Source organism: Nelumbo lutea, chromosome 1 (assembly GCF_056320005.1).
Source record: "Nelumbo lutea isolate HS-2025 chromosome 1, American lotus-T2T, whole genome shotgun sequence".
NCBI classification, from domain to species: domain Eukaryota; kingdom Viridiplantae; phylum Streptophyta; class Magnoliopsida; order Proteales; family Nelumbonaceae; genus Nelumbo; species Nelumbo lutea.
In genome coordinates, this window is record NC_142684.1 from 1,538,467 (window position 1) to 1,653,678 (window position 115,212).

The 115,212-nt window shown below is 37.4% G+C and overlaps 2 protein-coding genes and 1 non-coding gene across 7 annotated transcripts; 2 read left to right on the top strand and 1 right to left on the bottom strand.

Moving 5' to 3' along the window:
• The first annotated feature begins 4,789 nt into the window (after nucleotides 1-4,789).
• Nucleotides 4,790-104,922, top strand: LOC148873170 (transcription initiation factor TFIID subunit 1-like). 5 transcript variants are annotated; one of them, XM_088942152.1, is made up of 24 exons: nucleotides 4,790-5,089; nucleotides 9,296-9,446; nucleotides 9,522-9,806; nucleotides 10,555-10,620; nucleotides 17,935-18,041; nucleotides 22,830-22,892; nucleotides 23,048-23,093; nucleotides 24,387-24,641; nucleotides 46,538-46,659; nucleotides 52,076-52,244; nucleotides 68,159-69,275; nucleotides 82,763-82,965; nucleotides 83,126-83,363; nucleotides 89,800-90,136; nucleotides 90,678-90,887; nucleotides 91,273-91,365; nucleotides 94,380-94,586; nucleotides 95,880-96,086; nucleotides 99,428-99,914; nucleotides 101,492-101,685; nucleotides 101,876-101,959; nucleotides 102,710-102,778; nucleotides 102,855-103,874; nucleotides 104,137-104,922. In XM_088942152.1, exons 4-24 carry the CDS (start codon nucleotides 10,575-10,577, stop codon nucleotides 104,485-104,487), a joined length of 5,625 nt encoding a protein of 1,874 aa, XP_088798278.1. In that variant the 5' UTR covers nucleotides 4,790-5,089; nucleotides 9,296-9,446; nucleotides 9,522-9,806; nucleotides 10,555-10,574; the 3' UTR covers nucleotides 104,488-104,922. The 5 variants fall into 5 exon arrangements, with proteins under 5 accessions (XP_088798278.1, XP_088798277.1, XP_088798279.1 ...); XM_088942151.1 differs by having other exon boundaries at nucleotides 4,810-5,089; nucleotides 9,287-9,446; XM_088942153.1 differs by lacking the exons at nucleotides 9,296-9,446; nucleotides 9,522-9,806 and having other exon boundaries at nucleotides 4,977-5,089.
• On the top strand, nucleotides 19,835-19,908 carry TRNAM-CAU (transfer RNA methionine (anticodon CAU)). The gene has a single exon. It is a non-coding gene; the product is annotated as a tRNA-Met (tRNA).
• Nucleotides 104,923-110,403: 5,481 nt separating the features above from the next.
• LOC148873172 (WAT1-related protein At3g30340-like) lies at nucleotides 110,404-114,520 on the bottom strand. Its single transcript, XM_088942780.1, has 6 exons — nucleotides 114,168-114,520; nucleotides 113,479-113,541; nucleotides 113,191-113,307; nucleotides 112,623-113,040; nucleotides 110,839-110,990; nucleotides 110,404-110,742 (listed from the first exon to the last, which is right to left on the bottom strand). Exons 1-6 carry the CDS (start codon nucleotides 114,356-114,358, stop codon nucleotides 110,610-110,612), a joined length of 1,074 nt encoding a protein of 357 aa, XP_088798906.1. The 5' UTR covers nucleotides 114,359-114,520; the 3' UTR covers nucleotides 110,404-110,609.
• Between the last annotated feature and the right edge of the window lie 692 nt (nucleotides 114,521-115,212).

Here is a 115,212-nt window from a genome sequence, read left to right on the forward strand (position 1 = left end):
TTTTATTAGAAGCAAAAAAAAAATGAAATAGTTAAGCAAAAACTTCCATTATTGCAAAAGATAAGTTGTTTGACGATTGCATTCACTTCCAAACTACAAAATATAAGAGGGAAATAGAAAGGAATAATTGAAAAAGAAGGTCCTGATGCAATAAACAAAACTGATGAGATCATCTAATGAATCAGCTTCTTAGGCATTGGTGGTACCATGTTAGCAATTTCCCTAGTGGGGTCGAATGCACCCCCATTGATGAGATCTTGAATAGCAAACTTCAGTGGCCAACAATGATCAGTAGTGTGCCCAGGCCCTGGTGATAAGCACACACAGAGTGCACTTGTATCATACTTCCTTTTTTGATTATTGGGGTGGTTTCCATTTCAATGGTCGAAGATATCCCTTTGAAACAAGAAAAAGTAACAACTGAGCATGAGACTACGGTAATTGGATGAGTGCCCTTCTTTCTTTCCTTTTGGGGGTTGGTTTTTCTGGGTTATTTGGATTAGAGCAAGTGGTAATTCTTGCGATGCCAGTTTGAAGGATGAAGATTCATTGAGTGAAGTTGTTGAATGTGGGATTGATATGGTCAATGGTTCCTTGTCAATTACTTACACATCAAATGAACATTAGTGAATCAATGGTTTATGGGATGGGGATGTTATTTGTGGCAGTGGTTTGGAGATCGCATGTGCAGGTATGGATATTGGAGATGTACATAGTCTATGAAGTCGCCTAGGGTGGAATTGATATGACAAATTGTTTCTTGGCCATTACGAGTGCACCAGATGAACATCCATGAACTGATGGTTTGTAAGATGAGGATGTTGGTGGAGATGGTGGCGTAATGTTTGTGGGTGCAGGTGTGGATGTTATGAGAGTCGGCAAGGACAATGTATGCTTGACGGGGGTGCATGAAGTGGGTTTGCCCCGATTTGAGATTTTAGCCAATCCATCTTGAAATCCAAGGCAACCATCATTTTTTAAGCTCATCAAACTCTTGGCAGGTTATAAACTGAATGTCATCAGGAGCACACATCTTTTTGAATAAAATAGCATACCAAAGAAGCTGACTTATTATGTGAAACAAAAAAATGGATGAAAAAAGAAGGATTATGAAAAGATGACCTCATAACAAAGCATTTTTTATGCACAATTGAGTAATCTAATAAATGGTCACTTCTATTTTGATTATAGAGTATTGGGAGCACGTCTAGAATCTTTAGGTTAACTTCATCTTGTTCCGACTTTTCCCTTATTGTTTTTCATCTTAAAGTAGCATTGAAACTCAAACAACGAATAATATATGCATAATGAAGGGAAAAACAAAAATGTGCACATGTGTGTATGCGCCATTGGTGGTGTTCAAGAGGCAACCTATCAAGGAGGCAAGGAAACGATGAAAGAATGATTGGCTGAGGTAGGGCAGAACCTATCAGGGAGGCAACCTAAGGTTGTTCAAGAGGTATGAAGGAGCATGGTTTTTAAAACCGAATTGGTCAGGGGTCCAGTTATCGGTTCAAACGGTCCGACCGTTCGAATTGAACGGTGGGCCCGTTCTGACAAAAAAATAAAATAAATAAAAAAATTTAACAAATTTGAAAAATGGTCAAAACTATTCGAACGGTTAACCGGACGGTTCAGCGGTTTGTTGACCAAAATCAACAGTTTGGGGGAAAAAAGCGGGTTTGGGGAAATGGAATTGGTCAGGTGATTGGTTCCCGGGTTTTCTGGTCTAACCCTCTAGTCCGGTCCGATTTTGAAAACCATGTGAAGAGGTTTAAAATGGGAAAAGAAAATTACTTGAATGATTAATCACGAAATTTCACTTGATTATGAGACTTTATTTTTATTTTATTATCCAGGTCGAACCCAAGTGCCACTGCCCAATCACCCTATGTACCCCTCGTGAAGGATTAGACCAGTCGTAGTTTGGATTATTTACAACTTCAATTATAAGCAAGATGAAAAAGGAACACAAAACCAAATTATCATAACTTGCATAGGCTACTAAAGCTGAAAAATTCTACTATTGATAAGATTTTGTATTGTAAGGTAGAAAGGTACACATTGATCCATGGTTTTTAAAATCGAATCGATCAGAGGTCCGATTATCGGTTCAAATGGTCCGACCGTTCGACCCAAGCGGTCGGCCCGTTCTAACAAAAAAAAAACCAAAAAAATAAAAAATATAAAAAAAATAAAAATTTTGAAAAATGGTCAAAACCGTTCTAACGGTTCGGACGGTTCAAACGATTAATCGACCAGTTCAGCAGTTTGCTGATCAAAATCAATGGTTTTGAGGAAAAAAGTAGGTTTGGGGAAAAACAGAGGTGTCCGGTTCCCGGGTTTTCCGGTCCCGTCCAGTTTTGAAAACCATGCACTAATCAATAGGATGTCCTAGCATCTAATGATAACCACAGAATGTGCATTTTTTTTCGTTTTATTTACATTTTCTTCTTCTTCCATTTTTATTTTTTCTTTCTTTTTGTTACTTTTCATTTTTCTTGTCCTTATCTTCTTTTTATTTTTTATATTTATATTTATATTTATTTTTTATTAATTTCTTGATTATTTATAAGATTTCCTATTAGTATCTATTCCAGTTTGTTTAAATGTCATTGTTATTTATTATATTATGGAGAGTCTCCCTTACTCTTTTATTCATTCTTTCACCTCCTTTTAGAATTTTATCCTTTTCCTTTCTTTTTCTCTCCCTTTTGATTGATTATTTTATGTGATTTTTATTGTATGACTCATTTTTGTTTTTTTTAAGTCTTCATGTTTTTATATTAAGATTGTTATTATTTACTTTATTACATTTGTTAAATTTTTTAATTGTTTTTTTATTTATAATGAATTATTATTTTTATTTGCGTTTGCTTTTATTTTTTTTTAGATTTTAATCTTTCTATGCTATCACACTATGTGGTCCTACACCTCTCTTTTTATCTTTTTCATCATTCATTTTTTTTTCTTTTATATATATATATATATATATATTAATTTTTACTTATTTTTATTGATTATTATTTTTACAATTTAATTAGTATTTCTTTATCATCTTTTTGGATTTTAATTATTGATTGATTTTTTGATTTTTTATTAATATTTCCGTTTAAATAGTTTTCCTTTTTATTTTATATATTTCTTTTTTATTTCTCCTTTGATTTTTGTGTTTTAATTTCTTTACACTTTTTTCTTTTTAGATTTTTTATTTGTTATGATTTTGTACTACTTGTTAATTATTTATATTTATTTTTAAGTCTTCATTTATTAATTTTTTACTATTTGTGCTATGATTTATTTTCCTTAATTACACAAAAGAAATATTGCAATTTTTTCTCATTTCTTTTTATTCTTTCAATTTTCTTTTCTTTGATTTTTTTTTTCTTTTTTCTCTTTTCCTTTTTCTTCCATTTCTATTCCTTTTTTGTATTTCTATTTTTGCTATTTTTTTGAATTTCTTATTTTATTATTTTGATTTTGATTTTCAGATATTTAATTACCTTTTTTTAATTTTGTTATTTTTTATTTCGTTAGTTTTATTTGCTTACTTCTAAATTGTTATATTATGAGAATTTTTTTTGGATTTTTCAAAACTTTGCTATTATTATTATTTTTCTTCTTCTTCTTCTTCTTCTTCTTCTTCTTCTTCTTCTTATTATTATTATTATTATTATTATTATTATTATTATTATTATTATTATTATTATTATTATTATTATTATTATTATTATACTTTTTTTACATTTTGTTTTCCTCTTTAAAAACTTCCCCTTTATTTTTTCTCTCTCTTGTTTTTTAGGATTTATTATTATATTTCTTTGAATTTTATTTATTTTCTTTTGTGTACTTTTGCAGAATTATTTCTTTGTACCCTTTTATTTCAATTGTTTTTCCTTTTTTTTATGATTTTTTTAGTTTTGATTTTATGTTTTTTTTTTTTAATTTATTTACATTTTGTCCTATTGTCCTATTTCTATTTTAGTTTTGTTGGACTCTTGAATATATATATATATATATTCTTGGAGGTCAGAGGTGTCATCACCTCCATTTCCATAATTGATGCGTGTCGACTCCAAGTCCAGCCCAGTGAGCCGTCTCCCAACACTCATAGTGTGGTTTTTGGACATTCTAAGTTGAATGGTGGGGTTGGATTATGCCATATGGGCCCGAATCGAGTTGGTTTGGAAAATGGTTTTATTCGATCGATTCTGAGCCTCAAAACAGAATCTTCGAGCGATGGTGGGGCAAACACATCTAAGCCAATTAGACCATAAGATTAAGCCTTAGGCACACCAAAACATCTATTTATAAAGTTTTAACCCAAAATTCCCTCATTCACCCTATCATCAAACCAAGATTCCGTTCCAAATATACTCGACCTAAATTCTCACAGTCTTGACACCCCTGAAACAATTAGACACTACCACCAGATCCCGGACATCTTCAAATGCCTACCTACAAAATTTCAACAAAAAATACCCTTGTTTGTTATCCCATCTAAAACTATTCCATTTTAAGGCTCCATTGTTGATCAAATCCTAAATCTGTCTGATCCGAGCCTAGTTTAATTTAACCTTACCATTCAACCTATAATGCTCAAAATAACAATCCTATCAAATTTCAAAAAAAAAAAAAACCCTATTTACCTTGCATCTAAAAAGATCCCATTTCGACTAATCTCATTGGCCCGCATACACAAAACCAATATATGCGGCCAAACTCATCCTAACTCTCATTTTTTATCCAAAAATCTCAGTCGTGGACTTCTTTGTTTCTTTCTTAGGCGATTTCTCATCGTCTCTTGGAATCGATCCAATTTTCGTTACCTACAAAAGCTGTTCTTAGCATCTCGAGGTTGGTTGTCTATTGCGCTAATCGAACGACAACAACTGTAGCAAATCGTGGTTCCGTCGTTAACAAGTCAGCGAAAATGGCATTCTGACGCCAGTTTCTACTTCTAAACCATCCCAGTGACCCAGTCTGTGAAGGGCTTCTCTGTTCCGATCGCTAGCAACCCGGAGACGAAAATCAGAATAAACCACGACCTCCCCTGTTGCCAATCATCCTCAGGCTACATTTCGATAAGGTAACATTTGTCTCCTTTTTCTCTGTGTCGAGTTTCATCGATTTTCCTGTTGCTCGATAGTTTTCTTTGTATCTGTGGCTAATAGGAGAGAGACCGGATTATTTAATTCCGGTAAATCTTGGTATCAGCCCGGATTGGCTTATTCCATACCCCTCTTTTCGTTTAATGTGATAATAGATATGCAGATTTCGTTTGAATCCGTTGTTTTATTTTGGTTTCCTAATTGATAATTTTTTAATCGAATCTGCTAGCTGAATCTATTGTGTTCAGTTTTCCGGGTCAGTGGTTATTCTTACTTCTATTCATATTCTCTGCTTCTACTCTATTTATCGAATTTCAAAATTCTTTCAAGTAGAATAGTTGAAGATGCTGAATATTGGTATATCATTTTATTCCCTCTATTCTTTGTAGTTTACTCAAGCTGTATCTGTAATCACTGCTATGCTTAAGTTGTGTGTGTTTATGTTTGATCCATAATGCTTAGTTCAACATTAGATAAAGAGTTATGCAGGTTGGGATGAGGGTGGGTGAATGGTAGGGGATAAATCAGATTTGAAAATGTAAGGAATAAAAAATATAATAAAGAAAGGTGGCAAGAGATGCAAATGTTTTAACATGTCTTTAGGAATAAGTAAATGGGTTTAGGGATAAATATAGATGCTCGATTTTTTTAGAAAAAAAAGGGAAATAAGCTTTTAAAATGGAAATAATACTAAAAAATGATGAAATGAACAAAATATATAAAAATCAAAAAATAAAAAATATATATAAAAGATTCAAAAGTAAAATTAATTAGAAAATAAAAATATAAATAAAAAAAATAAAAAATAAGAGAAATAAAGAAATAATTGAGGTTCCATAAGAAAATAACATAAACAATTGATAAAATTAAATAAAAATAATAAAAGAAAATAAATAAATAAAAAAATAATAAAATAAAATAAAAATGCAATTAGGGGAAACCTTTTGTGTTTTTTTTTTTTTTTATTTGCTTCACTATTCTAATATTCAATTGAATGATTGTTATTTGTATTTTTGCTTGTTGATATCTCATGTGGGCCTCACCTATTACACCTAGGAAAGGGGTGCCTAACCCCCTCCCTGTACATCTCCAATATCCATACTCGCACTAGCGATCACTTGGTGCATTTGTAATTGGCAAGAAACCATTGGCTATATAAATCCCACATCCAACAACTTCACTCAGTGCATCTTCATCCTCCAAAACCAGCACTACAAGCATTACCGCTTACTCCTGTCCAAATCATTGCCACAAATAAACATCCCCATCCCATAAACCATCAATTCACGATTGTTCATTTGGTGCATCTGTAATTGATAAGAAACCATTAGCTATACCAATCCCACATCCGACAACTTCACTCAATGCATCTTTGTCCTCCAAACCAGCACCACAAGCATTACCACTTGTTGCAGTCCAAATAAATCGGAATAACCAACCCCCTAGAGGAAATAAAGAAGGGTACTCACCCAATTACAGTGCTCTCATGCTCAATTCCTACATTTTCTTGTTTTGAAGGGATATCTCTAACCATTGAAATGAAAACCACCCCAGAACTGAAGCCAAGGAAGTATGATACAAGTGCATTCAGTGCTTATCACCAGGTGCCTGCGCATATTACCGATCATTGTTGGTCATTGAAGTTTGCTATTCAAGTTCTCATTGATAGGGGTGTATTTGACTCCACCAGGGATATTCCAAATATGGTGCCACAACTTTCAAAGAAGTTGCTTCATTAAAGACTCTTTTATTACTTTTATTTTGCTAAACTAGGACTGAGGTTCAAAATATCGATACACCCGGTATGCTGGTAGAGGCGTATCACTTGTTTTTTTAGTTTTTTTTTTTTTTTTCAAATCCAGTTCAGAGGGGCCGGTTTTTGGTCTGTTCACCCCCTTGAACTGGTCAAAACCCTGATACACACTTTGTAGGGGCATATCGAGAAGCTCTCAATACGATATGTATTGGCCGATACGTGTCGATTTTTTGAACCGTGATTGGGACTACTCTTCAGTTATTCGTTTTTATTTTGCTTTTACCTTTTGAAGTTGAGAAGTGAACATGATCATTGAATAACTCATTTTTTGCTTTAATGAAAGTTTTTACTATGTTGGATTGTAGATTTGGAATAAACCTCAAGGGCATAACTTTGTAAAAAAAAATGATTGTTAATCAAAGGTTCATCGCTTGCAATGTCTAAGGAGGGGGGATCCTAACAGGCCAAAGCCATAAAGCCCATATAGTTATACAAAAAAATTGTTCATATATGTATATTAGCTTTTGTAAATGAAATTAGTGTATATTTTCAATCAATTCTACTCTTTTAAGCCATAAAGCCCATATAGCTATACAGAAAATTGTCCATAAATTATTTCAAAAGCCAACCCACCGAAACATGACTAAGCTTGGCCTAACCCAATCCAAGTTATGTTGGGTTGAGCTCAAGTTGGGCATATATCAATAAACTTGGTTTTGACCTCAAGTTGGGCATATATCAATAAACTGATTTGCACTTTTAGGGTTGGGCTTAGGTTAACCCTCAACTTAACCCAACTCACCCAAGTTGCACCCCTAGTTTATTGGCTAATCAGTTAAAATATAAAAAGAGAAAAGAAATTTTGTCTTTCATTCTCTTAATAGAGTGCAATCCTTATTTTCAACAAAATTATTGCCTCCATCCTCATCAACATTCCATCATGGCTGAAAAACTTGAATGTTGGCTTGGATGGTAGTGGCCCGAAGCTGCATGCATACATGTGATGGCTATCATAAAGAGAGAGTTACATGGGGTAGTGTTGCCCCATTTCTTTGATTAGTGAAGGAGGGGAGAATTGGAGAAATAGTTGATGAAGAAAAGTGAAAGGAGGGGCCAATGGAAATAGAAGTAGTAAATGATGAAGAACATAGTAGGGAAGGATAGAAGCAAGTGAAGAAATGGAAGACAGAACATGGAGAGGAAAAAACTAGGAACAAAACAAGTAAATAACTTCGGGCCCATTTGTCACGTCTTTCCACGTGGTCTTTCGGCTGTTTACAAGCCGGGAAGATCGATTTTCGGTCTATTCCCGTTTGGCTCACGAAAGATCTAGCCGCCAAAAGACGGTGCGTCGAAAAGATGCGAGAAGCCCATTTCGGGCTGATTTTCCACGTCTTTCGTGTTTTAATCTCACACGAAAAGACACGGGCAAACGCACGGAAAGACACCCATCTACCAAACTATCTTCAGGCTGCCCAAATCTTATGTCAAAAGCTCAATGCGTCTTTTGACTGTCAGAGTTACAAGAAGATATTCTCAAAAAAGACATGCCAAACGGGCCCTTAATGACTAACTAGCTGGCTGGATGTGGTGAGGAAAATGGTGTGGTGAAGAGGAAAATAGGAAGAATAAAAGAAATGAGTGAGGATACGAAGGGAAAAATGTGAGAGAAATTACCCAAAAAAAAATCCCTCCTGCTCGTCATTGCTGATTTGTTGGCCTTTGATCGGAAAGTTCCATTTGAAAGGAGTATAAATATAAATATATACAGTGCAAATACATACAAAATAATACAAAATACAAAGGTTTTACACTCTACAAATTTAAGCGAATTATGTTACAAAACACTAGTGTCGTTGGAGATGGTGTTGTGTGATTATATTGTTTTTTATTTGAATAGTAAGTTTGCACTTGCTTTCCGGCTATGATGGAATGTTGGTGAGGATGGAGGCAATAATGTTGTTGAAAATAAGGATTGCACTCTATTAATAAAAGGAACCAAAATTTCAATTTTCTTTTACATCTTTATTGATTAGCCAAAAAACTAGGGATGCAACTTGGGTTAGATTGAGGCTTAACCTAAGCTCAACCTTAAAAGTGCAAACATTGGGATCGAGCTTGGCCCAACCTGAGGTCAAACCCGAGTTTATTGATCTAGGCCCAACTTGAGCTTAGCTCAACCCAATATAACTTGGGTTGGGTTAGGCCAAGCTTAGTCATGTTTGCGTGGGTTGGGTTTTGAAATAATGTATGAACAAATTTTGCACAGCTATATGGGCTTAATTAGATAAAAATGTATACAAATTTCATTTACAAAAGCTCATATAAAATATTTTATACATACATGCTTATATAGTTAGATAAAAGTATATTTTATATAAATAAAATGCATGCGTTTATCAATTTATGTATTTCTTAGGTGTATCAGGTTGGATAGGGCCAGGTTGAGTTGGTCTGGGCTATCAGGCTATATGAGGCCTCAACAGAAGCCCAATCTGAGTTTTATAGCTCAGACCCAACCCGTGCAAAACTTGCGTTGGATCAGATCGGACATCCCGCTCAAATTGCATCCCTATACGGTACACGACTAATCACTTTTATGTCTCAAGTTTGGGTTGGAATACAAGAGAAAAATCATTCGACTTCAAACGCAGATGATTCGGACCGTAGCTCGTTGTACACGTCCTATTTATAGAAGATAGTTAATGGCTAATGCTACCGACGCTCAATAGCTACAGGTCGTCGATTCGACCTCCCAAGCTCCACTTGCTGCCTTGCTGGTCACGGCTGAAGGGACGTAACCGAAGAAGTGAGTTGAGATGATAGCACTGCAGAGTGCCGACGCTGGCTAGGGCAAAGAAGAGTACGAGGGAAACGGAAGTCACCAGAGAAGGGGAAGCTGTGATTTCAGCGATGCCGGTCACTGAAAAGTAACGTCGGTTAGTGTCTCACACATACAAGGAGTCCGCCACGCTTAAAGGCGACGTGGCAAACTTTGAGGGGTGATGCTAGGGGTTGATTTCCTAGAGTGATACCAGAGGATCCGGATCCCTCTCGTTGTATGTCGTCTATTAGTTTTTTTCTGTGAGGACGGACAGAAATGATGGTATATTTATTGGTATCAAGGGGCGATTGGCACAACAAGCTCACCATTCTTCCTTTATTTTCCCTTTTTTTATCAGGTTTGATGGGAAGCTTCTTCGTTGCGTTTTCTTGCTTTTTTTTTTTCACCCATGTTTTTCGGCCTTAGAACAGATTAGTACCGTGTAATAGGGACCGGTTATGATTTTTCTTTCAACTTATTAAATTATTTAGTTTTGAGGTTTACTGTTAGTTTGTACTTATGAAGGGTTTCTTCATCTTGAAATTATATGTATATATGCCCCACAATTTGGAATTTGTTTGATTTCATTTATTGTAACTTGTGTTGGAGGGAGGGGGGGGGGATTCTAGGTCTCAATTTACGAGTGGCTCTAGTATTATGACACTTTAGCTCATTGTAAGAAAAAAATGTCGAGTGTCGATATTAATTCATTTTGCTCTGGTATAATTCTCACTTTGTTTTTTGGTACTTAAAAGATTTGTCAGTTGCTTTTTTTTTTCTTTTTTTTTTTTTTTTTTTTTTCCATTGATCGTCAATTGGTGCTAAATAACAGAAATGTTTCTCTTTTCCCTTCTTTTGCTTAGTGTGAAGCTGTAAGTACAACATGGGGGAAATGTCAGGCAACGCATCGCATGACACCCACAACGAAGGTTAGTTAACTGTTTGAATTGTAAAAGAATAATATTTTCATATCGTGCACCACAATTGACCAAAAAAATGTGCATCATAGCCCTCTCTGGTTTTTGTTTCTTGGTGCAGAAAGTTACTGTTCCAAGGGACTTATAGAATAAATAAGGAAACTAATTTCCTATTAGTGTTAGAAGGTCATTTAGCCATACATGGCATTTGAATCCAGACTATTTCACTTCAGGTTGTTATGAAACTGTAAACAAGTTCATTATGGACAAAACCTGAAATTACTCAATTGCAGTATTTTATTAGTGATTTGGAAATTTCTCATTTTAGATGGCTAACTTCTTAATTTTAATGTAAAGAGAAACCACAATGTCATCATTTCATTTCAATCCACCTATTTTTGCTTATCAATAATAAATCTACTCAATTTCAAAACTGAATTTGTTTGAGTAGCCATTGATTGGGGAGAAGGGGAGCTAAGCTAACTCCATTCTTGATGTAGAAGCTGAATTTGTTATATCTTCAGGCATCTCTACTTACTCTCTTTTCTTTATGGATAAATCCACCAAGAATTACTGATAAAAAATCTTCTTGTTCTTTCTGAGACCCACACATGCAAGGTCTTCAGCGGCAGATAATTGGTGGGAATCAAAAGGGGCCGATATGGTTTTTAGAGGTGAAAATGAAGAGGCTTTGGAGGAGTGTTTTCTTTTGGTAGTTGGGTGGGGTTGTGGGGATGAACAAGTCTTCTTTCTTCTCTGGGGTGACTTATTGTCACCTTTCTTGTAATTTCTTTTTTCTATTAATAAACTTTTGTTTTACTATCAAAACAGTGAAGAGGCTTCATAGAGGGGGTGGAAGTAGGAGAAGGGGGAGAAAGGGTGGTGGCTGTAGCGGAGGGGGAGGGTTCAATTTGCAAGGCCAAAGTGGTTTCCGGAAGGGAGGAAGATAGAGAAGCGGGAGAGGAGGCTTCTAGGGGGAAGGGAACCTTAAATGTGGGCAGTAGCATGAAGTCTGATGAGGGTTTTGGATGTGATGTGGATGGAGGAAAAAAGGAGTGGGTTGAGGGGGGATGGTACTCAATCAACAAATGGGTCACATATCGAAAAGGGACTTGGTGCTGGTGTGGACTGCTTAGGGAAATTTGAGAAAGAGGATTCTTCTGACAAGGGAGGGGAAGGATGTGAAGAGAAAGAAGGTTACAAGGCTTATGGGTAAAAAATGTATAGGTGGAAAAAGAAATATAGAATGAATTATCAAAAAAAAAAAGGGAAATATAGAATGACACTGATATCTGAAGAAGCTGGAAGAAAAATATGGTGGTGGGCCTTTGAAGGTTAGGGAGAAAGACAAATTGATTCTTGTTGAAATTGGTGTTATTGCAAGACATGGTAACATGCAAGACAGTGGGAGGCCATCTGAAGTTGAAGGGGATGATTTTAACAAGGGTGATGACGTGGAAGCATATCAAATCTTTGAGAAGAATTCTGTCTTAAAGTTAGAAAGGATCAATAATAACTCTAAGGATTTGATGGCTCCTGAGAATATTACCAATGCAGTAAGAAGATTCAGAAGCCAGAAAAATAATTGGACTGTTTCAGTTTCTATTTTTCACTAGAAACTGAGGGTAAAGAAGACTTCTCAAGAGAAGTAAAGAGGCTAATGTTCTACTTTCTGCCACTGCAGAGTTCACTAGAAACTGAGGGTAAAGAAGACTTCTCAAGAGAAGTAAAGAGGCTAATGTTCTACTGTCTTCCACTGCAGAGGTTGAGTAATTGTACAAATATATCATACAATTTTAAGTTGGAGACATGTTCTTTGGGTGTAGGATTTTATTTGGGTTTGGAGATTTGGTTTTTGTGGGTTGGGTAGATAGGGTGTAGGTTTTAGGAGTTAAGGGGTTGGATGACTGAGTCTTAATACTGTCTGTAATTTTGGGGTTCTGTTGTGGTCAGGATAGGGTGTTTTGTTGTTCTTTTTGAGCCTTGGGATTCTAATGTCTGTTGGTTAGAGGAGATTGGGTCTGGGTTTGGGATTGCTTTTTTTTTTTATTTTTTTTTATCATGGGTGATTCCTTATCACTTTTATTGTAATCTCTTTCTTCTCCTTAATAAATTTTCTTTTTTATTTACTACCAAACAATGCAAAGTCTTCCCATATTTCTTTTCTGTGGAACTAGTACATTCTTGCGGTTTTTTCCTAACAAGTACTGGATATAAAAGAAAGGTTGATGACCATAAAGATTTGACAAAGCACTAACATGACAAGTGAGAAACTACACTTAATTGAAAGACCATTAAATTTTCAGCCCTCTCCAAACAAGGAAAGGGTTGGGTACTTTCTATGGTTGCACGCACATAGAGAGACAAAGAGGGATGGCTACATACAAAAACAACAAAAATAAATGAAGGGAAAAAACCCCTATTTTCCATATTTGTTTTTCTCAAATAGTCTGAAACAAAACAGAGGAGGCATGGTACTAGGGGTGATCATGGGCTGGGCTGGGCTGGGCTGGGCCAGTTTTGGTGCCCATACAATTTGATTTCCAATAATGTCATAACAGTCCTTGACTGTGGTCCTTTTGTCTTGTTTGAAGGAGGAAATATTGGGATATGTGAGCCATAGAAGAGCATTGCTGCACCAGTGATCTGTAGAAGAAAGATATTTTCGCCACTACCTGGTTGAAGGATACAAAGTAGAGAATAATTCCTTATTCTTCATCCCGTAAGAGTTGTTTACTGCACTGGAATTGCATCCTAGGCCAGTTGTAGACATTTGGGATATATGAAAGTACACCATAGCTCCTTTTTTATAGAAAATTTCCATAGCCATTTTGAGAGAAGGGCCTGATTCACTTAATGTAGGGGTTGGATGTGTACACTTCCTTTCTTACACACCTCAGCCTATGCAACCAGGTGGAAATTCTTTATGTCCTCTTTTCCTTTCCAAAGAAAATCTCTCCTGTGCTTCTCAAGGGCATGGACCTAATGTGAAAAAAATGTTCCATTAATTTGAGGAATTCTTTCTTTATTTATTTATTTGATCAATAACAATGAAATTTTATTAATGATATAGAGAATCAGAGTTACAAGGGAAGGAGCTAAAAAGTCTCAACTCCCAGCTACCCAAGGAACATCCTGACCATGCAGCAATTACAAAACAGCCCAAAATATAGTGTTTCTGTTTACCCTTGCCTAGCTAGACCATCTGCCAATGCATTTGCACTTCTCTTTATCCATGTACAATGAATTTCCATGTCCTTGGTGAGCCACTTGAACTTCCTCTTTTCATTGCTGTATTTCCAAAGCATAGAGCAGCCCTCTTTTAGCCAATTCACCACAGTTTCAGAATCACCTTCTATAATCAACTTTTTGATATTCATTTCCTTGACCCTTTGTATCCCTTCAATAGCTTCTAAAATCTCAGTCCTCAAGGAGTCTCCCACCCCAATCGGACCAGAGTACATGGCTAACAAATTCCCTGTTTCATCCCTTATCACTCCCCCTACTCCGGAAGGCCCTGGGTTGCCTATGCTGCTACCATCAAAGTTCAGTTCGATAAATCCTTGAGGTGGAGGAGTCCAACAAGAGTTTAAAATCTTTCTACTTGAGCCTGAATCTGCAATCTCCTTCCAATTCCTTATCAACTCATCAATTGAGAACACTTTGAACAATTCCAATGTTCTCAACCAATATACCATCTTAATGTGGATAATCTCCATGATTTCTTCCACACTTCTATCCTTATTTGAGAATATCCATGAGTTCCTCTTCTCCCAAACAGTCCAACATACCGCAGCTCTACCACACCTCCACACGATCTTAGCCCTTTTGGTTGGCCAATTAGGCATGGAGGTAAATAAGCTTGGCACATTCAAAGGGGGATTCCACCTGCAACCAAACAGAGAAGTAAACCATACCCAATAACTTTAACAAACTGACAAGAAATTTGTAAATGGTATCTAGACTCACCATCGGATTTACAGAAAACACACCAGTGAGGAGACAAGCAGTTGTTGGGTCTTTTCCTCTGGAGTAGATCCCCTGTATTAACTCTTTCCAGAAAGGCTTCCCAACAGAAACTCCCAACCTTTGGAGGTATAGGTCGACACCACACTTCTTTAACAGGGAAAGATGATCCAACAGGAGGAGAGGGTAACAGTGCTTTAAAGAAAGAGGCACAAGTGTAGGAACCCGAGTTGAGAAGGTACAACAAACAGTATTAAGAAGAAGATGAAGCATATATGAAGGATCCCTTTATTAAATCAATCACCAAGAATTTGGATGAATTGCTGAGAAACTTTAAGCATTTTGCACTAATAGATACTGGATGGTTAATAAATTCTTAGAACTTATTAAAAATAAAAAATTGATGGTTGAAATGAGGTGTGCCCTCAGGATATTTTTTGTAATGTAGACATGGTTTAAAATGTTGACATATTTCCTCCTAATATTTCCATTTCCATGGGTACTGACATGAAATGCTACTGGAATTGACGTATTCCCTAGTGAAGACTATCAGCTCTATCAGCTATGTGGAGTACTGAGTACATGAGATGGTATTACAATATTATAAATTGGCAACTGTATTGCAGATATGTGTTACAACAATATTAAATAATGACTACTTTGAGGCAGCTTAAAATTCTTCTTGGGTGTGAAAGGCAATCATATCTAATTCTGGCTTGATGAATGGTGTGGGGATTTTGCTTTGTGTGAAAGGTTTTCTTCTCTTTTTGATATTGCCCAAGATAAGGAAGCTGTGGTTGAAGACTTCATTGATTTTGTGAATGGTGAAGTAATTTGGGCCCAACTTTTAGAAGGAATCTCAATGTATAAAACCTAATCCTCAAACTGATGATGAAAGAATTTGATCTTGGGAGAGTTCTGGCAAGTTTTTTTTTTTTTTTTTTTTTTTGAGAAAAGTATGGTAAGCTGTATTAATATCAAAACAAGGTCCTTTGTACAATGCGTAACTGTACATAACAAACCACTACCACTAGGAACTTCCAAGAAAGTCCACTCTCAAAAAAGAAGAATAGTTTTCGTTTCTGAATATATTATGGACAAACAACCAGTTCTTTAAGAAACCAACTGCTGCATTGATTACCACTGCTTCTGAAGCCAACTTCTGTTCAAAAATTCTGCGGTTTCTTTCCAGCCAGATGGCCCACAATACTGCAGCCGGAATTGAGACCAGCATACATTCCCATTTTTAGACATACCCTGGATTGGCCATCCTTTTAACAGGTCTTTCACCGACCCTGGAGCACACCAGTTCAAGTTTGTAGCATTAATACAGTAGTTCCATATTGAAGCACTGAGGCTACAGTGCAGAAATAGGTGTCTCGATGTCTCCACTTCTTGATTGCAGAGAACACAGAGCAAGTTGGGGACATTAAACCCCTTCTTCATCAACATGGCCTTAGTCAAGCATTTGCCTTAAACAGTCGCCCACAGGAAAAAATTTACTTCAGAAGGGCCTGCTGCTTTCCATATTAATTTGCTTGGGAAGGACTCTCTTGCCTCTCCTACAAGGCCCAAATAGAAGGACTTGATAGAGAACTCTCCAGAATTTCTCCATTTCTAGCATGTTGTATCTTCTCCTTGCAAATTCAGCTGCTGATTTTGAAAAGATGGGTCACCTGATCCATCTCCCAATCGTTTAAACCTCTCCTAAGGGTAGGTCTCCAAGTAATCATATTATTTTCCACCACAAAAGAATCTGCCGCTAAAGCTACTTGTCTACTGCTGCAGAAAAGAGGGCTGGGAAGACATCTTTTACAGCACTGTCCCCACACCAAGGGTCCATCTAAAAGTACAACCTCCTCCCATCTCCCACTTTAAGTTTTAAACCTTCAGTGAACTTGTCAAAAGCTCTGCAAATGCCTTTCCACACTGCACACCCATAAGAAAGATTGGGATCTATTACATCCCACCCATTGCTTCTCAAGCCATATTTCTCCTCAATAACCTTTCTCCATAGGCTATTTGGCTCAGTAGAAAAACCTCCAGAACCATCTGCCCAGCAATGCAGTGTTGAAAGCCTTAACCTTCTTAATTCCAAGTCCTCCCTGGTTTAAAGGTTTGCACCCCTGCTTCCAGTTAACTAAGTGATACTTGTTCGAGTCCTTCCATCCAGCCCAAAGGAAATTCCTCATTTTCTCCTCAAATTTGACAGCCACACCAGAAGGAACTGAGAAATGGATAAGAAATAGGCTGGGAGGCTAGCCAATACACTTTTGATTGAAGTCACCTTGCCTCCTTTGGACAGGTAACGAGCCTTCCATGAAGCCAGCTTTTAGTCTAATTTTTCAAGGACGGGGACACAAGGTCCTACAACGATTTGGATATACATTTTGCTCCAAGAGGAATACCTAGGTATTTGGAGGGGAGTCTTTTCATTTTGCAGCCTAACACATTGGCCAGGTCTTGCATATTTGGCACATCCCCAACTGCCACCAGCTCACTTTTAGAAAGGTTGACTTTTAGCACCAAAACCACCTCAATCCAAAAAATGTTTTAAATTTCTTACTTGATCCATCTTGGCATCACAAAAAAAGTGTATCATCTGTGAACCGCAAGAGGGGCACCTTCAGCTCATTGTTCCCCGACCTCACATCCTTCTAATATTCCTGAGTCTGAAGCTTTTCCCACCATCCTATTCAGTCCTTCCATTACAAAGAGGAAAAGTAATGGAGATAAATGGTCACCTTGTCTTAACCCTCTTGAGTCTGAATTGTCTTTTTGCTGACCCGTTAGCCAATATTGAAATGCTGAGTGTTGTGGTGCATACTTTCATCCAATTCCTCCACTTGCACCCAAAATGCATCCTTGCCAACATGTAGTCTAGAAAGGCCCAATTCATGTGGTCATAGGCCTTTTCCAGATCAACTTTACGTTGAATGTGCTGCTTAAACATTGAATGTGCACCTTCAGCCCATGTGGTCATAGGCCTTTTCCCAATTCATGTTCACACTAATTCTAACATTTTAAACATTGAATATGCATGCTTATACAGGTCCATGCAATTTACATACAGATGTTATCATAAATGCACATCCATTCATAAATATGCTCATGTCATACTTGGAAATTGGATTTCTTGTGTTAAGTTTTTAGACTTGCATTTATATTTAACAGGCATTTATAGACATGCATGCTGCATGATTCACTTATTTATTGATATGTAAATGCTCCCATGAAAGCAGGTACCTTGAAAATAAGTTGCTCCTTTTAAGCTTTGGACTTGAAACTTCTGCTGATATATCATTTACGGGTTATAGCATTGGCATACTTTTGTTTGGTTCTAAAGTTCTGGCTTGGCAGATGATGAGGATGATTATGAGGAGTCTGGTGGAGAGAGCCGACTCTTGGGATTTATGTTTGGAAATGTTGATGATTCAGGTGATCTTGATGCAGATTATCTTGATGAGGTGAGCCTCCCTTAACCTTCCTATATTTTTTACTTTCTGTGTATATCCAATAATTGTGGTATGTAATTTGCAATTGTAGATTGTAGCACCAATTTTAGTATCAGGTCGTCTAAATCTGACATTTCATTGAAGCAAACTCATACGTGTTACTGAAAATGATTTTATTTACCATTAATAAGTATGTACTTAATAAGCATTATGGCTGGTGCAACTTGCTATTTGCATTGATTGTTTTGAGGAAGGAATGGTGTATATGTAATCAATGTGGGTTGCCATTTTTTTGGCATCTGGAAAGCTGATGAAACATAGAAAAGCTTTTGTTTTGCTACAGTAAATTCTGTAGATGGTTCGTATAATATAAATCCTATAATTTTCTGATAATAAATTATAAAAGTTGTATCAATGATGAAATAAAAGGCTTAGAAAACTCTGAAGGCTTTGTGGTCCAAGCAAAAAAGCTCCTAAGATGTACAAGTAAAGTAGACCCCATCAGCATATTGTGCTAAAAAATCTTACACCAACAATGTGAAACCCTTCAAAACTGTAGCTTTCTCTCCTCAGAATGTCTTGGTGTACACACACACACACACTCTATTCAGAGTGTATGTACATATATACATACACATATATGTTCTGGCCTGGGTCGGGCTGTCCAGCCCTAGGATTTTAGGGCCCGAGCAGATATGATCAACCCTATTTCAGAGTGTCTTGGTGATTTCCATCTTTGGTTAGTGAACTCTTGAGTTGCTGGAAACTGTGGAACCTTAACAGCCAACGTTATGCTATATGGTGAGTTGCCCCATTGGCCATATTTTGGGCCATTTGTGGGGAAATGAATAGAAGAATATTCAAGAAGAGGCAATGGCCAGTTGAAGAGGTGCTCAGACTTGTCATTGGGATGATTTGTTTGTGTCTTTCTGTTCACAACAACTTCAGGGAGTTAGAATTCGTATATTCTTGGACTTTGATTTTTTGTATGAGAAGCTAATGGACCCTTAGATAGGCCTAGTCATGCACAAAGTATTAGAAGCTACTTTAGCAGTTTGTTTTTATAGGTTCCTTTATTTTTTCTTTGTTATTGATAATGAACAGGGAAAAAATGACAAAATTGGCAATTTGGTATATCTCTTATTTCCACTGTCAATTTCTTATTTTGTTTTTTAGAAAACTGTGAATTTTCAAGTAATAACTCCAGTAGGAGTCTAATCATCATTGAAACCTTATCCCAACTATATTGGGTCGGCTACATGAATTCTGTTTCACCATTCCATTCTGTTCAATTCCGTATCCATTGTAAAATAGTGTTTAAACCATTTCTTACAATTCCTATGCAGGTCATTATCCTTTTTCGTCTACCCCTAGCCCTTGTGACCTTTTCAACTTGCAACAAATCACTTCTTCTTATGGGTGCTGTTGATGGTCTTCGATGGAGCTACTCCTAAGTTTCTTTGAATGACTTCATTTTGTGATACTATCCTTTCTAGTTTTTCCACTCATCCATCTCAGCATAAGCATTTCTGCCACACCCATTTTTGGACATGTTGTTTCTTGACTGCCCAAAACTCTGCTCCATACAGCATAGCCGGCTGTACAACTGTTTTATAGTGTTTTCCTTTTAATCTAAGTTGTATTTACCTGTTACAAAAAAGTCCAAGTGCACCCCTCCATTTTTCCCATCTTACTCTAATTATACGGGTAACACTGAGTTATCAAACCAAGATACCGGAAAAGGTCACACTGAGTTATCTCTTGGTCTCCAATCCAGTAGGAATAATAGTAATAATCTAGATACAGGTCCCGTAGCTCAGTTGGTTAGAGCATTGGTTTCATGAGCCGAAGGTCGCGGGTTCGAGCCCCGCCGGGATCATTTGGCCAATGTGTCCCAACAAGAATACTCTCACCATCATGACTATGCTTTCTGGTGTTTTAGTAATCACCAAAGGGCCCGGTTTCCTTTGGAACAACAATCAAGGTTAGTCCATATCCGTACCATATCAACATGTGCATGTTAGGTTTTGGAAAGCAAAGGGATGTTTATGGTAATATTTCCTTTTAGGCTTGGTTGCATTGCCACTGGATGCATTCACTCTAGCAGCTAAACATCTGGCCTAATATAGTCTCTTAATAACAGTGTTTCCTCAACTCTGCCCTTAAGAAAAGTTCTATATGCCCTTTTGTACTCTTTGTATTTACTGTTATCTTACTTTTAATGAAAGTTACATTTATTGATTCATAAAAAGCTATCCAGTTCAGAGGGCTGGAAGCTTTGGCTGAGCTGCTTTGGAGAAGCCACTAGAAGAAGATTCAATGGAAGCTCTTTTTTGGCTGAAAAAAAAAACAAATTTAAGCTTTTTGGATTTTTCATCAAACATTGATTATATGCTGTCTGGGTGGAGCCCACCTTGCAAAGCCCTCCCAAATGGGCACTAAACCCACAAAGCCATTTGCTCAAGAGGGTAATGTTCATGTGTTTAATTCTGTGCAGGCATAAACCTCCTGCTTCTTTAGGGGTGGAGATTTTATCCCAATTAACCAAGTGAATTTGTTTTCATCCTTCCATCCATGAGAAAGAAAGGCTCTTTTCAGCTTCTCCAGAAGCTGTTTTTGAAGGAATAGGGAATGCATAGTTTTCAAGGCGCCAAGATGAGGTTAGGCAATAGGGGGGGCTTGTCACCTTGTTGCCAAGTCACTTAGGCGATGATTTTTTAAGTAAAAAACACATATCCTAGGGTAGTTCCCTAGGTACCATAACCATGTTTTCTTATAATTATTTATAATTTTTATAAGAAAAGTATACACTTCATGTTATAGTATAGAAAATCAACATATTCATAGGAGTTTTTAAAGAAAACCATGAAAGCTTAGAATTTTGGTTTATTTTATCTACATGAAGAAAAGGATCTTTTGCTTTTGTGGATTAAAAAAAAGAAAATCAACTTATTTGTGAGAAGGGAATGAGGGAAGTAAAAACAAATTCAAAAAATATAGGGGCTGAACTCAAGGTTCAAAGTATCGATACACCTTTGCGTATTGGTAGAGGTGTATTGGTACTTTGAACGATACTCCTTTTATGTTTTAGTTTTTTCTCAAGTTTCAGTTTTACACACACACACACACTATTTAAAAAAGGGTTCCCAAAAACTCCTGTGAACAGGTGTATTAGGAATCAAAAGATACAATATGATATGCCTGAGAAAATGTTGATTAGACAAAATTTTAAGTTCATCCTTATTGGTTCAGGTTTTGAAGTTTTTGAGGGTTCAATACAGCTTTTGTTAATGTCTGTGTTAATTAAACCCTAACAAATAAGAAAATAATAAAATGAAATTAGTATATATACACACAAAATGAATATTTTACTTTAATAATGTCTATTTTATAATTATTATCTCAAGAAATCAAGAATATATATGTATTTTATAATACATGGTATAAAACTGCTTAGTGATTAGGCGAGACAAGCCTCCAAGGGCGCCTTGTCACCTAGATAATGTGGGCAAGCTAGATAATGTGCTTTTAATTAGAGTGTGAGTTTGTCCCCCTTTTTTAGATACTTGTCTTTCCAGGAGGAGAGCCTATTCTGGAAACACTCAAGGATGGGCTCTCAGAGAGTGCTAGAGATGCATTTATTTCCAAGGGGCATGCTTAGGTGTTTTTTCTTTTTCCAATTTCCCCCAAAATTAGCAATTAAGCTGATGGACTAGATTGATGGGGTTATAAAGGAGATTTAGATTAAAAGGTAGAATGTAAAATGGTTTTCCACTTTTAGAAAAAAACAAAGTTTTTTTGGGTGTGTTTTCTGCATCTGAGTTCTATTTTTTACTTAAGCTACTAAAATGACAGCACAACTTTCTCTGTGCTTCATTGATTCATGGGAACTTCTATGTCTGGTTGTGCCGAAGTATCAATGATATCTTGAAATTAATGTTCTAGTGATATTTTCTGTAAAAATGTTGGATCCTCCCCAATTCATGTCGGATCTCGTATTATCTTCTCCTGTAAGATGTCAAAATATTACAATTCTTATGAGCCATACTTGGATAAGTGAGATTTCAGAATGTGGTCTTTGATTTTTCATGCCTTTAGGCGTGATCTTTTCCATGCTGCTTGCAGTTGATGGGAAATTTTTGTTTATCTTGGCATATGGGGAACTGGGGATTAAAACTTTAAATATGTAGAGGTAGTAGTTAGAAAGGCTAATAACTTTTGCAATACTTGTTTGAGCTCCATGAATAATGGAGAGTGATTCGAGCAACATATTTACCAAGTTATTAGCAAGTCAAGGTGCTCCATATTAAGTGCTTAATATTGTTGATTGGATTAGAGATATTAGTTACTGGCATCCTTATGCATGCGTCTACTGAAAGTGCTAATATAGATGCCAACTCCATGTCCAGTATAGATGCAAGTAGATCTTTGTTTACTGTATTATCTCATTACATTCTTTATTTTCAATGAGGCTTTTATGATTGCACAGCTAACAGGAACTATAAAAGACTACTGGTTGGTCAGATTTCTCTTCATCATCTTGCATATACTAGCTTAGCTGCTGTAATGTTTTGTCTTTTTTATAACTGAAGAAATCTTCTTTTCTTTTTTCTTGACACTGTAGCTGTGTTCATGGTTCCGTTTCTTGTTCTATTTTGTGTTTATTTATGTATTTATATATTTTCCTTCGATATCTTCCCTAATTTTCCTTTTTCCTTTTTGATCACTACCTCCCATAATTTTTCACAAAGCCAATTGCTTTACCCTTTAATTGATGATTGACATACAATGCTTTTTCAGGATGCAAAGGAACATCTTTCTGCACTGGCTGACAAATTAGGTCCATCACTAACGGATATTGATGTATGGCAATTCCAATCTTGTTGTTAAAGCTCCTGGCTTTTAATACAGTTTCAAGAGATCAGTCTATATCATAGGGGCCCATCATTTTTTTTTTTTGTGTTCTTTCCATTGCATTCTTTTATGCATTGACACTAATGAATTTGTTTAACATGTAGTTGTCAATAAAATCGCCACAAACACCATCTGATGGTTCTGAGCAAGGTGACCTTATATGCCAGAAAGAATGATCCTCAAGTTTTATGGTTTAATTGACTCTGAAACTGATGACTTGGTATCAAGTGAATGTTATCCATTGATCCCATTTACAAACATATTGATATTGGTTAAACTTTTATGCTTATTACATTTTAAGATTTAAGACTCGCATCATATTGAAGAGATAAGAAGGAAGCAGAGTAGAATTAGATATCAATATTCTGAATATCACTATGTTTAATTCAAGTATATGCCATTTCAGTAGGGTGAAGAATCTTTTCTTAGACTTCGATTTTAATCTGATAATTCTCTTTTTCCCCTTGAATCCTTTTTCTTACATATCATGGGCTTTCAATATTTCTATATTGAGGTATTTAATCATCCTTTTTTTTTTTTTTATCTTTCTAATTGAGGGCGGGCCTTGGCACAATGGTTGGGTTGCTCCATTGTGACCTGGGTGACTAGGGTTCAAATCTTGGAAACAGCCTCTCTGTATGTGCAGGGGTAAGGTTGCGTACATCTGTCCCTCCCCAGACCCTGTATTGGTGGGAATCTTGTGCACTGCTCTGCCTTTTTTTTAATCTTTCTAATTGCCACGCTTTCCTCTGAGGGATTTTATATGTATAATTTGTCTGATAGCTTCGGTCATTTCGTCTATATGCTGTCAGAGTTGAAAGCAAGATGAAACTTTAAAATTGGGTTTGTCTTATGTTGCTGTCACTTCAATACACATAGGTTTACTTGTACATACACAATAGCATTTGAGAAGGATACAATTGAATTGGTTTTCAAGTAGTAAACTGTTGAAGTGTACGCCTTCTCTTAATATTATTATTATTTTTGTTGTTGTTGTTGTCTTTTTCTTGTTATGGTCTGGGGTATAACAGCCATTTTATCTATTATTGAGACATATGAGAAGAAGCGGGCTGCATGCCCACCCGAGTTTTCTCTGCAAAACAGATTTCTTTCTCTCATTTCTACATTTACACATCTCTTTTCTCTCTATTCATCTCTATTTTCTTTTCTTTTATTCTTTATACAAGACTTGTTAAACAATATAAAAGATCAATAGACCTTAGACTGTTAATGCAAATGTATCTAGAAAATCTGACCTCTTTAGGATCTAAATTGTGGTAATTTTATACAATTCTCGCTCTCTTGTTTGATGGCAGTTTTGAACTTATGGTAATATTTGTGATGCTTTTCTGACAAGTAATATTTTATTTTATTATTTTATTTGTGATGCTCTTAAACATGTCTATACTGATTCAGTGTTAATTCATTTTTTTCTGCCAATAGATTATGATGAAAAAGCTGAAGATGCTGTTGATTACGAAGACATTGAGGAGGAATATGAGGGGCCTGAGATTCAAGCCACAACTGAGGAAGATCATTTGTTGCCTAAGAAGGACTATTTCTCGGCTGAAGTTTCTCTTGCTACTTTGGAGCATAAAGCTGTTGTTTTTGATGATGAAAATTATGATGAATATGAAGATATTGAAAAGGAAGAGGTGGTGGTGGATGAAAAATCTGAAGCCCACATTGTTTCACAAGGTTCTACCTGATAATCATTCTTATTATGTTTGTTGTATCCATGTAATTTAATTGTTGTTATTGCTTTTTATTATCACCAACCTTTTCTGAAATTAATAATTTGATCTGGTACTAGTTAATGGTTCACATTTGTCCCACTATAGTTTATTAATTGTCCAGATGTCTTTGGTGAATTATTAACAGAATTGGAAATTAAGTGCAGAATGAGCTTTCCTTGGTTTTCTTTTGAACCCTCTCTATAAAAAAAGAAGAAAAAAATGATGATTTGCTCCCTGGATATTGCACCGAGCTGATAGCTATAAAATTTGTCATAATGTCACAGTCAAGTTTCCTTCAACCCCCACTTGAGTGATCAATCCCCATAGTGCTGATCTTTTCTATGTTTGTGTTTCTTGAGGCTCATAAAAAATGTTGAAAATTAGAATGCCATATAGGATGACTATGTTTACCATCATGATTAAGTGACATCTTTGCTCTATATAGTCGATGCAGCATTGTTTTCTCAATTTACCTTTAGTTGAGCTAAGTGGGAGGAAGAAAGTAGTATTCTTTGTTTGAGTGATGGTTATGCAAAGACTCTGATTTGTGGAAACACGTTGGGTGAAGAGGAGGAGGTTAGGCTTGATGAATTTCTTATTGTAGAGATTATTCAGCCCTGTTTAACTTGGGACAGGATGAGGAAGTGGTAAACAAGGATTTGATGTTGTGGGTGAACGTGATCAAGTGGTCTGGTTTGTCATGTAACCAATTGGAAAGTTGACTTCTTAATTGATTTGTTGGAAAGAAGTAATGCAATAATTCAAATGGGTTTAGAAGGATTGGATCTATGAATCAAATTCTTTGGAGTGCTTCCTCATTATTCTTGGAGGGTGGGGAGTGGGTCTAGCATTAGGTTTTGGAAGGATGATTGGTCTGGAGTGGGGAAGATTTTGAGATTTGTCCTAGGTGTACAGGTTGGTTCGGAAGGGAGTGCCTATTTCTGAATGTTATGAAGTCTCAAATGGTTCCGTGGTGTGGACTCCAATTTTTAGAAGGCCTCTCCTCGACTTGGAGCTGGAGGAATGTTTGTATCTGCTGTCAAAATTGCAATTTATGAAAATCAATCCATCAGCTGGTGATATCAGACGGTGGAAGGAATGCAAGGATGGAAACTCTATTCTAATCAGAAATATGGTGGAAGCCGATCTAATTCAGGGAGTGTGGGGGAAGCTAGTGCTCTCAAGAGTGGAAGCCTTTGCCTGGCTGATAGCCAGGGGGTGCATTCTGATTCAGGACTGCCTAAAGAGTTGTGGATTTCAATTTCCAAGTATATGTGCTGCTCTGTGCTTGTTTGGAGAGGAAGAGATTATGAATTTGTTCTACCATTGCAGCTTCATTTCCTCAATATGGTTCTTCTTCTTCTTCAAGCTGTTTAAAGTGGATAGGTGGTCAAATTCAGACCAGTCTAAAATGTTTAGCTGTTCGCCAAGAATTCAGGGTGGTTCTAAGGCCAAACTGATGTGGAATTGCATACCATTTGTGGTGTTCTGTGAAGTTTGGAAGGAAAGGAATAGAAGAATTTTCGAGAATAAGAAGAAAAGTTTGGAAGAGGTAGTGGCTTGGATCAGCTCATCAGTGATTGGTTTGGTGGTGGTTCTGCCAGAATTTCAAGGATTAAAGAAAGAAGACTTGGGGGCAGATTTCTGGAGTTCTTTGAATTCTTAAACTTCTGGGTTTTTGTTGTATTTTTGCTTTAAATTTTCTCTGTTTTTTTTTTGTTTCTCTTGATTTGGGGGTGACCTCTTGTCACCATTTTAAATGATGAAGTTGTTATTATCATCATATCATTATTAGTTAAGGTTCATTTACGGAATCATATATTCATATAGACAGTTTCCCTTAATTAGGTACTTGCAAAGGGGCAGAGAAAACCTTTGGTTCTGAGTTGGAGAAATGAACATACAGAACAAATAAAGAAAATAGATAATTCTTGGGAAGTAACATATAGAGAGTGCTAGTGTGGAAAATGTATGAGAGATGTAGGCTTATTATGGCTAAGTAAAATTATTTAATAAAATAATGAAAACAAGAAATGAATGGAGAAAGAGCACTATGGCACCTATATTTAAAAGCAGAGTGATATACAAAACTAAACTTATGAGTCACATTGACACTTTGGGAGAGAATATCTGAGCAAAGGTTACCACATGAAACAAGTATTTCAAAACACCCATTTGGGTTTATTTGAGGGAGATCAACCATGAAAGCCGTCTTTCTATCAGTGTTTTAAAAGGCGTGGGAGGCGTACACCTGGAGGCGTGCCTCCAGGCACAGGCAAGGCGCTCCCAAAATGCCTTGAGGCGTATGGCAGAGGCACTGACACCTCTTAGGTGTATGCCTCAGGTGCAAGAGGTGTACGCCTCTTGTGCTTTTTTCATGAGGCGTGCTAGAGGCGTATACCTCATGCGCCTCATGCACATCTTATATAAAATGACACAAAAAAAAAAAGAAAAAAGAAAAAAGAAAAAAAAGGAAAGGAAAGGAAAGGAAAGGAAAAGAAAGGGAAGGGAAAGAATAAGAAAGAGAAGAAAAAAAGAGAAAAGGAAAGAAAAGATAAGGGGAAAGAAAGTGGTTTGTCCCCTGCCCCTTTGGCTGGGGGACTTCGCCCCCCCCCCCCCCCCCCCCCCCTCAACTACTGTTATGCATCTTTATTCTTCTTAATATAAAAGATTTTTATTAAAAATAAAGAAAAAATGAAATCCCCCTTCCTCTTCATCCTCCTCCTAACCCCCCTCCTCTTAAGGAGGCTTACGCCTCTTTCGTTCTGAACTACACCTCACACCTCTAGGTAGTGGAACGCCTCGCGTCATGCATCCGTGCTTTAAAACATTGCTTTCTATTAAGATGATTGATAGAAGAGTTTAGAGAGAAGAAGAGAGATCTTAATATGGTTTTCATTGATCTAGAGAGGGCATATGATAGAGTCCTTATAGAGGTAATGCGGTAGGTTTTAGAAAAGAAAGGAGTCCCAAATAGGTAGGTGGACTCTATTAAGGATATGTATGATGATCCAAAAACCAATGTTAGAACACCTATGGGAGAGATGTCAGATTTTACATTAAGAATGGGTCACAGAGGTTTAGCACTTAGTCCTTATTTATTTGCATTGGTGATAAATGAATTGACCAAACATATTCAAGAGGAGGTCCCATGGTGCCTGATGTTTGCTAATGACATAGTATTAATTGATCAAACTAGTGAAGGATTAAATGCAAAATTAGGTTTATGGACAACTGCAATAGAAAAAAGAGGTTATAGAATAAGTTTGACTAAACAAATATATGCAATGTAATTTAATAGTAATAGGAGCGTGAACTAGGATGTGCATAAGACTGCAGACCAAGAGATAACTGACCCTATCTCCTCACATGTGCTTTCTGTGTAAGAACAATGGTGAAACCGTCTTTTATATATTTTTATCCTGCCCTTTGTACTTTTTTTTTGGGTGCAACTTTGTTCTCTCTTAGGGGCGGGTGGACTCCTCTGCAGGATGTGGTGGGTCTCTTTGATCCAAACTTCTTGAAACAACCTAAAAGGGAGAAGAATTTTGTGGAAAGCAGTGAGAGCCGCCATGTTATGGACTGTATGGGAAGAAAGGAATGGGAGGATCTTTAATGGAAAAAAAAATCAATCAGAAATTGAAGTCGTGGATTTGGTAAGAATTAAAGTTGCACATTGGGTGAAAACCATGGAGGACTTTCAAGGTTTCTCAAAAAATGACATTTTGAGAACTTGGAAGGAAGTGGCTTCTGTAGAGATGTAGAGCTATAATTAGTGCTGCTATATTGCTGTTATTTTATTTATTGTGGTCCCCACTGCTGCTGTTGGTTAGTTCCTACTTTATATTTGTTAGGCTGCTGTTAGCAATGTTAGTTTTGTTAGTTATTTGCTTATGTAAGCAGTAGGGGCATTAATGTAATTGCCATCTATATTTTGATGTTATTATAAATATCTGAGTGGGGTGGCAACTAAAGCCATCTCTCTTTCTCTCATCTTTCTCTTCTCTCTTCTTTCTTTCTTCTTCTCTAGTATTTTTTCCTCATTGAATTGCAACAAGAATTAGACTGATTACAGTCTTGATTTGCCAACTTGGTATAAGAGCCAATCTAGGGTTTCTCATGTGTGTCTAATCCAGCCGACCACATGAGAACTTCCTGGGGCTGGAAGCTTAGAAAGATCTATCCATCGGCTGATTCTTGGAGGTTACCAGAAGGGTTTAGCAGTTGTCCAAGGGCTTGTAGAGGCTTAGAGAGTGTTTGGTAATCAGGAAGAATCAGAGAAAGATCAAGATTAGGGTTCAGACTGAGATTGGAAATGGCAATCAGATTTTTTCTGGGTAAGTTTCTATCTTTCCTTGAGATCGGCACCAGTCAGAGATAGATTGGACCTATCTAGAAGGAGCGGCTGAGCTTTCCTTTATTTTCTCAGGGTTTTCTACCTTACGATCAGACCTGATTGTGACCTATTTAGAAGGTGTGGCTGAGAATTGTTTCTGTTCTCTCAATGTTTTCTCTAGGCTTTTTCTTAACCCTATGATCAGACCTGACTATTAACACCTTTTGGATGATTCGCAAATCAGTTTCAGCATTCCAAAATGTTTTCTAAGTGATTTCTAGACTTGTTTCAGTTTCCAAGCTTGCTTTTCTTGGGTGAGAACCTTTTATGGGGGAATCCCTTTGCTGAGAACTGGTTTCTCCTGATAAACCTATTACAAAAATGGCAGGAGCTGAGTTTAAGACTCAAGGGGAAGGTATTTTGGGGGCTGGAAACATGGGAGAAAACAATTTTCAGATCACTACTGTTAAATTTGACGGTTCTAATTACTTAGAATGGTGTTAGTCAGCCATGATGGCGATTGGGGGCAGAGGGAAGTTAGGTTATGTGAATGGAGATGTAAAGAAACCAGCCAAAGAAGACCCTTCATATGCCAAATGGGTTCAAGAGAACTATTTGGTCATGACTTGGCTGTGTAACTCTATGCAGCCTCATATTAGCCACAATTATTCGTGGGCAAAAACAGCTTAGGAGATTTGGGAAGTGATGAAGGAAATTTACTATTATCCACTCAATGTTGCTAGGGCCTATGAACTGAAATGTGAAGTAAATAACCTCAAACAAGGGGAGAAGCCAGTTTCAGTTTATTTCTCCACTCAAATCTTTATGGCATGAAATTGATCATCTGGAAATTATTGAGTGGGAAAGTTAGAAGGATGCGAAAACCTATTGAAAACAGGTTGAGACCAATAGGGTTTTTGAATTCCTAGTTAGTCTGAATTCAGAGTATGATATTGTGAGACAACAACTGCTCACAAGGGAGACTGTGACTTTATCTCAGGCCTATTCTCTAGTGTATAGTGAGGAAAGTAGGAGAAAGGTTATTTACAGTTTCAGCCTATGGAATCAGCCCTAGCAGCCGTGAAACCAAAATTTGGGGGTGACAAGGAAAGGGTCATAATGGAGGAGGATAAGAAGGATTTAGTTTGTGACTATTGTAAGAAGCCGAAGCATACCAAGGGCACTTGTTGGAAGTTATATCAACATTTAATGCCAACAAAGCTTAGAAATAAAAAGGGGAATGCCAATGTGGCTATTACTACTGATGGTGCATCCTCTTCCAACACAAGAGCCACATCCCTAGACACTTTAGCTACTGTCCGAGCTGCTCTGACTCGGTTAGAAAGTGAAGTTGGTACTTTAGCCCCCTTATCTCATCCACTGGTTACATCTGCTACTCCTACTTTGGCATTTGCTCATTTAGGTACACGGGCATTAGTAAGCATATCATGTTTTAGGTCCAGGTAACAATGGACCATGTTGGGTCATAGATTCAGGGGCATCCAACCACATTTTTTTTTTGATAAATAACAATTTCATTAATTCACCAAAGAGGTTACATAAGGAAGACAAGCACACTTATCTTCCAAGTATAATCAAGAAAACAAAAGAATATTTAGAGACAAAAATTACAACTTAGCCCAAAACATTGAATCCCTTTTTGCCCCTTGTTTAGCTAAACCATCAGCTAGAGAATTGGCTGATCTTTTGACCCAACACATTTTAACTTCCATCTCTCGCACCAGCCACGCAAATTTCCTCCTTTGATTATTGTACCTCCATAAACCATTGCTGTCTGCATTCATCCACCCTATCACCACCTCTGAATCCCCTTCAATTAAGAGTTTTCTGATGTTCATCTCCTTGGCTTTCTGGACTCCTTCCATAACTGCAAAGATCTCAGCTCTAAGGGAGTCACCCACTACAATTGGGCCTGAGAACAAGGCAAAAATGACCCCATTATCATCCCTAAAGACACCCCCAATCCCTGATTGTCCAGGGTTCCCCCTACTACTCCCATCAAAATTTAATTTCATGAACCCAGCAGATGGAGGTGTCCAAGACACTCATTATTGACTTGGTCTGTGTGCACTTTTCTATTTCACCACACTTCCTCAACATGTCATCCACTGTGTAACCTGCGAATAGTTCCAAAGATTTCAGCCACTGTACAGCCCTGAAATGACTGATAGCCTTTAGTTCTTCCACTCCTCTCTCAGCCGCTGAGAATATCCTAAAGTTTTTTTCTTCCCATATTGTCCAACATACTGCAGCCCTCAAACCTCTCCACATAGTCCTTCCCCTTTTCCTATGCCACCTGAAGACAGAAGGGGAAAAAAGGCCCTGCAGATCTGATGGAGGGTTCCATCTACACCCAAAGAGGGAAAAATCCCATTCCCAAATTGACCTCACAAAATGGCAAGACACCAATATTGGGTCGTTTCTTTTGGAATAGATCACTAGTGTTGAATCTTTCCAAATAGGCTTCCCAACAAAAATTACCAACCCTAGGAGGGATTGCTCTGCACCAAACCTCATCAACACTGAAAGGGGGGTTACAGGACTGGTGGACTGGCTTAGGACTTTGAAAAAGGAAGCACAAGAAAAGAAGCCAATGGGGGTAGGGGTCCATATTCTAGAGTCTGCCCTTGTGGGGTCTAAGACAACATTATTAAGAAGTTCAAGAAGGCTTGAAATATTAGCAAAGTCTGAATCCCTCAAGGCCCTTCTGAGACCCAAATTCCACCCAACCCCAGAATTGGAAGAGGACAGGGTAATGAAGGATGAAACTAGCTCATTTTTGAGATCAGATAGAGCATACAAAGAAGGAAACTGATCCTTTAGAGGGGCATTCCCCACCCAAGTTTGTTCCCAGAATTTTATGGAGTTATCGGAATTCAGATCATACATGATATTGGGGTAGAATATTGGAAGTAGACCGTGAATGGCTTTCCAGGGAGAAAAGCTTGTGGTCCTAGCTTTGATTCCAGCATCCCAACCATTGTGCTCCAGCCCATGTATATTTGCCACTATTCTAGCCCATAGCTTCTCCTTCTCCAAGGGGAACCTCCACAACCACTTCTCTAGAAGAGCCATATTCCTTCTCCAAACATTCTCGAGCCCCAAACCACCACAAATTTTACTCTTGGACACTACCTCCCAACTGACTCTAGGATCCCTCTTCTCCTCTCCCGGCTCCCACAAGAAGTCTCTCATTAACTTCTCCAACTTGTTAGATACCTTCACTGGGATTTTGAACACAGATAGGAAGTAGATGGATAAATTAGGAAGCATGGCCTTAATCAGTGCAACTCTTTCACCAAGAGAGAGGTAATTCTTTTTCCAAGAGACCAATCTTTTTCAAACCTTTCCACCACCCGGTTCCAAAAGCTCTCCCTCATAGGGTTGTCACCTAATAACCCTAAGTAATTCAATGGCCACCCTAACACTTCACACCCCAACACTTCTGCACTCCCTGATCTCTCCCTTCTCCATATTCACCCCTGCTACACAACTTTTCCCAAAGTTTACCTTCAAGTTAGACATTTGCTCAAACAGTTGTATCACCAACTTCAAGTTCCTGATAAAGCTCACATTGCCACCACATAATAGAATCGTGTCATCAGCAAACTGTAAGTGAGTGAAGGGGGTTTCCGTCCTCCCGACTCTCCAATGAGACCCCTCGAGTCTGCTTTGTGAATCAATTTCCCCAGGACCTCTGCAATTAGCATGAACAAGAAAGGAGAGAGAGGGTCTCTTTGTCTTATACCTCTACTGGCCGGAAAGAACTCTACCACTGTCCCATTCACTAGCACTGAATAATGACAATTCTGGACACAACCCATGATCCAATTGCACCATCTACCACCAAACCCAAATTTGATCAAAACTTTCCTCAAGAATTCCCTATCCACCAAGTCATATGCCTTTTCCAATCCAACTTACAGACCACTCCCTTCTTTTTAGCCTTTTTAAAGTTCTCCACACTCTCATTAGCAATTAAGATTTGATTAGTGATTTGTCTTCCACTCACAAAAGCTCCTTGATTTTGTGCGATGATGTCTAGCAAAACCTCCTTCAATCTCAATGACAACACCTTAGCAATGATCTTGTACAGGCTATTAACCAAGCTAATTGGTCTAAAGTCCTTCAGGTGGGAGGCATCTTTCTTTTTTGGAATCAAAGCTATAAATGTAGAGTTCACACCTGGATTGATAATTCCTCTCCTGAAAAACTCCTCAAACACCAACAAAAGATTATCTTTCAAAATATCCCAACAATCTTGATAAAAAGCAATTGTGAACCCATCCGACCCTAGAGCTTTTGTTCTATCTGCAGAAAACACAACCTCCTTCATCTCTTCCAAATCAAATCTTCTTTCCAACCTTCTCCTGTTCTCCACCCCTACATCTGGCCAATCCAAATCTTCTACCCACACCCTTCTACTTACCGGCCTTCTTAGAATGGATTTAAAGTGCTCCACACAAGTCCTGACTATGTCCTCTTGTTGTGTTAACTCAACTCCTACTACCATTTTGGAGATAAAGTTCCTCATTCTCTTTCCATCCACCAAAGAGTGAAAATACCTAGTGTTTCTATCTCCCTCCTGCAACCATTTACACCGAGATTTTTGCCTCCAACTTATTTCCTCCTTATGCAGGCAATCCTCTAATTGTCTTCTCAAGCCTCTCCTGAGTTCCTTATCTTCCTCTCCAAATTCTCCCCTTTCTTCTTTAGAGCCAATGTTTTCAAGTTGGTCCAACAACGCTTTCTTTTTTTCTTCTAACCTCCCAAACTCCAAAAGATTCCACTGCTTGACCTTTGCTTTCACAAATTGTAGTTTCTTATTGAATCTTATCCCCTACCAATCCACCATTGGGTTACAGTCATACCACCACTCCCTTACTTTATTGGTAAACCCAGGGTGGAGCAACCACATGTTTTCAAATCTAAATGGGGCGGGTCCTCCACTCCTTTCCTCCTTACAAATCACTATGGGCCAATGGTCCGAGGTCACCGTTGGGAGAGCTCTCAAAGTCAAATTTGCCCAATGTTCTTCCCAATCAAAAGAGAATAGGAATCTAGCCAACTTAGAGCAGATGGGACTAGATTGGAGATTTGACCATGTAAATGTTTTGTGGGCTATAGGAATCTCTTTAAGCTTCAAAGGCATCCACAACCTTGTTAAATTTTTGCATGCTTTTTGTCACCCTCTGATTAATCTTATTGGTTTCCTCCGAGTATCTAATCACATTAAAGTCCCCACCCACACACCATGGCCCATCCCACAGTCCTCTAACATCAGCCAATTTTCCCACAACTCCTTTCTCTCTCTGTAGTCATTTGGTCCATATACATTTGTGAGCACCCATACATAACTGTCCTCTTGCTGCTTAAACTTCATGGAAACCGAATACTTCCCAATCAGCTCCTCCAGGCCTTCAACTACATCCCTCTTCCACATTGTTACACCACCCCCACCCCCCCTCGAAGCACCCCACGAAGGAGCTACCACCCAGCTAATCCCCCTGGCTTTCCAAACACTCCTCGCCCAACTATTATTAAACTCCATTCTCTTGGACTACTGTAACAGAACAATATCTGGGTCATAGCTCCTTATCACCTATTTTATTGTTGCTCTTTTTCTTGCACTCCTATTCCCCTCATGTTCCAACTAAGTATCTTCATTTCCACTTCTTTCTTGACTCCCTCTCTACCTACCCACTACTTTCCCCCTTTTCTAAAACACCTCCCAGGCTCTGCACTATTTACTCAAGAACAGGGTCCCGCCATAGGTGAAATGGAAGGCCTATTAGCTTCAGCCAAACACACCCATCTTGAACTTCGACTTCATTGCAGATTGGGCTCCAGTTCTGAACCTGTATCAGACCTCCATCTACCACAACTGCTTTGAAGCTTAGTTCCTGGTTGCCTACATCAAGCACGGCTTTTGTCTCCGCAAAAGGGAACAACATTGCTTCATTCCTAGCACCTAACTCTCCTGCAACTGTACTCAGAACCTTCTTCCAATTTGTCACCCCTTTATCATTCACTAACACCATTCCTTTCTTCCATTCCTCCTTCCCCACTCCTACCAATATTCTTCGATGAATAGAAGAGCAACCAACCACCATTTCAGGACTCAAATGGCCTTGCACTTCTACACTCCCTGAGGTACCAATCGATGTTGCCTCCTCCTGAGTTTTTTGACTCAGGTCTTCAAGCTTTTGGCCAGTTGCCTTCCCTCCATCCACTCCCTTCTCTTCCAAAGCTACAAGGTAAGACTGCAGCACCTGCACAAAATCCATTCACCCTTTCTGCAATCTCCCTTCCGGCACACAAAGCATTTGTTTCCCATTTGTTCCAAGAAATTTCACCACGGAGACAAACCACCCCTTCTTGTTTCTATTCAGTTCTGTTACATATCTCTTGCCTGGAACTGACATGGAGTTTGTTGGAAAACGTGGGGTTACTGGTTCAGATCTGAAAATAGAATTGTATATATTCCTAGGATTGTGGAAGGATTGATTTAGAAAGTTTTTTCTTTCTATTTCTTTCTATCTATTTTTGTACTTTCTATTTTCTCTTCTTTCTAATTTTTCTTCTTTCTATTTTTCTTTCTTTCTATTTATTGCAGCAGCTTACTGTATAAATATGCCCATTGGCAATAGAATGAAACATATCAGTATTCTACCATTCCAAAACATATATCAGAGCTCTAGGTTTGTCAACCTTGAGATATTTCGGCCTTCATTGCCAGTTTTTTGTGTTTTTCTCTTCTGGCCTTCAGTGTTGATCTGTAAGAAGAAGTGTTCCTTTATTCTCCTTTCCTGCTGGCCTTATTTTTCCTCCATTAACAATGTTCGACATGACTGCAACAAGTGCTCCCGTCCAAACCGATGAAGGAGCAACAAATTCTCGTCCTCACACTGGTGATTTGCAGAATATTCAGGCAACATATAGACTGAATGGCCAGAATTACTTGAAGTTGTCACAACTAGTGCATACCTATTTGAAGGGAAAAGGAAAAATTAGTCACCTCCTTGTAACAGGACCAAGGTTGGGCGAGCCAAATTTTGATGCTTGGGACGAAGGGGACTCCATGATTATGTCATGGTTGTGGAGTTCAATGACACCCGAGATCAGTGATACTTGTGTGTTTCTTCCCTCTGCAAAGGCTATTTGGGATGCTGTCCAACAAAGCTATTCCAAAGCCCATGACACTGCTCGTGTCTATGAGGTCAAAGTGAAGACTGTGGCGGCCAAACAAGGGAGCAGGAGTGTTACAGAGTATGCAAATCTGCTGCAAAATTTATGGCATGAGCTTGATCATTATCGGGTTCTTGAGACAGTGCGCAGGTGATGCCGGCCAAACAAGGGAGCAGGAGTGTTACAGAGTATGCAAATCTGCTGCAAAATTTATGGCATGAGCTTGATCATTATCGGGTTCTTGAGACAAAGTGCGCAGATGATGCTGTGATCTTGAAGAATTTTATTGAAAGAGATAGGGTGTATGATTTTTTGGTCGGACTGAATGCTGAATTTGATCAGGTCCAAATACAAATTCTTGGCAAAGAAGAAGTGCTTCCATTAAATGAAGTCATAGCCCTTGTCAGAGTTGAGGAAAGCCGTCGTTGAATCATGCTTGAGCCTAAAGATCTCGAAGGCTCAGCCATGGTGGCAAGGGGAGGAAGTTACAGTGGTTCAAAGGGTGAGAACAATCACAACTTGGCTCGTGACACAACCACCCGTGACTCTAACTATAACCTCTGGTGCACCTATTGCAAGAAGCCCAGACACGAAAGATCGGTGCTGGAAACTTCATGGGAAACCTCCCACATCCATCAAGGAATGGGGAAATCGAGGAGTTTCAAAAGGGTTCAACAAGCCCATAATGTCTCCACAACCCCGTAGCAAGAACACTCAAGTCAGGGACCATTTAATGATGAAGAAATTGAAAGGCTAAGGTGCTTCCTGAAATCCTTGAAACCAGGAAGTGGTTTCTACCTCTCTTGCTCTCTCAGGTGAGTATCTCTAGGATTACATGCCTCGGCTAGTGTTTTTCCATGGATTCTTGATTCTGGAGCTACTGACCTCATGACACCCTCTTCAATACATTTTCTCACCTATACACCCTGTCCTAGTAATAGAAAAATTTCTGTTGCTGATGGTTCTTTCACCACAGTGGCAAGGATTGGAAATATTCAAATTACTCCTTCCCTATTACTTAAAAATGTGCTTCATGTTCCTAAGTTATCCACTAGCCTTATCTCTATACATAAACTCACCCAGGATGTGAACTGCAATGTTGTGTTCTTCCCTTCTTACTGTGTATTTTAGGACCAAGTTTCGGGGAAGAAGATTGGACTTGCTAAGGAAAGAGATGGACTCTACTACCTTGAAGCAACCAGCAAATCATCTCACACTGTTATGCATGTCACACACGAGTCATTCTTATCTACCTCCAATAAAGATTTAATTTGGCGTCATCATTTCCATTTTGGTCATCCTTCATTTCCTATTTTAAAAACAATGCTTCCTTGTTTAAAGGAATTGGTGTTGAAACCTTTCATTGTGATGTTTGTGAACTTGCTAAGCACAAAAGGGTTTCTTTCCCAATCAGCAATAAAAGATCTTCAACTCCTTTTTATTTGATTCATTCGGATATATGGGGCCCTTCTCAAATTCCCAACGTTACTGGTTCCAGATGGTTTGTTGCCTTTATTGATGATTGCACTAGGGTCACATGGATTTTTCTTCTTAAGTCTAAATCTGTTGTGGGTACGATTCTTCCCAATTTTCATAACAGGGTCCAAACTCAGTTTGGTGTGAGAATTAAAAGGTTTCAATCTGATAATGCTTCAAATTATTTTAATTAGAATTTGTCCCCATTTTTTCAGAAAGAAGGCATTGTGCATAAATCCTCCTGTGTTAACACTCCCCAACAGAATGGGGTAGCTGAGAGAAAAAATGGCCATCTTTTGCAAACCACCCGAGCCTTTCTCTTTCAAAATCAGGTTCCAAAACAATATTGGGGGGAAGCTGTCCTTACTGTTGCCTACACCATAAATAGACTACCATCTAAAGTTCTTGACAACCGAAGCCCAATACAAGTCCTTTCTCAATTTTGCCCTGATATTCGAGCCTCAAATAATCTCACACCAAGAACTTTTGGCTGCATTGCCTTTGTTCATGTTCATAATAAGGCAAATTAGACCCACGAGCAATCAGGTGTGTCTTCTTGGGATATTCCCCAACTCAGAAAGGTTATAAATGTTATCATCCAGCTAGCAGAAAATTCTACACCTCCATCGATGTCACATTTGAGGAAGGAAAATCTTTTTTCACTCAACCTTATCTTCAGGGGGAGCCCTCATTAATGGAAGATAAGGCATCGGATCTACTTTCCCTAGATGTTTTACCCTCCTCACAGACATTCAATCGTCAAGAATCACATTCCTCTGAGCCCCACATTCCCGAGTCTCAACAAGAGTCAAACAACCCGGCCATTGAACCAAATTCGGACACTGTTAATCCCACGAATGATGTGCATGATAATGTGAGATATATGCAGGTTTACTCTAGGAGGAAAAATCCAGATCCTCAACCTGTGCAAGTCCTAGATTCAACTCCTAATCCCAGAACTAAGGGATGCTTAGATCCTGAACCTACACCTTCACAGTCTGAGTATGAGTATGACCTACCTATTGCACTGAGAAAAGGAACCAGAGAATGTACCAAACGCCCATTGTACCCTTTAGCCAAATATGTATCATTCCAAAGATTCTCTAAATCCCATAAAAGTTTTCCAGCCAGCCTTAACACCATTCCAATTCCTAATACTCTAGCCGAGGCACTTTCTAATAAGGAGTGGAGAAAAGCCATGAGAGTGGAAATGGAGGCATTAGAAAAAAACAACACATGGGAAGTTGTGGATCTACCAAGAAACAAGAAGACGGTAGGTTGCAAATGGGTGTTCACAATTAAGTACAAATCTGATGGGTCATTAGAAAGGTACAAAGCACGCCTGGTAGCCAAGGGATATACACAGAATTATGGGGTAGATTATCAGGAGACTTTTGCCCCAGTAGCTAAAATGAATACAGTAAGGGTGTTACTGTCGTTGGCTGCTAACTATAATTGGGATTTGCAACATTTTGATGTAAAAATTGCGTTTCTCCATGGTGATCTAGAAGAGGAGATATACATGGACATTCCACCGGGTTTTGGAGAAGGCATTAAAGGGAACAAAGTTTGTCGGTTGAAGAAAGCACTATATGGTCTCAAACAATCTTCGAGAGCATGGTTTGGAATGTTTACGAAGGTAATGCTGAGTACAGGTTAAGCAAAGTCAAGGTGACCACACATTGTTTATCAAACACACAGCCTCAGGGGGAGTTACTGCACTATTAGTCTATGTGGATGATATAATCATTACTGGGAATGATAAAAAGGAGAAGGAAGCATTGAAAAACTGCCTTGCTAGAGAATTTGAGATAAAAGACTTGGGGAGACTAAAGTATTTTCTCGGAATTGAAGTTGCACATTCTAAACAAGGCATCTTTATCCCTCAACTAAAGAATGTTGTTGATCTTTTGAGAGAAACAGGAAATATGGCATGTAAACCAGCTTCCACGCCTATAGATCCCAATCATAAACTTGGAGAAGCCAACGGGAATGCAAGTGTAGAAAAGGAGATGTTCCAAAGACTAGTTGGAAAACTCATTTATCTTGCACATACACGACCAGATATTGCATATGCTGTAAGAAGCAAAATGTAGTGGCTCGGTCAAGCGCAGAGGCAAAATTCAGGGCTATGGCACAAGGAGTGTGTGAATTACTCTGGTTGAAGATAATTTTAGAAGACCTGAAGATTCCACGAGAAGAGCCTATGAAACTATATTGTGACAACAAGTCAGCCATCAATATTGCTCACAATCCTGTTCAGCATGAAAGGACGAAGCACATCGAAATTGACCGACACTTTATAAAAGAGAAACTTGACAGCAAGTTGATTTGCACTCCCTGTGTGTCTACAAAAGGACAACTGGCCGATGTACTTACTAAAGGGCTCAATAGTACAAACTTTCGAAGAATTATAGCCAAGCTGGGAATGGAGGATCTCTATTCACCAGCTTGAGGGGGAGTGTTGGAAAACGTGGGGTTACTAGTTCAGATCCGAAAATAGAATTGTATATATATTCCTAGGATTGTGGAAGGATTGATTTAGAAAGTTTTTTCTTTCTATTTCTTTCTTTCTATTTTTGTACTTTTTATTTTTGTACTTTCTATTTTCTCTTCTTTCTATTTTTTCTTCTTTATATTTTCTTTTCTTTCTATTTTTTCTTTCTTTCTATTTATTACAACAGCTTACTGTATAAATATGCCCATTGGCAATAGAATGAAACACATCAGTATTCTACCTTTCCAAAACAATTTCCATGCTGCCACAAGTAAGGAAGACATTTATGTGGGTTGAAACTTGTGAAATATGAGAACAAGCAAAATCTACTTATTCAGAGCAAAGGCACTATGCAAAGATATACCAACTGCAAGCTGAATCCTCCACTTGCAAGCAAGGGGAAAGAAGTCTCTCAGCATATTTCTCAAATTTGACATCAATCTTGAAGGAGCTAGATGATTATCAAAATGTGATTTGAAATGTGATGAAGATCCAAAGGCATACAACTCACTTGTTTCCTAGCAGTGAGTATTTGATTTCCTTTTGGGGCTGAACCCTACATATGAGTCTATCAGGGTACAAATCTTGGGAAGTAAGGACTTACCTTCAGTTCAGGAAGTTTATGCCTTAGTTCAGTTTGAAGAAAGTAGAAGTGATGAATTGTGTAGAGGGGGAGCTGGTTGCATTGGTAGTCCGAGGATGTACAAGTGCAAATGGAGGCTCTTTTAAGGAGGGTGATTTGCAAAAGAGGGTGGACGACAAAGACGAACTTTGGTGCACTTAGTGTCAAAAGTTCAGGTACAATAGAGACACATGTTGGGACCTCCATGGGAAACCTAAGTGGGTTCAGGAATTGAGTAAGAAATCAACATTTGATCAAAGTAGAAGCCAACTTAGCAAAACCAGAAGAAATATAACTCAACAAATGTGGCATCTCAAGAGACTAGTCCCATGGTACCTCAAGAGCTTCACTCTGGTTCTGATCCCAGGGAAAAGATTATCAAGTCCTTTCATGACCACTTGGAATAATATGGTAGGACACTTCGCCAGATGGATTCTGGCCTTACTCATACCTCCTTTGCGATTACATTAGGTAACTTTGCCATTGGCTTCCATGTTCTCATACATCTAATTCCCCTTGGATAATTGACTTTGGAGCCTCAAATCACATGACAAGGTGAGATTGGATAATGTGTCATTTTCCACCATAGTTGGTCAAGTAACCATCTCCGTTCCTTTTGGTCTTACATTGTATGTTCCAAATTTACTTTACATTAGCAATGTAGTGCTGATCACTTGGTGTTTAGCAGGAGCACTTCATTAGTGAAGATTGTTCCAGCTGTGTATGTTGATGATATTGTCCTCACAAGTAGTGTTGCACAGGGAATTATTGAATTAAAGCACTTCTTGCAGCAACATTTTCAAATTAAAGGATCAAGACTCCTTAAATTTTTTTTTTTAGGTATTGAAGTTGCATGCTCAAAGTAGGGAATTTCCCTATCACAATTGAAGTATGTCCTAATATTTCCTTCAATGTGTGTATGTGTGTTGAGTCAGTTTATCCATACATGCCTGAGCAAAAGATGGCAAAATCTACTAGAAAACAGTGCTACATGTAGTTATGTGGGGAGTTAGGGAGGAAAGAAACACACTTATTTGATAACAAGATCAATTCACTTGAAGAGTTAATCTCATATATTTCCTTTCTCTTTAATCTCTAGGTTGCTAATTCGGAGTTGTTTCAAGGCCTCTCAGTCAATGACGTTAACAGAAATTCAAACAATTCTGCTCCTTCCAAACTTCCTTGAAAGCATCTAGAGATAGCCTGTACCATTTAATGGAGGAGGGATGACTTCCAAACTTCCCTCAAACCGCTCCGGTTCGCTCGCTTCACTCGCTCACTGAAGCTCCGAGAACCCCCTATTTGCTAATGTTATTCATTCATTCATTGCAATAAAATATCTTCTTAAAAGGCAATGAAAGCTATAAAGTCATTATTTTTATGTGAGAAATAAGAATTCGAGGCCCTAACATAGATTTGTTTGGGCTTGCCTCGAGGGGCGTGGTACAAAGGCGACTCATAGAATCGAGAATGCAATATGTTTTACATCACATTAGCTACTTGAAGCAATGCAATTAAGGAAAAAAAGAGATTGTGGGTTGCTAGGAAATGCTTTATATGTTTGCTTTTATTTTTAAATTTTCATTTGAATACACTTTACATGTTATGTTTATGTATTTTAACTTAAGATAATAGGTTTTTTAAAACATTTCTTTTAAAATTTATCTTTTTCATTAACATTATGTTTAATATTTTTTGACTTTTTAAATTTTTTTTGGCATTTTTTTGAATTTTTTGACTTTTTTATTTCTTTTTTGTAATTTTGCGCCTTGCTTAAAAAGGTGTTCGCCTCACCTTGCGCCTCAGGTGAAAATTGGCCCTTGCGCTTTTCTTGCGCCTTGCGCTTTTAAAACACTGGGTCTACTACATGCTATTGTACCTTTTTTTGTGGGTGTGAATAAACCCTAGTTGATTCTAGGTCAAAGTAGAGAAGAAGGAAGAAGAAGGAAGAAGAAAGAAAAGAGAAAGAAGAATAAGAGTATTCGGCCAGACTAGAAGAGAGAATGTGAAAAATCACTCTCCTAGCCGACCCACTAGAATTTTATTCATAAAGACAAGGAGGAGAAATCAACATCACCAACACCACAAATAGGAGATGTAGATCCATTAGCAAGAGTAACTGACTGAGATGTGGAGGAGCGAGAAAGGGAAGAAAATACATCAAGAGTCCTAGACATATGGTCTGAGGCTCTGGAATCAATGATCCAGGGTGAGGCTTTGGAAGCTAAGCAAGTCATACTTGAATGGGCAAGTGTAGCTGTGTTCTGCTGTGATGTTTGAAGGAATTGCTCATATACTGCCCGTTACATCAAGAGTCCTAGACATATGGTCTGAGGCTCTGGAATCAATGATCCAGGGTGAGGCTTTGGAAGCTAAGCAAGTCATACTTGAATGGGCAAGTGTAGCTGTGTTCTGCTGTGATGTTTGAAGGAATTGCTCATATACTGCCCGTGGTACACTCACCATTTCCTGCCCGAAAGCACAAGTGGGTGTGGAGGGGGTTGAGGTAGTTTGGTGGCTTTCATTAATTGTGCTACTACTCTTAGATGTAGCATGGTTAGCCCAAGTGTTGGATGGACCACGCAAATCATAGCAGAAATTAACTGTGTGCCCCTCTAAGACACAATGTGTACATTTTCTCTGAGCATTACTCCTTCCTTTTCCACGGCCTCCCCCAGACTCTCGGCCTCCAGTTCGGCCACTAGCCCGGTTAAACATGTGTCCACCACGGTTGCTTGGAGGGCCACTGCTGCCACCACCACTTCTACTTCCACGGCCACTCCCTTTAGTCACTACCAAACCAGATCTATCAGAGAAGGAAGAATGTTGTACCAGCTCAATGGATGTCCTTTTAAGACGGGCAAAAACTTCTTCAAGTGAAGGGAGAGCTGATCCCCCCAATATCTGTGCTCTGACAGGCTCATACTCAGCCTTCAAGTTCACAAGAAACCTAGTCACATCAAGCTGTTCACGTTGCTTTTGTTGGATCTGGACATCTGATGTTAGAGGGTGATACACATTTATCTCATTGCGGATGTTCCCCAAACTTGCATAATACTCCTCTAAGCTTTGACTTCCTTGCTTCAAATTGAAGTACTCTTGGTATAACTGATATACCCTAGTTGTGTTGTCTTGTCCCGAGTACAACTTTTTAGCATGATCCCAGATTTCTTTGGCTGTATCTAGGAACATGAAGTTCACACTAATCTTTGGTTCCATGCTGTTCCAAAGCCATGTCATTATCTGTGCATCATCTTGTGCCCAATCACTGAACCCAGGGGAATTAGAGGAAGGTTTCTCCTCCCAATCATTGAAGAAAGCATGATGCTGTTTTTGTTGTCATTCCCATCTACGGAAGAAGCCACCTCAATTATTTCACCTTCAAATATGCAACACAACCTCACACTCTTTCACAAGGCTTATCTCATTTATAACACCACCAACCCCAGCTTCTTTAAATACACACCACACACTAAGGCTGAAATCACTCAGTCTTCACATCAAACACCTGAGCTGCACACTGCAGAACCATTCACCATCAACACACTAAGACTGAAATCACTCAGTCTTCACATCAAACACTTGGGCTGCACACTGCAGAACCGATTATACACAAGGTCTAGGACACAACCACCACCACCACCAATCACCACGACACAACCTCCACCAATCTACTGCTGTTGTGAACTTCAGCAGTCGACAACTCTTCTTTCAGCATACATATGAAGAGAAATGCAGAGGAACACGACTGAAATGCATATCAGTCACACCGAGCATCACCACAACCAACTTTTGAAGCAAAAAGAAAACATTCAGTCCCTTATTTGGACAAACAACAGTAGTGTTCATACCTGTCCACATTCAGCCCTCTGCGATACTGAATAGAGGGTTTAGTATACCACTTCAATGACCACCACAGCAACGATCGGAGGCATTCTCACCTCCAGGCCCACAAAACGACAACTCTTTTTGAGCCCCTTATCGAGCCTCCACTTAGGTCAGTCAAAAAAGAAGAAGGTGACTGTGAAAGTTGGCGGCGAACCCAGAAAGAGAACAACAACAAGAAAGAAATAAGGATACGACCTTACAGCTCTGATACCATGTGAATAAACCCTAGTTGATTCTAGGTCAAAGTAGAGAAGAAGGAAGAAGAAAGAAAAGAGAAAGAAGAAGAAGAGTATTCGACCAAACTAGAAGAGAGAATGTGAAAAGTCACTCTCCTAGCCGACCCATTTGAATTTTATTCATAAAACTTAGAGTTACAAGAAGATAGTTTTGTCCCTCAAATAAGATGGGACACATATCTTAAACTCAGATACAATAGACCTTTCACTTTCAAGAAGATAAACCAAAATGACCAAAATACCCGACTCGAGCATTCTAACATTGGGAATTTCATTACTTGGAGAGGCAAGAATCAAAGTGTAGTTGTTAGGAGCAGTGCTGAAGCAGAGTATAGAGCAATGGCACACGCCACTTGTGAATTGATTTGGTTGAAACATTTCCTCCAAGAGATAGGCATTCCTATTGACAAGCCAATTGAGTTATTTTGTGATAACCAAGCTGCCACTCACATTGCTTCAAACTCAGTCTTCCATGAAAGAAGTAAACATATTGAAGTTGATTGTCATTTTGTGAGGGAAAAGGTGACAAGTGGTACTGTGGTTACACCATATGTGAGATCAGAATATCAACTAACTGATCTGCTCACCCAAAGCTTAAGCCCCACTTGAATGGATTACATTTGTAACAAGCTGGAGATTTATAGGGGGAGTGTTAAGTCTAGTTTATAGGGGCAGTTTTGTCCTTATTTACCTTTATTTTTAGTCTATTTGTTAAAATATCTTATTAAGGTCACTATTATAATTTCTGTCATCTTTAGAAGCTGAATATTACTTGGGTCGACAGTGAGAGAGTTAAGTTCGATACTGTCTCTTTTGAAAACTTTTTTATCTTCTCTTCTTTTCTTCTATACTTTCTCTAGCAACTGAACCTTTCTACTGTGATTTTCTTTCATCCCTTTTTTGACTTTTTTCTAAGTTAATAGAGAGGAAAAGGAAGGAAGAAAACTTGAGAAAGGCTTCTGAAGCGTTAGGGGGGAGAAATTTGGGATGAGGAAGGAGGCCGAGAAGAGTTGGTGAGGTGGAAGATTTACCTGAGCCTAGTAATTGCTTTGTTGGTGATGCAGTTGATGTCAAGAGTGGTTTCATATCCTGATTTCCCTCTCTGTTTTACGTTCTAGGCAGTTACTAGTTGTTGTTGGGTTTGGAGGGTGTTATCTTAACACCTTCCTTTAGGTTGTATTCAGTATTTTCTTTTTTAATAAAGTTTTCTTGATACTTATTAAAAAAAAAGCATAATGGAAGCTAGTCCTCTTTTTATCCATATATTATCTATAAGAGGGCTGGATTTTCAAAGTGAACAAGCTACCTGAAATATATTTGGGCCAGTCTCTTTTTTTCTCTTTTGTTTGAAACTTCTACTTTGTTTAATGAAACATCCAGTTATGTGCAAAATAAATTATGTTGGTGGTAAATTTATTCTTTCCTATATTGTGCATTATTGCTGCATTTCTTTTTATAATAGTGACATCTATTTTCTTATCCAGATTTATTTTTTGGAGCTTCATCTATGTTTATGTTTCACTCAATGAAATTGCCATTACTTAAAACTTTTGGAGCTTCATCACAAATCTGACGACTTTTATTGTTGTTTTAGATGAGCAAAATGAGCATATTGAATTAATCTGCGAGGAAGAGAAATCACCCGAGAATAATATGGCTTCTATTGAACAGTTTGAAGTTGAGAATCTGGCTGTTGATTTTGAGGATTTCCAGGAGGTTGGTTTGATAGATCTGTAAATATTTCTTTTTATTTAAGTAATTGATCCCTATATTATAGATTGTTTCTTTCACTGGAAAATGGTGTCTCTTTCTTCCTTGTGGATTTTGTTTATATCTTTGTTTTTCCTATTTAGAAGAATTCATAAGAGATGTAAATTAGTCTTCAAATATTAGGTGTAAATTTGAAGATTAGAAGAAAAAGGAGGAAGAGAAGTAAGAGCAACAACACGAGAAGAAGATGGCGAAAAGAGAAGGAAGAAGAAGAAGAATCGAATTATTTTCCCTTTCTTCTCTAATCCTTTTTTTATTAAGAATTAAAGTTAGAGTAATGACAAGTATGCCCTTAAGTGGGCGGCCAGCTAGGCAGTAACATAAAGAGATTAAACAAAAAGAAATAACAGGCCCATTAAGAGAGGCCCATTAGCCAACAATAAAAGAAAAGATATTACAAGAGAAGATACTAGGACCCATTTGGCCCAGTCTCTTTTCAATAAGGTCAAAGGTACCTTTATTTTATTTTATTTTTGATAAATAACAGCATTGTATTAGTGGCAGAGAAGAAAACCCACATCTATCCAGAATAGACAGCAGGGACAGTACAAAGGTAGCAAAATAGCTGATTGCATAAAACCATACAAGACTCTATTCAGGGTACAAATGGACCCCTGACCCAGGCCTTCCCCATAGTTGACCCAAGCTTGAGCTAAACTATTTTCTCAGGAGTTAGCTGATCAAGGAATCCACCTGAATGAGCAGTTCAGGTTTCTCCCTGGTTTTGGCCTCCCTAATCAGTACTCTGAACATCCAAGCTGGTTCTGCATCAGAGTTGAGACATGGGATAACAACTTTACAGTCAACTTAAATGATCACCCCCTTTCAATTCTATAGTACCAGCAGTTTAAGTACTTGTTTTACTGCTAACAATTTGGCCCTTGAACAGATACCAGTACCAATTTCACCACAGAAGCTTAACTTGATCGAGCCAGTTTCATCCCTTACCAGACCACCAACCCCTGAATCACTCGGGTTACACAAGCAGCATCCATCAAAATTGAGCTTGAGACTGCTTGCTAGTGGTGGCTGCCAAGCAATTACTTTACTTGGTCTGCCCGTTGGGATTGTGCAGTATCAAGCAATCTGAAAAAGGAAGAAGCGAAGAAAGAGCCAGAAGGGCATGGGATCCAAATTCTCTCATCCTGTCCAGAAAAATGAATGAAAACAGGATTCATATTTTGCAAGAAATCTAACAGGTCATTCGGCTCCCAATCATTCAAACATCTCCTAAATCCCAAATTCCAAGAGATGTTGCCATTTTCAAGGGTGTGGCCATATCAGCAACGATTTTATTTTTATGCAAGAACAGGCTAAACAAGCGTGGGTAAGCACTAGAGAGGGGAGTGTCACTCACTTGCCTTGCCATATGTCTTCCCAAAATTTCGCTGCCACCCATTAGAGCATATCCCATGAATGATTTTGATTACCAAATACCACATAATTGATCTCAATGGGAAAACTCCAAAGCCACTTCCCCAAAAGAGCTGTATTTCTGTCTCAGCCTTCCTATTCCTGAACCCCCTCTCTCCTTACTAGTTACATTCTTCCAACTCAAGTTACTCAACAAATGGTCCTTCTTATCATTCCCATGATCCCAAAGGAAATCCATTGTAATTTATTTGATTCTCTTTATCACTTTGACTATGGCTCTAAACAAGGAGAAGTAGACGAGGAGGTTATAGAAAGTAGATTTTATATGAGGCAACCTGTCTCCCATAGAAATATAATTTCTTCCATACAACCAATTTTTTGTAAACCTTGCTATGACAACTTCTCGAAAGCCTAGATCTTGTGGAGAGTCTCCTACAGGTAACACATGATATTTGATCAGGCAACTCTTTATTATTACACCCTCAAATGGCTGGACTCTCCCCTATCTCCCTCTGCTCTAGTTGAATCCACACTAAGTCACTTTTAGAACAATTGGCCTTCAACCTAGATACCTTCTGTACAAGCTCGAGGATTCTCTTCACATGGGTTGGCTATTGTTCAAGTAGTCCATTTATTTTAGACTATTCTCTAACCTGGTCTGCATTAGGGCCAATATAGGAATTTCACCCCTCAACTAATAACTTAAGTGGCATCCTTCAATCTTCTTTTGCTCTCCACATATCTTTCTCCTTGGCCGAAAATTTCTTCATTTGGTTATCACTTCCTACCTTGAGCCTTGTCAGACTCCTCAGTTCCCCCTGAATGGGAAACATCAACCTATCTCATACTGATCTTGTAATTTTCCTCTTCTCCATTAGAGATCTTCCCATCTTTGGTATTTCTTGTTGTATGCTCTCAAAAACCTCTTTTGCAACTCAGCTGTGCTGATCACCTGTTTACTTGGTCCAGGTATCAATGTTGACCACTCCTGCGTTTGGCCTTGTACATTTTCTGTTGTCATCATCAGCACCAGTGACCTGAGGTGCGAGCTTCATTTCTTTACATCTAGTATTTTGACCTTGATTTGAATGTTGTACTCTCCGAATCACTTAAACCACGTGAGGGATTTTCTACCAATCTTTAGCTTGAACAAGAATTGTTGCTGCTTGAAGATTAGTAAGGGTTCCAGTTGCCCTTGCAACACCAACGAAACAACCACATGAGTTCCAACTAATTTCCAATGTTATCGAGTTCCACAAAGGAAAAGATAACCAGTAACCCAAATAACTCATTGCTACTTCCTTGCTAACCTGGTTTCCCTCATTGACTTCTGGTTCCATTTTTTAAACCGTATCTTGCTTAAGTAGTGTTGTCCTAAATATCAAGGAAACTTTTAGCCTTCTCTTGAAGCTCCGTAGAAATTAGGACTGCTCAAATGCTGAATTCAAGTGGGTGAGAAGCTAGGGATGCAAACAGATCGGATTGGATTCGAACAGGGGTATATCTGAATCTGATCAGATCTCACAAAGGTCAATTCGAATTCAAATCTGTTTAGGATGTTGGATATCTAAATTTGATATGATACAATTTAATTTCTGTAAAATTTAACAAATTATTAAAAAAGCATAACAGTCAATATAAAAAATAATATACAAATTACAAAAATGCAATATAAACATATTTATAAATATATAAGTAACTAATACATTTATATATATATATATATAAATGTATAGTGGGTGATCCAAATTTGTTCAGATTTTTTAATCGCATTCTATTATTCAATCTGATCTAAAATCTGACTGGGGGATATCTGATATTGAACTTGAATTGGATCATGATCCGATCCATTTGCACCCCCATGAGGACTGCAAATAGGATGGCTGATTCCCCTGCTAAGCAAGGGATCATAAGACAGCAACTTTTTTAGGCTTCATTGTAAACTCGCTTGTGTTCTTGTGTTGGCAGTCTTTTCATCTGAGTGTGTTAATTTTATCTATCTTCTAATAAAATAAATTTCATTTGCCGTAAAAAAAATAGGACCGCTTCATGATTGTTGAAAGGTAAAACATAGAGCATCTGAAACAATTTGAACCACTAGAGTCCATCTCGGTCTTCCTTTAACCTCATGTACCAAGGCTTCCTTCCAGATACTTTCACCATCGTCCAAGCTTTCTATTCTCATTGACATCTTTGATTGAATTTTTGTTTTTTGTTTTACTGCTAACACTTCTGGTGTGACAGTTAATTTATCCTTATCTGTGTTAATCACTTCCCTGCCCTCCTTTGTGTTGGGCTTTACATGTTCCATCTTACGACTCTCCACAATACCTGTTCCAGAGGTCAGCTCCATTTCAACTTGGGAACTGGAAGCTCTCCATCCTTCTCCTTTATTTCCGTTGGGAATAATGATGGATTTGCTTTGGCCTTTACCAAAAAATTCCAAAAAGATCACATGGGCTCCTTTCATATTTTTCTCTAATCTCTATGAAATACGATCTCCCCTTCTCCCTGTATTTGCTCCATTTATGGCCACCATCATCCTCAGATGCCAGATCCAGAAAATGGACAAACTAATCTAAGCTGTATCTTGTGAGTTAAGTGCAATCCCTGCCCAGCTCAGTTATCTTGAGCAGTTCGTCACTGGATAAGGTTACATGGTGAAAGGAAAAACATTTGGATTCAATTTGAAGTGACAAGATGTGGGTAAGTTTTAAAACAGAGCTACTGGTTTAAGGTATTGTGGCTTTCACAGAGTGGGTAAGGATTGAAGCAGGGTTACTGGTTAAGGTGTTGTGGTTTACAAGTTGTGGGCGAGGTTTTCATGGAGGTTTGGCAACGTTTCTGGAAAGTTCAAACTCTGATACAATTGCCATCCGCCTGAATGCATAGCTTTGATCCCAACTTCATAAACTTCATCTCCCAATACCTAGAACCAAAAACCTCAGAAAAAGGAACACCGAAACAACCAAATAATTCGCTCGGAAAACCGCTTTTGAACACCAAGGGAACTCTTCATTCATGCTCGGTAAACAACCCTTTATCAAGATGAAAGAATCAAGAAGCTGATAAAAAAAGAACACAAATATAGTGACAAACTACACACCGACAAAGGTTAAATAGGATCAATTGCATTGGGCTCATATGTAGTGTAACTGATTTGCAGTGTCATGGTTTGGTTTTCCTCCACTGACAGAAGTAAGAAATATCTCATGGACCTATTTCTTCCCTGATACTTGAGAATGGCATAATGAACCTCCAACCTCCACCCATATGGCTTGTTTTCTAATCAAAGAGCAGCTCCTCTGTGTTCAGAGAATAAAAAAGGCATTGCCCAATGTTGGTCCCAGCTAAGGTTCAAAGTATTTATATGATACATCCCATATTGGGCGTATTGTGCCGTATCTTTTGGTGCCTGATACACCTGTTTACAGGTGTGTCGTATCTTTTGGCACTTCTTGCACAAAGTTGTTATCCTCGGACTTGAACCTGGTTCTCATGCTGGCCAGCCTGAGATTTTACCATTACACTGGGCAATGGCCCCTTTGGAATTGGTTTAGAGGATAACCACATATAATGGTGCAAATCATGATTTCCAAGAGGGTGATTATTAATTTGGGAGTTTAGACAACCAAATTAGAAATACTTTTTGTCATTCTAATATAGGAAGTGAAGTCTTCGTACGGTTTCAGTCAGTCTAAAAGGCCTTTTTACCTTCTCAAAAAATATATGAATAAAAACCCATGGAAATCCATATATTGGTGATCATAAGCAAGCAACATTTGGATGGTGCTAGAGGGAATGGGGAGTGGATAAGAAGAGTCTTTACTTAGACTAGAAACCACATTTCATTGTCATGTGCTTGCATTAGTTTAGCAATGAATACTGTAGATAATTGTGATATCCATTTTTCTTTGAGTTTACTTCTCTCATTTTCTTGTTCTATTTATTTCTTTCTGTACTTGTTTTGTTGCATGTGATCTTCTAGGATGGACCTGACATCATGCAGAACTCATTAAATGCCAAAACTGTGACATCACTGCCTATTTTATGTATAGAAGATGGAGTGGTGGTATTAAGGTTCTCCGAAATTTTTGGCATTCATGAGCCTTTAAAGAAAGTGGAGAGGAGGGACCATAGATATTGGGTTTCTAAAGGTAAGTGGTAATATTTCAGCAGTGGCTATTCAGAAATTAATGGTTTCAAATTTTCATGCATGGATATAAAGGAAGCAAGGCAAGACTAGGCAACAGGGTAGACCTTGTCAACTAGTTGATGGTTTTTGAGTAGAAATAAGATTTATAACATAGTGTATGTTACATGTTGGTAAGATTTATGCTTCCACGTTTCCTATAAATCTTAACTAGTAAAATAAACAACATTTAACATACATAAGCATGCAATAATTCAAAAAACTTGAAAAAATGCACTGGACATCAATTTTTCTACATGCACAAGATTTTGGCATGCAATACATTATTGGGGCAAAGCCTCTATTCTAATGCCTAAAATAGCAATACAGGCAAATGAAGGTGATGGAAGCCCTATTTATCCTGTGTTCTCTAGAGAATGGGAAGAGGACCCTCTCTGTTTGCCAATTGAAGTGAGAGAGTTTCAAGGGGGGGGGGGGAGGGTTGGCAGCATTATTGATTTTGCTTAGTGTTTTAAAAGTGTAAAGTGTGAAAAGGGCCATTTTGCACCAGAGGTGCAAGGCGAGGTGTGCACCTTTTTGAAGCAAGGCAAAAACTGAAAAATTTTCAAAAAAACTGCCAAAAAATAAAAAAACAAAATATTAAACATATTATTAATTAAAAATATAAACTTAAAATTTAGAATAAATGCTTAAACAACCTATTATCTCAAATTAAGATACATAAACATAACATGTAAAACTTAAAATGAATATTTAAAAATAAAATCAGGCATAGCATATAGAACATATTCAAGCAAACTCTTAAATCTTTTTATTTTTTTTCTCAATTGCATTACTTGAAATAGCTAATGTGATGTCAAACATTATGCATTCTTGATTCTTTGAGCCACCTTAGTACCAATCCCTCGAGGCAAGCCCAAAGAAGTCCATATCAGGCTCGTAAATTCTTAATCCCTATAAAACAGGTTTTAGAACTAGAATTGTCTTTTAAAAATATCTTTTATTAGGATGAATGAATGAGAAACATTAGCAAATATGGGGTTTTCAGAAGGTGCACACGTGGGCTGAAGCGCAAGGTGCACTAGGTGCACACATTTTGAAAGTGTTGCGCCTAAGACATAGGTGAGGTGCATACCCTAAAATGTGCCTCATCTTTGCACCTAGGTGCGCCTTTTAAATCACTGATTTTGGTCCTTGCACCTCTTACCTTCTAGTAAGTGCCCATTACTTGATAGTGGGAAATACCAGTTTAATATTCAATTCAAGCTGTTATTCAATTTTTTTTTTTAATTTCTTTTTCCAGACCATGGTTCATAATAAAAATTAAAAGGATACCTGATGGTTTGGACTTCAAAGAAGAGTTGTATCTTTTATGCAATAGTATAACCCATACTTCTGTACCATGTCACGCATTGCTGATTCTCTTTCAACTTCTGTAACACAAATCATTCAAGTTCACTAATATTATACCATTGAGATAGTTACTGTTTTCACCAAGAGAATCCGTGGAGAATAGAGAAGAAAGAGAAGAGAAAAGAGGGAGGGGAGAGGGGAAGGGAAAGGATCGAAAGACAAAAGATAGGTTGGCAGTGTCCTCTTCTTTATTTATAGTAGAGAAACAAAATAAAAATGATGAAATAGCATCTATACCCCCGACTGACAGTCTAATGAAAAATAACATAAAATTAACATGGGACAACTTTATAACAGCTCAGTAACATAACTATGACAACAAAACTAACAAAACTCCTCAAGTTGGGCTGTATATGTCAATCATGCCCAACTTGTCTCAAGGTTCATTGTGCCGCAGACATGGAAGTCCCTTTGTGAAAACATTAGCAAGTTGTTCTTTTGAACTAACATATGGAGTGTAGACTTCCCCCTTCTCAGGCTTCTCCCTTATAAAATGCTTGCCCACATTAATGTTCTTGGTTCTATCATGAAGAATAGGATTAGTCTCAATTGTTATGGGTTCCTTATTGTCACAATAGTGAGACAGGGCTGTGAACATTAAACCCCAGCTCTCTTGACAAGTTCTTTGTCCATAGTACTTCAGCCACCTCATATGCCATAGCTCTATACGCTGCCTCAGCACTTGGCCTTGCAACTACATTTTGTTTTTTGGTCCTCCGTGTCGCCATGTTCCCACCCAAGGTACAATACCCATTGGTGGATTTTCTATCTTCCACAACACCTGCCCAGTCTGCATTTGTATAAAACCTCCTCCTTCATGCTGTTGTGCTTCTTGAACAACAAACTAGTTCTAGGATAATACTTCTTCAAGTTCTTGAGGACCCTCTCAATAGCCTCCAAGTGTAGTACCTTAGGGAATGCATAAGCTGGCTTAGAACCCCAAAAAATAAGCAATTTTAGGGTATGCCATAGAGAGATACAACAGTCTTCCCACTAGACTTTGAAACTGTTTCACATCCTTCAAAGATTCTCCATCGCAATCACATACTTTGTGATTAGCATCAGTAGGGGTATCAACTGGCTTTTCCCTTAGTTTCTTGCTGTCTTTCAAGAGATCTAGGACATATTTTCTTTGTGAAACAAAGATACCCTTTTGTGAGCAATTGAGCAGGCAATTTCGATTGTAAGGAAGTTTTTGTATCTTAGATTCCTAGTTGCCTGTGATGATAATGTCATCTACAATTCTACATATACTATCAGTATTGCAACTTGTCCATGATCCTCCTAACAAAGATTGACATTGTTTGAAATACACTTGCTGAACCGTCTGCTGGAACTTGCTAAACAAGGCTCTTGGAGACTCTTTCAAGCTATACAAGGTCTTCCTCAACCTACACACCTTGTCTTCATTACCCATGGCACAAAAACTCGGTGTCTGAACCATATACACTTCTCTTCTAAATCATTATTCAAGAATGCATTTTGGATATCAAGTGGTTGCAACTCCCAATCTAGTTTGTAGCTAATGACATAAGTACTTGGATAGAATTCATCTTTTCTACTGGGGCAAATGTCTTAGCATTATCATTGCCATAAACTTGTGTATACTCTTTTGCCTCCAACCTTGCCTTATACCTCTCTACTGTCTCCTCAACTTGTGCTTTATTGAAAACACCCATTTGCACCTTACTAGGTCTTTCCAAGGTTAAAAGTTTCGATACGTATCGGGCCGTATTGGTCGATATGTATCGTATCAGGGGCTTCCTGATACACTCCCATGTATTGTTTTTATTGGAGGGCATTAATCTCTTCCTTCATAGCATTTATCCATTCAGGATGTATTAAGACCTCTACAACACTTTTGGATTTTGGGGATACTGTCAATGATAGATAAAAAGACACGATAGGTGGTGGAAACAAGGTCATGGGGCATATATTGGGCAATGGGATATTTTATGGTGCATGAGAAACAAAGTATTTACTGATTACAAGTGGGTACTCTTTTTGGAAGATGTTTGAGTGGGTACTCAACCTCTAAAAGTCCATTTCCCCTCACTTTATTCTATATTCTCTATAAAAAGGAGCTTGTTTCAAGGTTGCTTTCTCCCCTGATTCTCTTGTTGATTTTAAATTGGGATTTTGGGTTTCGTAGAGGCTTGAGGAATGAGGAATTTGCTTGTGTCTCTAGGCTTTTACTTCTTCTTTTGGATTCTTTTTGTTTGGACACCCTCAAACCTAATAGAAGAATTTGGACTTTGGTTCCGAGTGACTCCTTCACTTGTGCTACTTTCTTCAAGTCCCTTTGTTCCACTCTTTCCCCTCAATTGTTCTCAGTTAATGAAATTTGGTTAATGCCCATTCCCCCTAAAGCAATTGTTTTCTGTTGGAAGTTTATCATGTTAAGATTAATATTTTGGATAACCTGCAGAGAAGAGGCCTTATTTGTGTTTGCCCCCAAACTGGTGTACTTTGTGCAGAATAAGGACTGCCGCCATTTGTTGATATCTTGTTCTTTTGCTGTAAAGAAGGGTTTTTATGCTGTTTAGGTGCAGATGGAACCTTTCCTTCTGAAGTAAACATGCTTTTTGATCCGTCTACTTTTGGGTTGACAACAAAGAGAGGGAAACTAATGTGGAAATGTGTCAGAGCAACTATTTTATGGACTACTTGGGAGGAGAGGAATGCCAAAATATTCCAAGAAAATGAAAGAAGCCTTGCTGAAGTAAAGGAGTGTATTTTAACAATGGCAAATTGTTGCCAGAAAACTTCAGACCTCTTTGTGAACTTTTTTCTGTAATGAACTTCAAAGAAGTTGTGCAAAGGTGGCCCCCACAGCCTCCAGAAAGAATAAAATTCAACTATATGAGTACTTACCCCCTCTGGAGGGTGTTGTAAAGTTCAACTTTAATGGGTGTATGTAGTGAGAATGGGCTGAATGGGCCTTAGTTCCTTTCTTTATTTATGTTATGTTAATGCTTATGTTCTTTTAAGTAGTGGACCTCAGTTATGGTCTTGTTTTTTTTATATTATTTCTTTTGTTCTGGCTGCCTTATTAAGGGCATTCATGGAATTGTACTCAGTTTAGGACTAAAGAAATGAAAGATATCTTTGGGAGCTAGAGAAAGGGATCAAATTCTTATCTTCTCTCTTCCCTTATATTCTTCTCTCATCTTCTTCCAATAACTCATGTAGAAACTTCTTTCTTTTCTTTTCTGTATTTTCTGAATTATTATAGGTGTGTTTTGTAACTTGGTATTAGAGCAGGTTCTCACCTTCGACGTCTTCCTCCTTTCTTGGCTCATACACAGTGTATTGATTAATTAGTAGCTTATGTAGCCTTGTTGGGAGGGTTTTTGGAGATTTTTTGTCTCTAGTTGAAGCCCAAGGTAGGCTCTTGGATATTTTTCCAAAAAACCCTAGATAACTAGAGAAACTTTGTTACGGTCAAGGTTTTAAATTTTGTAACATATCGGCTGATACGGGCCGATACGTATCGTTTCGGAAGAGTTATGATACACAAAACATGACTAATTAGATGGTTTCGTATTTTTTCGTCCATATCGGACCGATATAGATCTGTGCCGACCTCGTATCGGTCCGTTTCGGGTATGTATCAGCCAATACAACCTGAAATAGGCCGATATGCATTGTGTATCAGCCGAATTTAATTTTCCTCTCCTTTTTAAATTTAAATTTAATTTATATCTTCTCTCTCTCTCATTAATATTGATTTTAATTAAGCCTTTAAAGTTGGAGACGTCACTAAATGCTAATATAATTTAATTAAATTCTCATTTAAGTAACCTTTAATTATAGCATTTAATATGTCATTAAATGTTATTTAAGTCAAATAACTTGTTAACCAAAGGTAACAAGTTTCGAACCCAAGTCATTTGCTTGCAACATTAATTAACTAACCATTATGCCAACCTTAAATTACTTATTAGAGCAATATGTTTTTTATACCTAAAGTAGTCTTTTTTGCCTTGTGGATGTTTCCCAACAAGTGCTATAAATTTGATTATTAGTATTTATATAATAATAAGATGAATACAAGTTATATTTATTTATTAAAAATTAAGGTGTATATTAACTTGTATACATAATAAATATTATCTAAATCTATATATAATAAATATTAACTAATAAATGACTTCAAAAAAATATTAACTAATAAATATTAGTATATATATACACACATTTTAGTTCTATTATTTTTCAATGGTTAATAATTATATCCCGATACTTTATATAAATTATTAAAGAATGGTTTTTATGTTTAAATAAATTAGTTATAATCACATAAAACTCAGTTTTATTATTATTCATATTTTTAAGGACTTTTTTGAATTTTCTAGTATATCAATGCGTATCTTGATTTTTCGTTCGTATCTATACGTTTCCAAAGTGTATCTCGATATGTCTCTTAAAATTACCTTTCCGATACACCTTGCGTTTCCGATACTTTGAACCTTGGTTATGGTTTCTAGAGACACTTTGAAGCTGATGCTACTGGAGAAACACCAACTTCCTATGTGTTTCAACATCCTTTGTTATGGGTTCTTTAAGGCCTATTTGTATTGGATAGTGATTTAGAACCTCTAGTAGGAGCGGTTGAACTTTTTCCTTTTTTCCAATTCTGTTGGGTCTTGTGAAACCTTAGTTTTGGGTGGTTGAAGAGCATTTTTTTTGCTTGGTTTAGCAATTCACTCAATGGAGCAAACTAGAGGAGAAACCAAATATCCCACAGATTCTGGGTTTGGACATGGGGGGTTTTTGAACTTTATGTAGCTCAATATTAGTCAACACTATTGGTGGATGACAAAGGAAGTGTGGGGTAGTGTCTTGGAGACCTATTCCCAAAAGCTGAATGTTTCTCGGGCCTACAAATTGAAGAATGATGTGAATAATCTAAGGTAGGAGCTTGTCTACTTCTCCTTGTTGAAATTGCTTTGGTAGGAGATTGATTTGATGGAGTCTGTTGTTTAGGGATGCACAAAGGATGTTAAAACACATAGGAAGTTGGTGGAGAGAAATCAGGTTTTTGAGTTTCTTAGCGGACTCAACCCGGAATACGATATTGTGAGGCAGAATGTTTTGACAAAGGATGAGGTGACTTTGTCTCAATCTTATGCTATGGTGAGTAGTGAGGGGAGTAGAAGATAAGTTCAGTTTGTAGAGCCACAGGTTGATCACTGTGCTAATGCCGGGGTGAAGCTGAAGGTCAACAGTAGGAAGAAAGATGTTTTTGAGTACTATAAGAAGCCTAAACACACTAAAGACACCTGCTGGAAGCTGTACTTAGAGCTCGTGCCTGCCAAACTCAAGAATGAAAACAATGGAAAAAGGATTAAGAGTGGAAAAGGTGGAAATGCAAATGTAGCCACCTCCTCATAAAGTGAACATGGGCAGAATGGTGAGAAGTTAGTGGGAGAGGAACTTGCAGCCGATAGGGCTAAGTATGAGAAGTATAACCTAATAATCAATTATTTGGAGTTTACTGTTATAGCATCTACTCCTTCAAAGGCTGTTCCTTCTTTGCATATTCACACTCAGATATTCGTACTACTACAAATCGTGCTACTATTTTTGGTAATCATAAAATCCCTTGAATAATTGACTCAAGTGCCTCTGACCATAAAATCACTTATTCCCCACTTACTCAGTGGACTGTCAATGCAGGTTTAGTTTGTGGGGATTCAAATAGGTAGGTTGCAAGGGTGCTGGGGTGAGGAATAAGTTTTGATGTGTTGCAGGACATAGTACTATATATGTGAGGTGTATTCGGGTGGTTTAGGGTGTTGAAAGTGGAAGACAGCAGTGGTGTTGCTGAAAGTGGTGAATAACAATGAGTATTGTTGCTGAAATCTCTGATAGTTGGTACGCTCTAGCAATAATCAGTCATTGGTGTGTGGTGGGTGGAGTGGTAGACTTTTTTTTTCGGGGCAACTATGGGAGACATCAATGAATGCAAGTCTAGTGTAATGGTTCCTTCTGATTATTTGAATGTGCAGATGACCTCTATCAAACTGAATGGTGAGAATTTTGTGCCTTGGGCTAAATTTGTTGATGTTTTTCTGAAAGCTAAGAAGAAGGTGAAAATATGTGAAGGAAGATAAACCCTCGTCTGATTCTCAAGGGTACGATGAGTGGGAGCAAGAGGATGCACAAATTATGACATGGTTATGGAATAGTATGGAGTCGAAGATTAGTGTGAACTTTATGTTCTTAGATATGGCCAAGGAGGTTTGAGATCATGCATATAAGCTTTATTCGGGACAAGACAACAGTACTAGGGTTTATCAATTGTACCAAGAGTATTTTAATCTACAACAGGGTAATCAAAATCTCGAGGAATATTAAGCTAGTATGAGAAATCTGCGGAATGAGTTGAATGTGTATCATCCTCTTACATTTAATGTCAAAATTCAACAACAATAGAGAGAGCAGTTGGATGTGACCAGATTTTTAGTAGGGTTGAAGTCTGAATATGAACTAGTGAGAGCACAGATTCTAGGTGGGTCTGCCCTTCACTCTCTTGAAGAGGTGTTTGCCCGTCTTCGGAGGATCTCGGTTGGACCTACGGAGAACTCCACTATATCAGATAGATTTGCGTTTGTAGTAACAAGAGGGGGAGGCCGTGGAGGAAGAGGAGTTCGGGAAGTTCAGCCTGGTCGTGTTGGGGGTGGACCCATGTACAATCATGGTGGTGCTGGTATTGGAGGTCGAGATTCAGGGGGAGCCTGTGGCAGAGGACGTAGTAATGGTTAGAGGTGTCCACATTATGGTATGGATGGATATACTATCAACTTTTGTTATGATCTACATGGCCCACCTTCAACCTGGGCAAATCATGCAGTGGCTAATTTATGACAAATTTTGGTAATTAAATATAATTTTCTGATATTTATAGTTTAAATAATTAATGTTAATTATAAAATAACCTTTATTTTATAAAAATAATTACTGTTAATTATATTATTATTAATTAGATTACTGTTAACCATTATGTTTTTTGGTAATTGTATGTAATTTTCTGATAACCATTTTTTAAAATTAATGTTAAAATGTAATTACTGCTAATTATAAAATAACCATTACTTTATAAAAATAATTACTGTTAATTTTATTATTGTTAATTAGATTTCTGTTAATTACTGTTACAGTTTAAAAAGTAATTACTCTTAATTATAAAATAACCATTATTTTATAAAAATAATTACTGTTAGTTATATTATTGTTAATTAGATTTCTGTTAATTACTGTTACAGTTTAAAAAGTAATTACTCTTAATTATAAAATAACCATTATTTCATTATGGTTAGTATATAAAAGGGAATGTGCCATGTCAGCATGTCTCTTTTATATTTTAATTTTAAAGTTAAACAAAACAATTCAAGTGACTTGGTTAGTGACTTGTTTTATTAATGAGAAGTGTTAAAAGAGGGGGGGAGAGGGAGAGAGGGAGACACTGTTGGTGAGAGAGAGGGAGAGGGAAATTGAATGCCGAGAGAGAGAGAGAGAGAGAGAGAGAGAGAGAGAGAGAGAGAGATTGCAGTGGCGATGGCTCAATGGGGTCAAGGTCAGGGAATTTGTTTTTATGCTTTTCCATGTATGACTCAAATAGGGCCTGAAAGACGTCTTCTTCTACTGACTTGATGGCAACTGTGAGATCAAATTTGTCCCACCATTTAATTTCAATAATCCTTTTAATTTTCGGAGGCATCCAAGAGGTGTCTAAATGATAGCTCCATTTTAGAATCCAAGGGAGGCGATATGTTTTGAAGAATTCAAACTATTTTACATGATCAAATTCTAAGTAACTTATTCCTCGTCCAAAGTTTGAGTATTTGTCTAATAATTCCTTTTGGGGGAAGATGTTGTCTGATGCTCTCCACGAAGTCCATCAAAAATAGACCCAATCTGAATATGGGCCCAGAAATTCTTCAGAAAAATGAATGAACCATGAATGCTTGAAGATGGAATTCTGGACGAAGAACACTTTATACCAAGCATCTTGATAGTCCCAATAATTGAACATTCTGGGTCTTCTATACTACAAGAACACTTTATACTACAAGGACTGAAGATAGCTAAGCAACAAGGAATGAGGCATATTGAGGTTGAAGGGGACTCCAAGGTGATCATCTCTTGGGCCTAAAACAATAGAACTACTTCATGGACTTTCAAACAAGTAATAAGGGACTTGGAAAAGATCGCAAAGGAGGTAGAGGTTGAATTCAAATGGGTTAGGAGTGCAAATGGCCTAGCTGATTATCTTGCTAAACAAGGGGCTTTCAGGAAACAATTGTTTTGGGCTACAATGTAAAGAGGGACAGAAATATGTAATAGTGTGGGAGCTTGAATCCCATACACAAAGTTGTAAAACTTTTTAATTCTAATTTCAAATAAAATTCTCCTTTGCTGATCAAAAAAGAAGAAAAAAAAACATTCTGGGTCTTCTATCCATTGGATTGGTAATGAATCTTGGTTTGTTAGAGTCTCCCCATGATGCCTTTGTCATAAAATTTAACGATTACTAGATTTGAATAAGCTATCTTGGATTTGCCGGGGTCTTTGTTGTAGTGCTGGATTCTAGCAAAGCCTGTATGAAGAAGAATTTCTTCATGGTATTTTTGGTCTTTTTTAAGACCACATACTGTGAAATGATTACCGTCGACGTATTCCAAAGTGAGGTGGTGGAGGGACCCCTTGGGTTGACATGAGAGGACACCGTTGATGCTTCTTCTTGAGATATTGTTACTACGGATTCTGTTGAATTAGTTATGTATTGGTTGGAATTAGCCTCATCGATTGTCAGAGAAGATTCCCTAATTAAGGAATAGGATATCTAATCCATCTTAAAGCTTTGTTTAATGGCTTATAGTTTATTACAAGCCTTAGTACTCTTTCAATTTCTGTAGCATTTTCTACATAAAATGCTGGCCAACTCCAAGGGTATCTGTGTGGCCTAATTAGGCCTTTAGCTAATAACTCTTGGATTTCTTTTTTACAAATTTATAATAATCTGCTATTCATTTGAATGGGTCTGGCCTAAGTGGGGATTTTAGCTCGCTAAATCCTTCTTCACAAGGGAGATCCACCATGTGCTTCTTTTTATGCCAAAATGCACTGGGAGTTTCAACGCATATTTCTTTTTTCTACATTTGATTGGAAATTTTCAATTTCCATTTAGGTTTTTGGCTCAGTAAGTAATTTTCCAATTATTTTTTTATCTTTGTCTATAATTCAGAGATAAATTTGAATTTGCCTTTTAAACTCTCCTTTAGAGTATTTAGTGTAGTAATTTTGGGTTTTTGATAGAATTTATAGGTGATTGAGATTTCTTTTATGGTAGTGGTACTTCGTGTGGAGTCTATTTGATAGGGTAGAATTGATAATAAGAATGGTGTTCGCAAGATGACGTCTTGTCGTAAGTCCCTAACCATGAGAAATGTGGTTTTCAGGCAAGTTCCTTGGTTATAGATATGAGCCGCATGGATTTTGTATTTAATCCCTAATTTTCTTCTCTCAGCAACGTTCTCCTGCTGAGAAGTTTTCTCAAAGTATTTGGAAGGTACAATTCCTTCCTTGATACAATTTATATCTGCCCCTGAATCAATTAAGGCTACGACTGAAAAGCTAAAATCTTTAATTCGAATGGTTAGTTGTGAGTACCATTTTTGGTACTTAACTTCTTCAATAGAGTATATAAACTCCTCATCTTCTCCTATGAATTTTGTGGGTTCGACTTCTGACGTCTTCTCAGATTGATCTGTCAAATATCTATAAGATTCTAGTTGTTCAACTTTGGACTTTAGTTTCTTGACTTCCCTCTTAAGATCATTGACCTCTTGCTTAAGGTCTATCAGAGTAGGAGGTCGCGAGGTACTGGCCCGAGTTTTCTTCATAATTTCATCATATGAGATTATATTTTCTGTTGTAAACAATCTTTTAGATTTTTGATTTTTTATCCTTATTCTTTATTTTGCATTGCTATGAGCAAATTCCTTTTTCTCGTTTCCTCATCAGAAATTTCTTCTCGGATTTCTACAAGGTGTTTTTAATCTAATAAAAGCATATTGGTGCTTTTTAATTTTTCTTCTGTACTTGTTTCATTTTTTACAAATGTAGACAACACCATTGTAGCAGGTTATCAAAGAGGTAGAAGATTCTCATTTTTAAGTTACCTCTTCCTCCCTCTCAGATTCTTTTAACTCATTAATTTTCTTTGAGTTTTTAAAACACTTATTAGCAGTGTCCCTTTTCCCACTTTTGAAGAAGTAGGGGTTTTGTGTTCTTTCTTCTTTTTAGAATACTTGGATTTCTTTGCTCCCTTTTCATATTTTTTCTTGTAGAACTTTGGTTTTTTCTTTCTGTGCATTGTTCTATAGCTGGTTGGTTTGGGAGCTACACCAAACTGGTAACAAAAATCTCCTAACTCTTTTTTAGAGTCAGCTTTTTCTTTCTTAATTTGCCTTTTTAAACGTCAATCATTAAATAGGTCTAAGCCTACTTGTTTTACTACTTGTACTAAATACCCAAATGTATAGTGAGTGTATAATAGTCTTCCACCACCTAGATGCTTAAGGTGGTTTCTAACCTTTTTTGTGAACAATGGAGGGAGGCCTGAAATGAATTGGTCCTTCCAATAATCTTGTCTAGAGGTGGTTAACCTATGTACTTTGTACAAAAATACATCTTTATACCATCTAAAATCAAATAGTGTTTTACATCTAAGATTAATAAGCTGTTTGCTTGTTCTCTCTGTCATATGATCAGTTTCCTATGAAATGACTTAATATATTTAAGACTAAGGTAGTTACTGCATCCTGAATGGGTTGGCCTTGACTTACGACCATTTCACCATCTTCATCCCTTTTTATAAAATTAAGGATATAATCCCTTTCTTCTTGAGTTAGGTAATGGAGCCACCATCCTTCATGTTTTTCTGTGAAAGACTCGGTTATTACCGTGGCTATTACCTTTTATTCATTTCTTGCCAATTTGCTAGCACTAGCATACATGGTCATATGATGAACCATCTCATGAATTTAGTATTCAGATTTTCCATCTAAATTCCATTCGTAAAAGGTATTCCCATCATAACTAATTTGTGGTTTAACCGATTCTTCAAACAATAAGTCTGCCGGCATATGCCTAGGATAACAGAACTTCTTACTTTTGTGTGAGAGCTTATTTAGCTCTATTAAGGGATTTTCTTGAAATTCTTCTTATGAGTCCAATTCAATTTCATATTCTTCACTCAATAAGTTTACTGAGTGTGAATTAGATGCCTTTTCTATTTTCTCTATTTTAGGGGATTTAGATGTTTCTCCTTTTTCCCATTTAGAGGATGGAATTAATTTTGTAGATAGCTCCTTACAACCTACTTTAGATAAATCTAGAGGAGCTTTCTTAATTTTCATATTAGGAGGAAATCCGGTCATTATTCTCATATGCCTTTCTTTCTTGATTACTGTTCTTTGTTTAGAGATTTTTTATGAATTTAATATTGTTTCTATCTTGTTACTCTGTTTTTCTAAGACATTTATACATATATTAGTGTAATTATTTTGTTCTATTATTTGAGAACAATGTTCAAGTATTATTATCTCTGCTTCTTTTATTATATTAGAATTTTTGATAGGGCTAGCTATCAGCTCTTTGCCTATTTTAATGGCTTCTAGAGGCAGATGTAATAATTCTACAGTTTTACTTGTAGAAACAATTTTCCATGCTCTAGATAATTTTTCTGTTACACAGCTCTAATTCCTCTACTGGTGGTTTTATGTTTTTGAATTGTTTTTGCTTTAGAAACCAATCCCAGAAGGGAATATTTTCCTTTAATTCTAACATATCTTCGTTCCATAGTTCTCAGGTACACTCTCTCTCATTTTTAGAGAAGTTTTCGAAGAACCATTTTTTTCTTTATTGGTTGTGAATTAAAGTCTAACCTTATTAAGTCTTTATCTATTTGGAATTCTTCTTCAATTTCCAAGATATTTATTTCAAAATCAGCTTCAATTGGTTGGTATGACTTCAATGAGGGGTTACCCCTCTGGGTTGCGTGATAATCTGAAGGTGGTGTATCTATTATAGGAGTTTCATAGGTAGCATATATGATGCCAGGAGGAGGGCGAGGTGGTTCTGACAAATCTACCGATCTTCTTGAATGAGAAGATCTTACCTCCAATGGTTCAGTATACAAGGGCCTTGAAGAAGTAGAGGCTCATCTGAACCGCAACTCAACAGATCCATCCTGCTCACTGAATATCAATGCTAATTCAGTGGATTCCATAGGTTTGGGAGGTTCTGCATTACCTATTGACCAATTGTCCGATAGTTTTACGTCTTTCCACATAATTTGCCTAGGAATAGTTATATTATTCCTAGTGTTGGTCTGGAACAGGGTAGTTACTCCCCTTGTTCTGGTGATCCTGGTATTAGGACAGATGGTATTCGTGGTCTTAAAATAGACCCTATAGACTAATGCTACATTCTCTGACCCTGGTTTTATATCAAAGCCTTAGGTTTGTAGTCTTAAGGTTAAGGCTTCATGTATCCCTGGGTCCATTAGCGACACTGAGAAATTAGGAAAAGCATTAAAATATATTGGTCCTTGATGAAGACTTCCTTCTATTACTCCTATTAAGGAATCGCTGAATTTATTGTGCCTTGAATCTGTTCGATAGGCTAGAGCAGCTGTCTGGAGGCCCAACCTTGTTAATGGTTTTATGGCTACTTGTATTAGACCAAAATGTATAAAATGATAATCTGCTTTTTTTTATATATATATATATATATATATATGCCTCTATCACCTTTCTATCTATAAGATGAAAATCTTCTGATTCGTTGCCTAGAGCGACCGTTCTTTCTATGGTTCTAATGTTAAAGTCTGTCTTTAGACTAATTACTCCTTTTTTATATATTTCAGAGGGTGCTATCTTAGATATAGTCCAGTTTTGAAGAGATTTCTCTATATTACTATAGTTTATTTCTTCCATATTTTTTATAGACAGACTTTGTAAGGGATGAGCTTGTACTATACTCAGAATTATTTTCATTTCTGGATCCTGACCTAAACAATCTCCTCATCTTATCTTTCCCCTTAACCGTTAGTTGGCAGTCAACTTCAACGGCCTTTCACCAAACCTTTTTGGCCTAAACGTGACTTCGCCCTGGGTGCAACCGTGCAAGGGTTCTAGCTTTGGGGGAATTGTTAGGTGTCTAGTCTAACAACTTGGGTGCTAGCCAAGTGATTTCTCCGAGGGGACTACAGTTTTGGGTTCTAGCCAAGGGTTCTAGGCAGTATCCAATGATTTAATAGTCCTGATTCCGATAGGGTTAGAACTCTGTACCTACTGTTTACCTATAGTTTGGATGTTGCTTGGATCATTGGCTCTAATACCAAATGGAGATAGAACAGAAATGGGGATGAACAGTAATAGGACTTAAGAACACTCAAGGAGATATAAGTATAACTAGAGAGAGAGAGAGAGAGAGAGAGCGAGAGAGAGAGAGGTAATAGCATAATTAATGAGGAGAGATTATTAAAAGAGTTAATGGAAAAGAGGAGAGAGAGAGGGAGGGGGTGAGAGAGTTAATGATGTATTAATGAGGAGTGTTAAAAGTGTTATAGGTGATTGGTCACTTGAATTATTTTGTTCAATTTTAAGATTATAAAACTCAAAAAAACCAGAAAAAAGATAAATTCCAGAGATAAATGCCAGGAAGCAGGGAAGTGCCAGCTTGGCACATTGCCTATATATATATATATATATATAGATTAAACCATTGAGATGGTTACTTATGCCATTTGCTAAGATTCATACATACATACATACATACATACATACATACATACATAAATACATACTAAAAGCTCTACTTCAGTTGCAGAAGTTTGGAACCTAAATTGGCATTCAGTTGCAGTTCCTGCTACTGGGCAGTTAACGCCTAAAACCTTAAATTCTTGTGTAGAAAAATGTGAAACCATCTTATTTCCATTCAGGTCACCTTTTAAATAATTATGATATATTGTAGCCAACACACCCCTATTTAGGGGTATATTGCTATAGCCTATAGGTTACAGTATATTGTAACCAACACACCTTATTTCCATTCAGGTAGGTATATTGCTATAGCCTATAGGTTACAGTAGGTAAACCTCACAAAACCTAGGCAGCACCTTGATAACTATGTTTTCTTGATTTAATGTGAAATTATTTTAAGAAATAAGTAAATAACATGGTGGGGGCTTGATGTTTCATGACCAAATAACCTTCTAGCTACATCTATTCTTATCTGAGTTTAGTCTATCAAGCTTTAGAGTGGAATTCCTACTCATATTTCTGCTTGGTATTCATGGTTTTGATGAGAGAGTTCACTTTATGCTTTAAGAGTTACACTGTTACTTTGTTGACTATATTATTTGATTTGTATTATCCTGGTTTATTTTTTGGGTTTATGTAATTTCTGCAATTGTTCATATGATCTCAGAGAGGTATAAAGCCATGGATACTTCTGATATTGTTGAAGAGGATGAAGAAGCTTTCTTAAAGGGTTCTTCCCCTGGCTTAGTTGCCATGAAACATGGAAGTCTTACTCAAGATGATAATGCACTGGCAATGGATGGTGATACAGAATCAGCAATTTTTGGTAGCTGGCAAGGGGTTGATATTAGAGCTACACAGGTTGATGGGCAAAGGAAAGACTCATGTCTTAGCGCTGAGCCAATGAAAGAGGGCAGATCTTTAGATCTTTTTACTGGACAGCAATCGCCATCCTATCCTAAATTTTACCCTCTTGATCAACAAGATTGGGAAGATGGAATTATTTGGGACAATTCTCCCACCAAGAGTTATGACTCCTCAGAGAGTTGTATGATGTCTGGACCAGGCTCTGAAACATTTTACAATGCTGAAACAGAATTTGAGGCTAGGCCACAAAATGTGGTATTGCAGCACCAGATGGAGCCTGATGAGAAGGAACATAATCTTTTCTTGCATAACTTTCCTGTGTCAGTGGATCCCTTTGGTTCAACAGAATTTTCAGACCAGATAAACCTTCCATTCATAGATAAAAAAAATCATCCCCAGTTATTGAGGTTAGATTCTCGTTTGAAAGTGGACAGTTCAAATTACTCGGAAGTAAGAAAGGAGAGCAATAATGGAGAATTTCGCCAACTCGACATAATTAAACGCTTGGGAAGACTTGCCTTACAGAATAGGGAGATGTTGGAGGGTTCTTGGTTAGACAACGTTATTTGGGAACCAAAGGAGTCCATATCAAAACCAAAACTAATTCTCGACCTTCAAGATGAGCAGATGCTTTTTGAAATTTTAGATAACAAGGAAGGTAGACATCTTCGCTTTCATGCTGGGGCTATGATAGTTACTCGGTCTGTGAAGTCTACTGGTGGAGATTCATTTGATCTACCTGGTCAAGGAGGGCCGTCTGCTGGCCGGTTTAATATTTCTAATGACAAGTATTATTCAAATAGGAAAACCTCTCAGCAATTAAAATCACATTCTAAAAAACGTGCAGCTCATGGGATCAAAGTCATGCATTCAATACCTGCCCTGAAGTTGCAGACAATGAAACCAAAGTTGAGCAAGTAAGATTTAACTCTATTCCTTACCTTTCCATGGTTTTGTTTGTTTATATGTTTATGCGTTTGCATTTTTTAACTAAGTAACACTTGCACAATACTGAAACAAGTAATAACCTACCTTTGTTTTGGTGAATGTTGTGAAAAGGTAACTTCTTTTTTCCCTTTTTACCTTTCAAGGAAAAAAAAACTTGTTCAGTTTTATGTATTTCAAAATGAAGCAGGATGAACACCGCTCTTATATGAGGTATAAATGCATCTAAACTGGCTTTCACGTTTTAGATGCCATTGCTGGAAACAAATAATTGACAATATCTAACAGGTTTTCTAGTTGTAAATTGTAAATGGGGCCTTAACTTGGGTGAGCCCACTGCAACCCAATCTTTTGTGCTGGTTTTGTTTGAGTTTTCAGGTTTTGGGTTGTGCTTGGGCCTGACCTGAACTCGTGTTGGGCTTGGTTTAGGCCTTGGGGTAGCCCTAGCCTTAGCTGCGCGATATTGTATAATTTATAGTCATGTGTATGTGTCATCATCATCATACCCCGACTATAGGGCTCGGCTACATGAATCCTGTTTCGCCAATCCATGTCCTTTTTGGTCTACCCTTAGCCCTTTTAGCTCCTTCAATTTGTAACAAATCACTTCTTCTAACTAGTGCTGTTGATTAGGGGTGATCATGGGCTGGGTTTAGCACCAATGATAAGGGCTTCTGCCTAGGGCCAGACTTATGGGCTTTTTAGGTCTAATGAAAAAATTTATTTGTTTAGAAAATTTTAAATTAAATAATATATTAATACATGAAAGAAAATATTGCACAAGTTCAAGAAAAGTTGGGCTTGGCTAAGCTTTGGTGGCCTATTGCACTAAAAATAAGGAATCAACCTCATTTAATTCCTAGACTTAGTTTGGCTTGCTTACCTATCTTTTAAAGGCAAGGGTCTTCATTCCAATTCTTGAACAATGTGGGACTTGGAACAACACTCAATAGTGAGGGTTACCATTGAGTATTTTCCCAACCCCCACATTGCTTAGGAATGAAAATGAAGGCCTTGCTTTCATCTTTATTAGGCCTTGCCTAGGAGGACAATTCTCATACTTGAGTTGATTCATGTGTTGGCACATGCGTTTTTTTAGAAATGCTCGGCACATGTGTTGACACGTGTCTATCCATGAATATTTATTTACATGTTAAAAGTTTTATATTTTATATAAAATAACGAACATTAATATAAAACAAGATATATTTGTGTGCATATTACATATAATATAAAATATAAAATATATTATAATATAAAATATTATGTATATTATACATTACATATTTGAAACCTAGGCCCCGACCCAGAAATTTGTGTGCTGGTCCAAGAATGATCACTCCTACTGTTGATGGTCTTCTATGCATGTGATCAAGCCATCTTAGTCTACTTTCTCTCATTTTATCACCTATTTGAGCTACTCCTAGGTTCCTATGGATGACTTCATGTATGTGTACACTGTATTTATGATAATGTACATATCTATGTATATTACATATTTATAATGTCATATACACCCTAGAATATATTTAGTTATTTATAATGTGTATGATAAATCTAAGCTCACACCCACGGACAAACATGCTCAGATACAAACATACATAATGTGTAATGGCACTTGCACATTCTTTTTGATCTATTCTGTTCCTAACTTGGGCTATAAGCCCATAAAAGGTGAATATACAAAAGCATTTACCTAGAAGAAAAATGAACTTTGGGCCAGCACCAAGGCATGAGGTGGAAAAATGGCACCAATACAAATACAAATGAAATCATAACAGCCAACAGAAATACATAGGAAGGGGTATGTTGCTCCTTCATGCAACCCTAGGATTGGACCTTTACCAAGACATCACCTAAGGATTCTCTGGCTTAAAATTTTGTAAGTGCCTTAACTGTAGATATAATTGGATCTCACCAAATCTTACCAGTTGAAGACTTTTCTGTAGCCCCACTGTTGTAACGAGCTAAGTGGGAGAATGCTAGTACTAGTAATAATGACAAGGATTATAAGGATAAGGTGAAGAGGTAGCATTTTCAAAGACAGGAAAAAACAAACCAAAATCTGCACCTACACATCAACAGATTTTCCAAAGTTTGACAACATTCCTTTGTCAGCATCTTCAAACTCTGGATGTACTACCAATTATCATACATATGTCAAATATAAATTTTCTATTGGAATGATGCTTTCATTCAAAAATAATTGTTCCTTTTTGGTTTTCAAAACATTCATTTGTTGCGTTACCATTGTGTGTACATTTTTTTTTGGAAGTAGGGGAAGTAAAATTTTTTCAGAAGCAAAAAGGCAAACAGTATTACAGATCTTCAGGGACCCACCCTACATCCAGGTGGAAACCCCAAAGGTACATACAATTGTTTTTTTTACCAATTACAAATAACAATTTCATTAAAATATGATTAAAGAGAGTCAGAAAAGGAGAGATAAGCTCTCTTATCTCATCCAAAGAGAAAACTACCAAAAAAAACATATAACAATTACAAGTGAGCCCATAAATGAGAATCCCTATTCATCCCTTGTTTAGCTAAACCATCAGCAAAAGAGTTGGCACTTCATTTAACCCATGTAGGTTTTATATTCATGTCAAATTACAACCAAAGACCCCACAATCAACAGACTGGAGAAGCTGAATGGTTGGCTAATGGGAGAACTCCTTAGAAACAGAAGCCCAGGACCTCAATCTACCAATTGGTAGCCTGATTAGCTCCTTTTTAGACCTGCTTTGTTGTTGATTCTCCTATTTCTTTCGAAGCATAGATCCATGAGACAGATGCTGGTACCAGTGCCAAAATAGCTGTTCTCTTCTGCTCAGCCCCTGAGTGACCAGGTCAGCAGCAGCTCTTTCAAAGATTTAGGTGAACCCAACTTAGATTAACAGCTCTGATAAAATGCATTTATAACCTCCTGATGTGGTTTTAGTTCAGCCAACTACATGAGGAGGTTCTAGGGCTGAAAGTTTACAGTCATCCGCCTGATTCTTGGAGGTCATTGGAGGGTTCCCAAGCTTCTACACACTTGGAGAAGGGTTCGGTGACTAGGAAGAATCAGAGAACAAGTTGCTTTGTCTGATTTAAAATCAGAGAAAAGGGTTTTCGAAGTCATGACCAACCTTTCCACTTTATTTGTTTCATATGATTTACTTCCTGGCCGTGACAAAATCACCTTAGCTGATGGTTCTCTTGCCCCTATTTCCGGCAAGGGAACTGTTAAGGCTACAGACTCCTTACTCTTATCTTCCACTCTTAATGTGCCTAAATTAAATACCAACTTATTATCTGTAAGTAGCCTGACCAAATCATTGAATTGTTGTGTAACCTTTTTCCCTTCTCACTGTGTGTTTCAGGACCTGAAGTCTCAGAAGGTGATTGGGAGTGGCCATGAAGCGAATGGAATATATTTGCTCGACACCCCTGGACAATGCTTTGATCATTCCAAGAATGTTGATTTTGGTTCTACTTTTTTAGAGTTTGTTAGTCAAATTATGTTGAGTCATTGTCGGTTGGGTCATTTACCTTTTTCTGCTTTAAGCCATTTGTTTCCAAAACTGTTTAAGGGAGTCAGTGTGTCCAGTCTCAATTGTGAGTCTTGTCAGTTGTCAAAGCATTGTAGAAAAAATTACCCTGTGAGCAATAAAAGATCCTCTTTTCTTTTTCATATTGTGCACTTTGATGTGTGGGGGCCATACCATTTATCCTCTATGGGGGGTTACAGATATTTTATCTTGTTCATTGATGACTTTTCTAGATTCACTTGGATATACATAATGAAATCCCGGGATGAAGTTCCAAGACTTGTGAGGCAATTTCATGAGCTTGTTCTAACTCAATTTGATACCAGAATTAAGGTTTTCAGATCTGACAATGCAAAAGAGTATTTTGAGAAGAGTTTATCCTTGTATCTTTCTGACATGGGGGTTATTCATAAAGTTCCTGTGTTAGAACCCCTGAACAAAATGGAGTTGCTGAGAGGAAAAATAGACATATTGTTGAAGTTGCAAGGAGCCTTTTGTTTGCCTCACATGTTCCCACAAGATTTTGGGGTGATGCTGTACTTACTGCTACCTATCTTATAAACCGTATGCCATCTAGGTTATTAGGGTTTAAATCCCCCTTCAGTCTTCTTCATCCAGACAAGGATCTCTTCCCAATTCCTCTTCGTGTGTTTGGCTGTACCTGCTATGTTCACATTCCAAGTGTGCAAAGACACAAGTTTGAACCGAAAGCCCACAAATGTATCTTCCTTGGTTACTGCCCCACACAAAAGGGTTATTACTGTTTTGATCCAAAGTCTGGCATCCGACATGTCTTTATGGATGTTACCTTTAATGAACTTTCTCCTTTTTATGGTTCCTCTCAGGATGGACATTGTCCACAGGGGGAGAGTCTGTCACAAGTTTTTGCTCTTCCTCTTCCTGTCCCAGTTGAGTCTCTTGACAAACCTGTATCCTCACCAAATGAGTCAAAGGAGGATCAATCACTTCATACCTCTTGTCCCAGGGACCCTATTTCTTTATCCCCTCGCCCTATCCATAATCCCAAAGTGTATCAAAGGCATAGATCTAGGAATGAGCAAGTGGTTTCCTTTACAACAGATGAAGCTCATACATTCCCAATCACAGATGAGATAACAGGTATTGCTTCAACTCCTTTGGAATCATCTTTTCCAGACCTTGATGTCCCCATTGCTGTTAGGAAAGGGAAGCGAAAATGTACTGCACACTGCATTTCCAAACACCTTTCTTATGACCTGCTTTCTCTTTCATATTTTGCCATCTCTCTTCTGTTGCTTCTAACCCCATTCCTAGGTCTGTCTCAGAAGCTCTTGGGATTCTAGAATGGAGAGATGCCATGGAAACCGAAATGGATGCTCTACATGCAAATGATATTTGGGAGGTTGTGGATTTGCTTGAAGGGAAGGATTCGGTTTGGTGCAAGTGGGTTTTCACCATTAAATACAGTGCTGATGGAATTATTGAGAGGTACAAGGCTAGGCTTGTTGCAAAAGGCTACACACAAACATATGGAATTGACTACCTGGAGACTTTTGCCCCTGTTGCCAAGATGACATCTGTGAGGGTTCTTTTATCTCTGGCAGCTCACTTTGATTGGCCTCTCTATCAGTTGGATGTAAAGAATGCATTTCTGAATGGTGACTTACATGAGGAAGTCTACATGTGTCTTCCCCAAGGATGTATGGGAAAGATATGCAAGGAAATGTATAAAATTTGAAGAAATCTCTTTATGGTCTTAAACAATCTCTTAGAGCCTGGTTTGAGAGATTTAGAGCTGCATTTGTTAAATTCGGCTATGTTCAGACACAGTCGGATCATACTTTGTTTGTGAAGAAAAGTAGATCTTTAGCAGTGTATCTCATTGTGTATGTTGATGACAATATAGTGACTGGCGATGATGCCTCAGGCATTTTGTCTCTTAAGCCTTTCCTCCGTACAGAATTTGAGATTAAGGATTTGGGGGAGTTGAGATACTTCCTTGGCATAGAAGTTGCCAGATCCACGGATGGGATCCTTATTTCCCAAAGGAAATATGTTCTTGATTTATTGTCTGAAACTAGAAAACTGGGTGCAAGACCAGCTGCAACTCCCATTGATATGAGTCACAAACTTTCAGCTACAGATGGAACTCTGTTGGAAGACAAAGGGGTTTTTCAGAGACTTCTTGGGAAGCTTCTGTACCTGTGCATGACTAGACCAGATATTGCGTATGCTGTCAGTTGCATTAGCCAGTTCATGCATGCTCCTAGAGATACTCATATGGCACCAGCAGAACGGATTTTGTGCTATCTAAAAGGCTCTCCAGGGAAAGGAATCCTATTTACCAAGCATGACCATTTGAAACTTGAAGCCTATACTGATGCTGATTAGGCTGGAAATATGGATGACAGAAGATCTACTTCAGGATATTGCAGTTTGGTGGCTAGTAATGTTGTCTCTTGGAGGAGTAAGAAACAATCTGTTGTGGCCAGATCCTCTACAGAACCACAGTATAGGGCCATGGCACATTGGGTCTCGGAATTGTTGTGGCTAAGGTCCTTAATGGAAGAACTTGGGATTGATCATGACAAACCCATGATGTTGTACTGTGATAATCAGGCTGCCATCAACATTGCTCACAACCCGGTACAACATGATCGAACCAAACATATTGAAGTTGATAGACATTTTATTCGAGAAAGAGTCTCCTCCGGAGAAGTGTGCCTTCCATTCGTTACTTCTAAAGGACAATTGGCAGACTTTCTCACCAAGGGCATTTCCAAGGCAAAACTTCATCATGACACTGGCAAGCTGGGCATGATTGACATCTATGCTCAGCTTGAGGGGGAGTGTAGAGAAGATGGGCCGAATGGCCCATAGGCTGTTACTGTATATTATCTTTATGTTCTTCTCTGTAATGGGCCTTATTCTGGGCCCATACTCTTTTATGTTCCTCTTTTGTAATTTCTTGTCCAACTAAGGACCTCTCTTGTAATTACTAAAAGATTAACTTAATAAAAGTGTATTAGAGAGTTAGAGGGAGGTTAAGTTCGAACTCCTCATCCTCTAACTCTTCTTGTCGCAGATCTTTCTTCTTCTCTAATTTTCTCTTGCTAGTTTTCTTTGTTTCAAACACAGTCCCTACTTCTAGGACTGTTTTTCAACTAGTTTGATTTCTGATATGTAGTTGGTTTGTCAAGTTGATGACCATTATTTATGAGATCTACTGCCTTTTCTCAGTTTAATGAAATTTCCTTTTATATCCTTAAAAAAATATTGCAATGGATAAACAGATGAGCATCGCTCTCCATTTCTTTAGTTAAGCATCTCTCTAAAGTTGCAGACCACAACAGAAAACCAACTTTAGAAGCCACCAGCACACCCTAAACTGATATTCTTTGCCACTTGATAATAAAAGTCCCATGGCTTTCCCACTTCCAACTCCACTGATCTAGTTGGCCTTCCTAAATATTTTGGTTTCTTAGAATCTGAAACAACTCCAGCAATCTATCCATCTCTAAATTGTAGGGATTCTTGAAGAGACTTGTTGACCAAGTCACACTCCCACCTGTCAACTAGGATTTAGCCACAGAAGCATTTTTATCAACCAAAAACATATATAACTGAAGAAAGACTTCCTTTAAGGGTCTGTCAGTACACTATCTGTCATGCCAGGACTTCAATCTACCACCATTGCCCAACTTATAGGTGATTCCTTTTGTCAAAGTAAATTTTGTTTACCATCTATTTTTCTAGATGGTTATCATATTACTTTTTTCTCTTATAGTTTCTAGTGAGTTTCAACTGAAATACTTAAAATCTTTGGTAACCGGATACTTATTCATGGAAGCCATGATGTATCGGGTACTTAAATTCTAATGTAAATTTTGGTATTCTATACCTTGTCCAGCCATGTCCTTGCCATATTTAGGTATCAAAACCATGCATTAACTAGCTTCTTTGTTACAGTATTATGCTTACTAATTATCTTGTTTTCTATGTCCAGATTATAATGGTTATTCTTAATTACCTCTTTTCATTTCGTATTTTGTTATTCTCTCTCTCATGAATAACAAAGAAACTTTATTGGAAAAAGGAAAAAAATAACCCTTTAAATTTCTCTATTTATTGTGCATATTCATTGTTGAAGATTAATTAGTTTTATGATGTTTTTCTGAGTAGATGTTTTATGTTAGTTGTTAGATAGAAGGTGGGGACCACAGTAGTTATGTGAGTCCAAATTTTATTATGTTTTTGAGTGTTATATATGCTGTTTTATGTTTTGTCGCCCTATAAGGGCATAGTTGTCTTTGTACTGTTCTATTATTTTAGTATAAATAATAAGTGAAGGGGTGGCCAGATTATTGCTCTCTTTTCTTTTCAACTTCTCTTCTTCTCGTCTTCTCCTTCTCTCTTCAAGAAACTACTTTCTTTCGTATATATATTTTTTAATTCAGCAGATTCCTACTTGGTATCAAAGCATCAGCTAGGGTTTCTTGAAGCATTCTCATGCAGCCCTAGATCAGCTGACTGCATGAAGTAGTAAAGGGCTGATCGATCTGCTATAGATTGCCTAGTTCTTGGAGTTTTTGGTGGGATCTAGACATCAGGAAGGTGGTTTACTGTTCGGCATCAAAATCAGGAAGAACTGGAATACGGGGAAGAGTCCCAGAAAAGTTGCACTCTTTGTTTTTGATTTGATCTTGGGCGCCCAGGTATTGTTAATTTTCTTTTGATTTTCTGAAGAGGGTGGTTTGGTTTTTGAAAATTTCTAGGCCTCTCGGAGTGATCGATTCACTTCTCTCTCTGTTGGGAGGTGTGGGGAGGGCAAAAAATTTTGGGATGGAGTGACTGAAACCTACTCTCAGAAGCAAAATGAAGCCAGAGCCTATCAGTTTAAAAATCAAGTGATAAGTATGAAATAGGGAGAAAAACCTCTTGCTATGTATTTCTCCATGCTGAAAACTCTATGGCAGGAAATAGATCACTTAAAAACTGTGGTATGGGAAAGTGTAAATGATGCAACAACTTATCACAAATTGGTAGAGAGGAATAGGTTTTTTGAGTTATTGGTAGGGCGGAACCCTGAATTTGACATTGCTAGGCAACATATTCTTTCTAGGGAGGGTGTGACACTCTCTCAGGCCTATGCTTTTGTATCTGGAGAGGAGAGTAGGAGGCATGTAATGCTGAGACAGCCTAGGATTGACCAGTCGGCTATGGTTGGTACAACAAAACCTAAGCCGAATGGAGACAATGGGAGTAGTGAGACTAGAAGGGAAGATAAGGACTTGGTGTGTGATTATTGCAAGAAGCCTAAGCATATTAGGGACACTTGTTGGAAGTTTCATCCAAATCTTATGCCTGCTCAGATAAGAAACAAGAAGGGAAATGCAAATATAGCCACTATAGGAGACTCTTCACCCCCTCTCTCCCTAGCTGATTGGGAATCCATTGCAGTAGTATCAGTGAGAACAGAATTGGAGAGGTTTGGACAACTTATGAGTAAGAAAGATTCACCCAGCTCTAGCCTTCCAGATGGACAACAGAATGCAGGAGCCAACTACACTACTTCCTTTGCACATATAGGTAGTTCATATGCAACTGCAAATCTTGCATCCACTTCAGGTAAGGAGGGACCTCCCTGGATTATAGACTTAGGAGCATCTGAGCATATGACTAATGCCCCTACCATTTTTAGTTCCTATCAGTTGTGTTCTGGTAGAGATAGTCTCTACAGCAGATGGTTCACATGTGCCCATTGCTGGGAAGGGGACAGTTAGAGTGACCAATGATATAATTTTGTCTTCTGTTTTACATGTCCCTAGACTTCATACCAACCTACTGCCTGTTAGTTCTTTGACAAAAAATTTGAATTGTTCTGTGACCTTTCTTCCTGGTAATTGTATTTTGTAGGATTTGGAGTCAAAGAAGATGATTGGGAGTGGTCGTGAGGTGAATGGAGTCTATCTTCTGGATGAGATTCCGAGGGCCATCATGTTAGCAACAACAGTAGTAGTGGGTCAGAGTCAGTGAACGAAATTATGCTTTGGCACAATCGCTTGGGACATTTCTTTTAGTTCTTTGAAATGTCTTTTCCCAAAGTTGTTTGAGTCTGTTCAATTATCTACTTTGGAGTGTGAGAGTTATCAGTTAGGAAAGCATTGTAGACAATCTTTTAAACCAAGTAATAAAAGAAGTATTTCTGCATTTAATATTATTCACACTGATGTATGGGGGCCATATCAAATCCCTTCCATGAGAGGATTCTGTTACTTTCTCCTGTTTGTGGATGATTATACATGATATTCTTGGATATATTTGATGAAATCACGTGATGAGGTTCCTAACTTAGTACGACAATTCCACCAGATGGTTCTCACACAATTTGGAGTGAGAACTAAGGCTTTTAGATCAGATAATGCCAGAGAGTACTTTGAGAAAGACCTAACCACGTATCTCTTAGAACATGGCGTAGTTCATCATAGCAGTTGTGCATATACACCGTAACAGAATGGAGTTGTTGAGAGGAAAAATAAACACATTGTGGAGGTGGCAAGGAGTCTTATGGTGTGTGCTTCAGTTCTTGTGTAGTTTTGGGGAGATGCAGTTCTTACAGTTGTACATGTGATTAACCATGTTCTTTCACGGACTTTGGGGTTTAAGGTGCCATTTAGCCTTATTTTTCCGGATGGAGAGGTATTTCATATACCTCTGAGGTTTTTTGGTTATGTTTCTTTTGTTCACATTCTTGGCCCTCATCACAAGAAATTGGATCCTAAGGCCAAGAAATGTGTTTTTCTTAGGTATGCTCAGAACCAAAAGAGGTATTGCTGTTAATAGATTTGTTCATGGGCCAGGTCGGGCTTTTATTGTGTATTAACAAATTTTTCTAAGGACCAGCCCGAGCCCGGACTGACCATTCGGCCTACAACTTGGGCCCGAGCCCGACCCTCATAAAAAGCCCGAGCCTGGGTCCAGGCCCGAAATTTAGCCTATACTATTACTATTATTAATGTTGAAGTGGCTGAATAGAGAGAGAGAGAAAGAGAGAGATTGAAATTATAAAGAAAAGAATAATATATATATATATTTTAAATTATAAATATATATTTTAATAAATATTATATTATTTATATATTTTATAAAATATATAATACTGAGTTGGGTCGGGCCGGGCTCGGGCCGGGCTTTTTTGACAAATCCCGAGCCTGGCCCGAAACACAGTCAGGCTTACTGTGTTAGGCCCGATGTCAGGCCTGTGGGCCTAATTATATGACCAAGCCCAGCCGGGGTGTGGGTCGGGTCGTCGGGCTACCCAACCCATGAACAAGTCTAGCTCGATGAGCAGATTTGTCACTATGGATGTTACCATTTTTGAATCCACATTCTTCTTCTTGAGTGGTTCTCCTCAAGGGGAGAGTTTTGGGGAGGAGAGCTCACAATCTTTTCCGCTTCCTGTTTCTGTGGTGTATCCATCAGTTCAACCAGCATCTACATCAGTTCAACCTCCACCTGCAACATTAGTTCAGCCAGCATTAGTTCAGCTAGCACCTGCACCTCCAGTTTCATTACCTGAGCCACTACGGGCAGCCTCACAGCAATATCAGTGCCGACAGGTGATGGTTGACTCCACACATCCTCGACCCACACCACTCTCTGTCAGTCCTTCTAAAACTCCAGATTCGGTAGATACACTTCTAGGTATTCCTCTTGAGCCCGAGCCTGTTATGTTTTCTGATGATAATGTTTCTGTCCCTAACACCATTGTTGCAGCTGATCCCACTGACCTTGATCTTCCCATTGCACTTCGTAAGGGGAAGAGAAAGTATACAGTCCATTGCATTTCACACCATCCTTCCTAAAGTGCCTTATCACCCTCTTACCGTGCTTTTCTTTCTTCCTTGGATTTTGTGTCTATACCCATGAATGTTAGTGAGGCTCTCTCCAAACCCGAGTGGAAAACAACCATACAAGATGAGATGGATGCTTTGGTCAAAAACAAACTTGGGAAATAGTTGACCTCCCCCTAGACAAGGAGACAGTCGAATGTCGATGGGTATTCACAGTGAAGTATAAGGCCAATGGCAAGATAGAGAGGTACAAGGCAAGGTTGGTAGCAAAAGGGTATACTCAGACCTATGGTGTTGAATATCTGAAAACCTTTGCATCAGCAGCTAAGATGAGTTCAGTTCGTATCCTTTTATCTCTAGCAGCCACCTATTCATGGCCCTTGTTCCAGCTTGATGTCAAAAATGCTTTCCTCAATGGTGACGTACAGGAGGAGGTATATATGCACATTCCAGCAGGCTTTTATGAAAATGTTGGTAAAGGAAAGGTGTGCAGACTCAGAAAATCTCTGTATGGACTAAAACAGTCACCTAGGGCTTGGTTTGACAGGTTAAGAGGGGCACTCATCCGTTTTGGATACACACAAACACAGTCTGATCACACCCTCTTTGTGAAGATGGGAGATGCTTTGGTGTCAATTCTGATTGTGTATGTGGATGATATAGTGGTGACAGGAAATGATCTGGAGGAGATTGATGATATCAAAAAATCATTGCAGCAAGAATTTGAGATCAAAGATCTTGGTGAGCTCAAATACTTCTTAGGGATTGAAGTTGCAAGATCCAAGCATTGGATCTTCATTTCACAGAGAAAGTATGTACTTGACCTATTGTGAGAGACTGGGAAGCTGGGGGACCAAACCAGCAGACACTCCTATTGATCCAAATCACAGAATTAATGGTGTGGATGGTGAATTGGTAAAGGATGTGGGGAGATATCAAAGATTGGTGGGCTGACTGCTGTATTTGTTTATGACACGACTATACATTTCTTATGCTGTCAGTGTTGCTAGTTAGTACATGCATGCACCTCGGGTTCAGCACTGGGAAGCTATTGAGAGAATACTTGCATATCTGAAAAAGCACCCTGGCAGAGGCATTCTTTTCTCGAATCATGAGAATCTGAAGCTAGAATCCTGTACAGATGCAGACTGGGCAGGATGCTTAGATGACAGGAGGTCTACGTCAGGAGTGTGTACCTTTGTAGGTGGAAACTTGATCTCCTAGAAGAGTAAGACGCAAGCGGTTGTGGAAAGGTCAAGTGCAGAGGCTGAGTATAGATCCATGGCTCATGGTGTCTCAGAACTTCTTTGGGTTAGATCTCTTTTGAGTGAGATTGGGGTGAAAGCAGAGGAACCTATGATGTTATACTGTGACAATCAGGTTGCAATCAATATTGCCCACAATCCAATTCAGCATGATAGGACAAAACACATTGAAGTTGATAGACACTTTATAAGAGAAATGGTAACAACCGGAGAAGTTTGTTTGCCTTATGTCTCTTCAGAGTTGCAGCTGGCTGATGTTCTCAATAAAGGGGTGGCAAGGAATAAGCTTGAACATGATCTACGCAAGTTGGGAATGTGTGACATTTACTCCCAACTTGAGGGGGAGTGTTGAAGATTAATTAGTTTTATGATGTTTTTCTGAGTAGATGTTTTATGTTTGTTGTTAGATAGGAGGTGGGGACCACAATAGTTATGTAAGTCCAAATCTTATTATGTTTTTGAGTGTTATATATGTTGTTTTATGTTTTGTCGCCCTATAAGGGCATAGTTGTCTTTGTACTGTTATATTATTTTAGTGTAAATAATAAGTGAAGGGGGTGGCCAGATTATTGCTCTCTTTTCTTTTCAACTTCTCTTCTTCTCTTCTTCTCTTTTTCTCCTTCTCCCTTCCTTCTCTCTTCAAGAAACTACTTTCTTTCATATTTTTTCAATTCTGCAGATTCCTACTTTCATCATGCTCTAATCATAGGAAATTGTGCACTTTTGGACTATATTCTTCATATTCACATTTTTCTAGTCCTTTGAATATTTTTCTACTTATATTATGTTCTTTGTGGGCTGAGAGTGTCTGGTTTGTTCTGTTTTGCAGTAAAGATATTGCTAATTTTCATAGGCCTAAGGCATTATGGTACCCCCATGACAATGAAGTTGCAGCAAAGGAACAAGGACCACTAGCTACAAAAGGGCCCATGAAAATTATATTGAAAAGCTTGGGAGGGAAGGGGAGTAAACTCCATGTGGATGCAGAGGAGACCGTCTCTTCTGTTAAAGCAAAAGGCTCAAAAAAGCTAGGCTAGTTTTCTCTCACACACTTGTTATTTATTGATTGTTTTTTCTAATTGCTACTTGTGTGGAATCCCGATTGGTCTCAATATTTCTTTTATGCATTTCTCCTTTTGTTATTTGAGATTTTTTCTATATTAACAGCAACTTTGTAATTCTTCCTGCACAGATTTTAAACCATCAGAAAAAGTTAAAATATTTTATTCTGGAAAGGAGCTTGAAGATGCTAAATCTCTTGCCATGGAAAATGTTAGACCAAATTCAGTGCTGCATCTTGTTCGTACAAAAATACATTTGTGGCCAAGGGCACAAAAGATCCCTGGTGAAAATAAGTCTTTGCGTCCTCCAGGGGCATTTAAGAAGAAGTCGGATCTGTCTGTGAAAGATGGGCATGTCTTCCTGATGGAGTAAGTAATCTTTAAACATTCTTGTAATGTATGTCCCTTCATTTGTACATAAGAATTTGCTAGTATTGTAAATCCATGATATATAGAGGAGATAAATCTTCTTTCTGTATTTCTTTTCGTAAAAGTCTTGTGGTATCAGTGAAAACTGTTAAGAGTCGGCTATACAGGAGTAGTTTGGTCATTACATTTTATATTAAGAGTGTGGTGTAATGTCTTTTATGTTCTGGTTTAAGTACTATGTCCCTACTTAATTAGGGTCGTAAGTGTCTCTGTGTTCTTTACTCAGCAACATATAATTAATACCTGGCCAACTAGAGAAAGAATTTTCTCTAGTTCGAACCAGTTTTCTCTCCTTTTTCTTCTTCTCTTTTCTCTCTCTCTTCTGCTATTATTCTCTGCTCTAGGGCTGAAACCAGTACACATCAGTTCTGTAACATGGTATCAGAGCCACTGTAATCAGTTTAGGTCAACCCAGAATTTTCTGGATTGCCCTTTGCCCTAGACCTCTGCAGAGATCTCATCGGTTACTTGGGGATTCACAGAAAGGTTGAAACTGAGTTGTCGTTTTTCCTTTTGGAGGTTTTCATTCTTCCAGTTGGTTGTGCAGTGTTCATTTCATGTGGTTTGTAGAAACCCTCTAATTGCTGGATCAAAGAGGGCTGTTTAAGGTGTGTAGTGAACAGGTTACTGCAGGACTGATTTGTGGAGTTTAAACAAATGGGTTATATGGGTGATACAGTGTGAAACAAGTAGTGATCAGTTGCAGACCTAGTGTTATGTGTTTTTGATGCATTTAATTGTTTTTATGGTGCTGAAAGAGTAGGACTGCAGTGACAGTTGGGGCTTAAAACTGTGATAACATATTTTTTCAGTAATAACGAATCATTAGTGTGTAGTGTGGTGGCTAGCAAGTGGAGTTTTTTTTTTATTTTATTTTATGGCATCTATGGGAGACAATAGTGAACACAATTCTAGTGTTATGATTCCCCCTGATTATATTAGTGTCCAAATGACCTCTATTAAACTGAATGGTGAGAATTATGTGCCTTGGGTTAATTTTGTGGAAGTCTTTCTTAGGGCTAAGAAAGGCGAAGCATGTGAGAGAGGAGAAACCCTCAGTTGATTCTCAAGTTACAATGAGTGGAAACAAGGGGGTACATAGATTATGATGTGGTTGTGGAATAGTATGGAACCCAAGAATAGTGTGATTTTATGTTCTTATATACAACCAAGGAGATTTGGGACCATGCAAAGAAGCTTTACTCTAGACAAGATAACACTACCAAAGTATATCAGATTTACCAAGAGTACTTTAATCTGCAACAAGGTAATTAGAGTCTTGAGGAGTATTATGCTAGCATGAGGAATCTTTGGAATGAGTTGAATGCTTATCACCCCTTAACATCTTATGTCAAAATTTAGAAACAATAGAGAGAGCAACTTGATGTAACAAGATTTTGAGTAGGGTTGAAAGCTTAATATGAATCGTTGAAAGCACAAATACTAAGTGAGTTTTCCCTTCCCTCTTTGGAGGGAGTTTTTTTTTTTGTCTCTAGAGGATCTCTGTTGGACATCTAGAGCACTTTACTATGTCAGATAGGTCTGCTTTTGCAGTAATTGGAGGTGAAGGTCATGGTGGTAGAGGAGCTCGAGGAATTTAGCTAGGTTGTGGTGATAGTTGTGGTCCCATGTTTAATTGTGGTGGTGGGTGTATTGTAGGTCAAGATTCAGGGGGAGAACGTGTTAATGGTGTGAGGAAATGTACACACTATGGAATGGAGGGATATACTATCAACTTTAGTTTCGATCTACTTGGGCCACCCTGTACCTAGGCCAATCATGCAGTGGTTAGTGGTGGTGGTATGAGAGATGAAATTCAACAAGTTGATTAGGCACCTACATCTACAGATGTCTCCGGGAAAGAGATGATGAGTGTCCCATGTTACGAGTATGAGCGCTTCCTTTAGTCTACATCTCAGCAGAATACATCTACCCTTGCCCACTCAGGTATGGCTTGTGTAGCATCCAAACCTTGCCATCAGATTATTAACTTTGGAGGTTCCGATCATATGACCGGGACTCCAAGCGTGTTTCCTTCTCTTTCTCAGTCCTCTACATCACACAGTTACTCTTGCTAATGGCTACCCATCGTCTATCTATGGTATTGGTAATGTTAACCTAGATTACTTACCTTTATCCTCAGTTTTGTGTGTTTCCAAAGTTCCTTTTAACCTTATGTCATTTAGTAAATTAACCAAGTCTCTTAATTGCTCTGTCACCTTTTACCCTTCTTGTGCTTTTAGGATCTCAAGATGGAGATGAAGATTGGTGGAGGGAATGAAGCTTGGTGGACTGTATTACCTTAATGGTGGTGGGTTGTCAACAACTCTTTATTCGTCTCTTTCTCCTCTCCAGTGGCATTGCAGGCTTGGTTATCCGTCCCTTAAGGCACTTAAGTTACTTGTTCTGTTGTTGAGTTGTCTTTTTACTTTGGAATGTGAGTCATGTTAGTATAGGAAACATCATTGTGTTCCCTTTAGTTCTAGGGTTGATAGTCGTAAGTCGAATCCTTTTTCTTTGGTCCATTCAAACATTTGGGGTCCAAATAAAGTAGTGTCATATAATGGTTACAAATATTTTGTAATTTTAGTTGATGATTATTCAAGGATGACATGGCTTTATCTTACGAAAGAAAGGAGTGAATTGTTTTCTATTTTCCGAATGTTTCGTGTTGAAATTCATACTCAGTTTGATATACTTATTCAGATTCTTTGTTCTAACAATGGCCAAGAATATTTTTATACACCCTTTCAACAATATTTGGAACAACATGACATTATCCATCAAACCTCATGTACTTACACCCTTCAGCAAAATGGGGTGGTTGTAAGAAAGAACCACTATCTCTTGGAAACTGCTTAGTCCCTTTTGCACCATATGAATGTACCCAAACGCTTTTGGAGTGATGTTGTCCTTACATCTTGCTTCCTCATTCATTGGATGCCCATGATTGTCCTTGAAGTTCATTCTCCCTTATCTGTTTTGTTTCCCACCTTGTCTCCTTTCCCTCTCACTCCTAGGGTTTATGAATGTGTGTTTTGTTCATAATATTGGGGCTAGAATGGACAAATTATATGCACAAGCTACTAAGTGTGTTTTTCTTGGCTATTCTAGAACCCGGAAAGGGTATAAGTGTTATAACCCCAGTTCTCGATGTTCTTTTGTTTGTCCCAATGTTATGGTCTTTGACTCCGTTCCATTCTTCTCTGGATTTGATGTCTCTCCTCCACCTCCTCTTTTAGTTCCTATCGAGGACCCCATTCCTCTTGTTCTAGTTGTGGACTCCAGTGCAACCTCTTGCTGATCGACCACCTATCAGGCAGGTGTATACGCATTGACATGTATTGGCTACTCAAGTTTCTTCGTCGCTGACAGATCCAACAATTGTTTCAACGCCAGACTCACCCCCTCTCTCCGACCTTGACCTTATAATTGCCTTGCGAAAAGGTAAACACAATTGGACTCTTCATTCCATTTCTAATTATGTTTCTATATCTCACCTTTTTACCTCCCATTGACAGCTTATTTCTTTGCTATCTTCTGTTTCTATTCCTAAGAATGTCTAGGAAGCTCTTACCTCTCCAGGGTGGCACCAAGCAATGGAAGAACTCTTTGCTCTAGCTTATAATCATGTGTGGGATCTCACTACTCTCCATCTTGGCAAGCATGCTATAGGTTGTAAGTAGGTATACACTGTCAAGTATTTACTAGATGGTAGTGTAAAGTGGTTGAAGGCTCGATTGGTTGCAAAAGGGTGTTCATAGTTATATGGCATTGACTACATTGAGACCTTCTCTCCTGTTGTTAAGATTTTCTTTGTCTGTGTTTTGATTTCCCTAGCTACTATGTATGATTGGCCTCTATTCCAACTTGACATAAAGAATGCCTTTTTACATGGTGTCTTCCTGAGGAGGTTTTTATGGAGCATCCACTAGGGTTTGTTACTTAGGGGGAGGATGGTAAGGTGTGCAGACTCAAGATGACCATTCATGGACTTAAATAATCTCTACGTGCATGGTTTGGTAGATTTAGTGAACTGGTGAATGAATTTGGCATGAGACAATGTCAGGTTGATCATCCAATATCTAGCTATGATTCGTATCTCGAGAAGAATTTGTTGGTGGTATATGTAGATGACATTGTTATTAGTGGCAGTGATAGGTTGGGAATTGACAAGTTGAAGACATTTCTGCAAGATCACTTCCAAACTAAGGACCTTGGTAAGTTAAAATGTTTCTTGGGGATAGAGATAGCAAGGTCTAAGCATGGTATTAATCTATGCTAAAGGAAGTATGTCTTTGATTTGTTGGAGGAGACAGGTTTTTTGGGTGCCAAACCAGCTGAAACACCCAAGGAACCGAATGTCTAGTTGAGTAGTAATGTAGGTGAGGAGTTTGAGGACCTCAGAAGGTACTGGAGGCTGGTGGGAAAGCTAAATTATTTGATCATTACTCGGCTAGACAGACAATTTATGCAGTTAGTTTATGGTCCTTCAAGTACCAAACAATCTTTTGCAATTAGTGTAGTAAGTCAGTTTATGCAGAATCCTTGGGTTCCACATTGAGATGCAGTTTTAAAGATTGACTGGTACTTGAAGGAGATCTAGATCGTGGCTTGTTATACAAAAGTGGAGGAAGTCTTGGGATAGAGGGTACATAGATGCTGATTGGGCTAGTTCTATCTAACAGGGGGTCCACTATAGGGTATTGTACCTTTCTTGGAGGCAATTTGGTGACATGGAAGATCAAGAAATAGGCTGTGATAGCAAGAAGCACTGCAAAAAGCTCAATATAGAGCCATGGCACACACTACATGTGAACTAGTATGGTTGAAGAATCTCTTACAAGAGATGAGGGTATACCATTGATAACCCCATGAAGCTGTATTGTGACGAACAAGCTACATTCCACATTTCATCTTATCCAGTTTTCCATTGGGGAACAAAGCATATAGAAGTTGATTGTCACTTTGTGAAAGAAAAGGTGCTCAGTGGAGTAATAAGTATTGCATATGTAAACACAGGAAGTTAATGGGAAGACCTGTTCACCAAAGGGTTGAGTCGGGGAAGAGTGGATTACATTTTTAAGAAGATGGGACTATATGATATATAAAGGGGTAGTTTGATCATTTCATTTTGTATTAAGAGTGTGGTGTAATGCCTTCTTTGTTCTGGTTTAATTACTTTGTCCCATAACTGGGGCATAAGTGTCTTTGTGTTCTTTAATCAGAAACATGTAGATAATACCTGGCTGACTAGAGAAAGGATCCTTCTCTTGTTTAAACCAGTTTTTTCTCTCCTTCTTCTCTTCTTTCTCTCTTCTCTCTCTGTATCTCTCTCTCTCTTTCTTTCCTGCTATTATTCTCTGCTATTCTAGGGCTGAAACCAGTACAGATCAGTTCTGTAACAAAAACATTTAGACTTTTCTTTCCTTTTTCATAGTGGGAATGTGATTATTAAGATGAATATGTGGAAAACTATATAACGAAGAGAAAGGAACCTGAAGAAATAAGAGAGATAAAAGGAGAGAGTAACAATGGAAAGGTTAAGAAAAAATCTCCCTCAATGGTCAGTATCCCCCTTCCTCAAAATTCAACTCATCCTTAACACCAACTATTTGGGATTATCTACGTGAACCCTGTCCCTGTTATACTGCTCTATCAAGGTCCCCTTAAAAAGGGCTATTACCCAATCTTGGACCCTGATATCAAGCCCCCTTCCATACCAAAAAACTGAAAAGATAAAGTGCCTTTGGAAAAATAATGACCGATAACCATCCTACTATTTGTTCTTTCACCACATCCTCCAGATGCATCCTTGCCTTGACATATTCTATATTTGATTGAGAAAAGAACTCCTTCAATGATGCTGACTCAGGAGTAAACAAGTCCCTGGAGTTTTCTGACTTTTTTTTGTATTTTTTTCAGCAAGGGTATTTTGGTCATTTGATGTATCTTTGGGAGGGGGCTGGATGGAAGCCTTGGTGTTTGATTTGTCTAGTGCTGTGGGCATGATTCTTTCTTTTATTTTCTCTATTGCTGCCCAGGGTGCCTGGTCTTTCTGGGGGCATTAATCCTTTCAGGGTTGGAACAGTGGGTGCTAGGTATTTTAGGGGATTCCTTTCTTTTCTGAAAAATCTTCTGCTGCCCCCAATACAACTTTCATCTTCCAGCCCACTAATCCACTCACCAAAAGCTTTGAGTGGTTTCTATCTCTTCCTTAAATCCTTACACTTGGAAAATAACAGCTTAACCTTTCTCTTTTATTATTATTTACTATTTTTAGTTAGTGATGAGAAACTTTAGTGAATTCATCTACTTCTGTTGCTCCTAAATTTATTAATTGTTTATTCTTAGTATTGTTTTCTGATATTTGCAGGTATTGTGAAGAAAGACCTTTACTTCTAGGTAATGTTGGGATGGGTGCAAGACTATGCACTTATTATCAAAAACCAGTGTCAGGTGATCAAACTACCTCCTCATTGCGCAGTGGAGACAACAGCCTGGGGAATGTTCTCAGTCTTGATCCTACTGATAAATCACCCTTCCTTGGAGATATCAGACCTGGTTGTAGCCAGTCTTCTCTTGAAACAAACTTGTATAGAGCACCCATATTTCCCCACAAATTGGCATCAACTGACTATTTATTGGTTCGTTCTGCAAAGGGAAAACTTTCCCTTAGACGTATTGACAGAATAGATGTTGTTGGACAACAGGTTGGTTAATTTGGTTAGGTTATTTATAAATAGACATTTCTATCACATGAATATACTATTATTTCTTTTCCTTGATGATTTCTATCATAATCTTGTTTACTATTACATGAAGCCCTTGTGTTCATGCTTGTTTACTAGGTATGCAGTATACTTTGATATTATGATTTTCTTTCTAAATTTAGATTTAATTAAATGTTTTGTGTGATTTGCTTTAAATTTTAATTGATATATGCAATATTTTGTAATGAGTTATTGCTGGTTTTCTTATTCTCATTTGAATCTTGAGTTTCCAGAAAGCCTTGCACTATTTTGGTATGATAATAATCTTAAGGTTGTACATTTTAGACAAGCATGGTTTGATCCTTCACTGTTATGTAAATTGGCTAGTTGAGTCATCCAGTTTTATCATCTAAGATTTCATTTTCAGAAAAGAAGTCTTGGTATTTAACATATGGTGATTTTATGCAAAACAATGATTAAGATGGCATAACTTATCTTTTAAATTGTTTACAACTTCACAATTTGCTCACATTCTACTCAGGAACCTCACATGGAAGTAATTTCTCCGGGATCAAAAAACCTTCAGACATATATTGGGAACAGGCTGTTAGTTTGTATTTACCGTGAATTCCGTGCCAATGAAAAGCGTGGCTTGATTCCTTGCATCCGAGCAGATGAGTTATCTGCACAATTTCCTAATCTCTCAGAACCTTTTCTTCGGAAGAGGTTGAAGCACTGTGCCGATTTGCAGGTAATTTTGCATTATGATTATTGTTGTGAGTTTTTGCTGCACTGCCCAACTGAACTCAACCATTTTTTAGGTTTTGCTTGGTTGATGCTGATTCAGTTTAAATTTGGGTCAGGTTTTAGTTGGTAATCTCAAAATTGGTTTGAGATTGGTCCATTATGTTTTTAAAACAAAAGAACCTCTATAATTTGCACATTTTCTTGAAGACCCAAACCTATTTTAGGTTAGCTGGCATAATAAATTTCCAATATCTTCTGCAATTTACTCTACTCATGTTTGAGCCATTCCATATATATTTTTTGTTCACTTCTGCTGTCGAGTTCTGTTTTAATATCTATTGACCTTATCTATTGATCTCGAAAAATGATGGGGGCATGCAACACAACAGAGGATATCAAATGGACATTTGTTTTGGGTTATGAAACGCAATTTCCGCATTCCTTTGGAAGAAGAACTCAGAAGGATGATAGCTCCAGAAAGTGTAAGTTCTGTTTTATTTTTTTGTCCTTTTGCTTGTTTATGTAGGAGATTTAGTTATAACTGTTGGAAGGTCTGATATTATCTTGTGAAGTTGAAATGTATGAAACATTTCTAACATCTTCGTAATGCTTAATGAAAGCTAATTCTTCCATAGTTGTTTCCATATTTCTTCCAATGATGTCTTAGGCTTGTTCTTTGAGGCTTGCATTAGGGTAAGGCATAAAGGCTTATGCCTAGAAGTCATGCCTCAGACCTTGAGACGCCTTTTTCTCAAGAAAGTGTTTTTTTTTTTTTTAGCTTTTATGCAATTTATTTAGCCTAATCATTTATTTGTGACATATGACATATTTAAGATTCTTAACTCTTTGATTTTTTCCTTTTTCTACATTAAATTGCTATAGTAAACCAATCCAGATAGTTGGGATTAATGCTACATTGAGTTGAGTGACATAATATCCTTTCTTTTTGAAAATGCTAAATTTATTAATCGGTGATTAAAGAACAATGGAAAAAAATGCCAAGCAACTCCAATGGTTCCAAGAACCAACTGTTTTCTTTCTCCGCTATTTTAAATGTATAATCCAGTGGATCCAAAATCCCCAATAATTTCTCTCTTATTCAATTTCTTCCTATCCGCTCCGTGCTTTGTTAGAAAATCTTCCATACTATTCTTTTCTACCAACCCCTGATAGGTTGTTGCATCCTTCATACTCTCCCAAACCACAGTTTCTAAGTGGTCAATCTGTTGCCAAAGAATTTTCAGCATGAAGAAATAGGTGGCAAGAGGTCTATCTCCCTATTTGGTACTAATCACCCGATTCCTTAACTGATAAGCTCTAGTCACTCCATCCCAAATCTCCTTTGCAGTATTAGCCCACAAAAAAATTTTTACTAATGTGAGGTAATATAGAGTTACATAGCCTGGTCATCACCATGTTTTTCTCCTGTACCCACTGGGAGGGATCTGTATCAGGTTTCTTTTCTTCCCCAATGATGTACCCCAGTTTCCAACGAGCACCAATGGCCATCTTGGCTAATTGTGCCCATTCTAGATAATTTGTACCATCAAAACTTCGCTATAGTAATAATTCCAGACCAAAAAATATCACTACTACCTCCAACACCCAGACCCATGTTACTGATGAACTTCTACTCGGTACTCCAACTCTCCATTTTACTTCAAACAGTTCAAAAGCAGAAAGTAATTAGGTAGAGAGCCTCCAAGATCAAATCTATCTCATACACAAGGGTAATAGACCTTTTCGGAAGAAGCAAACCCTATTTGGAGAGAAATCTCTCTCCTCCCACTGTCTCCCATCAGAGAGAAAAGTGAATTGGCCACTACAAAAGGCCCAAAAAATTCCAGAAACCTAACCACCCCCTATAGAATACTTAGAGAAGTCCAACAATACTTGAGTGCCCAAAATCAGATCAAAATTGAAGAGTCCAACTTGATTAGGACTCTTCCCCGCACTATAGTTCTTCCTGATTTTGATGCCAAAACACAGGTCACCCTCCTGATGGCTAGACCAAACCAAAAAATCCAATAACTGGGCAATCTGAAGTAGATCGATCATCCCTTTATCTCCTCATGCAATTGGCTGATCTAGGACTGCATGGAAAAAACTTAGAAGAAACCTTAGTGGAGCTCTGATACCAAGTAGAAAGGTGCTGAAATAAAGATATGTAAAAGAAAAGAATATTTCTTGAAGAAGAAGAGCAGAAAGAAGAAAAGGAAGAGAAGAGATTTGAGAGAGAAAAGAGAGCAGTAATGCTGGCCACCCTCTTCATTATTATTTATAGTCTAAAATAATAAAGAGTACAAAGACCAATATGCCCTTATAGGGCGACTAACACATAAAACAGGATAAAATAATTAAAATAACTGTCAAAAAGGACCCAACAAGAGTGCTGTGGTCCCCACTTCCTATCTAAACAATAAATAATAAAAAACTACCACTATAGACTACACAATTTGTCTAAAACCTCAGCAGATTCATTATGTTCATGCTAAAAATTCTATAGTTTCTTTCACACCAAACACTCCACATCATTGCTGTCCTTGTGCATTGCCATAGAACTCTACCATATTCTGCATGTCTTATCGAAAAACAAGATTTTGCTTTAGTCAATGATCCAATTAGGGGAATTGGGATGATAGTCTCGAACTTCTTACTAGCAATATCCATTAGATATGAATTTTCTAGCATTTGAGTCTTCACCAGTGAAAGATTTAGTCATTCACTTGAAAGATAACCCAGATAATAGAGGGAATGATTGGATAATTGGTTGACGGATCCTGCAGGGTTGAGACCACAAGTAAAAATGACTGCCAGAAATTTACAAGGCAATATTTCTAGTATCAAGGTATATACCAGTCACCATGGTACACCATCTATCCACTTTAACCATCTTGTTCTAACCTCTAATTTCTCACACATCATGGATCATTCATTATTTGATCCAAGATATTGGATGTGGTTATTTGGGGTTCCTCCTGATCATCAATCTCAACTGAACTACCACTGTTACTACCTCTATACTAAGTACTTAGCCATGATGTAAGCCCATTATGATTAGAAACTCTCTTATATCACCTTCCTGAGTTAGCATGCTAGTTATTGATTCTTAATGTATATTTTTTATGATATTAACATACCTATTTGAAGCCCCTTCTTTCCCAAAGTGCAACAGACAACTTCTCTAGGGAACATATCATATGTTTTTTTAATCAATAAATACCAAGTGGAAATCTCTCCTCTTCTTTCTAAATCTTCTCTGGGTATCATATTTACTATGAGGTTGAGTATAGTGGTTGAAAATATTTGGGAAATTTTTTCTTGGACTATTCTTATAGCTTTCTTTTTCATTCTTTTGGTGCAAATTATAGTGGCTATTACATTCCTAATGTTGTAAATTTGGCCCAAGATAATAAAGCTCCAACAGTTTACATGTAGTTTTGGAGTTTTTTTTTTTTTATTGTAGTGCGACTTCTTACTCATTTTCTATTCTCAGGTTTGCACCTATGAAAGCATGCTAGCTGGTCTTCACAGGCTCAAACGTTTAGGAATTAGTAGGTTGACACACCCTACTGGACTGTCTTCTGCAATGAACCAACTCCCAGATGAAGCTATTGCTCTAGCTGCAGCATCACATATTGAGAGGGAACTTCAGATAACTCCGTGGAACCTGACTAGCAATTTTGTTGCCTGTACAAGTCAGGTAAAATTGATTTTGTATATTTTCCTTGAAAGTGGTGCTTAATTTCTGATGCCTGTGGAGTGAAAGTCAAACAATATGTGGCCAGTGGTGAACAAGCTTATCCACTTTACTTATTGTCATTTAGTATGTCAAGTAGGATCTCTTTTCAATCTCTTGCTGATCAGCGGAAATGTGCATTTTTCATCATAGTATTATCCAAAAAGGGTTATTTTTTATTGGTAAAAGATGATTCTTACAGATGCCTCTTAGATTAAGAAATATCCACTTGAATTTACTGAACCATACTTATTTGAAATACTTTCTAGAGCCTGTTCTTCTGAAGTGAAATCTACTTCTATGCAAAAATTTTTCCTGAGATTAAGTTAATCTGATATATTCCTTGGATGATTTGCCAATCTATGGATAGAAGGAAATAAGTATAACCCATAAAATTAGAAGGAAATTGGAGGTAAGTACATAAAATGGAGACCAGCATGATAGAAGATATACCATTTTTTGATATATGCAAATCCCTACAAGGACCTTTTAGGCTTAGTTAATTTCTAATTATATTTAATTTTTAAATATAGTAATAATTACAAGTTGCCATTTCTGAGGTGGTGCCTTAGGACTGATGCCACTGGAAGGTCATTAGCATATAAGGCTGCAAATGATATCCAATTGTTTGAATTTGACCCCACTATGGGTGATCTGAATTCAGTCCATTTATAAATTAATCAAATATGGATCCACCCCCATCTCTGATGTAATCTGATTCGATTCGATTTAGTTTCCATATATATAGGATCAGCTTGAGGTTCATCCAACTAAATTGAGTCACTTGGGGGAAGCTCTCCCTCTTTTAATACAATTATACTCTTATAAAAAAAAAAAAAAAGATTCATCCTTTATTCTCCAGAGGGCTGTAGACTGAAGACATACAATTTGCTTCAGAACAGAAAGTGTCTTTGATGTCAAGGTGGTTGTCATATAGGTGTGATAAAAAAGGCCATTAGCTAATGCTGGTCCCAGCTATTTGGGGTCTTGGAAAGGGTGGACTGGATATAGTCCTGCCATTTTGCATTCTTTTGCACAAAGTGATCACTCTCAGACTTGAACCTGTATTCTCACACTTGTCACCTGGGATTTACCATTACATCAGGTAATGGTGTAATGTCATTGCGGTTGTCTTCATAGAATATTATAATCAGCTAATGCAATCAACAAAGCAATTCCTTAATTGTCATGTTTCAATGTATTATAATCAGCCTGGGATTTATTCAAGTCTTCATGTATCATTTACTTTGTTTGCAGGATCGAGAAAATATTGAGCGCCTTGAAATTACTGGTGTTGGTGATCCATCTGGTCGGGGCTTAGGTTTTAGTTATGTTCGAGTTGCTCCAAAGGCACCAGTTTCAAGTGCTATAGTAAAGAAAAAGGTAACTGCTGCTAGAGGAGGTTCAACTGTCACTGGAACAGATGCTGATCTTCGCAGATTGAGCATGGAGGCAGCTCGTGAGGTATGCTCATTCATATGAAGGATTTCTGGAATGGTTTCAGCGTAAGCTCTACAAGATATTGTCAATATCTTAAAGCCTTGCTCAATGTTCGACCTGGCCATCACCCAATGTTGGACCTAGTTGTCAAAATCTTATGGTTTTCATTAAAATTCACAATTCTAATCATGAATCCCAAGGGTTTCAATTCCAATCTTATGTATGAATCTTTATTCTGAAAAAAAAATCTTAAGATTTTATTTTTGAATCTTAATATTTATATCATTCATTCAATTTGAATCATTTTAATTGGACTTGGTTCTCTAATTCATCATTCCTTTGCTTAAAGCTTTGGTAGTTGGTATTTTAAATTTTCACTTAGAATAAGGGAATGTTGACTAAAATCTTTGCAAAAATTTCCTCCAATAGGGATTTGTGTTCACTATGTCCTCTGCTATTCAACTTTTGCCCAGCTACTATTTCTGAAAGGGCTTTTGGATATCTAATGGCCTTGTCTATTCATTTCTATTATTGTTAAATAAAGAGTGCTCCATCAAAGATGAAGTGCTTGTTTTTCTCTTTTGTTTTCCTTTTGTTTTGTTCTTTTATAAAGAACCAAACTACTAATCATATATCTACTTGGATTTCTATGGCATGATTATAGGACACTAAGTTTCAATGAAAATAACATAGGATAAGCAGTATAAGGAAACTTTCTTGTTCTCAGCTGGTGTTAACTGCACTATCCTTGGTTGATATTGGAAATTGTAGAGAGGTTGGGCTGAATGGGCTTAGTTTTGTTTATCTATTCAGTAGCTTTTATTTCAGCTGTAGTGGTTCTTCTTTATGGGCCATAATACTTAATGTTTCTTTATGTTCTTTGGATCAGCTGCCTAACTAGGGGCACCCATGTAATTCTGCACCTTTTAATATTCAGCATATATAAATTGATTGAGGGATAAAGGGAGGGAGATGATTCAGCTCTCCCTTCTTCTATTTTCTTCCTCGTTCTTTTTCTTTCTCCTGAACATCTTCTTTCTTTTTCTTATTTATTTTCTTCTCTAGAACCAGTATTATTGCTGGATTATATTTCTCCTTGGCATCAGAGTAGGCTCCCACTTCCTGCTTTTCTCTTTTTAGACACACAGAATGTGTGGAGAATTAAATTACTAATCAATTAAAAATTGATGTTTCCCAGTTGGGTGAGATTCCTAGAGAAGATTAAAGATTCAGACTGAGGCTCAAGACAGGTTTTTTTTTTCCTGAAAACCCTAGCTAACTAGAGAAATTAGATTAAAGGGTCTTGAGATAGCTTGGAGCTTAAAGGAGAGTTTATTAACCTATTTGGAGGTCAACTTTGGTTGGAGAAGCTTCCAAAGTCATTGGTAGGAGTGGTTTAAGTTCTCTCTTTCTTCTATTTTGCTGGGTATTGTGAAACCATAGTTTTTGGCTATAGAGAAGCAAGCTTGGCTTCGGATTAGTGTTTTTTGATTAGTAGTATCTTGTTTTTATTTTTGTTCATTTCCGTCTAATCAATGGAGCAAATTGTTTGTGATTAGCCAATTTATGGATGCGCCCCCTAAGACACATGTGGCTATTGCAGAAAGGGTGCTATTTTATCTTAAGGGAACTCCTAAGAAGAGCATAGTCTTTTCCAAGCATGGTCATATGAAGTTAGAGGCCTATACAGATGCCGAATAGGCATGTAGTATACATGATAGAAGATCCACATCGGGTTATTGTACCATGGTAATTAGAAATATCATCTCCCGAAGGAGTAAGAAGCAATTTGTGGTTGCTCGATATTCAACTGAGGCAAAGTATAGGGCTATGGCCCATGGGGCTGTCATTAACATTGCTCATAACCCAGATCAGCATGACAGAACTAAGCACATTGAGATAGATAGACATTTGATTTGAGAGAGAGTGGCCTCGGGGGAAGTATGTCTTCCTATTTCTTCAGAGGGAACAATTAGTAGATATCTTGATCAAGGGAGTTCCTAAGGCAAAGCTCCAACACTGTGTAAGCAAATTGGGCATGATTGACATTATTGCTCAGCTTGAGGGGAAGTGTAGAGATGTTGGGTTGAATGAGCCTTAGTTTTGTTTCAGCTGTAGAGGGCCTTCTTTATGGGCCACAATACTTGGTGTTTCTTTTGTTCTTTTGGTCAGCCGCCTAACTAGGGGCACCCATGTAATTCTGCATCTTTTAATATTCAACATATATAAATTGATTGAGGGATAGAGAAAGGGACATGATTCAACTCTTCTCTCCTCTCTTTTTCCTCTTTCTTTATCTTTCTCCTGAACATCTTCTTTCTTCTCCTTTCTTTATTTTCTTCTCTAAAATCAGAATTATTGTTGAGCTATATTTCTTCTGAAATTGAAATACTACCTTTTTGATAAGTTTCCTATATTTTTCAAGTTCTTTTTATGTTCTTAAATCCTTACTAGAGTAACGGGTTGTTTGGTAACAGCTGAAGTAGCTGAACTGAATAGCTTATTGCTTTGCTTTTTTTTTTTCTTCTGTTTTTTGGTAAGTCTTATTGCTTTGTCTTTTAGTGAATACGTTATTATGGAGGTTCTGATCTCCTTAGCGGATGGAACTGAACTTGGACCCTAAGACATATTTAGGTTATTAATTATCTTGTCCATTGACAGATAAAGCAATGTCATTTAGTTCAGTCACTTCACCCATTATCAAATGGACCCTAAGACATATTTAGGTTATTCATGACCTATTTAGAAACCTTATTGATTTTATTTCCATCATATGTAGGTTAAAGAGTCATTAGATTTGGATTAACTGATCTTTAATTCAAGACTGATTATATCATCTTACACTGCAATATAAATGTGGTAAATTCTGTTGTATGAAGCACACATTTGGTATAGGTGGATAGGAAATGGGGTAAAATCACTTCGCTCACTATGCATGTGTGTGTACTAGCTTCCTAGGTTGATTGATTTGGTCCAAGTGTTTTATCTTTATTTTCTCCTTTTTATTGTCCTTTTCTGCTTTTGAATTTTTAGTAAATTCTCTTTGATCTCTTAGATTGGTGCATCTAGACTGCTTCTAGGAAAGCAAGAGAAAATGGCTTGAATAAACATTGAGGATGTCTAACTGTTGGCTGTCCTCTGTTTGGATTATATTTATATATTCTTAATTCATTTGAAATGCTAAAACACCTTTAGAAGGGGTTAAACAGAAATAATAAATAAAATAAATATTTGCAATGAAGTGCATGATATTATGTTATGGCATCTATAATAAATCTATATATCCATATCAGCTACATTTTCTAAGGAGATGTACCTTTTTCTCTCTTCACTAACCCTAACCCCTTGATGTTCTAAATTTCTAGGTTCTCCTTAAGTTTAATGTTCCTGAAGAACATATTACAAAACAAACAAGGTGGCATCGAATAGCTATGATACGCAAACTTTCAAGTGAGCAGGCTGCATCAGGGGTTAAGGTTGATCCAACAACCATCAGCAAGTATGCACGTGGACAGCGAATGTCATTTCTTCAACTTCAGCAGCAGACAAGAGAAAAATGCCAGGAGATTTGGGATCGCCAAATTCAGAGTCTTTCAGCTGCTGATGGCGATGAAAATGAGAGTGACTCTGAAGCAAATAGTGACCTGGATTCCTTTGCTGGTGACCTTGAAAATTTGCTGGATGCTGAAGAGTGTGAAGAAGGGGAGGAAAGTAATTATGAATCCAAACATGATAAAGCAGATGGTGTTAGAGGACTTAAAATGAGAAGACGCCCATCGCAGGCTCAGGCAGAGGAGGAAATTGAAGATGAAGCTGCAGAAGCAGCAGAGTTGTGTAGGATGCTCATGGATGGTATTGTTGATTTCAGTTCCTAATCACTCTCTAAAGATGACTTTAGAAATTTGTTTGCCAGTTGATGAGAACATTTTTGGTTGTGACACTGAATTTTGTGAAGAAAATGCAGCTAACAAATAAGCAAAAAATAACAAGAAAACAAATATTTATAATGAATTGCACAATACTATTTAAGAGGATCTTTTCTATAACTATGTTTTTGCATTTTTGTTTTAACTGAGTATTTGGTTTGAAACAAAAATATGTAATGTTTTATTATTACATGTTATATGTATATATATTGAATTGTTATATCAAGAGAATGTTCGTTTTATATTGGATACAGGGAAATGCTACTGCCAAAAGAATACCTTAGTAATGCCATGTCATTTGCATGGAAAGCAACTCTTTATATTAAAAGGCTTAAACAGGAGAACCTCCTGTTGCATTAAACAAAACATGCTTTGGCAATGTCTTTTTCCTACAATTACCATCATACATGCATACATACATACATAACTTTGGTTTTTAATTTTACATAACTTATTTTAAGAGTTTTTGAGAAAAAGTAAAGATAGAATTTCATTAATCAAATAACCATGTACAACTAGAGGCTGTACATTAGGAATATATACAAAACCCTAATACTGACATCCCTATACAGATATTTCCTGCCTGTTTACAAAGATTATCAAAACAAAAAATGAGCTGTACTTTCTTCCTTTAAATTGTCTATGAAATGCTAACCATGAATGTAGCTTTCCCACTATCTTTTAAACCACTGAATCTACTTAATTGCGTTTTTGGAAGATCCTAGCATTCCTCTCTTGCCAGTTGGCACAATACCCAGAACACAGTTGCCGGTACTTTATCCCACATAGTTCTTCCACTTTTACTTAAACCTCTTCCCATCTCCAACCCTCAAGATAAAGCAATTATGACTATTTAGAGAACCATTATTTTGGTAATATAGTTGAATTAGCTAGTAGATTGTGTAATTGAAGCCTTGTTAGTTTCTTTTATTCCTTTTTTTTTTCCTTTGGTGGGGAGTGGAACAAGGCTTCAATTAGTTGTTTTGACAGAAGAACGGGCAATTTTAGGGACATGTGGATACAAATAATAGATGGTTAGTTCACGTGTATAGAAGACCACCTATAGAACCCATTAGAAAAGGTGATCAGTTACAAATCACTTATTCTACATTTCTACTATAAGGACAGGGGGCTACTTCTACCCATGTCCTTTTTGGTCTACCCCTTGTCCTTCTAGCCCCTTCAACTTGTAACAAACCACTTATTCATACAGGTGCTGTTGATGGTCTTCTATGCACATTACCAAACCATCTTAGAAATTTCTATAAGTTTGCACATGTTAATAGAAACTTATATGCCAAATTGCTTGTAATCATGAATATATGCCAAATAGAATTGAGATTTTTTTGAAAAAAATTAAAGTATAAATGCCAAGTCAGTATTTAAGACAGTATGGACATGTTTTTTACCAATGGAATAACTACAGTGTTGATCATAAGATAAATTATAGAATAAATGGCCTTTCGAATACCATGATGAACAGTTATGAAAAATCATCTGCAGATGATGAGGCTGAGCGAAGGAAGAAGAAAAAGACAAAAGCAACATGGCAAGGAGGTTTGAGATCCCAATTAGGTTTTAATTCTGAAATTGCAGATCAAACCAAAAAAAGTAGTGGAGCCAAGCAGATAATTCGTACTGCCCAATCTGATGGATCATTTATATCCAAGGAGAACATCATTCGTGGGCCAATGGAGGTAATAGTGAGTCACTCAGCCTCCTTGATGGACTCTATCCTCAATTGAGGCTGAACATCATTCTCTGTTCTGTTTGCGTCCTACTTGTTACATGCCTTGTTTCCCTATAAAGAGGCCATACTTGGTTTTGGTGGATAAACCACTTTATCAAATAACATAACAAAAAGTTTCTTCATTTTTCTGGATGAAGGTTGAAAAGATGAAATCAAAGAAAGGAAATGGGAAGAATGGTGTACTGAAAAAGAAAACTAACGTAGCAGGAGACGGATTTAAGGTGAGCTCATGACTCGCCTTCTCTAGCTAGCCCCATCTTGGTGTTTTTGTCGTTTTAGTCAGTTAATTCTAAATTATAAGGAAACTAATCTAATTCAATATGTTTGCAAATTTAATTGGGATGCAACCAACACCAAAAACACCAATAATTATGTTTTCTCCTGAATTGTGGTGCACATAATTTTTAGTGCTAAACTACTTCCATCTGTTTTATATCGGAAGGTTTAAATCTGATAATTATGTTACATTTCATGAAAAGATGAAAAAATTAATGTTTGTATTTTGTAACAGTAATTTCATTGTTTCATCAAAGTTGCAGGCAGAGAAAATATCAAGTAGCACAGATGCTATTGGCATCCAAAATTTTGATTGTTTCTTAGGATCTACACTTTGTCTTCAGCTAACTGCTCTGGCAAATTCATTGTCAATGCTTTTTGTCTGCAGAATATCAATTCAGGAAAATATAACAGCTATTTGTTTAACAGGAGTGTCAAGTCACAGGTTGAAGCAGTTTGTCTGGATATACTGTGTGAAATACATGACATGTATGCTCCTTTAGATGTTTGAATAATGTACAAGAACATGCTAAAATATACTTTATAAATGTTGTAGAACTTGCTGTTAAGAAAATATTCAAGTTATGAGTTTCCCACATTTTTGGTGTTAATAGCGCTAACCCCACCTCACCCCCTCTTTTTCTTCCCACTTGTAAGCTGTGGTCAGATTCCTCACAAGTAAATTTTATATCCAGGTTATTAAGGAAAAGAAACATACAGACAAACCAGTAAGAGAAAGTTTTGTATGTGGAGCATGTGGTCAGGTATGTTGCATTGCCATGAAATAATGAAGAATGGTTTTTACTTACAATAGTGATTGTTTACCCTCCGATGAACCAGTCAGGGCACATGAGGACCAACAAGAACTGCCCGAAGTATGGGGAAGACTTGGAAATACAGGTTGATAACACAAGCCTGGAAAAAGTATCAGGAAAATCTACCATTCTTGATCCTTCTGCCCCGCCCCAGCAAAAAGCTGCAGTGAAGAAACTAAAACAAAAGACTGTGTCAAAGGTTGCTACTGTAGGAACCTCGGAAAATGCCAATAAAGTGGGATTAAAAGCAAAACTCCCCTCACTGAAGCTCAAATATGGTCCTGTTGACAAGCTTTCTGAGAAAACAATACCTGGGATTATGCAGAGTTCTGAGAAACCTATGACTTCTGATGCTGAAACTGGGACTAAACCTACTACAAAGATCAGTAAGATAAAAATTTCCAACAAGATGAAAAATGAAGATATCCAGGTGGAACCTCAGAAGCCATCTATTGTGATACGTCCACCAACGGAAGCAGATAGAGATCAACCTCGCAAGAAAATCATAATTAAGCAGACAAAGACAGTTGGTAATGTGGACCTGGTCAAACAGGAAGCTAGCTCTGGACTGGGTGAAGAACATCGAAAGACAAAAAAGATGATGGAGTTGTCAAGTTTTGAGAAACATAGAGAGAAAGAGAGAAAGCAATTGGCTGAAGAGGTGGCAAGGAGAAAAGCTGCAGAAGAGAGAAGATTGTGGGAAGAGGAAAAGAGGAGAATTGCAGACAGGTTGAGAGAGGAGAAAACAAGGAGGCTTTATGAGCAAAAAAAGAGGATGCAGGAAGAACGAAGGTTAGCTGAGATTAGAAAACATGAAGAAGCCAGGCAAAGGGAGATGGAAGAACAGGAAAGGCAGAAAGCAAAGAAGAAGAAAAAGAAGAAAAAAACAGAGATAAGGGATGAATATTTAGAGGAGCATAGGTCAAGTAGAAGTGATCGAAGAATGCCAGAGAGGGACCGTGCTGCCAAGAGGCGGCCTGTGGTTGAGTTGGGGAGGTATGCTGCAGAATATGCCCCACAAACAAAGCGCCGTAGAGGAGGGGAGGTAAACTTTCCTTTTCATCAGTTTTTCTGAGTTATAGGAAAATGTGTAAATGGTGAATCCATACCTTAAACATGATTCTTTGCCTTTTTCACAACAACTTATGTCATGAACCCCAGTTTTCATCAACTTCCCTGATTTCACATTGAAAAGATGTGAACATTGTAGATGCCCTTAAAGTTGTGCTTGCACACAGTTTTCATTAATCCATCTATTATTACTGATATCTTGCAATATGCATCTGATAAGTTGTGCTTGCACACAGGTTGGGTTGGCAAACATCTTGGAGAGCATTGTAGATGCCCTTAAAGATCAAATTGATGTATCCTACCTGTTCCTAAAACCAGTATCCAAGAAAGAAGCTCCTGACTACCTTGACATCATAAAAAATCCAATGGATCTCTCCACAATTAGGGAGAAGGTGAGGAGGATGGAGTACAAGAATAGGGATGACTTCAGGCATGATGTGTGTCAAATAAGGTACAATGCTCATTTGTACAATGATGGGCGCAATCCTGGTATTCCTCCTCTTGCAGATCAGCTCTTGGAGTTCTGTGACTACTTGTTGGCTGAGAGGGATGCCCTCTTGACTGAAGCTGAAGCTGGTATTGCTTGAAAAGATAAGTGGTCATTCCTAATTCAAATCGCACCCATTAGCCCACTGCAAGCCCAGACCGTCCCCCATTTTTTTACCGGGCTGATGTGAATGCATGGCTTATGGGTTTGTCTAATTATATTTATGAAGGTGATTTAAAATTCTTGTGTCAAAATGCTTTTTTAAGTGTATGTGTTTACTTTGGCCTCTGTTTCCTCTATTTTTCACAGGGAAGGCTTTCACATCTCCATTCACTACCCGGTTGGATGAGCCTTCTTATATAATATTAATATATTCTTCTATTAAATGTATATTACCAACTAAACATTGATTGGTGGGTGATGGGTCTTCCCTAGATAATGCTGTCTACAAAATCAACCGGATCTTATCCTAAGATTTAAATGTGGTAATGTATTGCCATGGCCCATGGGGCTGGCCGAATCCTTTATACAGTAATGATTGATTATGTTGTAGGTGATGGGGGCTCTCACGTTATAGCCTTATAGGATGGCTAAATGCCTGATTACACCATGTCTAATAAGGGTGCTCATAAATGCACGAGTGTTACTTGGAGCCCGTATTTGGCTTCGGCATTACATTTATGCGACTTAATTGAAGGTTCCAGACTAACAAATGAAAGGACGGAGTGCAATTGCAGTTTGTCTCAGTTTGGAAGGAATACAAATACAAAGTTGTACAGTGCAAAACCTTGTATTTTGTATTATTTTACATGTATTTGCACTATTCATATTTCTATTTGTACTTCCAAACTGAGCCGAAAGGTTTAACAAATTCGCATGATACATGACCTAGGAAGTCGTATGGGTTGGTAATGATTCAATTGGGTTAATAGAGAACAAATTATCCATTTAAACTGAACCCGGCCTTATTCCCAACTGAAAGCATTTGGCTTAGATTCTCATTAATATTGTTTCCCTCGACTTAATATTTAAGGACATGTGGTTTTAGTCGCACTAGTCGGATTATCAACAGATTAATTTTAAATTTTGTCAGTTATAAGATTCACATGAGAATTTATTTCAGTTCTTCCAAAGCTATAAAGAAACCCCCTGATCAACTTTCTGATATACATGGTATATGGCTGTACATTCATGGGAGATGTTCTCAATATATATGGGAAATGGCTGTGAGCAAGGTTCAGAATATCATTACGTATTGGCTGATATGTTTCTCGATATGCCCCTACAGGGGGTGTATCGTGTTAGGCCATGGTTCAGAGGATATTCGGGATTTAAACTGATTCTTTTGAACCAATTTTGAAAAAAAATAAAATAAAACACAAATAAATGCACTGATACAGACTGATACAGCCTATCGGGGGGCGTATTGGCCTGTATCGATATTTAGAACCTTGGTTGTGAGGTTAGTGCGAGGAGTGAGTAAACCCAAATTCCTAACTTTCTTGAGTCTGGAACTCCTGCCCACAAGAATCTGCCCACATCTACACAGAAAACATTGCAATCACATGGGGAACATCTCATCCTCTTACATAGTATTATACATGGGGAGATGTTCCTAATGCGTGGAGGTAGTGTATTGTGGGTAGACGTGGGTAGAGCTCTTGTGGGCAAGAGATCCAAAGTCAACTTTCTTATGTGTATCAAATAACTTTTGTTAAGAAAATTGACCAAAAAGGATCATATACACATATTTGAAGTGTGGATGGGGGTTGATTAAGGCCATTGGATTGATATCCGGTAGATTTAATGGTGGATTTGAAGGCTCTTAGGGCGAAATTTGGGTTTGTTGGGATTTTAGGTGTTTTGGTGTGATCAAAAGGGTCTGATCAGGTGTTTGAGGTAAATTGGAGGTTCAAGTGGCAGATCAAGCAAAAATCAAATGCTGACACTTGACTCTATATGTTTTAGAGGAACTTGATTGAGAATTAGAGGTGGATAGATATTTACATCCAAATTGGGCTTTTAGAAGTACATAAACTTTGTCACTATTGCACTGACACTAGTCATGTATAGAGATAGTTAAAAGTGCCTAAAGTCCAATTTAAAGGTTCATTTGAATGCCTTAATTGCTTTTTAGATGACTTTATATGCCTCTAAAAACAATCTAAGAAGAAGAAGCACCTCAATTAAAATGTTTTAATCAAAATATCTTTGGCCCCGTCTAAAGATGTCTGCTTTAATTTTTAGAGACACTTTTGGCTTCTAAAGATTTTTAGATTTAAAAAAAGAATATTATTTTATCATATACAAGACTTATAATAACATGTATATAATATTGAGATAAAACCTGTATAAAACATATCTATACCACTTCATTTAAAAAGATACCTATAAATATTGTTTCATGATGATTGGATAAAATAATCAAAATATACCCTAATTGACTTTCATCCTCTTTCTAAGAACAAGGAGAAATTAAAAAAAAAAACGCTACACTTGACTCTCATTCTCTTCTTTATTCCGTTATAGCAGATGACCTTTTAGATATTGTCTAAAAGGTATTAAGATATAATCTGTAGCAACTTGTTTCAAACAGATATATATTAACTATAAGTTATGAATATTATTTCATGATAATTGAAAAAAATAATAAATACTCCAATTAACTTTCATTCATTTCTAAGAATAAAAAAGAAACACGATATTCAATTCTCAATTTCTCCTTCTTCCTTTTTAATAGATGACTTCTTTACATAGAGCGCAAAAGATATTGAGATAAAACCTGTGTATAACATTAAGATAAAAATTTGTGGCAACTTTTATATAACATTGAGATACAATACATGTATAAAATAATATATATACTTCATCCAAGAAGATACACCTTAACCATAAGTTGTGAATATTGTTTTATGATGATTAAACAAAAACAATAAAAAAAAAATACTCCAGTCGACTTTCATCCTCTTTTTAAGAACTGAAAAGAAAAAAAAAAAAAAAAAACACTTTATTCAACACTTATTATCTTCCCTCTTCTATTCTAGTAGATGACTTCTTTCTTGACAACCTACAAGTCAAAGTTGGAATCCAAAAAAATTCCTTTTAACTTGTAAAAAATGCTCTTTTTAATCATCTTCTAGTTCTCTCTTCCTCTACAACCTGTAAAAAAAATAGCAAAAAGAAAAACAAACTAAATAAATAGAAATGATTGCTAGAAACTAGTAGTTTTTGGCTATCTAATTATATATAGCTACAAATATGAAGTGAAAAAATAATTATATATAAGTTTGTAATATTACCAAAAATGAAGGCCATGCAATAGTAACTCCAATAGATGTACCAAGTGTCCTATAATATCTATGGGGCCTTATTAAAGGCTCTTCATCCATTATTAATACTTCAACATATACCTCTCAAAAATCTTAATCCAAATCAGTATCTTTTTTTCTTTTTCTTTTTTTTTTTCTTTTTTTGCATAGATATTTACTTACAACTACTTTGTCCATAATTTCTTAATTTAACTCATATCCTACAGTCAAATTATTTTATCAAATCTAAGACATCAAAGTAACATAAGGACATAAAGATACTTTTTTTTTTATCAATAACAAAAACTTTATTAATTATGTGAAGACTTGTGAAACTTTAGATACAAATGGGGGAGATAAAATGTTAGCTCTCCATCAACAAAATACAATAAAGAAAATTAAAAATTAGCCCAAAAGATAGAGTCCCTATTCACCCCTTGCTTGGCTAACCCATTTTCAAATGAGTTAGCGGTCCTCTTCACCCAGCTGTATTTTTCTCAATGTCCCTACACAGCCATAAGAATTTTTTTCTTTTCATTGTTATAGCTCCACAAATAACTGTCCTCTTTCTTCAACAAAATAATCACCACCTTCGATTCACCTTTTAAGATCAAACGTCTAATATTTAGTTCACTTGCTCTTTAAATCCCTTCTAAAGCTACAAGGATCCCAACCCTAAGAGAGTCTCATTCTCTAATAGGGTCTGAGAAGAAAGAAATAACAATCCCTTCCTCATTCCCAAATATTCCCCCAATCCCAAAGGGCCCTGAATTCCTTAAACAACTACCATCAAAATTCAATTTTATAAATCCAGAGGGAAGAGGGGACCAAGAGGGACTAAGAGTCCTCTTATACAGAGCAAAGGTAGCTATCTCTTTCTGATTTCTTAACAAGTCAGCCATAGGAAATTCTGAAAACAATTCCATAGATTTTAACCAGTGGGCAGCCCTTAAAAGTATTAGGTCTAATAGGTTTTCCAAGGCTCTTTCCTTGTTTGAAAAAATTGTGAATTTCTTCCCATAGGGACCAATACATGGCTGGCTTCTCTACCAACCTAATTACTAGATAAGATAATCTGCTTAATTGTACAAGTGCATAATAAAAAATATAATTAAGAAAAGTGTAATAAGAGTTAGGGTAGCCATAACCCTAAGTTTACATCAGGTACCTAGTTTTGGAAAGTGAAAGGGGTGAAGTTTACATGTGAGCTAATTGAAATTTGATTCCAAAATATTGTATTTTCTTGTATAGTAAAGTTTGATGTGTTAAAATGGAATGAAAGCTAAAAGGATGGTTACTAGTCATACTTTTCCCTCAATGAACTTTTTTTTATTTAGGTCAACCACATCATGCTTTGAGATTCATAATAAATACCTATGCATTTTTTGAGATTCATAACATCCCAGAATTAAAAAAAAAAAAGTGATTTACTCAAATCTAAATAAACCTACATTGGGATGAAATTTGTGGTAGGCATTTTTGAATATCCAAAATCTGATGAAAGTGAAAATCTTTTATCAAAGATGTGAGTTGAAAGATTTGGTTTAGATTAAGTTTTTAGCTTATGGCTTATCAACTAATAAAAAAAACCTTAAAATGGAATCTTGTTTGTTTTGGAAGGAATTAAAGGAATTTAAGGATGGAATTGAATATGTGCACTATTTTGAGGATTTTGGACTTAATGAGAGTGGTTCGATTTCTTGAGTTATAATTTCTTTTTTTGATTTAATCATAAACATCAACTAATAATCTTTGTTGATTGGGTAGTTAAACAAAGGAGCTTGTTGATTTGAGAAAGAGACTATTGATCTTGGTTGTTTAGTTTTATTCTTTCAAGGCTGTTGAAATGGAATCTTGACATTTTTAAGGTTAATTGTCATAAATTTGATGTGGGATTTGGGGGGGTTGATTGTATCATAGTCTCCTTAAAGCAATGGATGTGTTGGATTTGATTTTGTTAAGTCGAGGTTCAAACATTACGTAAATCAAGACTGTCAAAAAGAAAGTTGTGACGAACAAAATAGTGAAATGAGTTTTAGTTTTCTAAATATAGGGATTATGTTTGGTCGTGTTAGTAAAGTCTATGTAGTGTAAGATGTTGATATCAATGTTCTCATTAATCAAAGGTTATGTTTATTGGTGTAGTTTAGTTAGGCATTTGACATGAGGATTATGCTAAAAATATGAAACTTTAGATTTTGGAAAGTTTTAAGTTGATCTACTTATATTTTTAAATTTTAGAGTCTTTATAAAGAGGTAGGATGAAGGGACCAAGCAAAAATTAGGTGTTGATAATAGGTGCATGATCAAGGCATCTCCCATATTAGACTTAGCTCTACTAAACAACATTATCTCTTTCCAAAATTGTATTTACACCAAGGGGCCATTTGATAACAGCTGAAGTGGTTGAACCGAAAAACTTGTTGTTTTGTCTTTTAGTAAATAATATAAGATTTTAAGTAGGTTTGGGGCTCCTTAATGGCTAAAGCTGAAGTTAGGGGGTTTGCTATAATTTAGAATGGTTGATTATTTAATCATTTTATCCACTAAAATGAAGAATAATAAGTCATTCAGTTCAGCAACTTCAGTTGTTATTAGACGGCCCACACGCTTATCATTCATCACATTAAAGTTAACATAGTATGGAATTGGAATCTGTTTTAGATGCACTCTTCAGAGTTCATATAAGAAGATAAAAGGAACAAGTCTTTCAATCTTATAAGTGATTTCTTTCATTGTAAAATATGTGGATTTTTTTTTTTGCACCTGAAAAAATTTAGTGAAAATTTCGCCTGTTTTACATTCAAAACTTTGTTTTCTGCCCCCTGTACTTCAAAAGAAATACAGCCAAGCATTTTTTGTGAAGACTCCAGTAGTTTGACATCATGAGCAATCAATAGCCAGACCAAATTACTTAGACTGGTGCCTCCTGATGAGCTTCCTCCTCTTCCACTGCTTGGGGCTTGATCATGAAACTCTGGGCCTCGTTGCTTTTTCCCCACAAGAGAATATAGAGACCAATAATCACAAGAACAGATCCCAATACGCTGTTCATTGCAGTGACAACAATACAAGATTAGACTGTGCAATAGAGATAAATATGGAATCAGTACTTTCACTGGAATTGTTGATCGAGGCCTAACCTTCCGAGGTTTAGTTGCTCATGTAGAATAAAGAAATCAATTATGGCTACAATTATCTGAATGAGTGGACTGAATGCTGAAGTAAAGAGGGGTCCCCTTTTCTTTACACACCATGACATCCCCACAAAGCTTAATCCTGATCCCATTATTCCCTAAGACAACCAAGGCTTTCCATTCAGATTCATATTCAAATTCAAGTTCAGTGATCAGGAGGAGAAAGTAACAGTGCATGAATAGTTAGTTAAGTTTATGATCCGGCTGGATCTAGGGCTTAAGGACCATTAAGCCAGCCGGTCTTTGAATGCTGCAACCTGCAGCTGCAAGGTGGTTAAATGCTTGAGTTGTGCCTCCTTTAAAAAGGGTCCCTGTTATCACTAGGCCTGATTCAGAAAAAGCAGAAATCAGATGATACATACTACTAGACAGGGGAAGGGTATATAATTATATATAGCTAGCCCTAGGTTGGTCACTTATTTAGGGCCCATTGGGAGGGCTGAAGCCTGAAGCCTTTGATAGAACGGCTTTGGACTTTGGAGAAGCCACTCAAAGAAGCTTAAATGCAAAGCCGTTTTCTCAGCTGTAGGACACCAAAATTGGGTTTCCCGGAATTTTCACCAAACACTGTTTATACTTCATAGGATGTCCTGGTGAGGCCCTCGCCCTCGCCCTACCTTTCAAATGGGCACTGGCTGAACGCTGAAGCATAGCGGCTTCTGGAAAATGGGCCCACACTGATAGCCTATAAGCTAGCTCAAATCGATTGTCATTTGAAGGGGTTTCCGTCTCAAGCCTCCTTCAATAGAATAGTTTATGGAGCACCTCAAAGAAGCTAAACCAGTTTAGCTGAAAATATGGTTCTTTAATTCTCTTAAAATTATTTTGCATCAAATTAAGCTTAATATTAACACATGCTAATTGGGTAATTAAGTTGGACCAAGTCAACTTTTTGGCAGTCATTCCCAATGGGATGGGCCATACATGTGCATGGTGGGGCCTTCTGGCCTGCCACTTAAGCAGACATCAGGAATCTTCTTTCCAAATGGTCTTAAAAGGATAAAATATAAATCTGACAATCATAAATACCTCCCCTCAGGTTTCATTTTCATAAAAACCTCCCTATGGTTTCTTAAAAATCTGCAGTTGCCTCCCTTCCATCTTTGTTCAAGTAAAGCAGACTTCAATGTTAGGAAACTACACTTGATATCTGTCAATATAATTCAAAATATCAGATTTATCCTTTTAAACTTCACCTGACCTAACGTTTTTAATAGAGTAAAATAACCTTATTCTTTTCACTCTAACTTCGAGATTTTTTTTTTAATTAAAAGTGAAAAAAAATCTTTTGGAAGTATTTTAGTAAATATCTATCACACTCAAGATTTTTTTTTAATCCATCCATGACAATGAAAAAAAGAAAGTAACTGCAGGTATTTTTTCAATAATATAGGGGAGGTTTTTATGATTGTTAGAGACCTGAAGGGAGGTTTGTATATTTTACATATATGTGTACAGAATTATAACATCTGATGGCTCTAGGCAAAACACTTGGAACTAACTAGTGTCTAGTGCAGACCTGCCCAACTTTTCGCAGGGCCCAGAAACTTTACCCATATGGGCCCCTGAACTAGCACAGCCCAGCACCCGACTAGAGCCCACTTCATGTGGTTTGTCATTTATTGTATTGTTCTATATATATGTGTGTGTTCATTTCTTCAAAAAGAGACTTAAGGCTTAAACTGAAGTGCATTATTCAGAGACTGTAGATGGGGATAGAGGGTACTTACAGCATACAAGACAGTTAAGATGGCTGCTTTCCCTCTCAGAACCCACAAGGAAATGTCTCTTTCAATGACCAAGCTCAGTACAGCCGATTGAATTGCGCTGAAGAATGACATAATTGTGGTGCTAGAGTACTGGCAGGGGTATTGCTTGCTAATCCGTGCTTGAATGAGGAACCATGAAGACCAGAAGATGCTGCCTGCAACCAAGGCTATTGTACCAATGGTCCATCTCTCAGCCCTCTTCTGTGGGCTAAACCTGCTGCTAGCCTGGTTTGTCATTTGAGTGGAGGCTTGAGAACTCGGTCGGTTTGTCAATGGCAACCCTTTATAAAGTGTTAGCATCATGGCTCCCCCAACACACACCACTGTCCCTAACAGCTTGGCTCTCCCTGCTTTGCTCTTCAGGTTTACAGTTTCTAGACTGTTATGGTGATTATTAATTACATATTCAATCAACAAGAAATTAAGGAATAGTTAGTATGGTTTTCAATTAAGGAGAAGTGAATGAGAAGCTATCTTTTTCATTCAAAAGTCTAATTAGTGATGAGGATTGAATTGATCTACTACAGACCCGAATGGAAGAGCCATTAAAAATGTGAGCACAGGTACTACATTGATGAAAGCGCAAGAGAAGGTTGCAGATGTATATTGTATCCCAAGAAGAAAGAAATATTGCGTCAGTGTTGGCCTGAAAACAAGTTAAATTATTATTTCAGATGCAGTGTTTACAGAATGAATGAATGAATGAATGAATGAATGAATGAATGACATCCAATTAATGAGGGACACTAGGCATCAAATGAAGTTAATTAATGGGGGGGACACCAGGCATATAGCTAGGTGAGTGTATGTGACTAACCCCACTATGGCACCCAAGAAGATGTGACATAAGATGCGAGATGTGAGCTTTGGTCTGCTTTTCCTGCAACCAAGAAACATCTTTATTCACAAAAGAAAACAAGACAAAAAGGATGAAGGATAATATATTGGAGAAAAGAAGAACAACGGCATGTGACTGCATTATGTAAATCTTAATTTAAATAAAACCCAGTTGAGAAGTTGCACATTAACAAGGAATTTGGTTTATTTGATTGTTCTGGCCAACAAGTAGATACACCCTTTAACTGAGATAGGAATGCTCTCATTGAGTAACCTGTGTGAGAATCCTATATTGCTATAGTAGTGTTCATCATATTCATGATGATGAGCTTGAAAAATCAGACAACAGAAGAAGAAACTTTGAACTTTTCCCACTAATTTGAAGCCAATCGATGATGATGAACATGGTGTATTATGTATTGGAACAAAACAAAAAAAGAAAAAATGAAGAATCAATCAACTACTTTTTTCTACGGTTGAGTCAATGATGAGTGATAATAAACATGGTAAATATATGGCCTTGTGATGATCATCACTCTCACTGTATAAACTGCAAATTAAGCATGTAACATGGATGCATTCCCTAAAAGTAGAAAAACAAAATATATAACTACATTAGTTAGATTCATATCAACAACATTATCATATATGCACAGAAACCTGTCATACCTTTCCCAAAAGTAGGCAATGGGGGCTAAGAAGGAGGTGGCAAGACACTGTCGGTATGTTATAATAACCAGATTGTTCATTCCCTCATCAAGGACCTTCTTAAGGAGTATATTCACAATAGCCAAGAAAAAATTTATGGCCACCATTACAAAGACAGGCTTCCCTTCTTCACACCACTTCATCTCAGCCATCCACCTGCAGCTGAAACTAATTGGCTACTCTGATAGGTATTCCTTTAGGCCTCTCCTCCTCTCCCAATGGAATGAAGTTTTCTCTTCTGTTATGTTGTTTTCGCTGCGATTCTAGCAAAACACTAAGATGGATATTTGTAGGCTTCAGTAACCAAATGAACCGCTTGAGTGCAGTCGACAAACTCTAGAATAAGTGAGGACAAAGCAAGATTAAAATTCTTCTCCAGTCACATCAATACTTTTCGATTACTTTTCAGACCAACTTTGAAAATTTTTAAATAATTGATCCCTTCTTTACCCCTTTTCTTAATGGATTCTTTTTCATAAGTTGGAGATTAGTGGGAATCACAGAATCAATCTGCTAATATTATACATGGATCATATACCATCTCAGACATATATCATCCCACGATGTCATCTATATATAGTAATAATTAATCTCTCGATTCTCCATGAGTTTCTTAATGTGCAAATGGGTTTGTGCTCCATGTGATTCATTACCCTTTGTCACTAATCTTACTATAAATCATCCCTAAGCATCTTTCTATTCTCTGGATTCTTCGAACGTAAGGTGGAGGACAATGCCGTACAGTCCCCTTGTTTTCTACTCCAAGTCTATGGCATCTAATACTTCTTTTAATCTCAAATAAGTCATTGAAAAAAAAAATGAACAGAGGCACAGCAGCTTTATTTGCATGGCATATATAGTATGGGAAGTGAGACTGAGAACAATATGTCAAATCCTTCAAATAGTTGTCCATATTCTGGGTCAGAGTAGATGCCATTGATATTTCTTGTGCCTCACTTCAAGTAATAAATAATATCAATCGAAATGATGACCAAACTTCTTCAAT

Bases quoted from the DNA above. Each gene is read 5' to 3' on its own strand.
- LOC148873170 (XM_088942152.1), top strand. From the start codon at position 10,575: ATGGGGGAAATGTCAGGCAACGCATCGCATGACACCCACAACGAAG. The intron at 18,042-22,829 runs GTGAGCCTCCCT...ATGCTTTTTCAG, and splicing joins ATGCAGATTATCTTGATGAG to GATGCAAAGGAACATCTTTC. The intron at 90,137-90,677 runs GTTGGTTAATTT...CATTCTACTCAG, and splicing joins TAGATGTTGTTGGACAACAG to GAACCTCACATGGAAGTAAT.
- LOC148873172 (XM_088942780.1), bottom strand. From the start codon at position 114,358: ATGGCTGAGATGAAGTGGTGTGAAGAAGGGAAGCCTGTCTTTGTAATG. The intron at 113,041-113,190 runs GTCTGTAGTAGA...TCACCATAACAG, and splicing joins TTAATGGCTCTTCCATTCGG to TCTAGAAACTGTAAACCTGA. The intron at 110,991-112,622 runs GTAAGTACCCTC...TGGTTGTCTTAG, and splicing joins TCTTAACTGTCTTGTATGCT to GGAATAATGGGATCAGGATT.